The sequence below is a fragment of the Acipenser ruthenus genome, chromosome 25 (assembly GCF_902713425.1).
Source record: "Acipenser ruthenus chromosome 25, fAciRut3.2 maternal haplotype, whole genome shotgun sequence".
NCBI classification, from domain to species: Eukaryota; Metazoa; Chordata; class Actinopteri; order Acipenseriformes; family Acipenseridae; genus Acipenser; species Acipenser ruthenus.
In genome coordinates this window covers 4,840,197-4,984,375 of record NC_081213.1, presented here as the reverse complement: position 1 = coordinate 4,984,375, position 144,179 = coordinate 4,840,197, and the positions used below count along the sequence as shown (strand labels likewise).

The 144,179-nt window shown below is 38.3% G+C and overlaps 7 protein-coding genes and 1 long non-coding RNA gene across 10 annotated transcripts in view; 6 read left to right on the top strand and 2 right to left on the bottom strand.

The window, feature by feature from the left end:
* The window catches only part of LOC117413980 (mannosyl-oligosaccharide 1,2-alpha-mannosidase IA-like), a 113,772-nt gene extending 108,329 nt beyond the window's left edge, over nucleotides 1-5,443 (top strand). The window contains exon 12 of the mRNA XM_058999359.1: nucleotides 120-5,443. Within this exon, the coding sequence (XP_058855342.1) occupies nucleotides 120-261 (142 nt within the window). The 3' untranslated portion in view covers nucleotides 262-5,443. The remainder of the gene's footprint in view (nucleotides 1-119) is intronic.
* Nucleotides 5,444-43,582: 38,139 nt separating this feature from the next.
* LOC117413837 (uncharacterized) lies at nucleotides 43,583-57,548 on the top strand. Its single transcript, XM_034023192.3, has 7 exons — nucleotides 43,583-43,920; nucleotides 46,828-46,957; nucleotides 50,680-50,852; nucleotides 51,201-51,361; nucleotides 52,183-52,321; nucleotides 53,288-53,409; nucleotides 55,101-57,548. Exons 1-7 carry the CDS (start codon nucleotides 43,836-43,838, stop codon nucleotides 56,058-56,060), a joined length of 1,770 nt encoding a protein of 589 aa, XP_033879083.3. The 5' UTR covers nucleotides 43,583-43,835; the 3' UTR covers nucleotides 56,061-57,548.
* Nucleotides 57,549-63,495: 5,947 nt separating this feature from the next.
* LOC117413823 (myomesin-3-like) lies at nucleotides 63,496-102,059 on the top strand. The gene is made up of 37 exons (XM_034023165.3): nucleotides 63,496-63,621; nucleotides 64,684-64,806; nucleotides 66,636-66,740; nucleotides 71,657-71,810; nucleotides 72,816-72,973; nucleotides 75,112-75,204; nucleotides 76,134-76,222; nucleotides 76,950-76,994; nucleotides 77,923-78,063; nucleotides 78,631-78,792; nucleotides 79,345-79,486; nucleotides 82,891-83,090; nucleotides 83,446-83,496; nucleotides 84,473-84,600; nucleotides 85,193-85,376; nucleotides 87,456-87,630; nucleotides 88,008-88,129; nucleotides 89,453-89,640; nucleotides 90,650-90,776; nucleotides 91,576-91,754; nucleotides 92,073-92,187; nucleotides 92,293-92,449; nucleotides 92,997-93,103; nucleotides 93,190-93,234; nucleotides 93,792-93,928; nucleotides 94,398-94,542; nucleotides 95,104-95,163; nucleotides 96,442-96,509; nucleotides 96,603-96,713; nucleotides 97,050-97,137; nucleotides 98,709-98,747; nucleotides 99,210-99,315; nucleotides 99,726-99,889; nucleotides 100,278-100,314; nucleotides 100,794-100,816; nucleotides 100,926-100,981; nucleotides 101,122-102,059. The coding sequence occupies exons 2-37, from the start codon at nucleotides 64,700-64,702 to the stop codon at nucleotides 101,386-101,388; spliced, it is 4,275 nt and encodes a 1,424-aa protein (XP_033879056.3). The 5' UTR covers nucleotides 63,496-63,621; nucleotides 64,684-64,699; the 3' UTR covers nucleotides 101,389-102,059.
* Nucleotides 102,060-103,314: 1,255 nt separating this feature from the next.
* Nucleotides 103,315-105,215, top strand: LOC117414241 (fatty acid-binding protein 10-A, liver basic-like). 2 transcript variants are annotated; one of them, XM_034024059.2, is made up of 4 exons: nucleotides 103,315-103,466; nucleotides 103,659-103,831; nucleotides 104,437-104,526; nucleotides 105,059-105,215. In XM_034024059.2, the coding sequence occupies exons 1-4, from the start codon at nucleotides 103,400-103,402 to the stop codon at nucleotides 105,107-105,109; spliced, it is 381 nt and encodes a 126-aa protein (XP_033879950.1). In that variant the 5' UTR covers nucleotides 103,315-103,399; the 3' UTR covers nucleotides 105,110-105,215. The 2 variants fall into 2 exon arrangements, with proteins under 2 accessions (XP_033879950.1, XP_033879951.1); XM_034024060.2 differs by having other exon boundaries at nucleotides 103,347-103,466; nucleotides 103,721-103,831.
* A 1,878-nt stretch (nucleotides 105,216-107,093) lies between these two features.
* On the top strand, nucleotides 107,094-114,540 carry LOC117413308 (serine/arginine-rich splicing factor 10-like). Of its 2 annotated transcripts, none has more exons than XM_034906206.2 (6): nucleotides 107,094-107,311; nucleotides 108,764-108,868; nucleotides 110,652-110,755; nucleotides 111,104-111,269; nucleotides 111,572-111,628; nucleotides 112,672-114,540. In XM_034906206.2, exons 1-6 carry the CDS (start codon nucleotides 107,247-107,249, stop codon nucleotides 112,955-112,957), a joined length of 783 nt encoding a protein of 260 aa, XP_034762097.2. In that variant the 5' UTR covers nucleotides 107,094-107,246; the 3' UTR covers nucleotides 112,958-114,540. The 2 variants fall into 2 exon arrangements, with proteins under 2 accessions (XP_034762097.2, XP_034762098.2); XM_034906207.2 differs by having other exon boundaries at nucleotides 107,097-107,311; nucleotides 112,732-114,540.
* A 3,797-nt stretch (nucleotides 114,541-118,337) lies between these two features.
* Nucleotides 118,338-118,778, bottom strand: LOC117413659 (proline-rich nuclear receptor coactivator 2-like). Its single transcript, XM_034022893.3, has one exon. It carries the CDS (start codon nucleotides 118,776-118,778, stop codon nucleotides 118,338-118,340), a length of 441 nt encoding a protein of 146 aa, XP_033878784.1.
* Nucleotides 118,779-119,479: 701 nt separating this feature from the next.
* LOC117413741 (uncharacterized) lies at nucleotides 119,480-120,388 on the bottom strand. Its single transcript, XR_004546100.3, has 2 exons — nucleotides 120,031-120,388; nucleotides 119,480-119,523 (listed from the first exon to the last, which is right to left on the bottom strand). It is a non-coding gene; the product is annotated as an uncharacterized LOC117413741 (long non-coding RNA).
* A 12,072-nt stretch (nucleotides 120,389-132,460) lies between these two features.
* Nucleotides 132,461-137,754, top strand: LOC117413966 (cannabinoid receptor 1-like). Its single transcript, XM_034023465.3, has 2 exons — nucleotides 132,461-132,588; nucleotides 136,383-137,754. The coding sequence occupies exon 2, from the start codon at nucleotides 136,493-136,495 to the stop codon at nucleotides 137,591-137,593; it is 1,101 nt and encodes a 366-aa protein (XP_033879356.3). The 5' UTR covers nucleotides 132,461-132,588; nucleotides 136,383-136,492; the 3' UTR covers nucleotides 137,594-137,754.
* The last annotated feature ends 6,425 nt before the right edge of the window (nucleotides 137,755-144,179 follow it).

Here is a 144,179-nt window from a genome sequence, read left to right as displayed (position 1 = left end):
AATCACACAGTTATTTAAATGATCCTCAGTGGTACTTAGATACTGTTTTGAGTGTGATACCTGCTATGAGGCTCCGGGGAGTAACTTTTGTGGAATTGTGTTTCTTTTTCACAACCCAGGTATCTGTATCTGCTGTTCTCTGACGATGACCTACTCCCTCTGGATGACTGGGTGTTCAACACTGAGGCTCACCCGCTGCCAGTGATCCGCACCGAGTGCATGCAGTGGGGTGAAGCCGGCAAGATCCAACAGCAGCAATAGCACAACTTATTCTAAAAGAGGAAATAAGCCTTTGACCAGTCCATTGGGTTGATATGCATTTCCTTTCCAGTAAAGGATGTTGTCATGACGTTGTGGTCGTATTTGTGAGCCGGGACCGTCCCCATATGGAGGACGGCATGGCGTTTCTGTGGACAATCAGACATTTAATGAGAACTTTCTTTTTTTTCCTCTGTGAGGAGACCTATAGTGACCCACAACAAGGGTCGCTGAATCATGGGCCATATTGTGAAAGAGAAACCACTGAGCTTCATTGTCTCATTTGTTTGTTTTTTAAAGGTCTGTCTGTATCTTTCTATAGAGTACTATTAGACCAAAGGATGTTGTTTCCCGTTATAATCCCACATGGTTTATTTTTTAAAAATGTATTTTTAGATGTTTTTGTTTTCGCTGTTAAAAGCTGTTTTAGTTGAGTAATTGAATATTATTCCGTTTTTGAGTTAGACAAATCTAGATAAAACAAAGCTCTATTCCTTTTTACTGTGTCTCTGATACAGTTATCAAATTTGTCCCCGTTTAGGAAAGCTTGACCCTCTGTCACATTTACATGCAGCTTGTTTTCTGTTTCATTTACTATGCGGTAATTGTTTATTTAGCAAATTATGTAAACGTTTTCAGCCAGCTTAGCAAATATTCAGCCTTCCACTTACAAGCATTCACAAAACAGCACCACGTGGATGCAAGGCATTCAGACAACTTATTGTGTTTTCTGGGCCCTGATTACAGAACCTGATAGGCATGAAGTAATTAAAATTAGCCTCATTGAAAGACACTAGAAGGGCAAATGTGAAATTGTTTCAGATAGTCAGAGTCTGCCACTGGTATGCATATTAACTCAGACACAAGATACAGACGAGGTGTGAATGTGTAACAAGGCTGTTTTAAAAGGTGTTGAGATAACGGGAGCAAGCTTGTGGTCCTGTTTGCTAGAGAGAGAGAGAGAGATCGCGAGATCGCTTTCCACAGTTTCCTGAAACGAATGATGAGTTTTAGGTTCAGTGGTTTTATTTTCTCAGGTGTGTTAAAAGGTTAAGGTTCTTTTTTTATGCTATTATCAATCCTGTATTCATGTTTTAAATACTGGGTTTGCTGTGAGCACCCGTTGAATGCTTTTTCTGAAATTTCACTCTGCTTCTTTTGCAGTATGTATTGCTTGATACTTTTCAGTCCAATTCCAAACCGTTCATAGTAGCTGCAACATTAACGTGAAACAACATATTATTGCATAGCTACTGCAAGGTGACTTACTGTATCGTGGCGTGCATTATTTAATTACCATAGGTTTCTTACTGTACAATGTTTGCAGAGTTGGTGCGTCAGAAGTAGTTTTTGATGCAGTAGCTCCGGTTTCTTATTGATTTGTTTTGATTTTACATTCTTGCAATTTCTCTCTTCATAACCCCACCCTCTTGCTGTTCATGATACATTCCATGATTTATACTAGATATTAGCACAACAATTTTTAGCGACTCATATTAATTAACTTAATACAGGATAATATATCCCGCCTGGAACTGTGTAGTAATATGTTTTGTACTTTTGAATGTTGCTATAACGTTATTCTAATTAGTAGTAACTACTTTTCCGTTTCCATCGTTTTATGTACTAAGCTGTCACACGACCCCTGTATGATAATAGGCCTGCTCTATTTCTTCTGTGGTTAATGAACAGAGATGTGTTCACTTACTTCACCTCAAAACCCACCATGCAGCATTAAAAAAAAATATATATATATATATATATATATATATATATATATATATATATATATATATATATATATATATATATGAAATGACTATCAACAAATCTATCATCTTTATTTTTAAAATTAACTTAAAATAATAATAAAAAAATAATAAAAAATGTACGCCTTTTTGTTGCTGTTGCGTTTTTAGAACTCTTAAACCAGGGCAAAGGGTTTAGAGTGATTGACTTCTTCATTTGAAAGATAAATACTGTAGTCGTGAGATACAGTACCACCAATTCATTCCACTTGTTACCTGAGCCAGGACACCTGCTCCATATTTGCAGTACTGTGGTTTGGGTCACATATCATCTTCATGCACTCTGTTTACTGTGTGGATTTGTATTTTCGGTAACACTTTTAAATCATTCCGACTGAGTAACATCTGAATATCTTATGCATTTCCTCTGAGTTATTAATTCATGTGGATTTAATTTCCCCGTATTCATTCCATGTTCCTTTGTAACAAATGATGACCACATGTATAAGACAGGCATTCATGCATAAATTAACACTTCTCACAATCCCCAGGTGGACAAGTAAGAGGGTATATTTTCTCAAAATGCAATTTCACTGCAAAAACTTTTTTTTTTTTTTTTTTTTGTGAAATTGGGCTCAACATATATCTTATATTTAAGAGTTCTGGCTGTCAGGTTTCAAAGTAAACTAAAATAGGGGATATGTCGGATTTAATGCACAACGTTGTAAAACTGAAATCGACACTTAATTTTTAATTGCTACATTTTCAGAAGAAATCTGGTTAATACCTAATTTATACTTTTGTATTCAGGAATCAGGCTACATCTGGTAAAATCGCAACATCAGATCATTTCCTTGTACTGAATGATATTAATTTGATCTTATTTTGTTATTATGCATAGTGATTAGAAATGTGACTATAGGTATATTCACTGGGGGCTTCCCACTGCAAAGTCCCACCTGCGATGTGCACTTCACAGAATTTCAATTGTATTATTAAACTGAAGTGGACATTAAGTACTCATAATTTGCTCTAAGGTGGTGTTAGAAACATACAATGCATTATTCTGCAAAATGAAGTGGGAATTTGTTTGCCTAATAGTCTCCTTGGCATTGTGAAGTATTGTTTATAGCAATAAAAGAATCAAAAGGATGAATGTGAACAAAAATGATATTATAGGTTTACTACTGCTACACAATTTGAGAAGAAAGAAATATCTATATATATATTTTTGATGCATTATGTATTTATAGAATAAGCTGTTGAGTATTTTAGATATTGCAAATATAGTCTTAAATAATTAAACTAAGGATTTAATGAAATCAAAACTATAGCATCAATGGCTATAACCATTGTGGTGCAATTGAGCCTTATTTATTAAATTGTGGCCTAAAACTCGTTAATATAATTGAATTAACACAGTAACTATAGTGTACACAATGGGTAAAATCAGAGACAGTTGTCTCGAGGCACACTGTGATATAATAAGTCTTTTAGTCTTTCCTTTATTTAAGGAGATGGATAAAACAAGTTGGTTAGGTTCTTTTTGTTTTTACCAAATCAGTCATTCAGCGACTGTTGTCGCTATGGACCCATTGTGATGTGTGTTTATCCAATCTGTACTGTGTCGTGTCATCACAAGATAACAGGATTTAGAATCCTAATTACAGGGGGTGACAGGGATATTCCACTTGTCGTATACTGAAGATGGATGTATACAATATATATTCCTGGAGGGGAGGGGTCCGGTTCTAATTGTTGTTGTCATTCTGGTTGTCTCATTTAATAAAGGGTAAACCATAGTACAAGAGTTGGCGCTGCAAACAAAAACAATGTAATGTGTTAAGTGGCATTATCTGATACAAAATACTGGAGGTTTGAGTTTAAAATGCAACAGCTTAAAGGCCATTTTTGCAAAGCATGTGTTGAGCCTCATTAAAATCAGCAGAAAACAATGTGGAGAGCTTAATGCTGTGAGGAAGCACAATTTCAAAGTCAAATATCAGGCGTACTACTGTACTCTAATGAGACGTGTTGTCTTTTTTCTTCCCACGCTGAGATTATGTTAACATTTCCAATTATGCAGCTTTGGAGGTAGGGGAATAATCAGTTTGCAAAAATAGATAGATTTGCAGTTGCGCGCGATGTTGGTTTGTCAAGGGTTTGTGGGTCGCACACACAGAAATGAAAAGTAGCAAGGAACTCCAGTGGGATGTGGAGCTAAAGCTTGAGCAGAAAAAGAAAGGAGGGAAAGGTCACTGTTAAATAACTAGTGCTGGTAGAAGTATTTCAATATCCATACAAACATTGCTTGAAATTTATTCCAAGGCTAAAGTTAGTGTTTGCCTGGAGTAGTGATAATTTTGCTTTATAAGAAACTTTTCAGCTAATCACCATCAGTGTTAGGTGTCTTCTTGTTTTACCTGTAAATATATTTGATACCTTATACAGTACACATATACACAAACACAGAGGCGTCATTCGAGTTTTTTTTTTTTGTTCAGTTGCAGATTGGAACTACAGATGGAATCAGGTTAGGAATCTATGTTTTGAAATTAGAACAAGATGAGATTGAGTTTAAATGTGCCTGTGGAAAAGTGCCAAAATATTAACCTTTGATTGTAATTTCTAAAGAGAATTTGAATGTTTGTCAAATCCATAAGGTCTGCCCATTCAGAAACACATCGTCTCTTAGTTTAAACACAGTATGTCAGCACACTTTACGGTGCTGTTATTATGGTGCCTCAGCCATACAAAACGTTCTGTGTTTGTGTGTGTGTGTGTGTGTGTGGGTGTGTGTGTAAGCGGCGGCCATCTTGTGCGTTCATTTTAGCTCAGTTTAAAATGGCCGGGTTTTGGAAATGACAATACTAACCCTGACTGGGGCAGGAACACGATGCTGTATTACACCCTGAAGAGCACAACACCTTTCTGAAACACCTACGAGAAGCCCAGTCCATATTTTCTGTGTCAGCACCGAATTAGCACATCAGCTAATTCCGCAAACTGCATTGTGAAAGTGGTGGGATTATCAGATCTATTCACAAATTAAAAAAAAAAAAAAAAAAATGTGTTCGACGACACCTAACGCAGCTATATATTGCTATCTATTACTTTCATCTTTGCATACGTTAGCTTTTTACATATTATGTAATGTAATGTTTGTTTTGTAATTTCCTAATTAAGTATTATTTGTGTTTTTATTTCAGTGAACTGTGAACTGAAATCACTGTGTTTTTTTTTTCATTTTGAACCATTAATATATAGTTGCTTTGAATACCATGGAATGGAGTGGCTATTGTAAGGAGCAAAAAATATGATTTTCATTTCCTTCATAAATGTGACTTTTTTTAAAACATAAAAAGACCAAAATATGTATCAGAATGATTATATTGTAACTGCATTTTTCTTTTCAAAATAAAATGCTTGATATATTACTTATCATTGCTGTTTGTTTTATTTGTTGTCTAAGTTTAATTACTACATTTTGGTAGGCCAACATCATGTGTTTAAAAATATAATAATATATTCATGCTGTGGTTATTCAATTGACTAATTAGCGAAACACACTGAAATGCATACTGTAGCTCCTCATTAGGCAATTAATATTTCAGGGTGATTAATAATTCACGCAACATTGTCGGAACATCGTGGAAACTGGAGGGTACGTGGAGGATGATATGCACAGGAAAAATGTCTATGACAGAGACACTCTGACACACAGTTTGGCCACCAGTGGGTTGTTCAGGTATAAAGAGGCTGGGTGCTTAGTTCTTCAGTACTCATAGCCTCTACTGTGTGAATTATGATTCACCTTGTAAGTAAGTATGTATGTATTTTTTTTCCTGATGTTATGGATGCACATCATGCAAGACAGCTTAAACTGCTATTTGAAAACAATTTCCACATTTCCAATATCTTTTTATGAGTTATTATGTATATAAGTTGTACTCATTTTTTTCAACTGGATTTGAGCTGTCTTGGTGAGCTCTAGTTTCCAATAGATTGCATACACATCCTCATTCTGGACCAAGACCATGCAAAGCCTAAAAATGTGGTCCTTTGTGTCTTTTTATATGGTCTTATGTGTGTGTGTGTGTGTGTGTGTGTGTGTGTGTGTGTGTGTGTGTGCTTACAAACAAGACTTGTGTAGTGGCGTTGTTTAAGCAAATTTCCTGATAAATGAACATGTAGTTACAGTTCTTAATATTAAGACTGAAACATCAGATGTATCACCTTTTGCTCTCTCACACTAACAGCTACCTTTAAGTTGAGGACTGTTGTACAGTATAGCCGGTGCTGAATACTGTACACATGCAAATTAAACAACGTACTGCTCTTCTCTCGTGCTGCCTTTAGTGAAAACATGCAAGTCAGATCGGAGATAATCTTCCTAACAGCTGTTGCATGTTTTATGTATGTACATGCATGGCTATTAAAAAAGGTACATTTGAACATTATTGACCATGTATAGTAGTTCTCACTTCATCAGTGTTGCTGCTATCATCAAGTGTCAGTGATATTTGCTTCTTCGCAAAGGTGAATTCCTTCTTGACCCTGTAATTCCTGGTAGCATTATAAACCAGCAAAAATAAAAAATCTATAAAACATAATTTACACATACACCACGCAGCCCCCGTGGACTCAGGCTTTGTGCTGACAAGTTGGGCAGCCAATCAGATGACTAGAATGGTCTGGGTATCTAGTCTTGCTTAGCAACCACCCTACCTCCCACTGCTGTTGAATTAATTGGACATTTAATTGTGATTGGTATGGAGCAAATGTTGTTACCTCTGAAATACAATTAGTGGTAAATTGAGCTCGGAAAACCAATCTTCACAGCCGAAACACATTTATGTATTCTAATCTATGTTCACACTGTTGAAAAAAAAAAAAACACTGCTGGTAGAAAATGAAAACATTTCAATGTTGGAAAATCAGCTCTAATCACCATGTTTTCACAGGGCAACAAGTGTTACCGACTTATCCGAAATGGAAATGTATACAATCCCGGAGCTGACCTGTTACAAATGTAATTTTCAAGTGCTTGAGAGTGTCAGAAATAATCTGTTGTCCATATTGTTCATGCATGTATTTTGTAACCCTATTACTTAGAGCAGATTCCAATCCCTTAGCCACACAAAGTACACAGGTCCTGAAAATGTTTGTATTCGTAAAAATATTGAAAATGAATCCAGAGGCCTTTCCAATTGAATGAAAACACTGTGAGACACGTTTTCAAAGCACTTTGAATGCCTTTTTATGAACTTCTAGTTCTTCAAAGGAGAAAATTCCATTTAATACTAATCCTTAGAGTGCTTAAAAGGCCATGAAAGGTAAATAAAATAATTAAAGAAGAGCAATCGCTTTGAAAACAAAGCCCTGTGTTTTAAATGCAGTTTGTATATGTTACAGAATGTTGATGTCCCAGTGGTGGAAATGTGAGAGCTACAGGTAACAATCATAGAGGTTGTGGTAAACGGGAGCAGTTGTCAGCTGGACGTCATTTTGGGGATGTTCTTGCAAGCCTGCAAGCTGCTAATTTCATTCAATGCAGCTGTCAATGTAACCATTATTCAAAACAGCCAGGCTCCTCTGCAGGTTATAGAGCTTTTTTTTTAAATAAAATGTCAAGGACAAACTCAGCGTTCTAATTGGCTGTCACATGACTGTGCAGGATTCTTTTGGAACTAATTCAGTAAACAGAGTGAACAAGGAATTGTGTTATTTTTTTATTTTTTTATTGCACATTTTGTAAGACCAATAACTCACTCCAGGCACGGTGCAGTCATTTCATAACTGCTACACACCCTGCTGTGTGTTATTGCTTACTTACGTCATCATCACCCTGGCAGGGGCTGGAATTGGGAAGCAGCCTTTTTGCTGCTGTGGCCTTAATGCTTTAGCGTTTACTGTATTGTCTACTGTGTTTACAAATTACAGGTCTTAAAACTGTGCAACCTCTCCAGGGCCTCATCTGAGAATGAAAACATTGATGAGCGTGGACGCTGGGGGAGAATGTAGTAAAAATACCCTAAGGAATTATATTTCTGACCGTTTATGAAACTATACTTATGATTATGTAACTATAAAGTATACAGTATAAACTGTAGTGGGACCATAAATTTGCTTTGAACGATTGTACAGGTTCTGGTTGGCGTGATCTAACAGCTGAAGAGACTATGAAGGGTCCTCACTGTTCACTTTTCTGTAGAGAGACACTCAGGTAAGTTCACCCTGATTTACATACTGTTGTTGAACAAAAGGTAATTATACTCATTTTGTTAAGTAAATGGAATAGTGTTCAGCATTTAGTTTAATGGCCCTTTGACAATAACACTGCACATTAACATACAAACAGCATTTCAAATGTGAGATAAACTGCTCACATGTGACCGTGTTTAGTGAAAAGATGTGCTCCAAAAAGTCCATTAATGTAAAACTTTTAAACTATTTTGCTGAGCTGAAGTGAATGCTAACACAGTAGTCGAACATAACTGAGGCATTGGCTGTCAATCAGCTTGAACTTTGGAAATCCACAAACAAAACGCTTTGTTTTATTATTTGTATAAATGTTCTCTGTCTATCACGCCTGTTGTACATTTGTGTCAACTGCCATGGTAACGTTTAACCTCCCAACGTTAGGAGGTGCTGAAACAGATGTAAGTTCATTAAGGATGGCAGAAAAGGAGTTCATTTTAGGATGCCATCTTTGTGAAGGCAATCTAGATTAATTCCCCAGATACTGTTCCACAGACAGCCATCTTGGATGAGGGCAAGTCCACTCAGTAAATTGATTGGTAGTTGACTGATTGTCTGCGGTGCGCTAGGGGAGAAAATGGGAAGAATCTGGACATGGACTTCAGTTGAGTTGTGGATTACAAAGGAGGTAAACTGCTGTTGGTAGCCGTGATACTATTTTATAACTGAAACCTATTAACTTAGGAGGCTGTGTGGTCCAGTGGTTAAAGAAAAGGGCTTATAAGCAGAAAGTCCCCAGTTCAAATCCTGGCTCAACCACTGACTCATTGCGTGACCTTGAGCAAGTCACTTAACCTCCTTGTGCTCTGTCTTTCATGTTGTTTAAGTGACTTTGCAGCTGATGCATAGTTCACACATCCTAGTCTCTGTAAGTTGTCTTGGATAAAGATGTCTGCTAAATAAACAAATAATAATAATGTTTTACTTTGAACTCCTGCCAACTTTTCTTTACAACAGCCTCTAAGTCCTGAATGTTATTAGCATGTTTCTTTTGTATTCTGAAGGAAAAGCTGTTAACAGACATGCTCTCTAGTGTGCATAACCCTTTGTCAGCTGCTTCCAAAATAAAACTCACAGCATTAACAGACTTTTTTCACACCCTTGGGTCATCACAATATTTAACTTTCTTGGCCTTCCCACGTTTACCATAGACCCCCAAAAGCTAGCGGTTTAAGGGTAAGTAGTTGCCCTGCCATAGATATGTGTAATGTTGACCAGATCAGGTGTCTTTATATAAGAAATTGGTAACATCGTCTATAGCACTAATGTGTATTGGCAGCAAAACTAAAGGAAACGTGGCAAACGTGGCAGATCACTAGATGGCACTGGCTCTTACTGTACCTCTATAAAGACACTTGGCTGGTCCAGCCTAAGTTACATAGCAGGTAAATAGAACTGAAGAGCAACTCCTGAACTCAGATCAAAGCACCTTAAAAGATTAATTATAATGATTCCTACTCCATGATTGCAAACATCATAAAAAGTCACAGGGGTAAAAAGTTCATTGAATCTATATTGTCAACAATAGCTGCAATAACAACTGTGAACATCTTTAAGCCCATGCAAGACTAGCTGTAGGAACTGACATGATGCCTAAACACCAGTAAAGTATGCATAAGCATATCAATATCATAGTCCTACTATTAAACGATAAGTATGGCATGGGGCACAGTATTGCGGTCCTTAAGTTGTTTCAGACTCTTGCAGTAAGGTAATGTGATGTCCATTATAATTATGTTTCAAATGTGTGTTTTCCATATCACAAAAACAGGGCTGAGGTGCTCTCTCGGGGCTACTAGCGGAAGTTCTGCAGTACCACATTGTCCCACAACTCATGGAGACGTTATTAAAACAACTGTTGCTTAGGGCCCTGAGCTGCAATGTATTTCTGTGGAGCTGCACAGTCAAACGACCAGCCACGGCTTTGACAGGATGCTTACTGCATAATGTTGTGAGAGCTCACAGATAGAAAGCAGGCTAAATGGGTTTACAGAGGCAGTCGTCACTTTATCAGGAAGGGCCTGTTCCTAAGAGAGAGGCATTATTAATACCTGGTCAAAATTGATCCTGCGTGACTCTATGACTACTGTTCTGGTCGTGCAGCTTTCTCACTGCCTGCAATTAGCATCTGGGTTGTTGTGCAGATTGGTTGATGCCTTTCAGATTACACAATCCTCTGCTGCTAAATCTAATCTCTCCTGTGTCCCATATGGTAAACCAAACAGTAGTTGGGATGTTTACCATTCCTGCCTGCAGTTCGCTGTCATGGCCATTTCGCACTCTGATAAATCTTTGCTTCTACTCATTGACTTAACAGTTAACTTTTATACTGCACAGTTGATCATGTCCTCATTAATGTCCTATTGTAAGTGACTCTGTATATAATGCACAGTTCACAGCCTACCTCTGTAAAGCGCTTTGTGATGGTGGTCTGCTATGAAAGGCACTATATAGAAAATATATAGTTGAGAATATTCTATTTTAAGTGGTGAGAGTTCAAATATTTAATTAACTTTTTTTTTTTTTAAACCAAAATGTATATGTTATTGGCCTACGTTTAGAGAAAGGGACTGTAGGTAATATTAAACAGGATGTATTTAAGGAGCATCCTGCACATCTGTTACCAGTACAACTATTTTGCTTACAGAGGAACAAGGTATCTGTTTATGCACACAAGCATTGGAAATGTGTTTAGTTTGTTTGTAAACCAAGTGTGTCCAATCACAGTCCTGGAAGGCTATTCCACTCCGGGTTTAACAGGTAAAATTATATAATTACATATTCCAGGGTCTGGATAGAGGTTTAATTGGTTCAATTCAACAGGGTTGGAACAAAGACCCGGAGGGGAAGGGCAAGCTTTGGCCACCTCTGCTGTAGATGCTAGTCAAGGTACTCAAGGCTGTTCCCAGAGGCTTTTTTGGTGGGTGAATCAACAACCTGTGTGTAAGCCAGCTCAGAGATAAGAAGAAAAAAAAACAGTCAACATTGCCAGGTTTCTAGGTTCTTAATCATACATTTTCTGATTCCATCATGCCTCTTCTGTGTCTGTAAGACAACGTGCGATGTTAATATGTTCACACAACTCAAAGACACATTAAAGCCTTGGTTCTCCACTTTAATTTGATGATAATTGTTCAGTTCTTGAGTTGGTCACAGTCGTCGCCAGTGGGGACAGTTCGGGACCAGTCCGTATTCCCCATGAGAATTAACATGACAGATTGTAATAGACATCGAACACCTCTTCAAGAAAATTAGGCTAATGAGTAATCAAGAGGCATGTCCTCCATGCTTTAAGACACAATCATCAGTCAAGCTTCTCGGATATCTAACAATAGCAATGCACCTGCCTCTTAGCCTTGACTGACAAATTACCTTTATTATTAAACCGGCGACTGCTGTAATCTGTCTTCATAACTCACTACCGGGAGCAGCTATATACGAGCAATCTAAATCTTCTTCCTGGCTTACATGTCATTCAGTCTACTCTGTGCTGATAGAAACCATCTGTGGAGAGCACTCTACTACTGGTTTTCCCTTCGGCCATCACATCGCAGGCTCTCTACTCGTGATCATGACTCCCTAGGGCTCCACACTTCTTTCCTGTCGGATTTTTCCAGTACATTTATTTCTGCTGTGATTTATGATGCCAATTCTAATACTGTCTTTCTCTGTTCAACATATCGTACCTGTTTCCCCAGCATGCCCTTTTCTTGTTCTCAAACTTTTCTTATCTGAGGACCAATACCAGAAGCCCTCTCTCCCGTTGAAGCCCCCATCCCATGTGAACTTTGCTACTAAAGAAGCCAGGTAAACCGCTATTGTATATTTTCCAGTGTATTACTGCTAGAATAATACAGTATATAGCGGTGTGAAAAACTCTAAAGAAGGCTCCAGAATAACTATATTACTTTAATACTGATCTCAAATACCAAAGGGCTTATTGAGCTGAATGAGAAGAGAGGGAATGAACAAAAACAGTGACTAAATTAAGATAATTAAACCCAACCAGTTTTCATATGTTGGCACTTACGAGAGAAACAAAGCGTATCTCACAACATCATTTGGCATTTATAGGGATTGGAGCAGAGCCAGATCCATACTGAATCCACAGCAAATGCAACTGAGCCAAAAGTTATATACCAGACTTAGTGCATATACAGCATATATATATATATATATATATATATATATATATATATATATATATATATATATATATGAGATCAGAGCTTCCCCACTAGTGGGCTTTTTGGCCGCTCTGACTTTACGATATAGCCGTACGTTTTCTGATACTGTTTGAAAGAAATACAATGAATAATAATTAAAAAAATAAAATAAAATAACACCTTGCGACTAAGATGGTACAATGAACTTGTAGTACTGCCGTGAATGGAAAGCACCGATGAGCAACTGTTGCAGGTTGCAGTCTTTTTCTTTTTTTTCTTCATTCTGAGATGTTGTGAATATTGGGTATACCTTCCAGCTGCCAAGGTCTTTAATAGTACCCTCCAGCCATTTTTCAAGATTTCTTTTTTGCGCACCGTTTTTTGATACCCTGTTAGGGTAGACAAGATTAATCGATTCATTTTTTTTTAAATCGATCAAAGTCCACAAGTGTGAGTAATCGTTAATTGTTTCGCATATATATCCACATTTTCATTGGTCTAATCATGTCACTCTGTTAAATGAATTCATTGTCGTTCCTGATTTATAGAATGACAAATCTTGTCCGTGCTTTGTGCTACCTTTACTCCCTGTCCTTTGTATTCAAAGCAAGAGACGGGATTAACACCAATACAAAATCTGAATACAAATGACAGCATAGAAAATAAAAAGTGTATTATAAATTTACATGTAAATAGCTCTGTTTTTATTATGTGACTCTTGGTAGTGTTTGAGACCGTAATAATGTGATCACTATTTGTGCTCCAGGAAGGTTTATTCAATGTAATGGAGAATGCACGTTCTGTGATTAATGGAATAAAAAAGCATTACAAGTCAAAGTAATAGAACAGTGCACAGGAATTATATGTGGTGTGCCTGCCTGACTGCAGAATAAATAAATAGTTTGACAATTTTATTATACTTGGAAATGTATTGTGCTCAGCTCCAATATTGGCCGACATGAGGTCTTCTTTTTTGTCATTTTATAGGATTGCAGTTGGGTGGCTTATGTCACTGCCTGAAGTTAAACTGTACTGTATTGAATTAGTATCTCATCAGTTCTTAGAAGCAAGGTTTGCGCCTGGTTAGTACTTGAATGAGAAACTATAGCATGGAAGATTTTTTAGTGCTCATGCTTTTCCTATAGTTAGACTATGCATTTAATATATTTTTGTATATGCTTTACCCTACCTCTCTGGGCTTTACAATGCTTACCTATGCTTTATTTCCACTATAGAAAACTTGTTTAAGAGTGGTGCTATAATAGGTGATGATGGTAACTCAATAGGGGGGAATTCTGCAACTTATGTACATGGACACCCAAGGACTCTTACCTATTTAGAATGTATAATTATGTTCCCTTAATAGCTGCTTCCCACTGCAGCTCAGAAGACCTGAAATTCAGGTAGGGTTCTCTGATTTCTCCGCCAAGTCAATCACCTCTTTACATCCAGGAGGTTGACAGAGGATTTCTACCTGCCCCTGGAGGACAAAGGTCAGTACTGCAGGTGTCAGCTCTTGCTTGCTGGGTGCTTGGCCAGTAGGGGCCGCTGTAGCACAGGAGGTGGTTCACTCCAAGTTGTATTTGCCTTCCCATCTTGGCTCAGCTTGCACACCACATAGCTGTGGCTTTATCAGGTTAGCCACTCAGGGATCCAACACCCAAGAATTGAAGAACAGTGTAGATCAGCTTCTGCCAGCAATAGACAGGGGCTCCGTTGAATACTCTTGCATCAGGTAGACTTGTATGGTTTTATCCTATGGTGCATGGCTTTTGCCCTGTGTTTCTGGTGCATATTGATTACAAAGCTAGTCATTCTCTGCTTTAGGTAGTATAGTGAAGAGTAATTCAGTTTCTTAAAGAATCCCGTGACTCACAGTTAATGTGATGCATGAAGGCTACCATTATAGGTATTAGAAATAAATGGTTTTAGTGATTGTGCAGATTATTCATATTATCAGTGGTTTTAATAATTAGTGTCTAACGTTAACATGCGTTCTAGGGAAAAACATTGATTCCCTACTGTGGGTTTATTGTGGGTCGCACATCCTAATTTGCATACTTTTTGAAATGTTTATTACTATACACGGTGCATGTGATCATACAAAGGAGGGACAATATTGACATGCAGCTTTAAAGACTCTTCAGAAAGAACAATTAAACATTGTCATATAAATGACTGGTGAAACAGCTCTCAGAGAATCAGGGTGTAGAGAGTATCAGACAGTTTCAGTGAGCTGTTTAAATACATTTTATGATTCAACGTCTTTTGTCGGTGAACAATTTAAACTTATCCATCACTTCACAAATATTCAATCGTAATAAACCCTCAGATTATCCAAGAGACCTATTCACAAAGCTTTAACTTTAAATGAGTTCTCTGCAGAATGATTTTATACACTTGTGTTTACAGTCTTCACAAACTACTATATAGTTCTGTATTTTGAAACTCAAAGTACCATTCTACTTGATTATCATTGAGGCATTACAAAATAAAAAGATAGTCTACTTTCTTTATTCTAATCTATTCATTTTAAATGAAGGGCACCATTGTTTTTATCCACAAAGCACATCTGGTGAAATGTAACACCATTTATTATATATTTAGCTGATTTTACAAACGCTGATTAGATCTTAGACTACCCATGTTACCTTTGGTATTAAAATATGTGACTGTTGTTCCTACAGCTGCTGTTGTTATGGACTGAATTGGCTTGTACGACTTGTGAGGCAAAGAAACCAAAATTGAATTTGCTTTGATCAAGGAAAGGCATGAAACATAATGCAAGTAAACTAAAGTTTGTTTAATCCAGTTTTAAATCACAACGCATATGCTGACAAAAACATACTGGAAGTACTGTCAAACGTATTCTTTTATATGCCAACAGCCTTGGACAGCCTGAATGGTGAGACATGTGTATTGCAGTTTACGACTAAAGGGAACAAAAAACAATACATCGCTTCTGTGTTTTTTCATTCTTCCATTCCAGAGCAGGGGGTGGGAAATAAAACCAAGGCTGCAGTTATTGTGATTGTTTCTAAATATACAAAACATATTATCTTTACAATTGTATCAAGTCCTTCATTTTTAAGTAGGGAATAGGCAGAAAGAGGAACAATACTTCAACTGATACACGATCAGAATTCATGGCTACAAGATAAAAAACAACTTTATCTGATGCTAATGCTATTGTAAAATTTGTATTCTCCGATTGTGTACATGTCTCACAAAATATAAGAGGCATATGAATTCTGTGTTAGCCAAGCAAATAATGGTAGATGGCCCTACCCTGTATAATTCATTTTTAATACAAGTCTGAGTAAGACTGTCTCTTTGCTCAAGCGGTGATCTGAAATAATATACTCATTTCCCCTGTCTTTTGCAGGGCCTTCAGATCTCAAGGGCATTCCCCAGTGTCAACTATAATTACAGAGAATGCTGGAAGAATGGCCTTCCTTCCCTCAGACATGAAAGAAATGAAATACTAATACTCTGGGGCTGAAAATTAAATTGAATTGTGTTTCGATAATGGCACATAAGTGTGTCAGGAGTGAAACAATGGTCTGCACCTCCTTTTAAAAAACATTTAGTATTTTGGCTTGGTATGGGCTGGTATTATTAAACAAGGCAGTGTATATTATATATTAAAACATTAATATAAAGCATCTGGGGAAATTCAAACAGGTTTGGGGACTGGAGGGGAGGAGGTTGGGGGAGATTGGGAGGCTGGGGGCTAACTCCCTTGCCTCTTGTGTGTTCTTATACAGCTTTGACATTGTCAAATTAGTCACAATTTTGCTTCCTGTGGACAATATTCCACATCATAAAATAATTAGGCACAATTGGCAGATTGCTTGTTAATAATTTATTTTTTATTGTAGTATACCCCCATTGAGTGATACAGTAAAGTGTGAAGTGAATAAAATGTTATTTTAAAGTAGTTTAAAATAATTTGTTTATCTAACCTATATTCATCTATCCATCTTGGAACTATAGGGGAAATGACTACTTTCTAGTTTAAGATGTGGATTCATGGGAATCGGCAGCAAAGGGTTACATGCTGGTTTCCAGATCATGGATAATTGAAAACAACAGATGACTGCTCTGTAAAGACTCAATGACTTCTGTCAGACATTTAACATTCAACACGGTAAAGATCTTTTAAGAGAAATTGCTTTTGGTAGAAGATTAAACCAACAAATGGCTTGATTGAGAATGTATGACATGCTGAGAGTATTCCTGCAATAATGTCAAAATAACAAATTGTACTTGATTTATTCTCTGAAGCTTTTTGCTTTCTCCAAATGCATATGCACATTTTGGTAGGGCAATTATCATGGTTGTGTTTTCACATTAGATAAAACCAGTGAAAACAACAATGTACGTGTTTTTAAGTATACCTTTTTATGATGTTTCTATTATGGTTTGTAATCCACTTTTATAACAGAAAAGGCTGCACTATATTTGTGTTCATTGGAATTTAGTCTGACCTGCCACCCAGCTAAGTAACAGGATTGAATTTGGTGCATTTGTGATAATGAAAGGCACTGTGTATTTATTACATGAGAGCAAGCCATGGCAGGTAAGGATTGCATATGCAGCTGCCCTGAAGTCTTTATCACCTGCTTTTTAAAGCCAGTTTTTGAAATGCAAAAAAATGTAAATAAAAATTTAAAGGGGGACAGAAACACCTTTGTGCTGGGGAAACGGTTTTGAGATAATTTGTTACACTGGAACGAGCACAGTGCTTCTTGCGGTAGTCCAAGAGATGCTGCATCCTTGAAGTAATAAAAGTTTTTTTCAGTGGAAAAAGGTGTTTTTTGTCTGGTTCCACTTGCATGCGTTCTGCAGTGTTAAGAGAGTGTCAGAAGCCTCCTGCCTTCTTGCATTCACAGTAAGAAGGCAATGAATGTTGTCACAGCATTTCTGATCTTGGCTAGTAGGGTGCTTTCTATTCTTGGGCTCAGATCTGAGGTGAGATTTTATTGAATGCATGTGGAGATCTGTTATCTAAAGTCGAGATGACAGACATCAAGTAGTTTACCTTCACATCACAGAGACTACAGAGGACTTGAATTGTCTGTTGACTTCACATGTTCAGTGAGCTAGGAGGTTATTGTTTTTTGGCGTCCCACAACACAGCCATTACCATATACTGCTTGCCAGCCACTTCCACATTAAAGCTACAGCTACACATTAGTGGTCATTATTTACTTGATCTCAATGGTTGCGAATCTAAATACTGCCGATACAGTTTTAAAGACAAATACACCAAAGAGACTTGCATTCCCTTATAAACATATTATAGTATTGTCCAAAAACACTATAAATTTTAGGAAAGGTTTTGGGTGATTACATAGCATTATTTTTTTATATAGGGAGGGTCTTTTGGGTTAAAGCCTCACTTTTCCAGCAAGCTCACTGTCACACAGCATTCTCCAGTATGCAAAGGTGCAAGCATCTGATTTAGTCAGTTCTGGTCTCATTGGTACTTACCCATTACCTGACAACTTTGTGGTCACTTAAAGGGGCAACAGTAATATACCAGAGGCATACAGTTAAGCAACTCTTAAAAGGGTAACGGCAATATACAATGGGGTTCACTGCACACTGCTTGAGATTTGATTTTCGTAAACTTGATCCAGTAAATAACCTTGTTTTTATTAATCAAAAGAGTGGAAAAATTTAGATTAAAAATATATATATTTTAAACAAAATATGCAAAGCGTTAACTGAAAAGGACATGTTGGTAATGGAAACTCATTAAGTGTGCTGTTCTTTTCAAAGGTATTTGAGTTTCTTTGAATGAAAAGATGTCTGCCGACTTTGACAATTGCCGTTGACTGTATAATCTGTTTAGTAACCCGACAGCTTGATGTGAAGATTTAAATAAGATGATCTCCTTGGAAGATTATTTTCTCATTCGAATTCAGATGTTTTCTGAAGAAGCCTGTGTTTCTTCTTACATGTGCCAAATAACATTGCCCCCTCCACAATCTTTGTAATCTATCTATATATTTTAAATCTCTTGTCATGCGTGGTGGATCTCCAGAACATGGATCATACTTTAGAAGGTGCTTTTTTTATTTTATAAGAAAATACGGATGTTATCACACAGGTATTATTAATTTACTTCAATGAGCGGTTATGCAGTATTATTATTATTATTTATTTCTTAGCAGACACCCTTATCGAGGGCAACTTACAATTGTTACAAGATATCACATTATTTTTACATACAATTACCCATTTATACAGTTGGGTTTTTACTGGCGCAATTTTAGGTAAAGTACCTTGCTCAAGGGTACAGCAGCAGTGTCCCCTACCAGGGATTGAACCCACAACCCTCCGGTCAAGAGTCCAGAGCCCTAACCACTACGCCACACTGCTGCAGTAAATGTCCAGAAGATGGTGTAGGCATGAATTCATAACTGCACAGCATTATTCGCTCTAACCAAGAAGACAATATGCAAGACAAAACTCCACAGCATCTTCCATTACAGGCAGTTTTGTGCAAAATTCCTTTTTGTAAAATATATCTCAGCGGGGTGGAGCAGTAACATTAAAAACCAGTTTAGCAATCAATTATACATATTTTAATCCCAGCAGCTTCTAAAACATGCTTATCTATTTCTTATCTAAGAAAGACACATACTCTGATGGTTTAGTTCTTCATTTAACTAAAGGCTTTTTTTCCCCAAATGAAAACTCACAGAAACCATGGGGTTTTGGAGACTGCAAGTTGTACATTGAAGACAGAAAATACTGCAGTTAAAATCCTACACCACACAAAAGATTGAAGAACTAATTAGAGCTTGTTTTTAATCACATTTCAGAATATATTAAAGCTGTTTTCTAATGGCTATTTCAAATAATGGTCACCATATCAACAGGCTACTGCTTCAGAGCTTAATATAGCCTGTGTTAGTACTGTCTGCAAAGCACAGTGCCTAGAGCTTACAAAATAATTCCATTTAATCTTAGCTAATATTAATTACTCGCATAGTAGGTCTCAAATATATAAAAGATGCTGACGTTATGGTAAACGAGTATTAGATATTTGAACAGTGTTCTTTTCACAGCTATATCTCTCCTTGAAGATATTTCTTTCCTGCTTTCTCATCTTAACTCTTGTCTAAACTTTCATCCACGGTTCAGTAAACACTGGGAAGCATTCACAAACTCTAAGACCAAATAGTGTGGAGCAGATGTTTATGTAGGATGTAAGGGAAAAGAGTTTGCAATAACAATACCTTCACTGTGTTTCTACTCCTGAAGTAATTTGGTTTGAAACTACCCGTGTGGTTAGAATTAGTTCATACAGGGGTGAAGCGAACTCTGCTCCCTGATTTAAAGGATAGCAGTGACTCTAGCCTGATTGTGTTAGCCTATTGTGAAAACTGATCTCGTACACACTGATATACAAATATCAAAACAGGGAATTGTGTTGAAAAGTAAATTGCCACGAACCAGACAACAAACAAACTTTCTTTACTAATTTGTCATAAAACTTCAACCTTGAAACTTGTAATGATCACCTATCTTAAACTGTGCTGCACCTCTGGCAAGCTTATCTCCTCCTCGCACTGCACTGCATGCAGAGAACACAGGAGTAGGTAAGGGTGGGAGCAGTGCTTAATTTGAGCCGGATCCTGCCGGAACAGGATCCGGCACCTCTCAGATTTTACTTTTTTTGTTACGGCACCTAATTTGTCCGGATCCGGTACCTCTCGTGGCATGACTTATTATTTTTTCCACTGTTTGCACTGTAAACATTCTAATAAAAGCGATCAGAGTTAAAGTTGCCTCTGCCTCCTCGTTATTTCTCCCGCCCCCCGTAAAAGCGCATCCTATCCTGCCACACCGATTCCAGACCTGCTCTCTTATTTGTACATAGAGGTTATGGGGCGGGCCGGCGAGGTAAGTAACTGATCTTGAAACAGTGGTGGTCAGCTAGCGAGAGGTCCCTACGTAATCACGTCTCGTAGCCTAATCTTCGCTACTGAATTTGAAACGTGTCGTGGGAAAGGAAAGCCAAATCAAAAATGAGGGGGAAACTGCTCCTGATGGCGATGCCTTAGCTAGCAGCGCTGTCTGCGCTGCTAATCCCGCCAGTTCAGCATCACCACTGGCACGTCCTCCACTAGCTAAAAGGCCACTAGTGAGTCAGACTCGGCGGGAGAGGGGGTCGGGGTCGGGGAGGACTAGTGATGGGCAGTTCGATTCTTTTTAGTGACTATTTTCATTTGATTCAGTTCAGTTTGGTGAATCGATTCATTTCTTTCATTTGATTCACTGATTCAATGACACAAAACCAATCAATGTAGACCGCATTAAGATTGTTTACGTAGGTTTACTTGAACCGGAAAGAACGAGTCGTTCACGAACTGCACATCACAAAAGCTAGGGAGAATCTATATTTTGGTTGACTTGGTTCATAAACATTAAATGAAATATAGTTTGACAAAAAATATATATATATATATATTTGGAATACTGGAGATAACATAACAGTTTGAACCATTAGCATTGTTTAGCCATCAGTATCAATCTAATCTAATTTAATTTAATTTAATTTAATCTTTAAAAAAAAGTAGTCAATTGCATTTCTTATGTGTTTTTTTCTATACATTTGGAGTCACCCATTGTTTTTTACAACAAGAAAAAAGAGAGGCTCAAATGAGTGGTACTTGTGCAACTAATCCGTGGTATTTATTCAGCACATAGCAAAACGCTGTTTGCCCAATCCATCGCCCAAGTCTCCACCAGCAGAGGAAGAATGCCTGCTGGTTTTGCCTCCAGCGCCAGAGGGAGAGGAGCCGTTGCTGCTGTCTCCAGTGCCAGAGGGAGAGGTCCCACCACTGTCTCCAGAACAGGAGGGAGAGCCGCACCAGTCCCCTGCAAGTGAGGGAGAGCCGCACCAGTCCCCTGTAACAAGGGTAGACTACACGCTGCTCCCACCTCCGCCACCAGGAGACTATACGCCTCCGCCTCCTCCACCGGCAGGAGCAGAGCAGCAGGAGCTGCCTCTGCCTCCGCCACGTCCACCAGCAGAGGGTGAATGCCTGCTGGGTCCCTGTCCACCAGCAGAGGGTGAATGCCTGCTGGGTCCTCGTCCAACAGCAGAGGGTGAATGCCTGCTGGGTCCCTGTCCACCAGCAGACGGTGATTGCCTGCTGGGTTCCCGTCCACCAGCAAAGGGTGAATACCTGCTGGATCCCTTTCCACCAGCAGAGGATGAATGCCTGCTGGTATCACTTCCCCCACCATCAGGGGGAGAGGAGCAGGAGCTGCCTCTCCCTTCACCAAAAGGACCAGGACTAGGTGCTGGCAGTCCTCAGCAGCCTTTGCATAGGCTGCTGAGGAAAGCATGGGGAAGAACCGCCCGGCCGCTGTGGCCGAAAAGAGGGCCAACACCTGCACACCAGCTTGTCCTGACTCCCTGCCTCGCTTCGCCCAAGGATGCCTGCCTCGCTTCGCCCAAGGATGCCTGCCTCGCATCACCTGGGGCTGCCTGTCACTCCGCATCGCCTGGGGCTGCCTGTCGCTCCGCATCGCCTGGGGTTGCCTGTCGCTCTGCATCGCCTGGGGTTGCCTGTCGCTCTGCATCGCCTGGGGTTGCCTGTCGCTCTGCATCGCCTGGGGTTGCCTGTCGCTCTGCATCGCCTGGGGTCGCCTGTCGCTCTGCATCGCCTGGGGTCGCCTGTCGCTCTGCATCGCCTGGGGTTGCCAGCCGCTCCGCATTGCCTGGGGTCGCTGGAACTGCTTCGCCAGGGGTTGCAGTCAGCTCTGCTTGGCCGCAGGGGTCAGTGTGGCCGGAGCCCCACCAGAGGGAGCTGCCGGCTAGGAAAAAGGGGGGAGAGGTCAGGAGACCACCCTTCCCCGCAGCAATTTCACTGCAGGAGTTCTGGGGGCTGGAGTCCCTGTAGAGGGAGATGCCGGCTATAAAGGGGGGAGAGGTCAGGAGACCACCTTCCCCCGCAGCAGTTTCGCTGCAGTAGTTCCGGGGGCTGGAGTCCCCCCCGAGGGAGCTGTCGGCTATAAAGGGGGGAGAGGTCAGGAGACCACCTTCCCCCGCAGCAGTTTCGCTGCCGGAGATCTTGGAGGCGGTCTGGAGACCACCAACCCCAGCAGCTTTTCCGCTGCTGGACTTGCCCCGGCTGAAGGAGTCAGTCTGGGAGCTGTCAGCACGTCTGCTGACAGCCGCACCATTGGCAGCATTTCCGCTGCCAGTGGTACAGCGGGAGGAGAGATTCGCCCCACTGTCAGCTTGTCTGCTGACAGCATGGCCAGTAGCAGCCTGGCTACTGGCAACATTGCCGCCCATCAACCCCTTAAAGTCCCTGTTCTTGGCCCAGGACTTTGAGTGAGACTTTTGGGATTTTAAGGGGGGAGGTGGCCATTGAGGCCATGTGTGCTTTGCACAGGAGGGGGTATATGTGACGAAGTGCCCGCCCTGTGTGTATTTTCTGTTATATGTTGTGTGTGGTGTGTTAAATGTTGGTGTATAGTCATTGGTATACGGGATATAAACGGGTCTGTGTAACACAAGTGTTTAAAATGTATATTTGTATTTAGGCACGAGGATGGCACAGCACTTCACGTGCAAGTAAAATGTAATATGTGAGCACGGGGAATTGCACTTTATTAATTCATGTGCAGTTGTACCACGACTCCAATTGAATGATTGATTTGCAGTCGAGTCTCGGTACAGCTGCATAAAAGCAGCATGTTTTCACATACTCGGGTGGTGTGTTCGGTGAGTGAACGGGATTGGAGACGGAGGTAATGAGAATAAATAATAAAATAATAATCGTTAAAGAAGCTCACCGTGTTTTGTTTAGTGATAGTCCGTTTTGTTTATCTCTTTTGTGTTGGCGAATGTGCCGTGTCCTTGTGTTTTTGTTTGTTACCACCGTTTACTTTCTGTTCTGTTTATTTATTAAATGCTGAGCGAAAGCATTCGCTCAGCTTCACCAAACTCCACATCTCTCTCTGTTTATTTTCCTGTTTCTGGTCTGACGCCACCCACTCCGGCCGTCTTTGTGAGAGGTGTATATCTCAATAATTATTATTATTATTATTATTATTATTATTATTATTATTATTATTATTATTTAGTAATTTGGCTGACTTTACTCAAGATGACTTAGAAGTATTAATCATAGGGAGGGATGAAACTAGCAAGAGAGTGGGTGGAATGTACAGTAACGTCCTCCGACGTAAAAAAAACAACGAAGAGCCCTCAGAAAAAAAGGTTTTTGAACATGCCCGAACCAAGGCCCATTTAGCGGCAGTAAGCATTGTAGCCAAGGCTAAAGATGACACCTTAACACAGGTTATAGTTACATTGTCTGGCTACATTGTGTTTGTCACTTTTTTTTCTCATGTGTTCCGGTACCTCAGAGCCCCCCGGAACCCCCCCCCCCCCCCCCCTCGCGCTCACTATGTGTTCCGGGACCTCCCGATTTACAAATTAAGCACTGGGTGGGAGTAGGGTAAAAGTGTGAGGGTTAGGTGGAGCAAACTGAATTGGAAGCCAGTAAAAGAACCAGGATTGTGTCTCAAACTAACCTGCCCAAAGCTGTATGTACGATACCAACAGATCTTGGAGATTTCAAAAAAAAATCTTTATTTGGTCTAAAAACGCCTCCACAAACCCTTACAAACTGATACAGTGCAGTTGCTGTCAACCAGTTTGTATATATCAGCGAGACAAGTAGATCTGAGAACTTCCCAATCCAATGATTGAAACTGCTGGAATTTTGAATACTGGCAGGCGACAGCCCATAAAGTATTAGATCTGTGGGTTTGCACATTAATTAGCTCTCGTTAAGTTTCCTTATGTGAGCTCCATCTGTTTACTGAGAGAGCCCCCTTGCAGTCGTGTACATTCTGATCTTCCGCTTCTACATAATGTTCATCACAGATGCTTTATTTAAATCCCAGCAATACAATGCTGCTAAATTGCTTAGTTGCCAGTTTAAGAGGAATTATGAAGCTAACTGGGATAGTTGTCTCCACAGAACAATACAATGTAACACTACAGAGACCACTTCATCATCATGACAGCTGTAACCCAATTCTGTTTAACAGATTTACATGGTAATCAATAAGAACCAGGTTTATCTGTGTAAGTGTACACAATTGTATCTGAAACAGATCACCCGCTTGAGCAAAGCAACACAATAGAATGGGGCTGTATTTGCTGGCTACTTCCTATTAACAGATTTATTTAAAAAACAATAGGAACCAAGTTCCCCATTGGTGTATTTGTTCTACTCCTGCTGTGAGTTGGAGGTCAAAGGGCAAAGGTTTCCAACAATTACTGCGTGGCCTACTTCATTTATGAGATTGAGTCTTATTGATTCATTGTTTTATTATATTGCATTGAACTTAGACTAATTAAGTAAATAATAGAAAGTGGTGTTCATGCTAGTCTTAGAATTTGTGGTATGACAAAACCATAACAGCCCTTTATTCAGACAGGAACTCTACACATCATTGTTATTCAAAAATATAGGCTCATTTGGTTTGCAGTTCAAATGTAGGGCATGCAGTTATATGGTAAGGTATTGCTCAGGTTTCATCCAATTACTCTATTCCCAAACCTCTCATTTTTTTCTGCCTTGCTCCTCAATATTGCAATCCGTATCACAACATGGTTGGCTCTCCGAATGACATAGTGGCAAGCAGGTTTTTTTTTTTTTGGGCGGGGTAATGAGTGTAAAACTATGCAAAATTTCAGGCAGCAAACTCAAATACACCTGAAAAAATGTGTATTTGATTGACCAATAAATCTCTGCAACCACCCCCAAGAGTCAAGGGCTGATATCTCCTTAGTACCATTTAAAGTGGGTCTCAGCATTTATTGTTGTATTTCAGCCATATTGGAATTAGGTAGAGTATACCCAATATAATAAATAAACTATCCTTGCTTAGTTTTCATAATTTGTTGAAAACAGTAATAAATATCTGCAACCATCACCAAAAGCCAAGCACACATTGGACCACACTGGAGTAACTTTCGCATTCATGTCAATGGCAACTACCAAACTTATTCAAGCTACGGAAATTAAAATCAACCTATAAGGTGAGTCCGAGTGCAAAAACTAGGCAAGTCGAAAATACTACACTACATGCATTAATGTCAACTATTATCTCTAATAAAATGTTGTTTTAAATCAAAAGAGTTGTCCTGACTGAAATATAAGGCTTCTCTTAAAGATGAGTACAATCAATAGCATGTGCTGGCTACAGTCAGACAAGGTGCTTGCAGATTCCATTACATCCTCCCCTCACAGCCCTGCAAGAGCAAATCAATCTTGACCTAGCCTCCAATGAGACAGTGTGCTAAGATCTGAACCAAGGCGAAAGACATGGGAGTCTATTGACTGCCCTCTGCTGCAGCTACACCTTTGATCAAACATCACGCTGAATGTATGTTTAAAAGAACACATGTCCTGATATTCAGTTCAAGAGGGGCCACTTAAAGTCTGTTTAGAAGTACGCCAGCGATAGAACTGAGAGCTACATTCATAAAGTATGCTGTTGGAATCCTTCTGCATTGATTTCATTGCCATCTGTTTATTAAATTATTGATTAAGACTTTTATTGGTTGCTTATTTTGTGTGATGTTTTCAATATGCATCATACACATGGGAGGAGTCATACACAAAAAACACTCATTATCATATAATAGACGTATCCCCCCAACTCAACACGACACGACCATCATGACAGTAAAAATACAGATAATGAAGTGTTCATACCTTTGTATCAGTTAGTGATCAGCAGATGTGTCAGCCGCACGAAGAGCACAGCGGGTGGTTTTCACTAACTCTACTGTGCAGAATAAATTAACTTTTTTCTATGGGTAAATATCGAGACTTTCTTCCTATGCATCGGGACGTGGGACATTTGCTAGGAAATCGGGACTGTCCTGACCATATAAGGACTGTTGGCATGTATGTGTTTGGGCTCTCACATTCTCATTTATTTCTGTATATGTATATGTATATGTATATGGGTAGGATGGCTAAGAAAAGAGCACCTGTCACTTTAAGAACCCTCCGAAGAGTGAGGTGGGGTGGGGTGAGCCCTTGTATTTAAGGAAGGAAACCCCCGACTGAACTATACAAGAAGAATCTAGAAAAGTGTTAGTACCTGTGTTTGCTATTTGAGGGTGTGATTGCATGAGAGTCAGACCTAAATACAAAGCAACCGTTGTTAGTGACTTGGTGTTACCATGGTTTTATTTGCATGCAATGTTTTATTACATGTAATGATTTCTAATGTATTTGCTCTTTATTTATAGCTTGATCACAGTATTTAAGATTTTGACTCTACACAGTTGAAGATTTGATGTATTTATTTGCACCAGTTCATATTGAGTTGAATGTTCTATTTATTATTTATTCTTTGCACTGTTATGTCTATACTGGTACACCCCAGTTTAATAAGTGATGATCCAAGTGGAGTTTTCTTTGATTGCAATAAGCTTTTGTGAAACTCTTATCAGAAAATAAATATTTTTTGTAACGCTTACTATAAGTTTCTGATGTATTCCTTTATATCAAAATATAGCATTGGCTGGAACCAATTCTCTCTCTCTCTCTCTCTCTCTCTCTCTCTCTCTCTCTCTCTCTCTCTCTCTCTCTCTCTGTGTGTAATATCAACCAGTGGTACAAGATTATAAGATCATGTTCTTGTTTTTTTTATTAGTTCAACATATACAGCAGAAAATGTATTCTTGTTACTGTTTTGGTATCGCTTCTACACACCTCCACCTCTCAAGACCTCTGGGATGTCTGTCCCTGATTCCATAGCATGCTCCAGGGTGCACCAAAGTACACAGGGGTGCTGGAACTAGAGGTGCTGGGGGTGCTACTGCCTTTGCATGGCTTCCATCATATACAGGGGTTAGTGTTCAATGGCTTTCAGCACCCGCACTATAAAAATTGTTCCAGCACCTCTGAAAGTACATGTAAGGTATTCACCTTTATAAAAGTAATTCTAATATATTTCTCATTGTTGCCAGTGCTACTTGGCTGTTGAACTAACAACGCTTTTATGGCCAGTTTGAACTACATAAATATTACTTATTTGGTCAGTAATGTCTCAAGGGTAACTCAAGAAATGATTGGTATTTGTAGGTACCACAAGCCCAAGCTAATAACCTTACAGTAGTAAAAAAGAAATATGGGGTAATCACATTGGTTGCTAAGTCATTAGTTCAATGGAACTGTTAGAGATGTGTAAAAGGATCTGAAGTGCACAACACTACTTCCTTTGAGTTTGTATTCAGCTCGTACTAAACAACCAAGGTTGCTGGCACACCTCAGTATGGTTGATGGAATGCCAACACAGTAATGCAATGATGGTAACTGTGCATTTTCTGCAGATATGTGCACTGTTCTGGCCTGGTGACAATAATGGTTATACCCTCTGCCACTGCATACTGAATCATCAGGCCACCTACACGATTACCATGCTACTAGATTGGATTATGTTCTTATGGGTATAAGAGGTCTCTAATTCATTTTAAAATGTATCTTTGTATGTCAGCAGAACAAATGTTTTGGAGAATTACACATGAACACTTAAAACGTAAATACTGCAGGTGTCTCCAAAATAATAAAGTATTTGATGGATGGTGCAGAGAAATAATCAATAAAGAATATAAAAAATATATATTAGTTTAAAATACACAGAGCTCAGCAGTCCAGTCAGAAGTCTGTGAAAATTACCCTGAACTTTCAATGACTCTGCATCTTGTGTGTCTTGAGTCTTTCTTGTCTGCTATAAACTAAACATCTGCCTGTCACAAAGACGGCCAGAGTGGGTGGCGTCAGACCGGAAGCAGGAAGGAATACAGAGACAGTGGTTGTGATGAGCCGAGTGCAATGGCTGCACTCAGCGTTTATTAACAAAATAAAAGGGTTTAACAGACAAAAACACGGGACACGGCACTACACGCCAAAATAAAAAGACAAACAAAACGGACTAAACACAAACGGTGCTCGGAGACAAACAAACACGGTGAGTACACACACTTATCTTCACTTTTACGATCTTTAACTTAACTCTCCTCTCTCTCCTTCTCTCTCTCTCCCGTTCTCCTCTTCCGAACACCTAACCACGACTGAGTGAAACTGTGCATCTATATATACTGTTGTGCTGGGATTCAATTACTAATTAATTACTCACTTGAATCCCAGCACGTGAATTCATTACGTGCAACCCCGTGCCACACATTATACACATTTTATCTGCACGTGAAGTGATGTGCCATCCTCGTGCCTAAATATAAATCTACACTTTAAACACACGTGAAACACAGACCCGTTTATATCCCGTGTACCAATCTATACACCAACATTAACATACGCACGCATATATACAACACAGAACACACAAATGCACACAGGGGCGGGGCACTTTGCCACATATACCCCCCCTTGTGCGCAGCACACATGGCCTCAACGGCCACCTCCCCCCTTAAATACCCAGCAGTCCAGGCCAAAGTCTCGGGCTGGGAAGGGAGGCTTTAGTGGGCCCATGGCTGGACATGCTGTCAGCTCCCCTGCCGGTAGTGGCACGGCTGACAGCATGCTGGTCCCGTCCTGCAGCGAAAAAGCTGCGGGGGCAGGTGGTCCCCCGACCTCCCCCTTCTTCGTAGCCGGCAGCTCCCTCCTGTGGGGCTCCGGCCACAAGAACTCCTGCAGCGAAACTGCTGCTGGGGAAAGTGGTCTCCAGACCTCGTCCCCCTTCTTCGTGGCCGGCAGCTCCCCTTTCTGGGGCTCCGGCCACCGTACTCCCTGTGGAGGTACGGGCAGCAGAGGCAGCTCCTGCTCCTCTGCTCCGGGCGGTGGCGGAAGCAGAGGCAGCTCCAGCTCCTCTGCTCCTGGTGGTGGTGGAGGCAGAGGCAGCTCCAGCTCCTCTGCTCCTGGCGGTGGTGGAGGCAGAGGCAGCTCCAGCTCCTCTGCTCCTGGCGGTGGTGGAGGCAGAGGCAGCTCCAGCTCCTCTGCTCCTGGCGGTGGTGGAGGCAGAGGCAGCTCCAGCTCCTCTGCTCCTGGCGGTGGTGGAACCAGCAGGTATTCACCCTCTGCTGGTGGAGGTGGGAGGGGCCAGCAGTCCTCCCACTGCGGTGGAGGTGGAACCAGCAGGTATTCACCCTCTGCTGGTGGAGGTGGCGGAGGTAGAGGCGATGGGGCTGATGCTGGCCACTCAGAGGGAGGCTGTGGCGGTGCTGGCTCCCTCTGCTGTGGCGGCTGGGCATGTGCGCGCCGTGCTGCCTTCAGCAGCATAGCTAGAGGCTGCTGGGGGACACCAGCATCCTGCCCTTCTCCCCCCCAAAAATTTTCAGGGGGTTGAGCCTGTAACTCCTCCCCTTCTGGCTCTTGGGACTGAACCAGCAGGCATTTTCCCTCTGCTGGTGGCTTGGGTCCCAGGGCTGTGGAAGCCCCGACTTGCCTCCCTTTGGGCTGTGGACGCACCGACTCCTCCCTTTTGGGCTGTGGACGCCCCGACTCCTCCCTTTTGGGCTGTGGACGCCCCGACTCCTCCCTTTTGGGCTGTGGACGCCCCGACTCCTCCCTTTTGGGCTGTGGACGCCCCGACTCCTCCCTGTTGGGCTGTGGACGCCCCGACTCCTCCCTGTTGGGCTGTGGACGCACCGACTCCTCCCTGTTGGGCTGTGGACGCACCGACTCCTCCCTTTTGGGCTGTGGACGTTCGGGCTCCCCCCACTCAGGCGTAGGACGTTCGGGCTCCTCCCACTCAGGCGTAGGACGTTCGGGCTCCTCCCACTCAGGCGTAGGACGTTCGGGCTCCTCCCACTCAGGCGTAGGACGTTCGGGCTCCTCCCACTCAGGCGTAGGACGTTCGGGCTCCTCCCGCTTGGGCTGTGGACGCTCAGGCTCCTCCCACTTGGGCGTAGGACACTCGGGCTCCTCCCGCTTGGGCTGTGGACGCTCAGGCTCCTCCCATTTGGGCTGTGGACGCTCAGGCTCCTCCCGCTTGGGCTGTGGACGCTCAGGCTCCTCCCACTTGGGCTGTGGAGGCAAAACCAGCAGGCATTCACCCTCTGCTGGTGGAGATGGGGACAGCAGGTACTCACCCTCTGCTGGTGGAGATGGGGACAGCAGGTACTCACCCTCTGCTGGTGGTCCTGCTACCTGGGCTGCTGTTCCGTTGATGGTTGCCTCCAGGTAGCTGAGGACAAACTCCACACCTTCCTCCAAGGTGTTTGGGGTGTGTTCCTCCTGAAAGGCCTCCCATCTCTCACTGTCCATCATCCACAGGGCCCGGACGACCATGGGCAGAGACTGGGCCTCCAGCCCAGCATTCTCCAGGAACCAGCCCCGCAGTTTGATGGCGTCTTCTGCCATTGATTTTTTGTTTTGTTTTGTTTTTTTCCCCCAAAACAATATTTGTAATTTTTTTTTTTTTTTTTTTTTTTTAATCCATACCCCTCCTGGTCTGACGCTTGGAGGCGCGGCTATCTCACGAAGACACCACGTGTCACAAAGACGGCCAGAGTGGGTGGCGTCAGACCGGAAGCAGGAAGGAATACAGAGACAGTGGTTGTGATGAGCCGAGTGCAATGGCTGCACTCAGCGTTTATTAACAAAATAAAAGGGTTTAACAGACAAAAACACGGGACACGGCACTACACGCCAAAATAAAAAGACAAACAAAACGGACTAAACACAAACGGTGCTCGGAGACAAACAAACACGGTGAGTACACACACTTATCTTCACTTTTACGATCTTTAACTTAACTCTCCTCTCTCTCCTTCTCTCTCTCTCCCGTTCTCCTCTTCCGAACACCTAACCACGACTGAGTGAAACTGTGCATCTATATATACTGTTGTGCTGGGATTCAATTACTAATTAATTACTCACTTGAATCCCAGCACGTGAATTCATTACGTGCAACCCCGTGCCACACATTATACACATTTTATCTGCACGTGAAGTGATGTGCCATCCTCGTGCCTAAATATAAATCTACACTTTAAACACACGTGAAACACAGACCCGTTTATATCCCGTGTACCAATCTATACACCAACATTAACATACGCACGCATATATACAACACAGAACACACAAATGCACACAGGGGCGGGGCACTTTGCCACACTGCCTTAGAGAGCAGTGGAGTCATCCCATTTGTGGAGCCTTCAGTCATTTCCTCAGGAGAGTGCTGATTCTTAAAGCTTCAATGATCACAGAGCCAACTGGCTGCTTAATGTCCTCCCATTTGCCAAAAGCTAAATTGTATGCAGTGTGGAATGGTGCCATATGTGGTTAGCAGATCCACTACAACAATGGTCTACCAGCACTGCAGAAATAGTAGGAATAGAAAGGAATAAATGTGTCAGGAACTTTGAATCTGCTCTGGTCTCTCAGAGGAAAGCTTAAAGGTAGCGTGATGGCGTGGTGTTAAATTCACAAATGTGACAGCATGCAATGGTAAGTAGTGGTCTCCAGGCATGATTTAAAGATTCGACTGAGAGTAAAATGCAATATGTGAGATAGAATGGTGTTGCTGTCATGATTCAGATGACAGGAGAAGACATTTGCAGTTTTTACATATATAGAGTAGATTGGGCCAACAGAGCTGGGCAGTTGAAAACCAGATAAAGGCAGATTTAGAGAAAATGTTAATAACTCAGTATTAGAGCCTCAGAACCTAGAACCACTGAGGATGATTGCAAAAATGACAATAAAGTCATACAACAAAGTAATAAAACAGGTCGAACACTACACTGGTGGTAGCTACTAATAAAGACTGAGTTTCCTGACCTGCAACCCAGAACCATCACAGAATCACAATTGTATTTTGTAATTGTAAACTTCTCTGTGAGATAATTACATCTGGGGCCCTATAAAGTAAAGAGATCTCGGATCTGAGCCTTGTGTGTTGGTGTTTTAAATTCTGCATTAGTTAGTTTGTAATCAAAAGTCGGATTTAAACCCTTGGGTCTCCGCCATAAAAACGACTGAATAATGTGTTTTATAGCTGTACAGTCGGTGGGTGTAGGTCTTTTATATGCGTTTTTCAATAAGATTAAGGTGTTTTTAATGAAAGTTTAACATCTGAATGATGTCTGAAAAAATCAACACAAAACAAAGAAAAAAGATCATTAGCATTGTTCATAGGCAAGAATGAATAGGACGGGTCTACATGATGGGGATATTGCCTACTAGGAAAAATGACCTTAAATATGAGAATTGGCAACTGGCCTACATGTGGGGGGTGGGGGGGGGGAATGTGTCACTTTCCATCTTGTAGACCTCGCCCTTCCATAGAACATGGCATGAATTACAAACAAATATTTAAAAACTGAACAGTGCACTACACCTTAAAGGTTGGAATATTTCACTATGAGAAAAACCTTTGCTAAACAAACCTGTTTTTTACTTGGCTCGTCCAACAATAGGCTACAATTCAGGAATATATGCAAATATATTTCACCATTCAGATATGCTTGTTTTACGTAAGTACTTGGAGCCCGTTCAAAATGACTTTCTTATATATCAGATGGATATCATGTTTCTTTTGCATATATTCAGTTTTATCTGCTATCAGATGATTGCCTAACTTTCATAATAGAATGCCATCCTTTTTTGCAGATATCCTGGCTCTTGCAATAAGCCTGGTCACTCTTTAAAAAAAGATAACCTCAAGTGGTAAATTTCAAAGCAATTTACAAACCTGTCAGTTATTCTGTTTATTCCTTAGATTTTATTTTCTGGTTATAAACGAGTGACTGCATCATCAGCGTGTTTCCAAACCAATGAGGGATTTCACACAGTGATAGTTCTGCATGGAACCTCCAACTTCTTTAACCTCCAGGTTATTTATTTCACCAACGTATATTTAAATGAGGATATCTGCAGACAGATATTCAATATGCGAGACGGTAATGTGATTAAGGTTAGAATATTTATTCAAGGGAATGATATAATAAGTGTGATATAATAAGTGTGGTCCAGGATCTCTCTTTTCAACCTGAAAGAAGCCGCTCTCCTATGAGCTGAGACCTCTGACTGCTGTCATGTCTACCAAGACCATGTGATGTAACCCCCTGCAAAAGGAAGTAGGTACAGTGAGATCCAGCTTACACGCGATTGGAGTAAACCAATGAGAGAAGAAGAGAGGGTGTCGGCTCACCTCTGGAATAGTGGCAAGCTTTTAACAAAAGCTTTTCCTGTATTAACCATGAACGTTCATCAGTTTTATGAAGCAGGAAATGGTTTTGGATTTAATCAATGTTTTGCATGAGTGAGTTACATTGGTGTTTACTCAAATCAATATTGCTCCCAGTCACTCAGATATTTCAAACAGTAACCCAGGAACAAATCTAATTCAGAAAGCAAAGGTAAAAGACACAAAGATAATAAAACCATGATAAATCTTCAATGTTTGCTATGCAATTTCAAATTCTCGGTTTCAAGAACCACACTTTAAGGTGTATTTGAATTTTTCTAATCTACATGTGATAGGATGATTATTAGCTGTGCCTCTGTACTACGTGGCTTCCATGATACCTAGCAACCGGGAAATCAGAGAAAACCATGAGCAAACTCAAGACTAATAATGGCCCTGACAAAAATCAATTCTAGGTTGCACTGGAGCCTAAAAAGGGATGTCAAAATTGAGGAGGATCAACGCATCACAGATGAGTTTCAGTGCCTAGCAGAAAGCTATTATGCTTCCTTCAGAAAATCAACCTTGTGGAGTCTCTGAAGTGTAGAATGGTTTATAAACATGGAATGGTTTATAAGCTTGGAAAATATTGCTCTTAGCATAAACAACAGTAGACAATCTATCCCTCATTTCCCTTTGCTTGTGACAACAGCTGTCCTTCTTGGTGGCCACTTTTACTCTGATACACCACCTTGTCAGCATGCTGTTGGATGTCTACCTGGGAACTTAACACTTAATGTAGAATTTTGCCATCTACCTTTACCTATTTCTGGGAGACTGTTTGCAATTGTGCTGCTCCCACAGCTACTGCTGCAGAGAAAGGAGCCAGGCAGCTTAAATAACAGAGGCTAGATCAACAAAATATCTGTCCCATCAGTGAATGGGTATTGTGTACCGGTACTGCACATTGGCAGCAATACAAAATGAAGCTACACTGTGTTACACAAGTATATGGTGAAAGTGAATCTGGTAACTCCATATCAAGAGTTGCTCCTGAAATCAATAATACCCACTCATAACATTATAAGAAGGTAAGAGGATAGCACAAGAAAACTGTGGAAGCGCCATATAGCGCCACAGCTCTTTAATATTATTGAAAAGGTAAGCTACTATGTATATAAAAAATTAACATATATATAAATAGGAGGCTGTGTGGTCCAGTGGTTAAAGAAAAGGGCTTGTAACTAGGAGGTCCCCGGTTCAAATCCCACCTCAGCCACTAACTCATTGTGTGACCCTGAGCAAGTCACTTAACCTCCTTGTGCTCTGTCTTTCGGGTGAGACATAATTGTAAGTGACTCTGCAGCTGATGCATAGTTCATGCACCCTAGTCTCTGTAAGTCGCCTTGGATAAAGGCGTCTGCTAAATAAACAAATAAACAATAATAACGTTTGCGTAAATGAGTGGTCCCTCACATGATGGACTTCTATAAAAATGGAATACCTGTATTTTGTGACAGTTATATGCTGTATCTTCCTGTCAAACTTTTCCATGGATTCAATGTGGTATTGCTTACTTAGCCGATTGATTATTTAATAAAATTAAATAGTACTAGAATAGATTCATGCAAACTTTCCCTGTTAATGGTTAGCTAATGTTCTTGGTGCAAAGTTTATAGAAGGCATTTGGCAACAACATCAGGACATCTTTGAAATACGAATATGCCTTCCTTTTATTAGCAATCACAAATATTTACTCTGCACTGTGCGTGCAAATCAGACAGGTGTAGGTCTCCAGGTGAGCCTTTGGTGCTTGGGTCACACTACCCTGCCTTAGTTACACATGGTGTAATTGTTTTAACAAACATCATTGATTAAGAATTCCCTAAAGCTGCATAGTAACAAACAATGAACTCAAGCAACATGCAACACAGATTATCTATACACTAAACTGGCATTCAAAGTATAAACAGACCATAAAGTCCAGTGCCAATGTATGATTGTGTGTTACGTGTAAGTTGAGATATAAAAGCAGTAAAATACCTACTCTCCCAAACCGGCCAAGGGTGAAAAGTATTACTTGTGTTTTCATGTACCCTTATAAATATATCAGAAATATATTTATTCTTATACAGTGGCACCAAAATGTAACTGGACATTTCAATATCCTTGTTTAAAATCCTTTTCTCACCATTACTGTCTGACAGCTGACTGCGTCACTACCATAAAGACAGACAAGGCCAACTGTCAAGCTCATGCCTGATTTAATCAGGGTTTTAATCTGATTAAAAGCAACAGTGCATTTACAGTATATTGTTACTTTAAACATTTTAAATCTCTAATCGACAGACTTATGTACATTTAACTTTAACTTTTTAAAGCTGTTTCTATGGTCATCTACCACTTGGTAGTTCCAAAGTTTCTAATGCCTCTTTGTTTGGATTCATTGTTAAATACAGTATATTACATATCCCTGAAGTATATTATAGTTTTGTGTATTATTATTATTTATTTCTTAGCAGACGCCCTTATCCAGGGCGACTTACAATTGTTGCAAGATATCACATTATTTTAACCCATACAATTACCCATTTATACAGTTTTTTTTTTTTTTTTTTTTTTTACTGGAGCAATCTAGGTAAAGTACCTTGCTCAAGGGTACAGCAGCAGTGTCCCCCTCCTGGGATTGAACCCATGACCTTCCGGTCAAGAGTCCAGAGCCCTAACCACTACTCCACACTGCTGTATGCCCTAATTAAAATATAGCAATGTGGCCAAAAGTTTTTAAAGCCTTGATTTCTTGGTGAGACATTTGAGTGCCATTTACCTATTTGAACACAATATGTACACAGGACAGATTATGTTTTACTTCCTCATTCCCTAGAAATATAATTCCGTAAAATCTAGTCACCAAGGAAACTAATTTAAAAGCTGGGGGGGGGGAGGGGGGAGGCTAAACATATTATGAATATACTGTTAAGTAAAAACGTACCTTATAAATTACTTTTAAATAATATTCCTGTTGATTTTTTTTTTTTTAAGTTTAGTCTGTAGTAAGCAACTGTTGTGATGGATCAGCCCAATTACAGTGTCACTACTCCTCTATCAGAACAGACAAAGCCCTCCTCGTGACTTTTTCAATCCATGACAGATGGAGAGCTTTGTTACAGATAGGAGATGCATGGTTGATGGAGCATAAAAGAATAATAAGAATAGTGACCATAGTCTTGTTTTGCCTTAAAATTCAGAGCTCACGACATGGTGTTGCAGTGGGACAGGTAATGGCTACACTCTGTTGTACCAGCGTTACTAAGTGGGAAGACGTTGGAGAACTATATGGAAACACTTTACATTGTGTCTCTAGTTCCTGTGTATTTACATAGCAGTTACTACACAGTAAATACACAATAAATATGTACTACAATGTTATTAAACAAATGTGTACTTGCATATATCGTGCAAAAATATTTACACATTAAGTACATTATAACTATGCATAATAGCATTATAAGTATGTGTAATTATACGTGTATTTACTAAGTAACTACTATGTAAATACACAGTAGTTAAAGACACGTAATGGAAAGTGTTACCAACTATATTAAGTGAAGAGGGGTTGCTTTAAACATCTATGTTTTAAAAAGTCACCAGTGTGATGAATGAAACAGAAAAAAGCAAACCTGCTCTTCAGGGAAGCATGTCAGACTGAAATGTGCTGTACACTTGGTGCAGCCTGCCATTACTAATTCAAATCCCAAATCCCAGATACATTCCTTTTGTATCAAATAAATACTGTACCGTAGCATTCCGAAAACCTATATAAAATGGCTTTTATTGTTCAATGAAATGACAATGGCTCCATAAGCAGACAGCAGTATGATTGATTGCCAACATCGAACTAGAAGATGCATTGATTTTGGAAGCTTATAAGCCGTACACGAGAGTGAATCATCTGCTACATTTGACATTCAAGCAAACACCCAGTACAATACTAATGATCAGTGATAAAATAACTGTGTTCCGAATTCTAGAACCTCAGGGTATTGAGAGAGAGAGGACCCCGGGGTTCTAGAATTCGGAACACGTAAAATAAAAGCTTTGGCTTGAAGTGCTTTGGTATCTGCTCGGATAGTATTTTATCATTATGTTAGCATACACAGGAATAAGCTATACATGTTTGTATCGACAGTACCTTTACAGTTTACAGAAAATACAATTGAGATAGCATTATACACCAGTGTAAGACCTTGGGTAGACCCCATGAGAACCATATAATGACGTATTGGTATACCATTGCAATTCCATAGGTCCTGTAGGAAACCTGGATAAGAATTAGATATGCTGTTTTAGTTGGATTGGCATGGGAGCTCCACTGACATGCCGATAACAGTGTGTAGAATAATACGACTGTTGCCATGACTCCCAGAAGCAATAGAATGTGTGCCCCAATCACCAGAGGTCTCAAGAGGGAATAAATCAACACAGGTACTAAATTTCTCGTTTGTGATAGATGTAAGGCACACTGTTCCCTAAATGGTAATCATGGGGAATGCAAAGCACTTGGTCTGTCACAATAATGTGCTTGATCTGTCATTGTGTCTTTGTGTAATTGGCAGTGCTGTGTTATGCCCTGCTCGTATGGATTCTGGCCCCTGGCGATGAGATGAGATGTACAACCACCAATGCAGATGAGTCCACTCACTTGAGGTGTGTGGTCGCCGGTTCATCTCCAGCCTCTGCTTTGTTACATTTGTATTCTGCTGTATTAGTGACTTCAATCTCAGCCGATCAAACACTATGGATCCTATCAAGGGATGTGCAATAAAAATAAAAATATCTTGAATAATATCATTGACTCCCAGGTAACACTGACATTTACGAATACTGACATTTTAACCAGGGAGAGCTTGCTTACTTTGTAATGTTGAAACTGCTGCTTTCTTAGATTGGTATTTGAACCCCTACCAGGTAGCTGTATGTTGTAACTGCGGTAAGGATCTTATAATTGTGTTTTATAAAATACTTAATGTAACGAGTTATAGTACTAAGTGTTCAGCTACACATAATTAACCACTTGACGGTGGAGAACTATTAAAATGAATGGTAAGAAGTCTCTCTCTGCGTTGTGGGGTTCAGGGTTCATGTCCTCTGCTTTGCCGTTGAATTCAAAGGGCTTGGCTACTGTGTAAATTATATTACCATGGAATGAGAAAGTAAATCAAAATCTGTCCTATTTGGTACACCCTGCGTTCAAATGGTTAAATAGTGATTTTTACAGTTCAGATAGGTTTACAGTTTAGCTACTTTTACAGTTTAAGTTTAGATCAGCTGTAAAACTACATCTTGCAATTGAATAGTAACGGCTCTCTGGCATGATATCTACAACTTGCCGTTTCAACATACAACTTTCTCGGGTGGTTAACAAGAGGAACCCTCCACCACAATTGCAAACTTTAAAACAGCCGCTTTTATTTGAAACAGACAGCTACAAAGTTGGTGCTTCATTTTCATTTTCTTCATTTTCACTTCACCTTTGCATGATTAATAAACAGGCTGCATATTCCATTAGCAGGAAGGAGAAGCTTCATACCATATTTTATATTCAGTGTTTTCATTTGGTATTTATTAAGCAGTGCTCAAATGAAACATACATCAGCAATGTATAAATTAAGCTTTCAAGGGGACAGCTTCCATTTGCCACTGTTTGTCTGAAACCATACAAATCTATCTCTTTAAGATGAGTCAATAGCTTTTTCTTGTAGGGAGCGCTGAAGCATTTTGAAGGTGCTGGTGGCAGTGCTGTTGTTTTGATCGGTGGTTCTCAAAGCTGAGCCAAGTAGATTGTGTTGAAGGTGTCATACGTTTTTCATCTCCTGGTGAAATGATGTATTTATATGGAATATAAAGATTTTCAATAATTGACATCTACAGAAGGAGCAGATGCTACTGTAGAAATGTCTATGTTTGTGATTATTAGCAGGTACCAATTGAAGGAGTGCTAACCATGGTGCCACAATCAATTTTCTAACCTCTTTTGAGCACTAGCAATACTTCTTATTAAGATCCTTTGTCTCTTTGCTTGTATGCTTACTTCAATTAGGAATATTTAGATATATCATGGACAATACTATAAATAAGGTACTTCCTGGAACCTTATCACTTCATGGGTTGCAGTTCAAACTTACTCCCGTGATCTAGCTGGAATCTGACCATCTGATGTACCAGGATGCAGCAGTTTAATTATAGCGTCTTCATACAAGAAATTAGTATGTCAAATAAGTAAGGAACTAAAAGATTTTCAGCACAAAAAATGGGGGAGCAGCCATGGTGTCGAAAAAGCTAACAATGGTTAAGAACACCGGTTTTTAAGACTTTGCTTAGCACCTCTTTTTTAATGCCCCCCCCCCCCCCCCACGCTTTTTAGCACATCAAATTTGAATTCAGTTATGAACACTAAAGAAAAGTTTTTTCTTAAGTATACGGAAAACTACAAAGCAGTGTGTCATTCAAAATGCGAAGGTAACATTATTCAGCAGGTTTCATTCGACTTTATGAAGCAAAATTAGTTAATTCTATAGGGTGATGCAAAACCTTTGACCATAGCTGTACATCTCCACAAATATTTTAAAAGTGAACAGCTTTCATCAATACGTAAAAACTACTGTAAGAGGCGCTTGGAAAAAGTCAAGATCAATCAAGCTTATATTGTACTGTAATGCAATAAGACCTGAGTATGAGGCTCAGGTAGTTGCATTGATTAATTTCCAATTAAACCTAACTTTGTACAACCTGGTGTCTTAAAGTTAGATTTTCTTTTCTACGCATAATTTGATGTGATGGATTTGACCCATTAGCGAGAGTGTCAGCTTGGTTAAGAAAATGAATGAACCCTCTTAGTTAAAGAGATTCCACATCTTATGATACAGAATGCTGGGTAGAGAACTCTGCAACGGTTGCTTTTTTTTCTAACCTATCAAAGTTATTAATTATTTTCAAACTCCATTTCTGTGATTCATTACTGTCCCCTCGCTGCGTAAAGGATTGGGGAAACATGACAGCGTGACATTTTGCTGCTCTGTTTAATTTATTTCGTATTTCATATTTCATTTTATTTAATCGTTCTAATCTGCATTGTGGCATGCTGCATTTGCACTTCAAAGGTAAATTCGAGATGGAGGCAAAACACTTAATTGATTAGACACTAATTAGTTTGTTATATGGAAGCAAGAGATGGCAGCAACTGAAGCCACGGGTACATTTTATACACTTTAATGACATCTGCTTGACAGTAAAGTCTAATAAGAGTTAAATGAATAGAGTACGGACATCTGCAGTAGTTTTTTCAGGTAATAAAGTGTTACCATGACAACATTAACAAGCTGTTCTGTTAACAGGAAATGCAGACGTAGGAGGCTGGGTGTATAAAACAATCCAATATCAGCTTCACCGGTATTTCCATTCCAAGGAATAATACCCCTTTCTCTGGACTTACCATGCCTTTTGTATGTGGTCTGCAGTACGGTTTCTCCAGACAAACTGCCATACACAACCACCCCTCCCTCCTTCTCTGGTCAGCTGAAACATTTCAATCCCGAAGGTCATAGTTCCTTGACCTTCTCATTTTAGGTACGGAGCAATTCACATAAATCTCCAGATATATGGATAATGTGAAGTGGGATACATATGCCTCTGTTCTATCCCCTTTGTTTAAAAGAAAGCAGTTCCACAATACAGTAGTAAAAATGTGTAATCCCTTTAATAACTTATTTCTGATCCAGTGAGACACCCAGCCACTGTTTAATGCCTTCATTTTTATCATGTTTTTATAGATTATCTACATGGATCTAGACTGATTAAATGGAACATTACCAGGTAACAGTTCTCTCAAAATAAAGCAATACAATAAGTGTTCTTTTATTTGGGCCTTTTTTTCCCACCATTTATAAACTGGCATTTCATTTTAATCTGGTGTTGACCCAGTTACTGTGCTGCCAGGGTTTGACAATCCCAGGCTAAGCCTCATGAAATGTATGACAGCCATTGCTGGATATAGCCTGACATTTGGAATTTTAGGCCCTGTGCCAAGGCCTAGCCTCTTTCTCTCACTTGAGCCTGTCATTTTCCCTCACCAGACCCTCCTGAAGCTTAAAGTCGATCCTTAATGTGCATTTTTAGGTGTTAACCTCGATGTAGAGCCAACTGCTGAATTTTCAACAGGGCTCAAAGTATTTTTTTCAGGCCCATGACTACATGGTTAGTATTCTGAAACAGGCCGTGTGTTTGTGTGTCAGAGAAATGGATTGTTACACAGAGAAACCTGGGGGGTACCTGGCTGGTACATTTGAGTTTAACCTTTTCAGTGCCTTTGATAGGAGGTCTTGTTTTACCATGTCTCCAAAACGACTGACGTATGATGTACCAACAAATGTGTGGTCTCTTAGAAGGGGATGTCTCACTGGGGCTTTTTAAAGTGTACAGTATATCAGTTGTCAATCGTAAATAAAATATCTGAAATGCTTGAACACTTTATAAGCACAGCACATACATTAATAATAGGACTTCACATGAGTGTGGATTTATATGAACCGATAATGACTCTGTTAGGATTCAACAGAAAATAATGTTCTTAAATGTATAATTATTACATTTGAATTAACACCCACTTCATTACCCCATTCAGATTGCTTGCCGACTAAATATCTTGATATCCCAGAACAGATAATCATCTCCTTTTCAAATACATGAATAAGGTTTTAATGAGAAAGCTGTTTTGTAAGTGCATACATTGAGTATTGGAGGTCTTTATGCATTAGAATTCCATTCATCCTTCTGATTGTGTACAGCTTGTGAGTGCAAACATTGTACAACACTGCCAGTTAATGATGGAAATGGAAAATTGCAATGGAAATCCATCTGCAATCAGTTTTATCTGATGCTTTGAGAACCAGAATTCCTGATGTATTAGGATACCATAGCATCCTACCCTTATGGATTTGATCATCTTACATTTCTTTACTCTGTGTTAGACTGTGGGAGAGTACGCAGTAAAACGAAGATCAAATGTATAGTCATAGCATGAATAGCATTTGCGGGACACACTCATTAAAATCCTTTGCATGTATTTGAATACGAGTTGGTTTTATCTACTAGATCTATACTCTTCACATTTTTTCTATTGTTCATCAACTATTGCAGTTTGATGTAAATAAAACTGATCTTTAGTATTTTTGTTTTTAAAAGTAGGTAACTAAAATTCCAGTTTGTGCCTATTTCTTAGAAAAGTTTACCACAGTAAATTTGCAAGCCGTTTTCCCATGCTTTCTCATGGTGTTACTATGCATTTACTATAGCTTACCATGGTTCGCTGTGTTTTTTCATATGTTTTACCATACCTCTCTGGACTATACAATGCTTACCTGTGCATTACCATGCTTTCCCTAAGCATTATTACACTTTGCTACACTTTTACTGTATAGGCAACTTTAATAAGGGCCATGTTATTTAGATTCACCCCTGTTTTGATCAAAGCTGTGCCCGAGGGCAAATTTATGCCCAAATAACCAGTAATAACCTGCGAGTGCAGATGACAATCTGGAATACTGCATTACTGATGTACATGGCATTAAATAACATATGGCTTAAGGTGTTCTGTCCTGTTCTCTCAATCTGTCATATTACTCCATTTGATAAATCTGGATATATTGTATATTTTAGAATAAGAACTGTCAAGGGGAAGAAAAACAATTACTTATGCCATCGACCTTATGAGAAATTCTCTGATGGCAAAAAAATGTTTAGGCCCACTGATTTTATATGAACTCAATAGACACATTTCACTTTCTGTTTGCATTTCTCGCACAACAGTTCCTGGTTTGGTAGCATTGCTGCATATTTCTGGAGACATTACAAGAACAATAATAATCTGATCAAACCGGTATCACAGCTTCTGCCGCTGAAAGGTAATCAGCACTTCAGGTAGGTGAAAGAGGGTGCGTCATGGTGAGGAAAACAGGAACTTGGTAACAAACTGTTACAAAGTCCATTTGACTACGCCGTAGCTTACACGAAATCCCAGGACATGACACAGGTGGAGTGTGGATTTCGTTTTAGACATCAGTTTTAGGAGCAGCACACAATCTGGTGTTTGTGAGTTTTGTTGTAATTTTAGGCTTCCTGGAAAAGCCAGGGAATTAAAGCAAAGAGGTAGCAGGACAAGGGGCAGACATCTGTTTCTAACATGAACTTTAATTCAGGTTTGGCTTTCACCTTTTGGATAGTCTCAAAGTTTCTTACAAAGGCCATTCTTCTGTTATTCATCGCTGGTAAGTTGCTAATCTTTTCTTTGGTGTTTTTGTTGGGTTTTTTTTAACTACATTTTGTATAATACCAGTAGTAATTCTGGTTACAGGCACACTTCGAAATAAGTGTGTTTTCCTGATTAAACGTTTTAGGGTAACATAAAAAAGGGAATACTAAAATAAACTCAACGACAAATGTTTTGACTAGAAGTCTTTTTCATTGTCCTCAATTCACTTAATTTTAAAATGTAGTACTGTAGTTACATTTGTATTATAATAATATAAAAATGTAGAATGTATTGAGATGATATTTACTTCATGCCTATGTTATTACATCTGTGTGTGTGTGTGTGTGTGTGCATAAATTAGTTGCATAGCTGAAAAGAAAACAGACATTTCTCACTGGAAATGCAAAATAAGTCACTTGTCATAGGGTTACATTTTAATGTTGCCGCTGCTATCCTTTCAAATAACGAAAATAATTATTTAATCAAAAGCCCTTAATGCAGCTTAAAAAAAAAAAAAAAAAAGGTTATTTGGGTATTTCAGGGTGAGTTTTATGATTCTAACAGGGTTGGATCTCACTCAGTACACTGTCAAACTGAGTAAACACCAGCTGGATTGATAAGAATTATGACAGGTACATGTTAAAAGGCATCCGTGTTTAGATTTACAGCTGTATATATCATTAAAAGAGACCCCTCATCAACTGGTGTGCTTTGTTAATGGAAATCTTAGTAACATCTTTGGTTTTGTTAAACCAGTTTCATTTGACGAGCAAGAAGCCGTTTTCAATTGAGCTAGATCAAGTCACTTATCAGACACCTTGATAAGCAATCTGGCTCTGTGTACAGTGGTCACCAGTATCAGTGTACAGTCCTGTGAAATGTCTTGTAATGAGATAGCAGTGACATCACAATAGGCATTCAGAGCATAGTTAACTCATAAAACATATACAACAGTGCTGGTGTGCTCCACTTCATGACTGCACATTATATTCTGATTTCAGAATATAATGTACAGTCTAGCTAAGCTACAGTAAAATAATGAATCTGACTCAAATGGTTCAGAGTGTAAAATAGTTGATGAGGAGGTAATATTGTTATGCCATAAATCAGACATTCATTTAACAACAAATCCAGCGAGAATATTGGATTTTCAGATAACAGAATAAGGTTTTAAAAACAGCGAACCACACACTGGTCTCTCCCTTGATAGAAGTTGTTACAATGAAGTACAAAACAATAATCTTTGCTTGATTTTCATTTCCAATCTCTCAAACAGCGCGACTTCTGTAATTCCTTCAGAACTATTAAAACCAGAACCTAGCCGTGGGGCAACTGCAAAATGGGGGCAACTGCGAAAGGGTCCATTGATCTACGCAGTGGTGGACCTAAATAACGCCACTGTTTTGATTATTAAAATATTGCCCTTCGTGTATCGAGACTCTAAAGTGATTAGTAAAAATATGTCTTAAGGATTTAGATCTGCCATTGTTTAAATCTTGAACAGTTTGATACATTTTTGTTTAAGTGCAGATCAATAGCAACAGACCTAAGCTAGTGATTAAGAACACTGCAAAACAGTGTCTTGTCCTTGGAATAGGGGTTTATGGATCATTGTGAATATGTTTTGTTCATTTTTATATTTCTGTATTTTCTTACTGTTTCTAAGCTTTTTTTTTACTTCCATTATGGGTTTGTGATTTATTAACCATATCATAAGCTTATGTTTATGTAGAAATTTTAATTTTGACTTCAATTTGAGACCTCCTTATTATTTTCCTGATACGAGTCGTTTTTTTTACTGTTTTTTTTTATGGTGGTAATTAAAAATATTGTAGATTTATTGTTCGGTTAACCCCACTTTATTGGGTTTGCCTAACTGTTCATTTACAAGGGTGTGTTTTTTTTATGGTACAACTTTCCATGGTAATAAAACACTGTATTCCTGGTAAACTTTGTACAACATACTAGTTTCAAAGTGGTACTAATGACACTGAAGATAATGGCTGTGTGACCCCCCCCCCCCCCCCAGTCAGGTGAATGTACCAGTCTTTGGCAGGTATGTTTCAGCTGTCGAAATGTGCTATTGCTTTTACTTCTGGTTCCACCTATGTATAATGGAATCGATACAATGAAAGTGAGGTTTTCGCAGTTCAAAACAATTTAGAAAACATCTTTTCAAAAGTGTAAATTACTGCTGTCAACCAGTAAGTACCATGTGTCTTTTGGAAAAATATTGTACCACGCAGCCAGACTTTCCATGGAATTGTGGTGTTCCTGTAGTTATCACACAAAGGGACACAGATAGCACTTGAGATTAAATGCCATTACTCGCCTGCTTCATTATCTGATTAATTTAACACGCATGTAAGTTTCTTATTGTACATTGCACATATCTAACAATGATCTCTACTGTAGGGAGACACCTGGGCTTCTTGCAGTACCAGTTATTTAAAGCAGTCATCTATGTGCTGAATATGCAAGTAATGCTGAAGCATTTGTTTGGCAATTACACGCAACATTTGCATCTGATGGATGATAAATGAGGGAACAGGTCCATTGTGGATCCAGTGGACCTAAAATCTAGTATTTTTGTATCCTAGGATATATTGAAATCCCATAACAAATACTTTCAAACTGGGACGTTCTAGGAACACCAGTGCAGCTATATTAAACCGCAACCTTAGTAAGACAGAAGCAATGCATAAATTGTTTGATCACCATTGTCTACACAAGGCTAGTTTGGATGGGCAAATTACACATCTTCAGTTCCTGAGCCCCATTCACTGGGAAAGGAAACGTCTCGTTAGACTGTGTATGTGTGTGCGTGCATGTGTCTCGTTATGTAAAACATATACCCCTTCTCAAATTTAGACCAAAGGTGGGTCACGAGTCACGACTGCTCTTTGTTATTCCTTTTTCTTAGGAATCTCATCATCTGAAGAGCCTGCTGTGAAAAGTGTGTTTTTTGAGTCACGGAACTGTCGGAACACTCTGCACTGGAACGTTGACGGGAGAGAGAACTCGGATGCCTTCTATAGTGTGCAGTACAGAATGTAAGTGAATTGGGAGAATAGCTGTGATTTGTTCTCTTTAAATCAAGTGTCTCTAATTACTGTGTATTTACATAGTTACTTACATGTGTACTTACACATATGCATAGCTGCAAATGTACTTAATGAGTACATCTGTTTGCACAATGTATGTAAGTACAGCATTGTATCAGAAAACGGTTAGGGTAAGAGGTAGGGTTAGGGTTAGGATTGGGGTTAGGGTTGTAGCGTGTAAAAATATTTACACATTAAGTACATTGTACTTCATCTGATTCTTAAATCCACGTTTACTGTATAAAGAGACCTATGTGATCTTGAAAGCAGGTATCATTTCACCTTCTATGTTGGTCCAATAAAAGGTATCGACTTCAACATGGTTTCTTATTAGTAATGGGTTTAAAACATTAGGTAATGCATAGGAGGCTGTGTGGTCCAGTGGTTAAAGAAAAGGGCTTGTAACCAGGAGGTCCCTGGTTCAAATCCCAGCTCACTGTGTGACCCTGAGCAAGTCACTTAACCTCCTTGTGCTCCATCTTTCGGGTGAGACGTAGTTGTAAGTGACTCTGCAGCAGATGCATAGTTCACACACCCTAGTCTCTGTAAGTCACCTTGGATAAAGGTGTCTGCTAAATTAATAAATAATAATAATACTAATGGTATCCTTAAATAATTGGTCACCCCTAAACGCTGGCTGAACTATGATGTAATGATTATTTATTGACAAGGCAAGGTGGAGGCAGGGGAGGGAGGAGGACTAAACACAGAAGGTGTAGATGAGATGGCTATTTACAGTGATTATGTAATCACGTGTGTGATTAGTGGGTGGATTCTCTGTTCAGAAACACAACATAGTTTCCAAAGAAGTACGTGGGTAACCCATCTGCTTTGATTCTCTATTGATCAGTGTTGTGACTAATATAGATTTGGGTTGATCTGCTTCATCACCCATCACACTTGCAGGAAAATGAGATCCCTTCAGTTCATGCTGTTGAAAACATGGTTACTAAATTTTTGCTGGCAACACATTCTCCATTTTCTTGGATTCATTTTCCAGAGTAAAACGATACTGTGTACGCCTGCTATTAAAAATGCAGTTGCATATTTTAAGCATTTCATACATGAAATATTGAAAATAGCTGAAAAAAGTACACACTAATGAATATATTTAATTGAAGTTTTTTTTCCATTGTTTTATATGGGGAAAAATGTCATCCTCATATGAGGCTATCCTGCATTTGTGTCATCCATATGTCCCCATTTAAAGACTAGAATTTTTTTTTTTTTAACCTTCCCCATATGAGGACGCCATACAGAGAATTAAAGAGACTTATCATTATAATCATGCCAGCTCACTGACTTCGCTTATCTATTCTTGCATATTTCCTGTTGGTTCTTCCTTTCATGATGTCACAAGTGTATGTTTCAGAGTTGAGGGTTTTTCCACTACTGATTTCTTCAGTCTTCTTCCTGCACTTTGTGTGTGATGTAACTTTCTAAATGCAAATTTTAAAGTGGCACTAAAGTGTCAAACGAGTCTGAAATGATATTATATGTAATTAAAGACCTCATAGAAAGTGCTAAATACACAAACAAATGAATATAGATTTTTTTTTTTTTCTGTTGCTCGGAATGCATTTCTGGCAAAGTGGATTTTCTGACCAAGGTCCTTCAATAAACAATAGTACGCAATAATATGATTTAATAACTCTAGAAAGAAATCGTTTAATACACAGTAAGAAACATAATTTAAAATGCATTCCTGTATGAAATATCCCCCACTAGAATATGAATTGAAAATGAACTTAGTAGCAGCTTTATTTAAAGCTGACACCCGAAGTACGGTTCAGAACGCACGCTTAACCTTTCAAGATCTACATCATCCAACCCCCGATATATTTTATAGTCTGTGAGGGCAGTGAGATCATCAAACACAATGTAGCTGGAGGTCCAAAGAGCAAAACATATTCATCTGATGCTTAGATTGTCTTTAGTTTTAGAGATGAGACACCTGTGTTCTAATGGTAGTACTGTGGGTGTGATTGTGTAATAGTTTCTGCATGTGCTGTGCTTGTAAGCATCTCTGTGTGTGTCTGTGTGTCTACATACTTCCAATTGTCTGCCTATCTACACTCGCCACTGCTTTCCAGGTCTTGGATATGAAACACTATTGAAACTACTAGTAGTCCCCTATCTGCTGTCCTGTGACTGAAATTGACTTGTATTCCGGGAGATGCAGTTTTTATATATTACTGAATATACATCAGGTGTTGCATTTGCATCACAAATTAATAAGTAAGGGGCATCCCATTTATACAACAGTATGTGTTTATATTTATTTTACAATCACCTGTGTATCTGTGGACAATGAAGTGACAATTTGCATTGCAGAAAACAGTGATACCCTTTTCCAGCTTTGAAAAGCGTAAAGGATCTAATCTATTTTGCTTGGCTCGCAGTGTAACAATAAGTCTTTATTAAAAGTCCCCATTAATTTAAGATGTATTTTTCTGCAGCTAAATCCTTACTTGGTAAAGAATCATGGGGCCTCTTGAAGGAGTGTTATACAAATTATGTAGCTGCAAATGACATGCATTGTTTGTAACGCAACAGCATTCTGTTTATATTATTGACTGCAGTGAATGAAACTAAAATGCCAAACCTTTCATTACTCATTGTTAGGTAGAGGTTGCCTCCCTGTGAAAGATTCTCAGGATATGAATCATAATGCCAGTCCTTTGAGATTAGGTACATTGTAAACCACATGTTTAAGAATTAAACATAAATCATATGCAGCTGAGGATAGGCACCTACAACACGGTGTAGGGAATAAATGCCACATTCCAGACAGCATTCAGTTTGATTGGCCTGGGGGCCTTTATTAGCATATCAGCCAAAGCAATGACAGAGTAGAGCTCTCCTTAATAGTTGATAGAGGAGAAAAGATTTGTACATTACTGTCTTAGAGGAGAGTTCTCAATACAGAGAAAATATGTGCACATAACTGTCTTAAATACAGCTTTGATCCCAAGATCTCCCATTAGATATCACACTCCTGGGCCCCAAAATGCACATTTAACACTGTTATTTGCTTAATTATTATTTTATTATTTATTATTTGTTTATTTAGCAGACACCTTAGATACTAGGGTGTGTGAACTATGCATCAGCTGCAGAGTCACTTACAATTACGTCTCACCCGAAAGACAGAGCACAAGGAGGTTAAGTAACTTGCTCAGGATTACACAATGAGTCAGTGGCTGAGGTGGGATTTGAACTGGGGACCTTCTGGTTATAAGCCCTTTTTCTTAATATTTAACACACTTGTAAATCGATCTGTAATGGTTTCACGCAGTGTATAGACTTTAACTGGAGTTTCAAGTGCTGGAATCTGGACCACAGATCACACTATAGAAATACTACATCTTCTTTTCCTGCTGTGTTTTTCCCATGCATTAATCTGTTGTTAACTAAGGTTTTTTTTATCATTATGGTAAATATCACTGATTTTCCATGCATGCCCGTGCTGCACCATAGTATTTTTATTTATTTATTTATTTTTTACAGTCCAGTATACTGCATTAAAGTTTCTATAGAATAGATGTTTTCCATATCGTCTTGACGTTTTACCAAATGGGTTGCCTGTTAAAAATACAACCGTGTTCAGTGTAGATATGTTCTGTGTAAGCCCCCCAAAAATAAATCTGTGTTTTTTTGTTTTTTTTTAGATATGGTAAACCATGGCAAAACAAAAGGGAATGCTTCTATATCACCCGTGACTCCTGCGACCTCAGCCATGAAACGAGAGACTGTAATGCATTTTATAATGCCCAAGTAATCGTGACATCAAAGAATACCAGCCAGGCGTTTGAGACTGAGAGATTTCACCCAAAAACCAAAAGTAAGATATTTTGATATAGTGTTGTGAGAGCATCCATAAAATCAATAATTCAATAGTTAATAACACTGCGTTATTTAGAACGTGGCATTTTACTTACTTTTCAAGACAAAAATGTTTGTGTATGAAGATAAAATGTGTTTTATGTAATATTTTGCACAGGATCATTTAGAGTGCTCAAGTTTATGTCAGTGTTTTAAAGTGAGTTTTTATATTCTGAAGTTAGGAAGGCTTCTTCTGCATTTCATTAAACTGGCCCAGCTGTTGCAGTTACTATCGTTCTGTATTAATAGGGAAGCTTTCTATTACCTGGGTGCTTGTTCTCATATCATGCTATCTATTTTCTATTAGCTCTCCTGGGGCCACCGGCAGTGAAGTATTCAACTACCGTGTCTTCATTACTCTTTACTATTGAGCTTCCCAGCACGCAATCAAACCAATCATTGGAAGATGTTTTTGAAAAAGACTTGGTATACTCTGTGACGCTTAGTACCGACAAATCTGTAATGATGGTAAGATACAAGTTGCTTTTATTATTTAGATCCATGACTAGCAGCCCACAGTAAATTTGTTCATATGCGAACCCACAAAAATATGTACGGTAAAAAGGATTTGATATGGGGGTCTGTGACAGGGTAGCGTCTCGGCCCAGGCTGGCTACCGGCAGGAAATAGAACCAGACTCCCCCCAAACTCCTCCAACAAACAAAGGATTTCTCCTTCTTTATATACATGTGTCCACTCCCCAATTAGCACCAATGACCTAAATGGCCACACCTGTGATTGCTGGCAGGGATTTAACCCCATCCCTGCCAACCTTACATTCCTGCACACACGCTACTTACAGCAACATGGCTTCTGCCTTGCCACAGGGTCCCTGAGTGGTTGACCTGGTAAAAGCACGGCCACGTCATACAGTCAGGAGAGCCAAGGGGAGCTCCCGCGGGTTTGAGAGGCAAAATCAGCAGGGACTGTTTCTCCTCATCGTGCTATAGCAGACCCTACTGGCCAGACACTTATTGAGCTCAGGTAGACACCTACAGGAATGGCCTTTGTCCTCCAGAGGCTGGTAGCTCGCTGACATCTGCTCTCGAGTTCCTGGGTGTAAAAAGAGAAAGCTGGCTTGGTTGTGGTATCGGAGGACGCCCACTGAACCTTCAGTTCTCCTGAACTGTGTGAGGGGGGAAAAAGAATCTGACATTCTAAATTGGGGAGAAAGTCAGGGGTAAAATAATTGGGCATTCTTAATTTAAAAAAAGTATTTGTTAATGCTGTTACCACAGTTCATAACTTGCTTCAACTCATTTTTCTTTTAAATGTATTTTCCCTAACAGAATGTGACACAGAAGTTTAAAGAATTTGAGATTCCCAACCTTGACTCTGACACTGAATACTGTGGAGTTGTGGTATTTAAAGTTCCACCTTACATGAAAGTCAGCGAGCCCTATATGTTCTGCACCAGAACATTAAAAGGTGAGTATTAAATTAAGTACAAGGCATATAGAACATCTAGTTCCGGATTAAGGCAGTTATCCAAAACATATATCTTTTAGCACTGAACATCAGTTGTTTACACAAGTCTACTTTCAGAGATTAACTTTGTTTTTGATCATTCATATTACCTTAACAACAGTTTATAAATGTTTGATGCATATCAAACTTTTTTTAAGTCATCAAGCCAGCTTTTAAATAATTTAAGTTTAAAAGTACAAGCAAAAGATTTTATGGTAACATGGCTTAGACAAACTGATGCATTAGGTATTATGCAACCTAAACTATAATCAACCATCAAGGGTTTCGTACAGTACTGTAACAGAAAACATGTTTGCTGTTATTCTGTGGTCTGGATTTAGTTGCTCCAGTCTTGTTATTAGCATTTTTCTCTAGCAGCTGGTTTCACAGACCCTGATTTAACACTAATCTTGGACCTCTAATGTTAATTTAGGTAAAGTAATCCAAGATTAGCGCTAATCGGGGTCTGTGAAACTAGCAGTAAATCTGCCTTTGCATTGGTACTTAAACTTGCATGCTCCAAGGCTTTTAGTGTTGAAGGTGAAGGCTGAATGGGAGTTTACTTGCATCTCTTGCTGAGTTGCTTTAAGTAAAGTGCCTGGAACTCTATGTGTAAAGGGCCCCCACAATGCAGGGCTTATGAGTGATGAGGCAGCTCTTGCTTGCTTTGTTGCCCTTCACTGAGGAAGCCAACAGGCTGCCCAAAGATGGTCGAGGTTAGACAGAGCACCGGTTTACAGGGAAACAAGCGAGGACAGGAGTGTCTGAAAGACTCGGAGACTGTTTTAATTCCTGGGGAACCCCATTCTCTGTTTATCCTACTGTACACCTGTTAAAATTTTTTAAAAAAAACAGAGTTGTGTTTGCTGCAACCACTTTTAATATGGTTATTAAAAAATCATTTTTTACTTTCTTTTGTTATTACAGACAACAGATGGACTCTGGTTGTGTTTGTCACCGTGGTATTCATCTCTTGCCTTATTGTTGGAATCCTCTGCTGTGTTTTGAACAAGTATCTGACGGAGAAAAGGAGGCTGCCAAATTCTTTGGTAAGAATAACCGACCAACTCAGTTTAGTTTCCCTTATAAAAGTTGTTTAAATATCATATTACATGCGATAGTGTATAATTTAAAATGCTTCCACTAGATTCAATTTTCCGCAGATAAGTCATCTCTATCTTTTTTTGCTCTATGTCTGTCTTTCTCTTTCAAAATGCTAGTATTTCTACATTCAGCACTGTTGTGTATTTAATAGTTATGGATGATTTAAAAAGATGTTTCACTACCCATGTACAGTACAGTTCAATTTATTCTCGAAAATCAGAACAGCTTAAGAGACAGCTATGGCCAACATTTTTGCATCACCCTATAGAATTACATTTTGCTTGATAAAGTCAAATGAAACCTACTGAATAATGTTACGTTAACATACTGAATTATACTGCTTTGTAGTTTTCCATATACTTAATGAAAAACTGATGAAAATAAAAAAAAAAGTGACATTTCAGTATGGCTTCCGGTAGACTTCTGCAATATCATTTTCTAGTTTTTTTGATTACATGATATTAAATAAAATATCTAAATTATTTTATTATTATTATTATTATTATTATTATTATTATTATTATTATTATTATTATTATTATTATTATTAATAATAATAATAATATTATTATTATTATTATTATTATTAATCGTCTCAATCCTAGCATTCTAAGTGATGCTAAACTTTTGGTCATAGCTGTATGTAATGAAAAGGTGTCTCTCCTTCCTTGACCAGTGGAGTCTGCTTCTTTGCCTCAGTGGTAGGACTTCAAATCCCCAGGTGCACATGTTTTCACAATAGCAGAACACATATATGATGCAGTCCATTGACTGGAAATGTGACCTCAAGGACTGCAGGGCTTCCATGTCGATCAGCTGCATATTGGAAATTAAAAAGAGATTTTAGAACCACAGGTGTTGATGAGTTTCATTATCCTATCTGTGGGGGTTTCGAATGAACAGGGCAGGTGGCCTGTACTCCTAGGAAACTGGCTCAGCAACCTTGATCAACCACAATGATCTGATTAGTGCCTCATAGGCTGCTGCAACCTGCTGCCAAGACATAGTTGGTTCCAGCAGGATGAAAGGGGTCATCACGATTTTGCCTACCTATCTCCATTTATCTTGCTTTTGTACTGCAGAAAATTAAGGACTATAAACCATCTACTAATTTATAGATATGGGTAATGCATAGTTATAGACTAGTAATGTCCCTTAATAAAGCACAGCGAAAGCATAGCTAAGCCCTGTAAAGCCCAGAGGTGTATGTTAAAGCATATTAAAAACATGGTAAACTATGATAAATGCATAGTATAACCTAGGACAGCAGTGTGGAGTAGTGGTTAGGGGCTCTGGACTCTTGACCGGAGCGTCGTGGGTTCAATCCCTGGTGGGGATACTGCTGCTGTACCCTTGAGCAAGGTACTTTACCTAGATTGCTCCAGTAAAAACCCAACTGTATAAATGGGTAATTGTATGTTAAAATAATGTGATATCTTGTAATAATTGTAAGTCGCCCTGGATAACAGCGTCAGCTAAGAAATAAATAATAATAAGCCAAATTACTGTGCAGATGTATTTACTGTGGTAAACATTTATTATTCAGAGACATTATACTTTCTTTTTTACAAACCTTAAGCAATTCCTTTGTAAATAAGAGAAATCTCATTTAATGCCTGTTATCTCTTTTAAACAGGAAGCCTTGCTCAAGCCTCAAACAATACTCTCAACTTTGTTAGTACCAACGGAACCAGATGCCAATGTCGTTTGTGTTATTGTTCGCTGTAAAGAACCCAAAGAACTGGTGAACATAGCAACGCCAAAAGGAAGCTATGCCCCTCAGACAGCTCCCAAACAACATTCTACATATGCCTCCCAAAACTTGGACACCCAGCCGTTGCTGAGAAGTCAGCAGAGCACAGAATCATCAGGCACATCCTACGGCGAAGTTGTGGAAGTCTTGTCTGAGGATTCCAGAGGTAACTACGTCTTGCAGTCACAATCCGTGAATCCCAGTAATCTTGGAGCATCTGAATTGGTGTTGAGAGACAAGCAGCTAAGAGGCAATGAAACCAAAGGAGGTAACAGAGACTGTGATATCTTTGCTGCTGGAAAACAAGAAGATGGATCATGTGCGTCTTTCACATTGAACAATGCATGGGGCGCTATCAATACTAATGAAACAGGGCCACTGGTAATTAGGACTGAGCGAAAAAATGGCCTCTTGCAGATGCCAGACCTGTTTTCTTGGAAGTTTGAAGAGCAAAGTGACGAAGCCCCTTCAAAATTAAATCTCCAGAATGATCGGGGAGGAGCTGCTTTGCTTTCTGGAGACAGAGTCAGTGATCAGACTTCATGGCTGGCACAAGCTGTTGATGTTCAACAACTTTACAAAGATGAGGAGCTGCCAAACAACCCCTCGTCTTGCTCCCAATTCCAAGATTATCTCAAAACCACGCCGAGACAGCCTGAGACAGGCTTGAATTGTTTTGTGAATGATATGGAAATCTGGAAGCTGCCCGAAAGCACCATGCTACTCCCATCAAATTCAGAAAGGCCTGAAGCAGAAGGCCTCTTGCCGCCATTCTGCACAGTTCAAGAGACTAAAGATGAGGGACTATTTCTCAAAGGCTGGGATTTACAAATTCAAATGTAAAAAAATGCTGTTTTAAAGCTTTTTTTTAATGATTTAGGGCTCAGTTGAAGAGAGGGCTCAGGAACTGCAGTTCCAGTTTACAGGCTTTGATAAGCTGAGACGAGAAAAAAGTGAGACAACTTTCAACGCAAACCAAATAGCTGCAAAACCTAACGGACAGAATACCCTAAACCAATGGGACACTCCCAACTGGAAAATGCTATATTAAATGTATAGAAAGAGGTGATAAATGAATAAAGCACAGCTTTCTACAGGATGTACCTACAGTCTTTTTCATCAACCTTTGCTCCTCCAAGTTACAGCAGATTTTCATTGGAGCATTTTACAGCTCTGGGGAATCTCTCTTGCTTGTATCAATCAGCTATTCATGATTCAGGATTACCCAGCAAAATAGGTGGTTAATGACGTTCAGAGTGATTTCCCAGGGCTGTAAATAAATCCAAATAATCTATCTGCAGTTTATCAAGGAGGATATAGGCTGAATCAACAATGAAGTAAAGTCACGGTAATTTGAAACGGGTAATATAATACATATCTTGAAGAAAATTTATATGAAGAGTGCCATTGACTATTGAACAGATAAGAGCAAGGTGAAGGTGGAAAAGACCTTGACTTTTGTCTGTAATGCTTGATTTGTTTTCAGCTTAATATCCGTATAAAATATATATACATCCTGATTGCTTAGAATTATGTACAGTATTGTTTTATACGAACAGTGATTTCTAAAATGTGTTCATACACATTATATTTTATATTATGCAATCAAGATTTATAGATCCCATCCCTATTTTTTTTTATTGCACTGAAGTGTTTTGTCTTGAGCTGAGAACACAAAACCACTTTGTGGCTTGGAACTAGGTTTCAGGAGACTAGGTTTCAGTCCACTGCATGGCACACCAGGGGAGACTTGGGGTTTGATACGACAAAGTTGCCTCAAACTCGGTCTCCTGGAACCAGGTTTCAAGCCACTGTTCCCGAAAAAGTGGCTCTGTGTTCCCTCAGCTTTAGATTGTAGCTATAAATTTATTCTAAAATGATTATAATGGTTTAAAATAATTATAACATAAGGCTATTATATAAGAAACGTAGTCCTTGACTTACAGTTTTACTCTCAGCGTTTTGAAGTTTGGAAGAAAATAATAAAAGTTTGATCTTTGTCTTATCAATGGCTAACTATTGAAAACCCTGCATGTGTGAAACAAGAGATATATATTTTTAACTAATGTACAGTACATTTACTTCTGCTTTCTTTATCCATGTACATTGTGTGCTGTGGACGGTTCTGTGCATAACAAGCAATTGTATATTTATATGTATATAACTTTTTTATTTTTCACTTTGTACTGTAATTGTATGTATGTGTGTGGGAGGGTACAGGGGAAACAGACATTGAGAACAGTCTCAATGAAGTACTGCTTGAATCTTAAACTTTGATTCTGAAATCTTTAACAATATCATTTCAGCAAAATAAATTATTATTTTTTTAAACATCTGTCTATAGTAATGGAAATGAAGACTACTTTTTTCTCAATATATATGTTATTGGGTAAGTGAATTGTTGTTAAGCACATAATAGACTTAAACAAACAAAGCTCAAGGTTTAATTAGATTGTTGGCATTAATCTTAAAATTGACACTTTATTTTCTTTACACTATGTGTAGTACAAACACATTGTTATACGATTATCATTATAACCCACAAAATATTTAGTGTTCTATTAATAGCAAACAATATATAAACAGTATATAAATGTGGACTAAAAGACAATAGCAGCCTGCTGGAATACAAAACACATAATAAATAATCATGTAAAAAATACAATACATTATACTGAAGTGTTCCTAGAAATCAAAACTACATTATAAAACGGATTGTTAGAATGCTGCATGCTGAATGGTCCGTCAGGGTTCCAAGCAGTTACAATATCCACACAATGTCACGATTAGGAACTACTTAGGAACAAAGGCAAATCACTGCACCTGTGCTAACCTCGTATCACTGCGCCACGAAAATCAAAGAAAGCATCTGTCAAAATATTGTCGTATCTTCCAGTTTATATTAATTTGTACTACGAATCAGTTTGCTATTTTAAACAAGACGCTGTTTTGGTATTTTATTTGTAGTACATACCAGTCATTTTCTGTAACTAGAGCCAGTGGGAGAGAATAACCTAGCAACAATGTTACGTAGAATATGCAGGAGGGGCTCACAGATATGCTGTACTACTGAGCAAGCTTATTTTTTATAGTTATTTCAAGTCAGAACAATGAAATGAAACGCATCCAAGCAAGATTTTTATAGTTTAATTTAAAGTCTTTATTAAATTACTGAAACTACAAAAACCAGAATGTTTTACTTGAATATTATTTTTAGTTCATAGGGACTATTTTCTGTTGTGGAAGGTTATACCTCAAAATAAATCTTTAGAAACTATATAGATTTCTCCATTCTTTTTTTTTTTATAAAACGTTTATATATCAGTTTTGCAAAAGCAGTAAGGTACGAGAGAGCTTGGGTTCTGCTGGATATTCAACGTACCAAGAAGTGACAATATCCAGCACAACCCCATGCCCTCTCGTGCCTTACTGCTTCATTATAAATTAACAGTTACTTAGTAATTACATGTGTACTTCCACATAATTACATTATTATGCAGAGTTACAATGTACTTGATATGCAGATCGTTTTGCACAATACATGCGATTACACAATTGTATCAGAAAAGGGTTAGATTAGATTGTGCAAAAACATGTACAGGGTACATATATTGTAACTATGCATAATAACATTGTAAGTATGTGTAAGTACACATGTACCATTAAATATGTAAAACTCATTCTTTCTGAAATATAAGCAGTGAATCAGCACTTACCTGGAAAGGTGTGCAACTAATACAGTGTCAACCCAGACAGTTCCAGGCAACACTTTTATAACAAAGATAAATGGTACCAATAGATTTTAACATGTTTCTTTTAAGCCATTTAAACAAGCAATTAACACAGTTTTAATTTACGCTGGCTTCCAATGTTAATTTGTCTTTGTTTCTGTTTAGCATAGACGTTGAAGTAAAGACATGATTATTTTCTTACGTTCAGAGTATTATTGTAATGCTGTGTGATGCTATTTACTCTCTGTGTCAATAAAAATATAACACCTTATATCACTGACCTTGTAAGTTTCTTTTTCAATTTGGGGTTTCATTATAATTCCAGCGTACTTTACTGAAAGATGTTATAGAAGGACCTTTAACAAACTACTACACTGAAAATTGATTTCTTAGCAGACACCTTTATCCAGGGCAACATACAATTGTTACAAGATATCACATTATTTCTACAAATAATTACATTATTTTTTACAAATTATTTTTACATACAATTACCCATTTATACAGTTGGGTTTTTACTGGAGCAATCTAGGTAAAGTACCTTGCTCAAGGGTACAGCAGCAGTGTCCCCCACCTGGGATTGAACCCGCGACCCTCCGTTCAAGAGTCCAGAGCCCTAACAACTACTCTACACTGCTTCCCTGCATCTGACAGGAATGCATCTAACACTGCTTTAATAAGGCATGTTAAACAACACCAGAAAAGTCTCAAAAAATATAATAAAATATTTATTACAGATTAGACACGATAACACTTTTATGCATATTATACATTCTAGGATAACACATTTAATATATAACATAATTTTGGCCGCTGCCCATACATTTTTTCGCTGGTAAGTGGAGAGGCTGACTGTAGTGAAGCCATGGGCAGGGGCCAGGATAGCTTCCCACCCCCTTAGACGAAGCCAAAAAACAAGTGGATGCTGGGGAGGAGGAGGTGGCAGGGAGGTAATGGATCAGGTAAGATTTGAATCCTTTCCCTGACAATCACTGGTCAAGTAATTACATTGTTAGTGATGAGGTACTGCTATTTCAATTGACAATTGCCTGGTTATCAACACTTAATAAGCTTGATTTAATTGACTGATTAAAAGTGAGTTCCCAGCCCGAGCCAACGCTTTGCTTCATTGATACCTGACCATGATGTTCTTCTTTAATTTCCTTTTTTATTGTCCAGTGTTTCCACTCGAGTATTACGCATTTGCAATCTTCAATTGATATTGCAAACCTTTCAAAACCATCAAAGAAAGAAGAACAACTCAAACTGATTTTCTTCATGCAGAGCAAGATCCTCCAATCAGTTTATACAAACTGAACAATGCTTTTTCCTGTAGAAAAGAAGCGCTGTATGCACTGTGGATATGAATCTATCATTTCTTTTGTAGATGAAAATCCGTTTTATTGAATGAAACTGTCACGCAGCAGAGAGCTTGTCATAGCATTCCATTTTGGGTTTAATAGAAATGAAATTGGCTTCTGCGGGGCTCCAAAAAAGGGCTGCTCACTATTCTCCTCATTCAAAAAGCTCTGTGAAGTCACAGGACAATAGTCATTTATCAATGCATGTTAGTAGTTTTTCAAGCACACTTTTTGATGCAGGTGCACTCATTGACATTGTAGAAAGTGTTTATGTAGGTCCTCCCAAATCATCTGTCAGCACCTACTGTACAATAAACACCAAAGAGACACTGTCAAAGGAAATCAGCCATGTATTGTATTCATATAAGATTAAGGTTGTATTCAAGATTAAAACAATCCTGTAAGCATAAGTACATAACAGCAGAGTTGTTTGTAGTCAATTCTTAACTGCAGAGCTATGTATTATCATGATACATTCACTTACATATGCTATGTGTTATGTAAATCATTTTTTTTAATATTCAATGCATGTTTCATACTGTCAAAACATATATTGACCAGATTCTCCCTTTACTATCTTGGTATATATACTGATGACAGTAAAACTGTATCTCTGGAACATAAACTTCTTCCCAAACTATATCATTGATAGGACAGATCAAGTGTTTAAGGAGATAACAGTATTGTGATTCAAATCTGAGATGGAATAAAGGCTTTCATATTAGTGAGCATGACAGTGTTCTCCAAGTTAAATTGATGCGTCTTCTAGCTATAAGTCTTTCTTTTTTAATGTTCAGTAATTTCTTCCACTGTGAGTCTGTCTTCGACCCAATCAGTTGCTGTTGTCAATGGTAGTCTTTGTGACCTTGTATACATGAAAATGGATGGTCGCCTGTGTATCACTAGATATACAGAGTCCTAATGAAAGCCAACAACAGTGATATTATATTATATTATATATATATATATATATATACATACACACACACACACACACACACACACACACACACACACACACACACATAATGACACATGCATCAGTCTAGAACATATTGCATTTAGCCCCAAATTTAACAACAATAACTGTGATGATGACAGTGGTAGTGAGGAAGAAGAGATGACAAATAAGTGAATGTAATATGTAGGCATCTGCACAGTATAAAAAAAAATAATGAAACCCCATGATTTACTGTATATTCGGAGACATCATAATGGCAAAATCGTATTTAAGGCAAACGTATCATAGTGTAAAAAAACATATTTTTATTGCCTATTGCATTTAGAACTTTTCTCCAGACTGCCTCTCTCACTTTTGCACTGGGGTTCACGTATCCTGCCACCAAACCAAACATTCAGGTCATGCATATTAGTACTCTTACGCCTGATGCTCAGAAAGTAATCCTACAGCAAGATAGCTTTGTACTGCATGCTGTTATTTGCCTGTTTTGTAAGAGAAGCTTTAGTATGAGTGTATGAAGGGTGCAACATATATCCTGGGATGCAGCTTTGCTCCTTTGTAACAGCAGGGAATGGCAAGGATCACTAACAGATCTATATGCCATGACTACATGTATTATTCTTAGCGAGATGTCACAGCTGATATATGAGAAGCACAGGGACTGTAGTCCAGCCAGCATTGTTTCAGGGTTACTGATATCAGCAGCAGGTGTGGATAGTTAAGATGTAAAAATAAACTATACAGCTACTGTCTTCCAACAATACGTTAAAGCCAGTAGCCCTGCTACTCTAAAAAAAGGGGTGTGTTCAAAATAATGCACTACTGTTAATATGTTTGATTAGTTTGTGTGTAAGGTAAAGGCTTTTAATCCATTACCTATTATTATTTGTGTTGTTGTGTTCCTGCATTTATTGTGCCGAGAAAATTCCTCTTTGTTTTGGAAAAGGCTTACATTTCAGATACAACATTACAGATGCTGTGGACTTGTTGAATCCTGGGTAAGGCCGCATGCTCTGATTCCTGCTAGTCCATTGGGTTGAGGTGGAACTGCAACAAATGAATAGGTCCAAATTGACACATAAAATTCAAGCGAAGAACCAAACAGAACACAGGGGAAGAGTAACCTATTTATAAACTTAAAAAAGGATGGCTAAAACTGTTCAGCAAACAACAGATACCTACTTTGGGATCAACTCCCAAGCCAATCCCAAGGTCATGAAATGAGGTTGCATTTGTCTTTAGGCACAAGATTGATGTTTAGTGCATTTAATGAGGTTTTATTTATTTATATTTTAGAACTAAGTTAAGATAGTATATGAACTGCTAACACATGTCACATTTGTTAAGGTCAGTAAGTTAGTTGTTAACAGTTAAAACAGCACCTTATAAAATAAACAGTGTTTTATTCCTCTAAGAAAATGTGCATTTGCTTGATTTTAACAGTCTCCTTAGTGTTTCAGTAGGAGAGTGAGAAGAGAGAGTGATCCCATGCATTGATCTCAAATCACATCCTTTTGTTGGATTTTCGTATTTTCTTTCTTTCAGTGTGGTAGTGTTTAAAATTAGAAAGGGAAGTTTGACAGACAGAAGGTATTAATGAAGCGTCACATTTCTCAGTGAAAAAGAACAGGCACAGATGTATGATATAATAGTGATTAAAGCATTTTCATTGAAGTCACAATGCTGACATTTTTTCTCCTGGAATTCCAGCATTACACATCTCATTCAGTTGTTATTTCTTCTATGCTTTTTTATATGTATACAGTGATAAGGTTTCAGTATATATTGTAAGATATTTTGAATATTCCTATATATTTTATTTATGGGATTGCAATACACAATGGGACGTGTATGTAATTCAAGACATGACAGTTTTGTCATATTCAGCACCATAAATAACAGAGTTTTGACAGAACTACATATATACCCTTATCAAATGATTTTCAAGTCAGTGTCAATACAGTGGCACTACTGGTGGTAGAATTGTTATATTTTTACATCCTAATGGACCACTATCCATTGTGTGGCCATAGCCATACAGCCAGGTCTGCTAATGGTTCTGCTAGGGCTTAGCCAGGGCAGTACACTGGTACCCTAAATGAATGGCAGACTTTCAACTATGTGGAAGCGTTGTTTGCCTGTATTTGTGTTTCACTGTTCAGGGAGAAGCTATATTTACCACCTTGAGACGGATCCATTGCATGAGGCACATTCTTCTTGTGAAGGTTTTCTGTGCTTGATGTCATCAGCTGTGAGAGTTGGCTGCTGAGGTGCTTTGTCCTTTGTCAGTCCTGAGGACACCGAGTTCTCTGTGTATTCTCCTCTCCCTGGGATTTCACACATTACTTTCTGTAAGTACAGCACAGCATATTTTATTTTTACTTAATTTTTTTAAACAGCTACAGAACATGTACTTCAGTTAGTAAGTTATTGCCATAATAGAACTGAATCAAACCAACTCTATAGAATTGAAGGTGTATAAATACATATAGATCATGTGTTATGTCTACTCCTTTAATATCTACAAATGCTGTTAAGGTTTTCTTCTTCTTCTTCTTCTTCTTCTTCTTCTTCTTCTTCTTCTTCTTCTTCTTCTTCTTCTTATTATTATTATTAGTAGTAGTCGTAGTAGTAGTAGTAGTAATCTAATTATTATTATTGTATGTAGTGAAACAACAACTTTTCAGTAGTGACCTACAGCTTTGGCCAAAAGTTTTGCATTACCCTATAGAATCAACAAATTTTGCTTCAGAATGAAACTTGCTGAATAATGTTAACATATTGAATTACACCCCGCTTTGTAGTTTCCCCATATACTTAATGAAAAAACTGGCAAAAATTGAAAAATGTGACAATGTTCTAGCATGAAATACTGTACTACTACTATGGCTTCCGGTAGACTTTTGCTGTATCATTTGCAGTTTCTTTGATTACTTGATGTTAAATAATATATATATATATATTTTAAATGGTGTCTCAATCCTAAAATACTGGGTGATGCCAAACTTTTGGCCATAACTGTACACCCTATTATTGACAGTGTTCTGACAGGTGTAGTATGTGTGATCTACACAATGTATGTCATTAATGCAGTAATTTGTTTAGAAAATGTAGAGTTTGTATTAGATTGTCTCATGCTTACCTGGAGATTACATTAGCGGTCCTATTTGCATGTATGGCCATGGTATTAAAATAAAGCAAGAAATTGCAATGATACAATCTACAAAACTATTAAAGTGGTTCATTTGGTTCTGTTAAGTTTCCAGTTAAATTCATGATCTGAACCTGAGAGTGTTGTGGATAATAGACCTGAACTGATTGGTTGCTTGCTCAATGGCTCACGACCATTGTAACCACATTTCATTTAATGGATCCTGAGACAGAGTGTTCTATTTTATGTATTATTATTTCAGAAGGTACAGCTTTGCTATGGCCACGAAAACGCTGGTTTTCCGCAGCCAAGAAGAGCACACTGATCAAAGGTTTCAGAGCCTGAGAACAGCTTCAAAGACTACAAAGAAGAAATTTAAGTCAAGGTAATTAAGCCTGTCATCCAGAAAGGATCGTGTCATTTTTACATTGCGCCATTAAAACGTGCCTATGAAACAAAACAGTGTACAAGGGCATATTATTAACAGTCCCTCAGCTGGCGGCACAGTCACACAGTTTGTTTTAGGTAGACGACTCTTAATGAAGACTAATCTAATTCCTTAAATGTTCATTATTAAAACTGAGCCTCTGTTGACAGCATAAAAGAGAGTTCCAGCACATTATAATAAATACTGACACCCTCCATTCCCCATTCCCCATGTGAACAATTCTGTTTAATTTCATGGTGTCTGTCCTACAAATCCATATACAGTGGTTATTCTCAACTCTGCTAGTTCGACTTGACCTTTAATAAGAGGCACCACGCAATAGTGAAGAATTACATGCTGGCAGAAGCTGTAGAAACCGAATCTCCAAGAAAGTGTATTGAAATATTCACTGACAAATCAGTCCTTTTCGTGTGTATGTGCACAGTGCATTTAACTTGAACAAAAAAAAAAAGCTAAGAGCAAAGTGTAAAATAAAAAAAAAAAACATTCACAGCCATCTCTCTTCTTCCCCAAAGCTGGGATCCTACAGCTTCTATTGTGTTGTAAATGTTATGACAAGATCAATGTCTCTTCTGCCATTTGTTTTCATTTGGATGAAATACATCAGAATCGGATTAATTCTCTCATTGTGTTGAAAAATAAAGATGGAGACTTTCACTGTAAAAAGACACATGAGTCAAACAGGGTATCTGCCTCATCATCCACATGATAATACTGAGAGGTTTGGTGCCACAAAATGATGGGTAGAAAAAGGGGCAGACCTTATATTTGCAGAGGCAAGCAGGCTGTAGGCAAAAACTCATCATACGCAATGACACTGCACAATCACTTTCATGGACACAATAAATCAAAATACAAGCGGCTTTCAAAATGCAGGGACAAGTTTCCTCTTACATTTTTCATGGCAGTGCTCGCACAATTCATGTCAGTCAGGACAGAGTTTGAATCTGCATCTCTAATCTGTGCTAATTCATTTTGCCCCCTACTTTCCAGCACTTTTTAAATAATAACCTTTTGGAATATGTCTGTTGTTATCATCAGCTGTAATTATGTACTGGTATGTATGTATGTGTTTAGTTTATTGTGTATTATTATTATTAATAATAATAATAATAATAATAATAATAATAATAATAATAATAATAATAAAAACTTGGTAACCACTTAGCTCCATAAATCTTACCTGTTATTTAGTTCACCAGTCTTCAATATATTACTGTTAACCCAGTAACACACTGGATTATAATTGCATCTCCAGTAACCTGCATCAGGAGCTTTTGTGTTGTGGATATATGGGAACCAAAGACCTCACAGTATCTCAACCTCCACTCTAAATGTGGTCAAATGGACCCAATCAAAATACTATTCATCTGTAAAGTATAAGAAAATGTTTTAGTAGATAAACGTTTTGCCTAATGCCTTTATCAGTAAAACTAATGTAACACTGCCCTTATAAAAGCTTACCATAGTAAAAGCACAGCAAAGTGTAATAAAGCACAGTGAAAGCATGGTAAAGCATAGGTCAGCATCGTAAAGAATAGCGAGGTATGGTAAAGCATATCATTAAACATGGCAAATCAGGGCAGACTATGGTAAATGCATAGTATAACCATGTGTAAAGCATGATAAAACCATGCAAAAATACAGTGGGAAACTTTTATAAGGGAAATGTTAAAATGTCTGTCTGCTTAGTTTCTTATGGTTTTTCTGACTGACATGTGAAGTTCCGGATGAATAATTGATGTTCTTGTATCTGAACGTTACAGTGAGGAAGATGTTGTTGGCCAGGACTCCTTTCCTTTTGTGTCCCCTGAAGTTCTGTCTGTGAAAGAATTCCTGAACCTTGACTCTGCAGCTGCTAAGAAATCCTGGTATGTGATATGAATAAAATAAATATGAAGAAGTAAAAAAAAAAAGTGAAACTGCTATCTCTATATGATGGAAATAGATGCAAACAGAGAGGTAGTTTAATGCAAGTTTATGGGAAAACCAGTGCAATTCTATGCATTTGTTAGCACTGTAGTTGCAGAGCATTGATATCCATGTTCTATTGGACAGCTGAAACCCTAGCAAAGACACTATAAGCATAGCTGGATTTAAAGAGCCACTTGGTACAGGTATGAAAGAACACAGTAAGCTTGACTAGAGTATTCTTCTTGTTGTTTAGAAAAACGTTGTATTTCACTTTCTGGTTCAATCATCACAACCTGATGACTATGAAACCGCAGAAGTTAAAGCATCCCTATAATCGTAGACATGCTTCTTCTCTCTCAGCACAGCTGCACTACCAGAACTCCCTCTGGAATTTCTTGCTCACGTATTTCTTACACAAACAAGAGTCAGGTTGTTGCAGGGGGGGCATGTTAATGGTTACACTCTGGTGTACCAGCTGCACTTGGAGACATGGCACATTTGAGCTGTTTTGAGGCCTCGGGGGTACTTCTCAGCATTAAAAAATCACCAGGATGTTATGACTGAAACAGATATACAAAGTGAACACAATAGTTTAGATCACTGTAATGTTTTCTACTAAGCTGATCTTTACAGGGGTGGACAATAGTAACATTTGTCAAGGGCCCATCCCCCCAGGGGAGCTCATGAAATGAAACATACATTATATAAAATGGAAATAAAAGACTTGAATTATTCAGTCTCCCATTCCTGGTGCCCTACCACATTAAAAGTGTTTTAAAATGTTGTTTGTGTCGTCTCTCAATCTAACAGAGACAGAAACTGTGTCCTGCTCTTTTACACAGCCTGCTTTGCATCTTAATTTGGGCTCTTTAAGATGGAAAATACATAACAGACTTGCATCCCCGTAGGCTTTCAGGCTAACGACAATGCTTCCTAAAGCTACATTAAAGCGTGTTTTTATTTATTTAAAATCTTTATAAAAATGTGAGAGTGGGAGGAAGCAGTTTGGTCCTGAATGCTCAAGTTTGTTCAAGCGTCTAAAGGATATTTTTGTTTGTTGCAAAAGCAATACAATGCTGTCTAGAATATAATTCTAAACTAATGGTGTCTTCTGGGATCTTTGATCAACAACTGAAGGGATACGGACCCCCTGTGCTGGTAGGAAAGGAGAAAACTGTCATATATCTGGAGCTAAATTGTTGTGGAACAGCAGATCTAATTGTGGATGCATATCTTGTGGGACTACGAGCAAAAAATTGCCTCTTGTCTGTCATGGCTCAGTTATCTTTTTATGATGGCAATGCAGTTATAGAAAATAAAATAGGTTGTTAAAATCTGACACACTCTTGTTTGTAGGACTATTTGGAAACAACATAAAGAAAAATATTATTACAGAGAAGAAACAATGCAAAATGTGAATGGGAAAAAAAAGCTCTAGCTGAAAGTAAGATGGTAGAACAATAAGGGTTCTGTTACACGCTGGTCAACTCATTAAACAAACATGAAGATAAAGACAATGAAACGAAAAAATGGAGGTATCAAACTAGCGTCTCAATGCCCTTATATTGGTTGTGGCTAACAAATTTAGCTGCCATACACTTCCAGTCTCTGTATACTGTAGGTCTTAAATCTGCAGTTTTGGGTTAGAGTTAGGGTTAGGGTTAGGCCTATGCTTTCAATGCCTTCTTTCCTGTCATTAAACAATTGTATATATATATACAGTATATATATATATATATATATATATATATATATATATATATATATATATATATATATTTCCAATTGACTGACGTGAGTAACATGCTTTGACCCCAAAGACAAAACTGAGGTGGAATTACCTAGGAAGTAAAACAGTAAAGCAATCAGAAAAACAATTTTTAAAATTGCTATTTCTTTCCAAACTACAGTACTACATTTTAGATCTATATACAAATGCAAGTGCATAACAGGTCAGGTTTATGGATTTTCTTTGTCAGCTACAACTTCAAACAGTAATGAAGATCTGAAATTTTATGTGTCAAGGTTTTAAACTCCTTTAAGGTGTATTTCTGGTTTAATTAGAGTACAGCACATCAGAATTTTTTAGATATAAATGACTAACTAGCTTGATGAGCCCAGAGCCCCAATATTATACCGTTTTTGTTGCTTTATAAAAAGGATACTCAGCATTAATAACATAGTTGTTAACCATTAATAAACAAAGAAAGTGTCAGTATTTTTTGTCAATAAAGAATATAGTATTCTTTTTAATACTGACTTGCTGGCTCTCACTCAGTGTTGCTTGTAAAGATCTATGCATTCCCCTTTACTAATGTAATAAGCTATGAATCAGTAACAAGGAATAACCTTGTTATCCAGTTATTCATTTAGCAAAGAGCTTCGGAAAGCTGTACAGAGCTCCTTTAATTCATACTTACTGTTGGATTTGGGTAAAAAAAAAAAAAAGATATAAAACCAGTTGAGGCAGATCTCGAAACTAAATTCAATCAGGAAAATTGCAACACCATCGGCCACATTAAATTATCAATTGAAATTCATAGGGGGCTGATCCAATTTAAAAACATTCACAGGTGTGACTGGGTGCCGGCCAGTTTGCATATTTTAAGACTTAAGAACCTCTACAAGTTGATTCTAATCTGCACGGGGGCATCAGTAATTTCCTCCATATGTTCTGGACTATGATCAAGGTCTGGGCGTCCCAGGGTGAAATTTCCATTATTCTGAATATCTGCATTGCTAACAATTGTCAAATATTTGGCAAGACCCCCTCACCTTCAATAGAAAAGGTTTCTTAACTGGAAAGATGCACACATATTACATTAAAATATTAGTGTAACACTATGTTCTCTCCAACTGACCCTGTGTTGTACTAACATGCTGGGGTTAGACCACATATTAGATACATTATATCAATAGATCTAAGCTAATTAAACCTCTACTGACACCCTGCCATTGCAATTTGAGAGTTCCATTCAGTACCATTCACTCATAAGTCTCATCCAATCACAACTCAAGGAGCTTCCAGGTGAACACTTCCGGGAGAATCCATAATGAGCCACCGCCTATAGCAGCAGCAGCAGCAATGGCAATTGATCAGAGATCATGACCGGAGGGTTGTGGGTTCAATCCCCAGTGGGGGACACTGCTGCTGTACCCTTGAGCAAGGTACTTTACCTAGATTGCTCCAGTAAAAACCCAGCTGTATAAATGGGTAATTGTATGTAAAAATAATGTGGTATCTGTATAATGTGAAATAATGTATAATGTGATATCTTGTAACAATTGTAAGTCGCCCTGGATAAGGGCGTCTGCTAAGAAATAAATAATAATAATAATAATACCTGCTTTTTAAATAATAACAAATAAATACAAACACCAACCCAATCCCACTCGCCATCTCTCATAACCCACATGCTCACCCGAAATTATATAACCAGTGGACTAATTCTGCCATTCATTTCCTTGATATTACAAATCCTGTTTAGATGAAATGGCACGGTAGAGTTTGAAAAACAAACATCACGTAGAGTGTGTGGACAGCATGCTTCGCCAAATGACTGATTGGGTTTAAGACATTATTTAAGAAAAAGGTTATGAGAGGTTACAAAATGCTGTGATTCTGTACTAAGGAATAAGGGTAGCATTTTCAGATCTGCCGAACTGTATCAATGCCAGCCTACAATACACACTGGTCGTCCATTGCAGTTATTATCTATGGACCACTGTGTAATGTTAAAGCCATTTCTGGTAATGGGGTCTCCTAATGGGTTTCTTTAGGGCAATACTGTATTCACTTTCAAAATGGCATGCTGGCATTTGTTCTTTAAGGGAAGTGCTGACACTCAAACAAATCGTTCTTTTATATAGCCTGACCCCAGTCAGAACTTTACAAATGAAATAATACATTCTCAACGATGTATTGCCCTCATCCATATTATAAGCTGTAAAATGCTTTATTGGATTTATCTTCTGTTGTGATCTGCAGCAGACAGGCTCTACCTTCCCTGATCATTTCCTTTCGGTTTCAGATTATCTCCACAGTGGGCCAGCAATAAATGTGTTGCTTTGCTACCCTTTAAACCCTCTGGTCGTGATCCAGATTGGATGAAATTATGAATATAAACGCTATGGCCTGTCAGTTCAAGATGGATCATCTCGCAAATGATTTAAAAAAGTCACCAGGAATTTCCAATACAGAGCCCCATTTATAACCCTGATTCAAATGTATACACATCCTGAAATGTACTGTTAGATAAATGTGTCGTATGGTTTATATTATTGGAATGTATTCTTCCCCTGCATCAGCAGCACATTATCTGACACCAGAGATTGAGAATGCAAGCTCATTACTGAAAGGTTAACCTTCCTTTTCAATTTCCTGCAGAATTATTTCCCCCCCTCTCGATTCAGCATGGGCTACTGCCATGGGCTTACTGTTTGTGACATTAACATAAAGAGTCTTTTCCTTTGCCTGCACCCTGCCAGACTCCCCTGCCCACCTCATTGACTCGGGTTCAGAGCGTACTCAGGGAGGATTGGGTGCAATCCAGCATGATGTGGGTAATCTAGACCGTTATTGCAGCAAAATGAGCACCATGTAGTGACTGAAGAAAATAAATGTTATATTTTTTATATTTATGGATGTAAGTGTGGGCTGTCCTGATATTAAGTGGGGGCCCTTCTCTGACACAATGCAGGTAAGTACAGGTAATGTATTCAACTACAGCAATAAGTACATCCTCTTTATCTGATAACCACTGACCACCAGACATTGAGAGATTTCCAACATGGCTGTTTTTAAAAGACACGTTGGGGGCTGTCATTATGAAATTGCGTTTTAATTATGTAATCTTCATTAAAATCTCCATAGGGCGGTGGAAAACCAGATTGCTGTCACGGAGGAGCAGCTGGAGATGGAGAAGAGGACACTGTTTGGCAACGAGATGGAGAAGCTGGAAGTTGAAGTGATAGAGTCTAACAAAGTCTTGAGAGTCAGGGCCGACCACAACGCATGGCGTAAAAGGGTGAGTCAGAGAGGCCGCGAAAACAACTAGCCACACACAACATCACACTTGTTACATGGTGTTTAAGAACATTATTTAAAGCATTCAGAACTGCTGCAAAAATATATGCGCACATTTCACTAAAATTGTTAAGTCATTTAAAAAAGATTATTTTTTCCCCCTGGAAAGTAACAAAATTGATAATGGTTTAAAAAGATAGAGCGATAAGGCTGGGGAGAGGGGGGTGGGGTATATTGAAACTCTCCCTGCAGCTTATTTCCAACCTCAGTTACCTCATACAAATTCTCAGTATCTAAGAAAGTTCTTGGACTTTGATAGTCACCCTAGGCAAAATGAAAGTACAAAAGCTTTTGACATAACTGATTCTCCAAGGTAGGTGAAGTCAGGGCCCACGGAACACTTTGAAGTCTGTTTTTCCAGAGCACTTCAGAAGAAGAGGTGGAGGAAGTGCACTCACCTTAACCCTTTCAGTGCCTTTGATGAGAGATCCTGTCATTTTGGTGTATCTCCTACTGATGAGTTTAGTCATAAATACAGTATATGGCTAAACATTAAGGTTGCAAAAAACTTGCAAAAACACAGTGTGGTCTCTGTAAAAGCACACTATCTGGCCACCTGGGGTCCCGTTTTGTTCTTGTTGGGAAGTTTAAATCTTATAGACGTCTCAATGGACACAGGTTTAAAATCCAGATGCACAGGTTAACTGTAGAGCATATCTAAGGGTTATTTACCAGCGATCTACTCATAATACCTATAAACAATAAGTAAAAGACACTGACACACAGTCATATACTCCCCAGTTGCTACAGATGTATTATTTCCCCTTAGAATCTATGTGATACTGCATTGGTGTTTTCTCTTCAATTTGTATCAGAAAAGCTCTTTAACAAAGATTTTAACAGAACGATGGGTGTAAAGGTGCCATTGCATCTCTGCTTCTGTTGTTCTGCTTCTGTGTTGAGTTGAGAACGTTTTGAGCACTTCTCTGGCATTGTCTTGGTCCAGGCTGAGGAGAAGTCTTTGCAGCTGCAGAAGACTTTTGAGGAGCGGGAGAGACGCACTCCTGAGGTCCTGTTCCCTCTGAGGCACCACACTGTCTGGGAAGGAATGGGAGTGAAGCTGTCCTGCACCTTTGAGGGCTGTCCCAAACCAGAGATCAAATGGTGAGTACAGAAAACCAGGCTCACAAATATCCCCACAATCGATGAAAACAGAGGTGCAACACCATAGCAACAGATTGTAGGTCACATTTCCATTCTTTATTACTTATTATTTAAAAAGAACAAAGTTAAAAACAAAGCAACGTTTCAGGCAGACGCCCGTCATCAGGTTAGTTCTGATAGCGACCAATGGAAAAAACAAAATCCACCAGATTTTGTAGAAGTTGTGTGCATAATTTTTTGTATATATTTGAAGAGCTGAGGGTTATCTAATCAGGGGTGCCAAGATTTAAGCAAACAAGCAGTAAAATAAATTCCCACCCACCAGCACCGTAAACCAGAACACTTTTAAAATATTTTGTAGGTCATAAATGAAACTATTTCTGCAAACTATGGATGCTGTGCATGATAAAGTAAGTACAAGGCTAAACAATAAAGGTGAGGTGGAACTATTATCTTGTTTGAAATCTATCAGTCATGTTATGTGTGTTTTATATGAGAGGCAGTTGGATTACATCTCCTAGCAACGGTTCTCAGATTTCGTCGCTGTCAAAATGAAAAATGGCAGCTACATCTCCCAAGATACAGCTGGGAATTGAAATGGCCTTGTGAGCTTCGCTTTCCCAAATATTGTTTGTAGCCTGTCTGATGAGTTCATGCTTCAGAGCGACAGTATTGTGAAACGGACTCATAAACACATTTAGTTAGTTTATTTATTATTTACAACAACCTCCAGCTGGTATTGCTTTTTCAGGGGGTCTGTTTGTTGAGCGCTGCTTAAATAACAATAACGAAAAACCTAGACGCGTATTAACCTGACACTCCGTCAACCAAATAGCTTTTATTTTTAAAGTTGACTGGTCTTTTTCTGCCTATTACAGTGTTTATGTCTCATTTTCATCGTCATTAGCAACGAGGAATGCAATTGTGCAACTTTAGTCTGTCTTTAATCCACACTCACTTACTTCCTCCCATGCTGCGGACCATGTAATGTACTGTTCTTTGTCAATGAATTGATTTATTTATCCATTTTCTTGGGACAAAAGATCATTGAGATTCCCATCACTTTTACCCGACATCCCGGAAAACAGAAGCCGCAAACGTACTCACAGCAGTTGAGTAATTTGTTGACTGCATAAAAAAAAGATACATGGTGTGATGTAATTTTCTTATTGGTTACTTGACCTGTCAATAGTCTCAGACAGCTCATAATCGTATCAGAGAGTTTACTGATTGGCTATTTGACTGCGTTCCTACCGTGTCACGTTAAAAATGTTATTTTAAAAAAAACCACACAAACACACAACATCAAAATGTTAGGATGATCTGAGAAAACACAGTGGGGTAGTGATTTAGATCTGAGGCAACGGGGGGTAGCAATGTGTGTTATCAGTTTCAGTAACAGTGCTGTCAAATCCTGTCTGCTTACATGTGCATATAACAAATTGCATTGCTTGAAGAGCTGTGCTTATTGTTTAAGGTGCTACCTTGCTCATCTGCCTCAATTGAACAACATCTCATGAGATTTCAGCTTCCTCAAATGAGCACATAGAGGCAGTGTGTTTTTTTTTTGTTTGTTTTTTTTTAAAGACACTGCATTTGTTTTAAGATCACACTTTATATTTAACAATATATTTATAAGGAGACCTCATTGGCATTTTAGGAGAGATAGTAATGCGATAAGACTTCCTGTCAAAGACACAAAAGGTTAAAAACATTTAAAAAAAAAAACCCATCAAACTTTATTAATAAAAACAGACTTTGGAAAAGCATTCTTAAAATAAATAGGCTTAATGATAATAATTGCAAGATGTTTATAACGATGTTGGCTACAGTTACATCTGCTGTTTAAGCAATGGTTAAATATTGTGGCTGGTTTAATGTTATACGATAGTGTTTCAGCCAATGCAAAAGCCAATACTGATTTCTCACCAAACAACAGCTGCGCCGATGCAAATACCAGGGTTACACACATCTGTACATTATACTTTAAAAACATTTTACTTCAACCTTCACAAACAAAATTGCAAGCCAAACCAACCTAAAATATTTTCTGCATAACACAGCCACGTTTAAGTAAAGAGTAAGATAGATATGCATCATGCTGAAATGTGACACACTTCTTGTTTGTATTTGCACAGGTACAAGGATGGAGTTCTCCTACAAAGCTCTTCTCACCCCGGCAAGTATAGAATTCAAAGCAGGTTTGGCCACAACACACTAGAGATCAGCAGGTAACACGCTCTTCCGTGTGTTTCATTCACTGTAGCTTTGAAATGCTGAGACAGCAAGAGATGAGGGATTTACTGGCTTTAAATCCACCCTTATGAAAAAACAAGTTTATATTCCAATGTATAGAAAAATATAATGTCATATATGTGTTTGTATATTACAATATGTTGAAGATTTCCATTCCAAGTATATTTACTCTCTTTTACAATCTTCAAAAAGCACAAATCTGCTTTCCTTTTTGTATTTCAACTTGAATATTCTGTTTTGCTGTGTTAAGTTATGTTGTTTAAGCACATGTTCATATATTGTAAAAAAATATATTTGAATATATAGCTAAATATATTGATACATATATTATCTGTGTATTGTCCTGTATATTCCATTAAAAGTGTATATTGTGATGACAAATAATGTATATGCACAAATTGCAAGGTAGTGTCCATGCAATCCCGTTAAAAGTATAAGTTGCAGTCGACATGGACACACAAATGAACAAAAAATATATAACAATGAGCCCCTTCATAAAATGTTAAGGACTGTTTTAAGGAATGCATTTTAAGAACTGTGTAATATAGCTCCTCCTAGAGGCTGATGAGGCTGACCTCCCCATAAGACATGTCCCCATAAGCCATGAATGGTAAGACTTTAGTTGTATGGTTTGCGCTTAGCATCCTGCCTTTCCATTCTAGCCAATGGCCTGAGATGCCAATTCATTACAAACGCTTATGGAACATTGTTTATAAACATATTCGAAAGCAAAGCAGTGCTTTGAAAAATTTGAATAACGAATTAACCCTCTCTTAAACAGTTGAAAAGGGTTTCAGGAACTGCAATATTAACAAAAAGGGATTACAATTAAAAACCGTAATTAACAAAACATTCCTTAAAACTAAATGCGCATTTACTGCAGCCCATTTTAATTCCATTTCAGGTGTACAATTGCGGATTCCGCTGAATACAAAGTCGTTGCCACAAACAAACTGGGAGAAGCCTTCTCGTTCGCTACTGTTCTTGTTAACTGTAAGCAATCTTATTCCACCTTGCAATATTTAAATATCTGACAGAGAGGGGGATAGCGTTACTAAACCCAATGTGCTGATGCTATACATTTCCACAGCATTAGAACTGCATTATTCAAAATCATGCTGATTTCTGTTGTTCACCACCTCAACATGCCAGCAAAAAACAGCAATCACAGCCATAGAATCTCTGTATAGCCTTAGAAGACTATGGGAGTTGTAAAAACTTTGAATATGCTAGTAATTATTATTTTTTTCCTTCAGGTTATACTCGCCTGCTTTCATATATTTCCAATTTCATTTAGATTATAAATATTCATAGAGTTTAACTGCGTGCATATGCAATGTGGAGGCCTTGCTTTATAGCAGCCCTATTTTAGACTATGTTTACATGCAAATATGTGATGTGATACCTTAAATCAAAATGCTGTCATAGGTGCCTTTATAATTGACAGGATTTATGTTTTTTTTATTAACTGCTAGGAATACATCAGCATCTGCTTAGGACAGGCATCTAATTAGAGCAAAAGAGTGAATTAATTACCCCTTAAATTAAAATTATTAAAAAATAATAATAATAATAAAGATGCAATAATTTCTTACAAATAAATGCTTCTGTCTTGCATACATATTTCTAAATGATTTATTCTGATTGTTAAGAAGGTTGACTGTATGTAAAAGGGAATATATGACTGGTGCTTTATGTTCAAACTGCTCTTTTTTTTCAGCGTATCAAGGTGTACAGTCAGGATATGAATCCACAAAAAGCACAAGTAAGTGTGCCCTGTCAAAGCTTCAAAATTATACCTTTGTTGTTAGAAAATAATTGCCACATTTATCAGGAATATTAGGGATTTCATGGGAAAATGTGGCACAGTTCTTGGCTGCTTACATCGTTTGTAGTTTCCATTTTATAGACTACCACAATTCATTTGCCTGCTTCAATTCTTGTTCACAGTCACGGTGCTGACAACGCTACTGTAATGGATTGTAGCACATGCAAACGTAATATAAAACTTGCAAATGTAATACTGACTGCATATGCCTACAAATGTAATAACTGCAAGTGTACAGAATATGTAATAGCATTAACTGTTCATGTAAAAACAGATAAACTACACAGTAAATTATTATGTTTGCATATGTAATGACACATTGGCATATTTTATAAACACTTAACTGCATTTCAGCTGCGTATGTAATCATGTAAAACTAAAAGAAATGTATGCAATTCTATGACAAACGTTTTGACTAGATGTCTTTCTCATGTCTTGTCATAAACTCCCCTTTTAGTATTACTACATCATTTTTTATAGTAATGGGTGAATGTTCAATAACACATCTAACTAAAAATGTGATAACCTGACAGCTCTGGTTACCTGTAGATGTGTTTTATACGGTATTTTATAGCCACTAATCTGCTTCCATGTCAATTTGAAGAATATTGATTCAGCTTTTTGTGTAACAAAAAAACTGTAGTACTATTAATCACTTTCACTTTCATTCAATCACTCACAATCTGTCCATTCTGCAAGATGTTATTTTACTGTTTGAAATCTTATTACTACTTGTATTTCTATATATTTTGAGAAACGGCACATTGACTCATCCATTAAAATGAGCCTATATCTTTATATATCCTTTTCCATTCATTGCTTGACCTGCCCTCTCCTGTTCTTATTTCTCTCCCTCTCCTCACAGTTTTAGTCTCCGAGATGGAAGCAGACTTTGACCAAACCTTACAGCCGTCCTTCCCAAGAGAGGGAGGATCTCTCACTCTCTCCTGCAAGTTTTCTTCAGATTTGCTGACATATCAGCGGGCCCTCCTGTGGTTTAAAGACGGTCAGTCCCTTGTTTAGCTATTACTCTTCTCTGTTTCAGGAAGGTAAGAGTTACTGTACAGACAAGGTCGACTACCAAGCCAATGCCTGATAATCAGTGCACTATTGGAATTAGAAACTGATAAATAGTGCCTTTATTGTAAACATTTTAAATTTCTAATTTACACATTTATTTCTCTTCTCGATGTTTTGCTTTCGTTATGGTTCGCTTTACATTTAGCCATGTTTATCTGAAAGTTCTGAGGTTTCTAATCAGATTCTTTAGAGACAGTGGCACTGGCTGCAGTCAGAAGTGACACCTCTCCTCAATCCTGACTTAAACCCTAATGTTTCTGCCTCTTTCGAATTGTTCTGAATTGTTCAGAACTGAGTGGTGCGTTTTTGTGATCTGGACCATTTCCCACCTCGGTTTAATCCACAGCTTCACTAAGGATCCAAGCCGGATTGACACTGCCTAGAACATGTCTACCCAATTGGATTTGGCATTGCCCAGGATTGGAGATGCTAATGATTGGCTGGTGAATGATTGGCTAAGCTCTGCTTATAGATGCCTGTCTTTGCCTTGCAGGAGTTCCACTCCCGGAGTCCCAGCGGAGGCAGCTGCACACTGGGTCTCGCTCAGCCTCCCTGACGATAACTCAGGTTTATAAGGAGGACGAGGGCTTGTACAGCATCCACCTGCCGACTCTCACCGGAGTCAAGGAGCAAAGCGCCTATGTCTTTGTCAGAGGTACGAAGCGAATTTCCTAACAAGAAGACAGCCATTGCATTAAAGCAGCTGCAAAGGTTCAGCCAGTTTTCCACTGCCTAATAATACTGTTTCAGTTGAATTGCATTAGGTTTGTAGGTTATTTTTGCATGTGCTGAGTTCTGAATAAGTTGTGCTTGATATGATTGGGACTGCTGATGAACACAGTGTTGGTTTTAACATTGAAGGTAGCTTTACATTGCCGTCAATGAGAGCATTTCAGAATTATATTTCAGGGTTCTGCTGGCATTGATTAACCCTTCTCTGGCTTATAATGTACAATGAGCTGTACATCATTACTCGCATTATTAGCAAGCTAACTTGACATCTCTTTGCTGCTTGTTGTTATTATTATATTGCCCTGCTGTGGTTTCACGGATGACAAAAGGGTTCATGTTAATATCAGGCATCTCACAGACTGAGGAGAATTCCTCACCTTTCTCAGAGCCAAGCTCAGTAGCTCCGGCACCCTGTAGTTTTGCAAAAGGAGTCAACCTGCCCTCTTCTTTCACTAAACAGATTTGTTCATTACAGACGCAGCAGCTGCTGTCACGGGCGCACCAGGGTCCCCTTTGGACGTGGAGTGCAGTGACATTAATAAAGATTATGTCTTCCTTACCTGGAAACCACCGAGTGCAGATGGCGGGAGCCCTGTGGTGGGGTATTTCATTGACAGGTACGGCAGCTTCCTAATGGACTTCAGGCACCATGTAGACACATTTTTAGACTCATCTACATTGTGTAGAGGAAGGAGGGGTGTAATGGAACCCTGGGGTTCCATTTTTTTTTTTACTTTTTTACCTTTTATCCCATTTTATGTGTTCTTATCGGTACTGTTTTTGCACTTGTGAGTGTTTGACATGTTTAATAAAGTCCCCAGCATATTCTACCTTCTCTGAGAAATATGGATTATCTGTAATGAGATTTCTCATGCATCTCTGTGAAGAAAGAGCCAATATAGATTACTGTAAACTTTTTATTCACCTCTTTTTTTTAACAATTTTCAAGAAATGTGAAATGAAATGCCATAAAACTGTTTCATTATGTAAATTATCCTGTCAAGAATAAATAAATATGTAAATATCTGTAGTGCTGAATACGAGTTATTCCACACTCGAACTCTCAACACTCTCAAATGCATAATGCATTTTTACAACATAGGCGCTGACTTTTGTTTCTGCCAGTGGGTGTTTTTTAATTTTTCTGCTGAGTTATGCATCCAAACACTCTTCTCGATAAAGCTTTAACCTCTGCACATCAAAGTAATTCACATAAAACTCCATCATTTGCTCGACTCTATCGTTTTGCTTTTGAACAGCTACAGTAGTTCTGACTGTGAAGCGTCCACACTACAGTTTGACAGAACGGTACCGATGTAGTGTTATTTTGAGGTAACTGCGCTTGCTCGAGCATGCCTAAACAACTTCCGCTAAGAAAGCAGGGAAACACCCATTCAGATCCGGTACGTTATGTTGTTTTTTCGGTCTTTTTCCACCATTAAGAAAATAGTATGCAAATATTTATCATATGCAATACACTGGGTCTTGTAAATTTGTTTACTTGTGCAACATTGCAGTGACTTCTCATTTTGTCTTGTTTTTTGTAAACATTTTGTTTCCAGTTTAAGTTTGCAAAAAAAAAAAAAAAAAGTATAATTAACTTTAGCATTTGCTTAACATTTTCCTACAAACCTAATGACTATAGCAATTGATTGCACCTGTATCAAAATGTGACCACTTTCTGACATTACACGGGTCAAGTTTTGGTTCTGAAGATGTATTGCTTTCTTACCCTATACCGGTATGGACTGAGAAATGTATTTGTGCTATGCTGGATCTTTAGCCATTTTTTAAAAGTTTGATTTCAGGGCAAGGTTTTTAACATGACAGATCATTAATCACCTTTATCACACAAAACAAAAACCGCCATGGGGTGAGTGCTGAGCACCTGCTTATTATATCTCTTGGGTGCAGAGCACCCACAGAGTCTGCGCCTGTGTTTCACAATACTGCAAGTTAGCAAGTTAAATTGCACATTCTGTATTTATTTTGGTACCTGCCTGTTCAACATTTCAATTCTTAAAAAAAAAAGAAATACCGGTAAATTAAAAACAGTAATTTGTAATTATGAAATTCTGCTATAAATCATGTTTGCCTTACTTTATTATCTAGACATACCATTTTAAAATGCCTTCATCCCGTGCCACAGAGTGTATCTAATAGAATAGAGACTATTAACGCGATTGAAGGTGTCTGTGAATGGTTATGAATCTCCATTCAATGGACTCTGCATGGAATATTGCCAAAGGTATACAAAATGCATTGATATCCAACAGAAAGTGACAGACTTAATAAGAATCATCGGAGAAATGGGAAGGCTTTCTGCAGCTGGCATTGTGCCCTAGATACTCCCAGCCTCATTTAACCCAGTTTAAATAAAAAAAAATGTCACACCGCTGATCCACATTGGTGGAAAATAAAGTGATTTGTGTCTTGGCGGTTAAAGGGGGTATTAAACATGTTTCATTGAAAGACAAATTGAAGTAAGTCCCTGTCCACAAAGTGCAGTATTGTCTTTGTGTCACCATGGTACAATAGCACAAGGTGTAAGGTAATCAAAAGCACACTTTTTAAAACTATTCCAAGACGGTCAAACACACTTAATATCACTGTCAATGTCACCCGTCGGCTATTTTTTTTACTTCAGTTCTTTAATTTTGATCTACTATTACTGTAAGTTCAAAGATAATTAAAATAGATATTTATTTTGGTGAACATCGTTTTCTGGTGGCCCTTTAGCCTGTTCTTGATCCTGTTTTTATTCCTGACTTGATTCCAATAACCATATTGCAGGGATGCTCTTATCAATCAATAAAGCTATTTATTAGCTATGATGATTATTGAACTCGAATGTGCAATGCATTACAGTATTCAACCCTGGTCAGATTTCAAATAAATATTTACGAGTGATTTAAAAAGGTACACAACTTGCACTGTAGGGTTAATCATGTTTGTAACACCACTACATACATTAAAAAGTGGAAAGATACGTCTTTAATCCACAACAGCAGGTGAGATTTAGACCATTATCTGCAGTGTATATTTTGCAGTCTCACGATATAACAGATTCCAGTAATCAAAAATAAACTACCCAACAAAATGCCCTGCAGTCAGTTTCTCCAGAAATCAGGCCCCATCCTGGGAGCTGGAAGCGGTATTCTGTATGAGTCACCTGCCCAGTTCAGCACTCCGTAGAGCAGCTGCAGATGTTGCTCACTTTCTGGGCTTTCTCTGTGAAACAGCACCCAAACTTGCTCTTTTCCAGACTACCTGCTAACGTAGAGAGAAGATCTTAACTAGGGAGCCCCCCGACAAGCTGAACATTAAAGAGCAGATAGCGTCAGATGTTATTTTAAAAGCTTACTGTGTTATAGTGTTTGCATTTGAATGTTGCTTCAATATTACAATTATTTTTCTCTAAATCTGCCATTACCTGGCATTGAGGTGGTCTGGAGTATACTAAGTGCTGGGGCTGAATGATCCGCCTCATCCCACTCACATTTTGTGATAACCTTTCAACTTGGACATCTCCGCATGCTCCACATGTAAAGTGAGACAGATTTAGAGAGAAATGATAACTCACCGTAGGAGCAACCGAAACACTCAGAATGATAGCAAACACCATAAAAGAATTAAGGAAATGAAAAAAAGGAACTCAAATTTGAAATAGCCTGCTCCCTGGAGCCAGCATTATACTTCAGCCATCCACACCAGGCCAATAGGAAATCCACGTTACCTGGTGTAGGAAAACCGCTGAAGGCTCATATATGACAGTGAAACTACGTCTTGGTTGGTCCCCACCACTACCATCTCATTTTATCTTGACGAAAGCAGAGTCCAATATTAGGATGAAGTAAATAACAGCGACTCTCATGCAATACAAATCCAATTAAATTGAAGTTACTTAAAAACAAGGCCCTGTCACAGTGACATTTAATTATCGTTATTATTTATTTGGTTCAATACAATAAACCCTTGGATGTATATTTAAGCCTGTCCCCCTCTCTCTGTGTGTGAACAGGTTGGATATAGGCTCCGGGCAGTGGGTGCAGTGCAATGACGCCCCCCACAAGCTCTGTCGTTTCCCTGTGGTGGGCCTGCGTGAGGGCGGGATCTATCAGTTCAGAGTGCGAGCCGTCAACAAAGCTGGGGTCGGGCGGCCTTCCAAGAAGACTGAAGCTGTGACTATGGTGGACCCATCTGAGGCTGAAAGAGTGATGGGTATTATTGCAATTACTCCAATACTGGAGTTCTGGAGTAGCTCTTCACTTAATCTCTCACTGTAACACAGGCTAGATAAACCAACCTGTCAATGTTATAGTGAGAGCCGGCACCATGTTGCACTTAGATATTTACTTTAGCATCTTGTAAGTAGTCTTATCTTGTTTCCTATTTATTTTAAAAAGTTCCTTTTAGAAAAATTGCTAAAAACAATTTGGAATAAATAGCCTTGAGAATCTGCCCCCATAGTCTGTTTTTTTGATACAATGTGTTTTATATGCTCCCTGGAAAGCTAGTTGTTGTGCATTACTGTCTCTATAACTCTTTCTGGGTTTTTTGTTTTGGTTTTTTACAGTGATACAGCTGGAAAAAGGCAAGATAGTTATTACTAAAGACCAACTTGAAGGTAATTTGCATTTTTTTTATTTTCTGTATAGTTATATACCTTGTTATATGTTTGGCACAATATATAGCATTTTAGATTTTGAAACATTATGTAGGTTTTATGAATACTGTCTTTACAATCGAACAAGGACATGTGGAGTCTATTCAGTTGCACTTTAGATTATAAGGTGTAGATAACAATGTAATAACATGGTAATAACTGAGTAACTACAAATGTTTTCTTCTCTTACACGATAACTGCTGCTGGAAAAAGGTATATTTACCAGGAAATGACCATAATGCATTAACATGTAATTGTTTACAAGGCCCTTTGCACAGAAGTGCTACCGTTTATTTATACAGTGGCTGCCAGGAACATGGGACAGAGCTTTCTGGAAGTGTTTCTGGCAGTCATGAATGTAAAATAAGAAGAGCGGGATTGTGGGAGATCATCTCAGTGTTGAGCGGGATTGTGGGAGATTATCTCAGAGCTGAGCCGGATTGGGGGAGATTATCTCAGTGAAGAGCGGGATTGTAGGAGATTAGCTCAGTGGAAGTGGAGGTTGAAGAATATTGGGTGGCCTTCAATCCATTCAAAACCTCTACTGAGTTTTATGGGTTTTTTGATTTCACAATAATTTACTAAACAAAACTGTAACTAAGGACCTCAAATTCAAGGTTTTTTAAAGCGAGAAAAAAAATTGTATTTGTTAACTTTTCACATCTTTTATTCCCAAAGCCAGTTGCGCACCATCGGAATTGTAATCCAGGATTGTCAGTCGTTAGGGGCAGCAGTCGTTAGGGGCACCGTTAGGGGCAACAACAAGCAGGGGATTGGAGAATAGTGGTTTCCAAGGGCTTGCTGGGAAGTAGAGTTTTTTAAGGAAATAGACTACATTATATGTTTTACTGATTTGTTTTCATACTGACTGTAAGAGTTATTCAGTGCTCTGGTATAAGACACAATCACCTTGTGTTGTCTCGTGTTTTATTTCCAGGAGACATCCTGATCCCCCTGCCTCCTACCGATGCCCATGTCAGTGAGGTCAGCGGGGCCTGTGTTGTCCTGAGCTGGACTGAGCCAGACCCCAGGGGCCGGGAGCCTCTGACCTACTACATAGAAAAGGTGATACACCCTGGAAACCATCGTTCTATGAGCTCATTCTAGCTGTGAAAATGTTGGTTAATTTAGGGGTTGGTGGCGCTAAGCTGGTGTAACGAACACAACTTGTGACGTTGAGCTGTTTCAAGAGGAAGATGGGCACAGCTATAGAAGTTTATGGAGAGTTCATGATTGGGACAGGAAGTGTTCTGTGCGCCCCCCTATTGCTAAATCCTGCCTAATGCAGGATGTGGACAAATGGCTTAGAATTACAGATACAGCCATTAATCAACTTGGCTTTAATTTTGTGAGTCTCAATTAAGCATTAAGGTTAATCGGTCTTGAGCCCTATTTAGAGCCTCATGTCGCTAGCCACCAAGAACACTTGCATGCTGCCTGACTAAAGCTCCTCCGATTGCATTTGTTTTCTGATAAATTACGGAATCTAATGACAAAATCTGAGGTATTTTTGGTTTTTTTTAGATATTATTTCTCGATGGAATTATGATATTGTGTTTCCAGTTGTATTTTGTGAAGAGCTGATACCCCTACTAACTGTTTTACTCATGATACTATTGTTAAGTGACACACAGATTGGCTAGTTTCTTTTCTTCAGTCTGTAGCTGACAGTAACAGCTGGCAGAGGGCTAACTTGGAGATCCCAGTGCACTCCCCCAGATTCCCGGTTTTCAACCTCACCAAAGGAAAATCCTACTGCTTCCGAGTCCGTGCTGTCAATAAGTATGGAGTGAGCGAACCGTCTCTTCCCAGTGAAGCCGCCTCACTGAGAGAAACTGTTGGTAAATATTCATCTCAACCACAGAAACCCTATGCTTAAAAAATAAAATAAATGTAAAAGTACATATAGCTTGAAATGCCATTTAATTCTTTAACTCTTCTTTGCCTCCTTAGGGTGTTTGCCGTCATTCTGTCTGCTTCCGAGTTCTGTTGCTCCATTTTATGTTATGTTGCTCAATCATGCTTGCAGGTCTATCTATCTATCTATCTATCTATCTATCTATCTATCTATCTATCTATCTATCTATCTATCAGCCATGCAGCCATAGTATTTTTCTGTATTTATCAATTGGTCTATTTAATTTTTGTCACACAAATATGGTCTGCCCGTTTGGTTAATTTCTTGGAAACTAAAACTCTGAACTGAATGGAATCCCCAAATGACTGGCAAGAAATCTTTAATTGGACTGGGCTAAGGTTTAACATCAGTGGTCAGTGTTGGCAGGGGAGAGGGAGTGAGATCAATTGAAAACTGCCGATTATCCAGATCCCTGAAAAAATAATTAGGTGAACGAAGAAAAACAAATTAGAGTTGGCAGCAATGTTTAATTAAAGTGCACCTGGATGGTTTCCCCTCGTGAGATGTACTTATTTAATTCCTTTCCAGATATTAATTAACCTTTAAATCTGTGGATGTGAATTCAGACTTGTTGCTGAAGTGGTTCAGCTGTGGAAATAGGGCTTCCCAAAGGTACACAGCTCTCACGGAAAATGGCACTGTAGGACTATGTCCACTTAGAGCACCGCAGGATCAAGCTCACAGATGTTTTTTTGTTTATTTATTTAACTATGTTAGAACCTTTGAGTATGTGTCTCATTTCAAGGCAAGAAAAGTGGTACTTGTTTAAAATGCAACAAACAAAAGAGTACTCAATCTTGGCTCAGGATCTGACAGGGGGTGTAAATTCAGCAGAGGCTGTGTCACTTTACTATGCTACAGAACCCCCTACTGGACAGGCGCCTGGTGATCTTGAACAGACTTGCAGGGCTAGCCTTTGTCCTCTAGAGGCCAGTAGCTTGCCGTCCACTGTCGACCTCCTGTGTGGGAAGTTACTACGGTGAGGGAATGTAATTGCCCGTTCTAAACTGGGAAGAAAAACGAGGGTAACATTTTTATTTTAAAAAAACAATCGTTACAAGTACAAAAGAGACAACCTATGATAACCATTCAAATAATCACTAATCAGTAATTGCAATCATTTAAAATATGTATTCTTGAGGCATTTCAATAGGGATTGTGAAGGCAAACAGTTCAAACCTGATATACAAAAGCATGTTGACTGACGTTGGTTCTTATTTTAGGGATTTTAAAGGTAAGATCTTGATTAGATCTAAGTAAAATACAATCGCAAGTTTGCAATAGAGATATAAGATAAACTGGAAACATTTAAAGTAAACCAGCTTTCAAGTCTCCAGACTGAACCAACCTAGATTTGTATAGAGAGTACAGTAATGCTGGTTTTAATTTGCATTGAGAATAAATCTTGCAGCGCTGTTGTAAATAGGAACCATCTTGCCAAGGCTGTATGCAAAGCACTGTTGTTTCTCAAAGGTTTTATTTTTTTTAGATGGTGTTGTGGAGTCCAAACACCAAAATTACTAGTTAGAACCCCACAGTAAATGTTATCAAATATAATCCTTAAAAATATAGAGGATACACTGTCAATGCTGTAGGAGTACTGTGGTTGTTTTATGAATGAGGTTGGCTGGATAACCAATGAAGCCTGAAGGGGGTGAGTGGGTTGTCTATGTCCATCCTTGTGAGTGAAATAACCACAGCATCCCATGAACATTCATGAAATATTCTGTTTGTATAACAAGCATATGGAAACCAATATATGTTTTATATTAAATTAAACAGCTGAATTCTGAGAATTACGTTCCTTGGATCAAGCTATAGTTCACACAGTAGCACTGAAGAAGAAAAAGGTTGCATTTATGTAAAGCATTTGTGCACGTACAAGAGCTGTGTATCACACAAGGTGTGTTACATTTGAAAATCATGGTGCTGTATTTGAAACCCTCGTTTTAAGGGGATCAGTTTCTAAAACCCCTTGCCTCTGCTTGCTGCTGTGTTACAGTGGTGCCCCCTCCTCCACATGGGGTTGTGTCCACCAGGAACACAAACACCTCCGTGGTCCTGCAGTGGAAGAGCCCAAAGGACGTTCGGGATATTATTGGCTATTACATTTACTGCTGTGAGGTCGGGACAGACAACTGGATGACTGTCAACAACAAGCCAGTAACCTCCACAAGGTAAGCGAGCCCCTTTGACCTGCCTACCATGGGCAGCACGGAGAGCACCGATTCAGTGTGGCCAAGGGAAGCAACCAAGCACTTAGCTCTGTATATCTATTTCAACAGGGAGATACCACTTCTATCTATTCTAGGATGGATTTCATCCATCATGTGATGGGACAGCCCATTTACACAAAAGTGTGCGCTCTGATTTCTTTTTTAAACCTGTGTATGTTTCAAAGCTCTGCCATTTGAAATGCATGGCAGCTGCTTCTTTACCAAGAAGCCTGCCACAGCAGTGAGGTTACAATAAAACAAACAGGCTGAATTAAATTATTCATCACTGTCAAAAAAATAAACACACCACCAGAAGATGGCATTTTCTCTTTCCCCAGATTTATAGTTCACGGCCTGGTGGCTAGAAAGAAGTATGTGTTCCGGATAAAGTCAGTGAGCGCAGCCGGGATCAGTGATTACTCGGAAGAGTCGGCACCCCTCGTAGTGAAAACTGCTATCTGTAAGTGGAGAAAACTGGGAGATTTATAGGAATGCCATCCACAAACACACATGTGCATTAGGTAATAGACTCATACACAAAGGCTGTGCTGTGGGAAAGCCATTCACTGCAGAGCAATACAACCTGGCTGATGGGGAAACTTAATTTCAGGACCATCACCCTGACTGATAGGGGGCGCTGCAGTGTAATATTGGCAGTGTTACAGGCACTGACCCCTGCTGGTGAGATGAGGTAATGGAATAAAAGCTCTAAAAATACTCATCTAAGGGATTATCCTTTTGTACATGGGGAAGGACAATTGCAAGGCTGCAAAGTTGTTGATTCAAGCCTAGCCTCCTTGCTTTACTGTGGTCTTTCTATACAATAGCTCACATTAGCTGACCACAGTATTACCAGCAATGGCAACACAATGGATTTGGAACACATATTACAGTTGTCCGGATATTGTTCCACAGTGATAGAGGTATACTGCTATAGTACCGTAATGGATTACCAGTGTTCATTGATGCTTACAGTTGTGATAATATTGGTATGGAAATGTTACCTGCACAGCGGTACCATTGCACCAATGTCTCGTTTCATTGTAGCTGCCATTGCCCCTTTGTTACAGAACCAATGTGTCGCCATTGCAGTGCCACTGCATTGCCATTGAAGATGGTTTGAAGATTCAATTTTTCCACTGGGATACACCTACTGAGGGAAGCAGTGAAAAGCAAAGTGAAACTCAGATTCTCCCTCTGTCTCTCTCTCCCTCTGTCTTCCACACATGTGCACATTTCTAATGTTAATTTCTAGCTAATAGCAGCTGTTAAAGCAGACGCTTATGACCCCTTCCGGTGCATTAGAATTTCAAGTCAAATAGAATTGCAAATACCAGGCTGTACAAACAAACAAACAAACAAACAAACAAAAAGCCAACATGCTAATCGACTGCAGTTTTTTTTGTTTTTTTTTATTTCAACATTGATAATGAAAGTCATGTTAGTTGTGGCATCTGGTTGGTTGTGGTGTGCGGGGTGAGTCATACAGTCAGGGGAGCGCAGGTACAAATACTGGCTGGGCAAAGTTGCCCATCTTCAATGGGGATTCTGCAGGTTAGGGAGGCAAAATCATTGGGGCATGTTTTCTCCATGCATTCCTAACAGGAATATAACAGTTCCCTATCTGTATTTGAAGTGCATCCCATATTGTCTAAAACAGGCTCAGCGACTAACATTGAACACATTTTAAACTAACCATGATGGGTTTGAATAAAGGTTCTGTCGGCAGTGAATAATGGAATGCTGTTCAGATGCTCTCCTTCTAAACCCTTCTCCCCCTCAGCTGCCCCCTCCACTCCATCTAGCATTGCTCTGCTGAGCTGTGGGAAGAGTGAGATGGTGATTGGCTGGAGAGCTCCCAAGTGGAACGGCGGGGATGTAATCCAAGGCTACTTCTTGGACCAGGTGGATGTATCAGAGTCAGTTTGGCATGAAGTCAATGTTAAACCCATTGCAACACAAGTCTTCAAGGTAATATGACAGGCTGCAATGCAATACACGGAAGTACAGTGCAATACGAAGCCATTGCTGACTTGCCCATTGTGACTGAAACTACTTTCCATGTTGTAAACAAAGTTTGTGCTACATAATGCATGTGTTTCCTTTTTTGTGGCCAGTATTTGTAGAAACAATTCTATGGGTGCAATATGTTCTCTAGTAGTAGTAGTAGTAGTAGTAGTATTCAATTTACTGGTAAGCAGGCTTGTTGTAGCAGGATTGTTGTTGCAGGCTCATTTCTGTAAAGTGATTTTCCTTTAAAAAATGTTTCTTTTATTTCAATTTTGCTTGTTTTTTTGCCTTCAGTAATTCTATGTTCAAAGATATGCCTGTAGTGTAGCATTCTATTGCATACACTGCCCCGTGCTGTAAGAGACCGGAACTTCATCAGCTTCTTACTCAGCAAAGCCATTCCCTAAGGACATTGAAATTAGCTGACTTTTTTTTTTAAATTCAACATTATTTAAATAAGGAAAAGTATATCGCTTTCCAAACTTCCTGAATTGAATGCTTTTCTGTTGCTGCTTCTAAAGTAAATGCAGATTAATAGTGTGTGCATTTTATTTCCATTTAGAAGGAATAACCCCATCAACCTTCATTAGAAAATGGCTTCAACTGAAATGGATGTTTGTTTGTTTTTTGTATTTATCTGGAAATAAATTAGAATTTATCTGCACTTACAAGACTGATTCTGTAAGGAACTGGTTCCCTCTAGTGGCCATTTGCAAACACAACAACTAGTTCACAAATACAGGATAGTTTTTTATAATAGGCCTGTTCTGCTCCTGCAGACTCTCCTGCAGGGCTGGCCTTTGTACATAATTTAACATTCTAAATTGGGGAGTGTAATAACATTCTAAATAAAAAAGCACTATTCTCAACAACTTCAAAACATGTGAATCCACAGCTGAATTGAGAGCTCACTTACACAGACAGGTACGTTTTTAACGTCTGTATGACCATTTGCACCTCTTTTTTCAAGGTTGGAAACCTGAAAGAAGATCATCTGTACCAGTTCCAGGCTACTGCAATGAACTGTGTGGGAGTGGGAAAGGCTTCAGAGCCCAGCGATCCGTTCTTGTGTAAAGAGTGGACCATGCCTGAGCCTGGTAATAACACAGAGTGTATATCAGGGTCACCGTGTGGGAAAGAAACATAGTACTGCTAATACATCCGAATACTGTAATCCAGTAGTATACGAATATTGTGATATGCTATAAGGAATCATTTCAACACTCTTTTTGCTCCAAAAGGAAGTACTGTCCTAGAATGGCCTGACTGTAATATGATAAAGTCCTGAATCAATCTTGATTTAAAATAATAGCATCAAACCCCCTAGCATGAATGCTCCGGAAAAGGGCTTATTTAGACACAAGGGTATTGGAAAGGAGACATTTAGACTACTGAATATCATAAGAACTATATGATGATAGAATGTGTCCATAATGTTTGTAACTGGGCTATATCCTAGACTTTATTGTGTTCACCAGGATTTTTTTTTTTGTCTTTACCATGCTTTCCAAACTTACCTGTGCTTTACCATGCTTTCATATGTGCTTTGCTGTTCTTTTACCATGATTCCAAGTCATTGATGGTTTTTCTATAGATCTTTTTGTTTTCTAGACTTTATATTCACTTTGACGCAGGTGATTCCCATTGACATTATAGCAACACTATAACTTCCTGTGTTGCATTATAATAGGTCCCCCCATCTGTATATCCATGCATATAAAGGCTGTCCACAAGAGGCTGTGTGGGCTGCTATTACCGGTAACACAGGAAGTGAATGGAGAGAGTACTTTACTCAAACTTGTAGTGTAGTGGCAAAATTTGTGGGCTTCAGCTTTGAATGAAGCTGTATTAAAGCATTAACGATGCTCTGAACGGCTGTGTTGCCCTGGTGTCTAGGCCCCCCCTATGAACTGCTGTACAGAGAGGTTCGGAGGAAGTCCCTGGTGCTTCTCTGGGAGCCCCCAGTCTACACAGGCCAGAGCCCAGTCACTGGATACCTGGTAGATATTTGTGAAGTGGGATCAGACGAATGGAAAGCAGTGACAGAGGAGCCGACATCGAATACCTTCTTGAAGGTCAGATTTCTGAACAGCCATGATTTCCAGGAAATTGACAGATGTTCTCTGTGAACTCTATATGAATCCCGTTGATGGAGGCGGAGTCATTCTTACATTTTTATATATATATATATACAGGTGTATATATCTCTAAAGCACTGTTTCAATTATGAGGAAACTTGGTAAAGGTATTCATTAGCAGAAGGTAATGATAGTAATTATGAAGGCATCTTCTGTCAGTATTTCAAACTTAAAGCTTTTTCGTGATACTGATAGCACTAATTGAGCTGTGGCTGGGGTGTATGCTACTGACATACCTATTGAAATATGTTACAGGTTCCTGGACTGGAAGCTGGTAGAAGCTACATGTTTCGAGTGTTTGCTGTAAATGCTGCAGGAGTTGGTGAACCCTCTCTGCCATCGGAAGAGGTGAAGGCTGAAACCAAGCCAGGTACTGTCTCCAGTATCAAACATTTCAAAAAATAATGCCACTTAAAAGCTAGCTTTTTCTACAGCTCCGAAAGCCTTTGTCACTTTCCTGTGTGTCTTTAACCAGGCATGAAGGATGTTGAAATCGGTGTGGATGAGGACGGGTTCATATTCCTGGAATTCCAGACTCCAGAGTGGAATGAGTCTTCCGAGTTCCTCTGGACCAAGAACTACAGCAAAGCCATAGATCAGGGGAGGATCAGGATTGAATCAAAAGATGACAGGTATTGTAGGGAGAATGACTGTGGTTGATTTAATATTTATATACTTTACTTGCATATAGGGGGTTGGACATCAAGAAACATTGGGAGGTGTAGTAGTACATGACTGATTATTTTGTGATGTTGCAAATTAGTTTCGTTCACAGAGAGTTTAATATAGCACTCATTTTACTAGGCTCTCGGCTGGCAGATGATTATTTTACACAAAGAACACGCAGTGTCTGAAGCAAATGCTCCAGGGTTATGAAATTGCTTTTCAGCACCCCATTCAATTGAAATAATATCTTCTACTGAGCAGGTGCTATTCAAAGTCTCCCAGAGCATTTAGTATGGGTCGAGGAAAGCTTTCCAGAAGGAATTAGGGCCATAATCATTGAGGAATTATCTCATAACCCTTCAGATAAAAGTAAACACGTCATACTGCGTCAACGCAGCGGCTCTGCACCATATCGATAGTGTTATGGCAGGTGTCTCAAATTTTTTGTCCAGCCCCTTTTTTTAATTTGTCCAATAATGTTGAACCTAAAAAGCTCTGTTAATTGAATTTCAGGTCCAGACTTATCTTAACCAATCCATCAGAACAGGACCTTGGTCTGTATACTGTGGCCATGAGCGATATTGATGACATCTCCTCAAGTTACACTTTTACAGATAAAGGTAACCAATGGAAACGCATTGGAGTAGATGGAGATTTACATCAACTCTATTCTGGGCTTGAGAAATTCTTTCTGTTTTTTTTTCAGAGCTGGAAACATTGCTGGAGCTCAGCTGGGAAATCCGAAACCCGTGTAAGTTTCTATTTTGTAATACGTTTTTGCTCATTCTGCTCTGGGTTTTTTTTTGTTCTGTTTTTTGTTCTCAAGGTGGGGTTTGGAGGCCCTGATGAGTCTAGATCTTATCTTTTCATCTAAGGAAAATACAGCGTTTAAAAGAAAGAATGTGCTTTTTGTTTTTTTGTAGTTTTATTTAAATCCTAATATCTAGTCTGTAAAGTGAATGCTGACTTACGCTTACACAAATTACATAATAAATATATTACGTTGTAACTGAAGTCATGACAACATTACAATGCTATAGAAGTACTTGAAAGGTTGTTTTTCTGGGAGAGGCACATTTGACCAAATTTACTGTGGAGCTCCTAAAGGATGGTGGTTCTGTGCTGGTAATGCAGAAATAATCAAGGAATAAGGGAGACCATATCCCCACAAGACATGAAGCTTTACCAGCTCATAACAAAAATGTTTTCTGTTTATTTTATTAATATAGATTTTTAATATAGATTGCGTTGAAGATACTAGCAGATGCACTATTCTGTTTTGACTGAAACTTCCCTGCCTCTTGACAGTGATCGCTCTGAAGTCTAATTGGGCCGTTGAGGTGTCTGAGAAAGGAGATGTCCGCCTCTGGTTACAGGTTAAGAAGCTGAGCTCGGCTGCCGAGCTGAAATTAATCTTCAACAAGAAGGAGATTGCAAGCACGGCTGTGAGTTTCCACTTTACTACCAATGGACCAGCCCAGAAATACTACATTGAAAACTGAGAATTGTTTTAATTATCAGCAAGGGGGTGACTAATCATAAGGGGGTAAAATGAGTTATTTAAAGTCAAACGCAGAGCTTAAGTCTGTGTTCAGCTGCTTCGTCTGTGGGTTCAGGAGCTGCTCTTATGTTCTAGTTACTTACCATAGACATATTATGTAAAGGCTAGATCAGCCAGGTGTCTTTATATTAGTAAGCAGCAGCGCCATCCTGTGCACAGCAGTGTATTGCAACCAAAACAAAAGGAAACTCCAAAGTGGCAGATTACTAAGGGCTGGCTCTCATTTCAATGAAGACACTTATTAAAATATTAAAAGCAGCCTATTAGCGAAGGGGCTAGGCTTTGTTAACTATGGCGCCTGACGCTCAAATTAAATTTTGTTTGCATTTTAAGTTACGCTGTCTTTTTTCTAGACACACAAGATCAATTTTGACAGAGCCACTGGGATAGTGGAAGTGTTGATTGACAATTTCTCTGAAGTGGATAAAGGCTCCTACACAGCACAGCTCAGAGATGGACGAGCCAAGAATCAGTTCACCTTTGTGCTCATAGATGACAGTAAGTGGAATTGCATTCAAGAGCACTGCTTAAGAATACTGCACATGCATTTTAGTACTGTTAGACATTTCCCAAAAATGCTTTTGAATATGTTAGGTAAAGATTGCAGGGGGGACAGGTTAATAGTTACACTCTGGTGTACCTGTTGTACCTAGAGAGACCAGGATTTGATGACTGAAACAGAAAATTACATACAAAGTTATTCTACACAAGAACAAGGCATTGTGAAGCTGTCATATTTCAGAACTGTTCCACGTTGCGCAGTTGCTCTTTAACCCTTTCAGTCCTGAATTATTTTTGTGGAGCTGAAGAAGGAACCCCATTATTGAGTATACATGATAACAGGACAAAATAAATTGTCCCGCGAGGTTCCAACGTGATTTCCGATGGCATATGCTAACATGCGGCGCTAAGATAAGGTAAGACCTTGAGGTCCCGCCAGGACTGAAAGGGTTAACGTGACAGTAACATGAAATCAAATACCAGGTGCTGAGATACTTGAGGACGGGGAGTGTGAGTGGGAAATGCAGTGATCATTCACGTGGTAATCCTGTTTTGCAGATTTCAAACAGGCGCTGGCTCAGTCTGAGTTTAAGAGGCGTGACTGGAAGAGAAAAGCAGGTGAGTTAACCTAGTGGTCATTGACTCCAGCAGGGTGTCTCAGGTGGGGTAACCTCCATTTACAGACGTTAAACAAAGCAAAGGTACAAAGTGCCATTCAGTAATAAATGTTTTACACTGTGCCCCCCTTGTGAGTCTAGCTCTGCTGCTAGCAGTCTGGTTACAGCTCTCTTTGGATATTAGCACAAGTTAATGCTTTAGCAATTTAATATTTTATTACTTGTATCACTATAATCCCTGCTCTTACACATCACATGGAGTCCCCCGTGGAGCTTCCAAAGCATTTCTTAATGAGCTTAACATTTAAATTAATAAAACTCCTTTAGGGAAGGGTGCAAATATGTTTTAAAAGATTACAGTTTTGCTCTCATATACGTGGAAATATGCCATTTGCACTTTAAAATGAGCATGTCATCAAACAAACACACATTATGTACAATTAAAACGTAACTACAGAGAGAATTGGGTGTATAAGAAGATAAGTCTTTCCAGTGGATAAGATCCAAGACAGACTCAACTCCAAGTACCTGAAGCATCCTGTAGTTATAGCTCTTAAGCAAGTGCTTTGGTCTTCACTTGTTTTAGGTCATGGTTTTTCATTTTTAAAAAGTCAGTCAGGTGTATATTCTGCTCTGAGTTTGACTTCAGCTGAATTCAGCTTTGCAGCAGGTTGGCATCACCATGTCGTCAATGGAATCGTTATGTTTGTTCAGCCGAACTGTACCAGAAAGAGGCTGTGTGGTCTGGTGGTTAAAGAAATGGGCTTGTAACCAGGAGCTCCCTGGTTCAATTCCAGCTCGCTCACTGGCGCACTGTGTGACCTTGAGCAAGTCAATTAAGCTCCTTGTGCTCTGGGTGAGACATTGTTGTAAGTGATTCTGCAGCTGATGCATAGTTCACACAACCTAGTCTCTGTAAGTCTGCTAAATAAACAAATAATAATATCCTTTTATCACAGGATGTGAATGGAAGAGAGATTCGATTTGACCTGTAATATACAGTATAATACATATGTTTGAATGGGTCCTATTCACAAAGCTCTTACTCACTCACTCACTCTTCATTATAACACTGTTTGATTCATATGGTTTGCTATTCACACAACCTTTCTGATCTATTTATAGAAGGTTTTGAAGTGATTCTTGTGTTAGTAACACCAACACAACTACCCTAGGATAACTAATGCCTTAGTTTCAGTGGCTTCTACTGAAACAGAAATGCCAATGCACAGTGGTGTTATCTTTCCCTTGTATTACCAATGTGTTTCTTATGTTTAAGGTCCACATTTCCTGGAGTTTTTGACATGGAAAGTTACTGAGGATTGTGAACTTCATTTTTCATGCAAGGTAAATTATTACGTGGTTGTCATTTCCAGTATTCAATATTGAAGGTTTCCAGCCAGAGGTTATTGAATTCTCTCTCTGTGTATTTGCACCCAGGTCACCAATATGAAGAAGGAAACCAGTCTGAAATGGTTCAAAGATGGAGTGGAGGTTACAGGCGTTGAGTACAACCCCCAGACAGGAATCAGCACGTTAGTAGTAACACAGGTAACACACCTTTCTACAGTTCAAGGGATGCAGAAAGCGGTCCAGTCCTTTCAATCGATGCAATCCTTGACCGCTAGGCTTGGAGAGATGATTGCCCGATAGATATTTTAGGACGACTGAAGACTCACACATATATAAGGCTATTTGATACAAGAAGTCAACATCAAACCACTCAAATGTAGGGGGTTGATTATTTTATAGTATTGTTATTTCATAATTGATGTTCTACTTTTTACCCCTGATGTATCCTGGGTAAAATATCTTTGTTTATCCTTGAACAGAAACAAAAAAAAACAAAACTGTGATTTTTTTTTGTATCACTCTATCTCTCGGCAGGTAACAAAGAAAGAAGAGGGCATTTACAAAGTAGTGTTGTGTGATGAAAGAGGAGAAGATACCAGTGTCATTGAGTTAGTGGGTGAAGGTAAGAGAATAGGTGTTAAAGCATACCATGTGTACACATTACAGCATTAGTGGTATTTAGTGGTTATTGAGGCCATCTCAGAAGCTCAGCGAGGTTGGGCCTGGTCAGTATGTGGATAGGTGATCTCCAAGGAGAATAAAGTGTGGCTGTGTATGGAGTGGCATTGGAGTCTCGATAGGGGGCGCTCTTCCTATAAGGCCAAAACTCAGCCATGCTGTTAGGGGTGCTGTGCTTAAGACAGACTAGTATCGGATGGCACATTAAACCAGGGTCTTTAAAGAGAATTAGGAGTGTCACCCTTATAAAAGGTCACAGCATAGCCAAGTGTAATGAGTCTGAATGATAGCATTGTAAAGCCCAGTGAAGTATGGTACAGCATATTTTTTTAAAAAAAAGGCAGACCATGGTAAATGAATAGTATAACCATGGGAAACTTGCCAAAAAAAACCTGCATGTTTTTTATGGGCTTATCATATGTTGGCATGTCCGTGCCCTGTCCATGCCATGTCCTTCACTGAATAGCATCACTGCATAGAGAAATTTCGTTGGTCATGAAGCTGTATTTTTGTCTTGACTAAATCCACCCTTTAGCAGATAATACTGATAGTGATTTATTTCGTAATGATTGGGAGAAAACAAATGGGGAACAAAACTACACTGGTAAGAAGGTGATGTGCTGGAAACAGATAGCATTCCCTTTGTGCCAACAAGTTTAATGAAGACAGACTGGTCCCTGTCATGTGTGGCATGCTAGCAGAAACAAGGCAATTGAATCTGGAAAACACTTTGGGGAAAATGAAATGGATGTAAAAGGAAGCAGTCAACTTGTGTTTTTCAAGAAGTCCTTCAGGGCTGTGCTGTGTGTCAATGAGCCAGGACTGCTGGCATGACCTGGGATCTGACCTGTACATCCAGGTTTCATTGTATTGTATGTATTTAATCATATCTAATGCAAGGTAGGACTGGGATCTGAAACTCCACAGATCCAGTAGCTTCTAATGTAATGTAAATGCCTTTGTTATAGGTCCCTCACAATTATATGGTGTTTGCAGTCATTCGGAATGGTTCTAGGTTCTGTTGCCCCAATGTTGAATCGTTTCTGTAAATCTGCCTTTGAATCTGTTTGGAGAATCATAAGAGATTCCCTCATTCCGTTCAAGTCATGTGACAGTGTGACCATTCAACTCTGCAACCCCAACTATTCCACATGTACAGCAGGTGCGGCTGGCGGAGTTGAAAGGTTGCATTGCCACATGATTCAAATGAGGAAGTCCTGGCACTTAATGATTCTCCAGACAAGCTCAGAGCCATGTAAAGGCAGTTCAAAATTGGAGCAAAAGAACCGCTCGGAATTATTTCAAATGCCATAAAATAGTAAGAGAAATGTAAAGCATTTCAATTATATTTTAAGCTTCTTACTGTTAAATATAATTCAGGGACCCTCATATTGAACAGTCCTCTTGGGAAAGGAGAATTGTCCCTCTTGTTCTAATAGCCTCTATGGAGCTTTATCTAATCTTACACATCATTACCCATTATCTTTTGATTATTCTGGCTTTTTTTAATCACAGGTTATGAAAAAGTTCTTAGGGACCTTTCAAGAGCATGTGGTAAGTTATTATTATTGTTATTATTTATTAAAAAATATATATTTGTGTACATACAGTACAATGCACAGATTTATATAGCATATTTATATAGAAACCATGGGGATTCAAAACTGGTTTTACGTAAGTAAGCAGGTCTGTGTGTTTTGGCAGGCATGTTTTGTCTGATCCATCTCAAATTACTTTTCTTTGACGTTTCATGCTCAGTGTTCTGAAACAACGGCGGTTATTGATGCTATACACCTCTCCCCTTAGAAGCTATCAGATAAACCACCACACTCAATCCAAAATTGGAATGTTAACTTCAAAATCCTCTCCTGACACTGCTTTGTAATCCCATAGCACCTTCATTTCTTTTAAAGATTTAACAATTCCCTGCTGCACTCCAAAACCCACTATTAGGACTGTGTAGAGTGATAAAAAATATCCGCTGTCACATTAATTTGCGATTACTTATACCCTCAGCTCTGTCTGCAAGCCCATTGAAAATCCAGTGCACTATGCAAGGTTTCAAGCTTTATTGCTCATTGAAATACTATTTGGATTACATGAAAACGAGCTGGCATTTCAAGTAAGTTCTACAAATGTTGTGGAAGGTCAACTCTTGATTATTTTTGACATTCATCCGCATGTTATCCTAATTCCTTACATAGTATATTGTGTTTGTTTCTAAATGTCTCCTTATCAGAATACATAAAAAAAGATATTCTTTATTCCAACTGAATTAACCTCTCCTGCATGTGAGTGGTTTGGGTAAAACTGCATTTTGAACAGGAATGCTTTGACTGTGGGGTTGTGGGGTTCAGTTAATCCACAGTGAAATTGTGAATCCCACAGTTAAAAAAGCCTGTTTCTAATCACAACCAAATCTCGGTTATCGGGCATTACCTGTGATAGTTGACTAGGACTCTAGGTGGTTTGGGGTATCCTGTGTTAGGATTTTAAGAGAAACAAAAATATTGAACCGCATCTTCTATTAAGAGAGAAGAGGATTGATGGGGAAGAGAGAACAAAGACTGGGAGCAGCATACAGAAGGTGTGGATCGAGATCTTTAGCCCCACTGAGGCTAACAAGGGCAAATACACTCTGGAGATGTTTGACGGCAGAGAGACGCACAAAAGAACCCTTGACTTGTCTGGACAAGGTATTAATCAAAGGCTTGGTTTTGTGCTTGGGTGTTTTGTATTCTAGAGCTAAGGCCCAAGCATTAGCCAGACCTCCAAGCCAGGGTGGCAGCAATGCTGTAACACAAAATATTATCCCCAGCCAAACAGTATTTTGCATTTACAGTACAGTATTGTTGTCTACAGAGCTGAAGCAATAGGATATAGTTAAATACGGTCTCACAGATTTGACAGTGGGTACTCAGGTACTGTATGTACTCTGAATCCGAGCATTTTGTGTATTTGTTTTTGTTTCATGATGTGCACAAGTTTTGGGGGGCTACCCGAATTCAGCAGCTCCTAAAAAGCTTATAAAAAGTGAGCCACAACACTGACTATTTTTTTTTGTTCGTTTGTTCATATCTGTAGCTTTTGATGATGCCCTAATTGAATACCAGAGACTCAGGTAAGCGTTGTGTGTTTTATAAAAGCAATACATTTAATGTAAAAATTAAATGCAACCTTCACTGTAATTTACTGTTGTAAAGCAAAGTGTAGTAAAGCACAGTAATGCATGATAATAACAGATGGTAAAGCATTGTAAAAAAGACAAGCAAATGCATAGTATAAACTGTAAACGATATTTGGACTGTAGGGTTCCTGCTAATAAAAGAAACACGTTACTAACCTTATTATTTTTTTCATGCTGTAATAACACATGGTCAAATGTTATTTTTTGCCAACATGTTAACTGATGCCACTTGGATTTAATACCAAACAATGTGGGTTTAATAAAAATATAAATATACAGTGCAGCTTTATGAATTGCATTACACAGAAATTGTTTAAGTGTCTGTGGCACCAGAAGAGATTGGATTAGATACCGATAGCGATGGCTGTTAATAAAACTAGAAATTTATGTTGTCTGTGGTTTCTGTTCCGTAGGCAAGCAGATATCGCTGATAAGAGTGAGTTATGATTTTAATATCATCTAATTTTTTTTTATTTTTTTATAATTGCAGTCTTGTTTGTTACTGTGTTTTGTTTCAAACTACAATTAGTGTGTTTTTATTTCAGATCGTGCAAGGGTGACCAAGGGTTTGCCCGATGTGGTGGCTATTATGGAAGATAAGGTATTTTAATGTTGTTCATTTTATATTTTCACATAATGTGTTATCATGACATTCATGGGGGATATGTTTTAAAAGCTATTCTTTGAATAACTCAAGGTTCTATATTAAGTGATATTTCCATTTCTGTCCAATTGGAACAGTCCCTGTGTCTCACCTGCTTCACCTCTGGAGATCCCTCCCCTGAGGTGTTTTGGCTGAAGAATGACAGAGAAATCGTCATGGGAGGCCAGTACAATATCACAAAGGACAATGTTGGCAGCACCATCACCATCAACACAGTGACCACAGAAGACTCTGGCAAATACAGCGTCTTCGCCCGAAACAAACATGGCTCTGAAACCGTGTCCGTCACTGTCAGTGTGTACAAGCATGGGGAGACGCCCAAACAAGGAGAAGTACTAATATAGAAAAAAAAAATGGAAGTCAAGCAGGACTGCGTTTATAAAGGCTGATGTTACGACCAGCAGGATTATTACTGGCACTAAGGCAACAGATTCTGCTGCTGGACAAAACAAATTTTTAATATAACTACCTATTTCACTAAACTTAAAGTCAATAAAATATAAGTATTTATCTTTCTTCAGCCCCGATGTTAAACTACTGGCAGAAGTCTATCAGAAGAAGTCCGCTGTCTCCAGCTTTTATAAAAGCCAGATCTAAATAATTTGATCTTACCAGTTAAATCTAGAGCCATGAGCAGCTATAAGGAATGCATTGTTTAGAAGTGTGAGTCTGGGTAGTTTTTTTTTTTTTTTTTAATATTAAGAACAGATACAATACTGGTAGTTGAAGTCTGCATGAATTTGTGTTCAGAATTCAATTAGTAACTATATTGTCGATTGTTAAAATAAAAAGGCCTTGCTATCACAGCTATATTGCACTCAATGAGGATTTGGAAATCATGCAGTCTGCCTTTACATTAATGTAATCTATGCATTGTTTCCTCTGTTCAAGCCTATTAACGCTGTTGTAAAGACTGGTTCATCTGCTATCGACCTTGCTTGCTACTGTTTATTTTGTCATCATACGGACAGAAGCCATTGTTATACACATGCAAATAAAGCTGGTGTCTTTCAAATCAACGGGTTCCGTTTTTGTATGCAAAAATATACTTTTTTTTCCTTCTTCAAAGGGTTTTTCTGTTAAACAGCAAAAATCAGATGAAATTCCCATAAAGTTGGAATAAAAGTAATGACCTTCTTAAATGTGTCTGCTGTTACTTTATTTGCTCATGTTGTATAGATCTGGATGAAAAGTAAGTTCATCCTTTGGTTAAATCAAACAATAAATTCACCTCGATGTCATTTACCCCACCACTGTTCAAACAGTGGAGTAATGCTATCGATTCTTCTCTTGTCATTCTGAAGTTCAGTATTCAAACTACATGCTTTTCAGTCTCAGCTTTTTTATATTCAACACCATGTTAATCCAGCAGAGGAATAATACTTTTTAAAATGTAATGCGTTGCTATCCATTTGTAAAGTTAACATTATACAGAAACATCTGCCACATGTGGCATATTTGTTTAGTGGGCTTGGGTGACTGATTAATTGGTTAAGCAAATTAAAAACTTGGCATATATTTTATATATATATATATACTGTGTATATATATATATATAAGCTGCATCTCCCTTTGAAAGTCAGTTTTAGTCACGATGGGCTGACAGTAGGTGCTTGGTTGGCAGAGGCTTCCCTATCCAAGACTGAACAGATTGTCTCCAAAGAACAACCTCCAAAGTGTGGACTCCACTGTGTGGGCAATATTGGAAGAGAGGCTTCACTTCACTGAGGTGATAATATCATTGAGGTACATATCCCTCGATAACAAACAAGTCACTGTTGGCTTGTTGGGTTAAATCTATGCCTGCCTGGCTGTCCATAGAGGCTCTCCACACTGCAGACATTCTGAAAAGAGCTTTGAAGCAGACTTTAAAGTCAGAAGTGTAAAAAGTTGTCAGGACGTTAACAATGAAAAGAAAAATGACAGGTACTTTATTCAAAGAGTTGTAGCAGCACATGGGGACATATAACACTATATTTGTCTGAACCCCGCTACTTACTCTTTGAATGGAAAAGATTGATTTAAATGGTTTCTGATTGCTTACACTTTCAAAACCCAATTTAGCCCCAATCTAGATAGGGCTAATGTGACTGAACTTCAGGTTATTTAAATAAGTCATTATATAGTGAAAAAAAAACATGTATATATATATATATATATATATATATATATATATATATATACAATATATTGATTGACTCCACAGTTAATAATTAGGCTGAAGAGTGACCTTCTTGCCCTGCTGGTATAAATATTACTGGGAAATCCCTCACTCGCTCACAGTGCCTTGCAGATAACAACTGCCATAACCAGCTACCTACTGGAGAGTGACTGACTAACTGGCTGTCTGTGACAATGGCTTTCAATGGAACATGGCAAGTTTACCTTCAGGAGAACATTGAAGAATTCCTGCGAGCCATCTGTAAGTCATTTGTCTATAAGTTAATATGTATGGTTCACCCTGTTTCTTATGGTATAAAAGATACACAGAAGGCTAGATATATAAATAATGATATATGTATTTATTTGGTTTTTTATTGTAAAATGTAAGGTAATGTTGAACAGTACTAAAAAAAAAAAAAAAAAAAAAAAAGATTTTTTATCTGTTTTGTAGCCCTACCGGAAGATATTATTAAGATTGCAAAAGATGTGAAACCAGTCATTGAAATCCAACAGAAAGGCAACAACTTTGTCATCACAAGTAAAACACCCAAGCAGTCAGTCACAAACTCCTTCACTACTGGAAAGGAAGCTGAAATTACCACCATGGGAGGACAGAAGCTCAAGGTATGGCTTTCTATAGCATAGTACAGTACGCTAAGGCTCATATTGAGACAAGAGCCTTGAAGTGCAAACAGTAATCTTTTTTTTTGTTTTAACCAAACTCATTAAAACATAACCATTTGCCCTTGTCTCAGCCTTTACACAAAGTGACATAGACTCCTCAAGGTTTCTTGAGGGATGTTATCCATTCAGTCATTAATATCTCATGCAGTTGATGCACACAGGAAGGGGAAGAGGAGCTATCGACTATCATCATTGAGGTCCGGGGATTGTGGTGGCCATGGAAGATGCTTAGAATCTTGCTCCTAAAACCATTCACACACAATTCTGGCACAGTGCATGGAGGCATAATCGTCTTGAAAGTAGCTATGCTATCACCTTCAGGTTACAAGTACAGGATTGTTGGGGGGGTTTCATCCGCAACGATGCTTAAGTAAACTATTAAGCTTTCATTCAGCCTTCCAGAGTAATCGAAACCAAGGTATACCCGGAGAACATGCCCCACACCAGGAGGTGCCAAATCCAACTGGGTACACAAGTCCAAATAAAGTGGTCATGCAGTATACACCCCAGGTGGCAGGGTGCGTAATCCATGCTTGTCTTTACAGTGTACTGTCAATTTGGATGGGGGGAAGCTTGTGTGCCAAACAGAGAAGTTCTCCCACATCCAGGAGATCCAGGAGGGCGAGATGGTTGAGGTTGGTACTATTAAACAATAGAGATGAAATCCAGCTTTTTGAAAAGTTGCTATAACCTTCCCAGCTCTGTTGAAAAAGCATGGCTGAGCCACACCTGCTTTAGAGTTTTATTGACATATGGAACTTGGACCTGCTTTCCAGCAATGCAGACCAATCACCATTAGTTATGCGTGTGACACACCATAAAGGGATTATTAGAGAAGATGAAGAGATAATAAAGAAAGCATTAGTCAAGCAACTTAAAAAAAAAACCAAGAGGCTAGATTCATTCAAAACTATGATATATTGTAACCATACAAACAACTTTTCTTAAGATGGTAGATTTTGTGCATACAAATGGGGGAATTAACAATAAGCAAGGCATTCATCAAGGCCTATATTATTACAAAAACAATGGCCAAATACCAGAGCAATGCAGCTTAATTTTATTTAGTTTTTAGATCAATTCATTGTAACAATTCAGATAGCGTGTCTGGTGTCGGCCTGTGTTGACCTGAGAGTGTCATGTTTTTTATATTTTCTTTTGTTTCAGAAAATAACAATTGGCTCTGCTACCCTCACCAGAAAGAGCCGAAAGGTTTGACCCCAACACAACAGACCTCCTGTACTGAAGAAATGGACAACTGTGTAACCTAATAAATCAACCTGTAAAAACTCAAAATAAAACATATTGATGTTTATACAGCAAAGATATGTGTTTGAGATTATTAATACAGGAAAAAAAGAGCACACCATCTTCCCCACTGAACATACTGCAGTGGGACAAATTAAAATGCCATCTTAATTGTTAAAATCCACCTCTTTTCTTAATCTTCAGATATGTAATAGAAGATCATTAGGTTACTTTGTGTTATGTACATGTTCAAAACAGCTTCCTACCTGTTTAATATCCTGTATGTGTCAGTATTTATCAGTCTTGGTTAATTGTGAGGTGGTTTTAGAGATGAACTGCATTTTCTGCACCCTCAGCAACTGTGGAACTGTGTATTTTTGTTTTAAAAATGCAAATTCTCACACAAAAATCTCAGTTTTAAAGGAGACAGAAATGACTGCCGCACACCCCTAGTGACATTTTGTTAAACCGCTTCATTTCTAAGAATGAAAAGGGACAGTTCTGCTGGGATTAGTCAATGTGCATGATAAGTAATGATCTTAGCAGCAGCTTAAACTCTGAAGAGAGTCAGGTATTTCAAAACATGCATCTTTAAAAAAAAATAAGTTAAACACGAACTGGGACTGGGGCCTGCTTTAGCGTAAGGGTTCAATGAATGCCTATGCAAAATGTTTGTGGGCCCACTAAATGCACTATGAAATGTCAAGTAATTTTCTCTTTGGAGAAAGGGGCTTTTAAAATCAGCCCCAAACCTTTATCCCAGTACCTCCTAGTTTGGTTCATTGCTTTGCCCATCAGCAGTGGATCCACTATCCTCCAGATTGCTCCATGCAGACACAGTATCAATAAGCAGGGAACTGCTCCAGTATGCTGCAGGTAGACAGTTTCAAAGAATTATTAATAGGTACAAGATCAAAGAACAACATCACTTATTTATACAAGCTACTCTCGCTATTTGATGCAAGTTGAACTTAATATGCAGCATATTTTAAAGAAAGGGTGCCTCTGGCCAACCGGTTCAGAAGCCAAAAATAAATGTCAAAATGTCCTGGAAGATGAACACAAAATAAATGACTGACAGTCCACTTAAGTTACTTTTTAATAGTTACAACTTTTACTTTTTAATAGTTCCTCTAAAGCATCACCATGTGGAGCACTGAAAACACTGGGGTGATTCAGACCAATGTAGAAGGGGAGGTCTGCTTTATAGTACTGTACTGTTCAAACAAAATGTATTTTTCAATGTCTTCATTAACTGCTGAAATCAAGTGAACTAATGACCAAAAAGAATTGATAACTGGAACACACATTTGTTGATGTCCTACTGCAAAGCCAGCTGTCATTACAAATCCCAGCTCGGTATTTAAGCTAGCACTGTACCCTTATACGTCGTTTTTTATTTTGTTTGTTTTTTTGCCCGAAACTGGCAAGAAACAACATTATTGCATTATGCACTGGAGTAAACGTTTTAAAAAGTCCAACTAGGGTTTCCACCTCTGATTTACAAAAAACCGGGACACCAGAGTCATTTCGTTCAATAAATAAATAAATAAATAAATCATATACTCTGATGACATTTAATGTCCCGGGAAGTCTTACAGATTTCCCGGGGCAGCTGCCTCAAAAAGAGAACAATCCTGGCAAAACCTGAACGTGTGTCAACCCTAAGTCACACATATTACATACCGCCTCCCCTAAAAAATAACAAATGCATTTGATCGTGTATATTTTCTCTGAGCAAATATACAGCATTCAAATGCAATACTTTAAGTATGTTGTTTCTTATATTATTTTTGCCATAAAATCTATTGCTCCTTTTTTTTTTCTTTGGTATAACAGTTCTCTATATCAAAAAATCATTGCAGCATTACTTTTTTTTTGCCACGCACACAAACTTCTGAGAAACTGCACTTCCAATTTGCATTGCTAAATTTGGGCAACCGCCTGCAGTAAACGTCACGTGTCTCACCTTCCATTTTCAGCACAGATCATCTCTACAGCGCATGCGTTGTTGTCTTCCCCAGCGCCTTACCGGGCTTGGTTTGCTGCGATTGTTTCGGGGCAGCGTTTCTTCGAGAGGTTAAGGAATTTGTGGAATAATTTCGTTATGGCCAGGTACCTTCGGCCTCCAAACACTTCGCTCTTTATCAGAAATATATCTGATGAATCCAGGTACGTGCCGGGGGAAGCTAAACTGAAATTAAGGACGTGTACCAAAAAAAAAAAACACGAGCGACCGCCTGGCTATCTTGGGTCAGGCCAGAGTAGGCCTTGTTCTGCAGCCTCGTGAAGGGGATTATCCATCCAAAGAGAAGATAAGTAAACATACACGGGATAATTTGAATATTTAATTTGGGGTTAAATAATTTTAAATGTAATTTATATCGTTTGCCTACTTTAAAGCACGCTGTGTCGTTATTGGAATGCACGCGTGGCAACATGGATGGCGAAAATAAACATTCCCGGCAACGACATTTTAGACGAGCATTATTCCGCGCTGTAATGTTTATTGTGTGGTGAATTTAAACTTTACCCTTTACTGTTAACACACAGGCATAAAGATGCACATTGCAAGCGTGAGAAGGCGCCCTTCTTTGGATGGAAACTCACCCTTTATTATTTTAGTTTTAAAGGTGACCAGTTTTATCCCCACAAGGTTCTCGTCTTGTCTTTCTTGATTGGATTGAGACGGTCTTTTAAAAACGAATTCCGATTGTATTTATTCAATTGATACGATCCTCTTAATTAGGTTACATATTTGAACCGAACCAGATCAATAATTTAATATTGCAAGTTCGAATTACTAATGTGATTTCAATTACACGAGAGTAGATGTTACTAAAATGAATACAAATTTAAAAAGATGTCACATTTTGAGTAGGAAAGATGTTTTATTAATCTATAGTGTGTCTTACCGCGTAACGTATGTAGTGGGAGGCTTGTACCCAACGACAGTTTAAAGCACAAACTGGATTTGTAGGCGTTTCCTGTTTGGCAAATTGGTTGTGGTTTCTGGCAGGCTATAATACCAAAAAACAGTTTGTGTTGGTTATGTGGCATCTCAGCTGGGCTTTTAGTCTGGGGCAGGTTTAAAAAAAAAAAAAAAAAAAACTGGGCTGAATATAGCTTCGGGTAAATTCAATTTACGCAGGGTTATCAACACAATTAAAGTACTGTAATATGATAGTTGTTTCTAGCATTTGTTTATTTGGGGACGGAGGGATGAACGAACACGCCCACTTATACTGCTGGATTACTTCATCCGAGCAGTTAGACCAAACATTTCAAGCATGACCTTATTTTTAAATACGTTATTTTGGATATTTGGGGATTTCACAGTGTTTTTTTTTTTTTTGTTTTTTTTTTTGAGGAATGTATTAATAGATGAAAGACCTTTTCTGTAGTAGAAACTTAACTAGTACATACTGGACCAAACGAGCAAGTTGGGCTGAATGGCCTCCTCTCGTTTGTAAACTTTCTTATGTTCTTATGACTTACTCTGAACTTGCATGCTCATCTCTTAAAATACAGCCATTTAATTTAAGTTTTGTTTTTTTATCACTGATTAGGTAGATAATCTAAAAGGAAGTTCAATAAAGCTGCTATCATTTTACGGTACTTTAGGTCTGAGGATTTACGTCGTGAGTTTGGTCGTTATGGACCAATAGTAGATGTCTACATTCCGGTTGACTACCATACTCGCCGAGCAAGAGGATTTGCATACATTCAATATCCTTTCATCAGAAGTTATGGTGTTTAATAAATAGGTAAACTCCCTGAAACATCATCTACTGTATGTGAAATGAGTAAACGTTTTATAAATGGTTTTGGGGCTGTAAATGTTTGTATAACTTTTCCTTTATTACTTTGCAGGGTTAGAAATTTCCACTAGCCCTTCACCCAGTTCTGGATTTCAGAACTCCTCTTGTTTAGGTATGTTTTTGAAAGCAGCAGGTGCCAGGAGTTTGAATAACCAGGCCCCTGTTAAATCTGCTCTGAACTGATTGCACATGAGTATGTCTCATCTGGGTCTATAAGTTCACTGTTAGAAGCTGTTCATGCAGCTATAAGGGAAGAAACAGTATGTTTAACAGGGATTGCTCAAACTGCTGGCTACTAAATCATTTAAATACTATACTTAATTGATGATGGTTTGGAAACCCAGGACTGTGTGCAGGGCTAGTGTGATTTTCAAGTTTCTAACCCCGTTACTGTGTACAAAAACTGGTTTAAAAATATGTCTGACCCCGTGGGGAAACACATTTTAATGGTTGTCTTTGACCACTACTCTGTCATGATTGATACATGTGTGTATATTTGATGCGTCAGTCTCAGTATTTGCAAGCAATGTCGCATATGTAAGATTTTTGAAGTGTTACTGTTTTGCTGCATCTGAGTAAGGGAACAAAAAAGCTACTATAGGATTGGAGGGGGGTGGGGGGTTAAGTCATACAAAATCTTATTTGGTGGGGAATTTGAAAATGTGGAGGGGAGGGGTATGAACGATTACATTTTTGTATTCAGGGATTCATAAAAAAAAGCAACAAATTCTGTCTCCTAACTTAAATTTCTTCTGTTGTTGTCCCAGACAATATAAAGCGATACAGTACTGGAGACCCCACTGAGAAAGTAAGAAAGAACCTTTTTAGAGTAGATTCCAAGAATTAACACAAGCAGACAAGCCAAAGACCTCTCAAGGATCAGGCCTCAAGAAAAAGAGAAAGGGAAAGGTTGAAAAAAAAGAGAAATTACAGCTTGAAGATACAAAGGGGAAAAAAAGAAACCAAAATGGGAGTCGAGGCCTTGACCTGTCTGCAAAAGAGAGAAAAAAAGATTATTGGTCAAAGCCAAGCAGCAAACCAAGTTCTTCTGGAAAGCGTTTTAAAGAGTTAAAGGTCAAGATGAAGTTGAAAGTCAAGCATGTTTAAGGTAACAAACCTAACTTTGTATCCTACAAAAAAGTCACGAGTTTGTAAAACAATAAATACATAAGTATATACCTTTGTATGCGCTATACAAGTACATTTATAAATACATACATGTACATCCTTGGAGATTTGTTTTGTAAAATATACCAAAGCTACTTAAGGATTAATCGGTGTGTATATATAGTTTTTTTAGTCTTTGTATTACTTTTTATTCCTTTTTAGCCATAACAGAAGACTACAACTAAATAAACCTGCCCTTTCCTTTCTTTTTATATTAACTTATTATTATTATTATTATTATTATTATTATTATTATTATTATTATTATTTATTTCTTAGCAGACGCCCTTATCCAGGGCGACTTACAATCGTAAGCAAGTACATTTCAAACTTGGTTCTTTTGTCAAACCCCTAGAAGAAAGAAATACATTATCTTTTTTATTGTTCTAAGTTATTAGTGATTATATATATATATATATATATATATATATATATATATATATATAACCCATACTGTTGTGATGTTACACTAGGATCTTTCTCCCCTCAAGAACACAAAAAATAAAACCTTAACAGCTTAGCATGTTTGAAGATGTGCGAGATGCTGAGGATGCACTTCACAACCTGGACAGGAAGTGGGTCTGTGGCCGTCAAATTGAGATCCAGTTTGCTCAGGGGGATCGGAAAAGTAAGTGGGTTCTGATTGTGTCTTATCTTTCAGGTCTGTGGATGTTTTTACATTCATAGTAAATTTACATTTGTTTGTATATAATCATCTAGTAGAAGCACACAAAATGAATTCACAAGATTCTCATACTGATTCTTTTTTGTATTTTAACTACTGTTTGATCATATTGATCTAGTACATCCTGAGTGAAAAGCTATGCCGTTCCTTCGCTCCACAAATTAGGAATCAACAATTGGATAATTTAAAAAGTAGGCTGTGAATAATAATAGTAATAATAATAATAATAATGGCTTAGTTTATGTAGATGTCTTGTTACCATTTAGATCTTGCGTTTTTGTTTTTGAACAGCACCAGGACAAATGAAGACCAAAGAAAGGAGATCCCCGCGGAGTTTTTCTCGTGATGATTGTGACAGAGACAGACGCAGGCGTTCCCGTAGCAGGGGTTATGAACGGAGAAGGTCCAGGAGTCGTTCTTGTGAACGAAGGCCAAGGAGGTCTGAAAGTCCCAGAGAGTAAGAATCATTTTACACTGTAGATCCTCTTCCACATAAATGCCATTGAGTTGGAATTGAATTCCTTTAACAACACTCCTCAACGGATGTCTGATTTCTACCACCTTAGGCCCAACTCTTATACAGACCAAGTCACTCACTACCACTCATGGAATTTCACATCTTTTTTAGTAAACAATTTACAGACTTCATATTTGGAAGTATGCTTTTTATTTCCAGATAGATGTGAACATATAATATGGTATATTTTCTACGATTTGCTAGTTAATTTGGAACACTTAATTATGATTTTTATGTTTCAGCTACAATAGCAGATCCTATGGAAAACACAGACGAAGCAGAAGCCCTGAAAATGACAGGTAGGTATTTTGTTTTATTTTAAAGGATCCATCAACCGGACACTTTGGTATTTTCTCTCTCGCTCGCTCTCTCGGGATGTTAAACTAGTGCGGAAAATAACAAAAGCACAACGTTAAATTAGGCGACTGCAAAAATGAAATGCGAGTTAAAAGTAGGATCGGGGATGAACAATTCATGTCATTTGTCAGCTGTGTTTTGAAATCAAATTTAACCCTTTGCGGTCCATTTATTAATCGCGCGTCAGGCACGTCAGGTCTAATTAATTTTCACACGCGCAGTTAATTTTAGACGTGCTGTTTAAAAGTATTTTTTTCCACAGTCAAACGGGTTTAAATGGCCCTGCATATCAACAAAGCACTCACTAGGCATCTCCAGCCCCGCCCCACCCTTTCGTTCGCTATAGCTTTCACCTATGTAAGAAATAAATAATAATAAAAATAATAGTCGTACATACCGATCAATCATCTCCTGATCACTCGTTTTATCACCAAACTCCTCAATAATGCGATCCAAGTCATTATTTTATTACTATAACATCTCAATAAAACTCTGCAAATGTCCGTGTTCTCTGTGCGCTGATGCACTGATCAGCCAGCTTGTTTACTTACGACCGCCCCGTTATCTGACACCAGGCCATGTGTTTTTTGCGTTGCTATAATGATGTCGGACCCAGTCCGACAAAGGACCTGTGAGGAATAATTGCAATGGACCGCAAAGGGTTAAAGGGACTATAATTAAATAGTGTGGACAGGGCCTAAAAGTAAATATCCTTAATTTTGCTGGCAAAGCCAAATATGAGGCTTATTTCTGCCACCTACAGGACCGGAGTGTACCTTAACCAATGCTGTTATATTGCAGAACAAAATGTTGCGTTAACACGACCTCTGTTATATAGTTCTTAACTTAACTCATGATTGACACGTCTCTACTTTAGCATCTGTATTTTTGTAATTTCCATCACATTTCATATCCTCATTAAGGGGTACTGGACCCTGGAGTGTATGTTTTAAAGTTTTTAATTGGAACATGTTTATTTTCCTAGGTACAGACGGCACAATCACTCTTACAGCCGGTCAAATTCTAGATCTAAATCTCATTCCAGATCAAGATTGAAAGCCAAGAAGGACTCCAGGGCTAGATCACATTCAAGATCAAAGTCCCACACCCCTCCCGGAGAGGGCTTTCACCTGGCACCAAAATCCCGGTCAAGATCTAAATCTCAGAAGGATTCCGGATTGAGATCGCCATCAGGATCTCGATCCAGATCTCGGTCTAGATCGCGTTCCAGATCCAGGTCATGGGCTGGTCGGAAATCTGGTGGCCATTAGACCTCTTTCCTCAATAATGGCTTGCATAATGTATGGTTTTGTGTTTTTATTTGTTTGGGTTTTTTTTTTAATTGATGCAAGTAGTATAAAATGCTTTTGACATCATGCACCAGATTGCCCCATATAGATCAGTTGCAGCAGTATTTTTTTTTTTTACTTGTTTTAGTCTGAGGTATTGCTTTTCATGTTTCAGCATCCAGAGAAGTGGGGCAACTAACAAAGTTGCAGTATAAAACTTTTCAGCTCCCACAAATCTAAAGCACACATATACGGCATGCTACACTAAAGTATTATAGTGATCAACTTTGTTTTATAAATATTTCTACTTTTGTGTAAATATAACTCAGAATATTCTTAGAGGCCTCTTGGATTGGTGTTTTCCATGGGTCATCTAAAGTATTTTGCAGTTTTACCTAGTTTCTTTTTTATTCTTGCTATTCCATCTGGTCCATAAACAACTGGGATTAGTGTTTTCCAGTGAAAGTAAAATCCCTCCCCCTCCCAAAAAAGTAATTGTCCCCACCTTGGTATTCCTGAAATGGTAATCCTTAAATTACTTGTTTTGTTTTTGTGGTTAAGAGTCTTTGTATATGGACCTCGTAAAAACAGTTTGGAAGTTTTAATGTGAATTTGATAATAAAATACCACACTCTGTGCTGAAACCATAAATAACTGCTGGTCCTAGATGAATAACTCAATCTCCAACTGGCAGTACGAAGATTCAATCGCAACATAAAGAAAGTATGCTGTATGACATGGTAAAATAAGTATTTTTAAAGCAGCTGGATACTAATTTTGATAACCTGTATAAAGTGAAAGTGTATTTTGTTTTGGTTTTTGCTAAAACTCAGAATGCATACATGCACATTTTATGTTCTTTCTAAAAGGTTTGTAAATACCTGTGGTAGAAGTCTCAAGTTTAAGGAAACTGTTAAGATTTTGTAGTAACTACATTCTGTAAAGGTCTGCTTGGCAGTGGTTTATATGCATGCTTCCTCTTGTCTGGTGTTGTCTTTATGAATTTCTACTGTTTTGGTTTAAAGGTGTTTGGGGGAAAAAAAAAATGTTCTGAAGCATCATGTAATTGAAACACTGGTGTATTCTGTCACATTACATAAAAAATTCAAAGTCTTGCATAGGTATTGAAGTTCATTCTAAATAGTGAGGGGAGAAAGAATAAGAATAAGTAGTATAGTTATGCAGGGGCTACACAGATGTTTGCTCTCTGGTTTTACAGACCCAGATTAGAATTAGTCTTGGACTACCTTAAGGTAATATTAAGGTGTCCAATATTGGCCCTTATCATGGTTTGTGAAACTAGCAGAAATAGTCTGAATATTTTTAACTTTTTCATCTTCTAAAGCGTCGAAGCCAGTAGTTGACAATTTTTGTTTGTGGCTTCATATCCAAGTAAAAATCAATTTATTTTGTTGTGGCTTTAGTTTGACAACCAAAGATTGTCAGAAACTGGTTGTCCAGTGCGATTTGTTTGTAAATGCTGTTAAGTGTCTTGGTACTGGTCATATTATCACTTCCAGTATTCCAAGATTTACTTTTGAATCTAATAAAATATGGTGATGACATTTTCCTGTTTTTTTGTTTTTTGTAGGATTATTTTATCTTATCTGAGGTTATTTGGATGCTGTCAATCAACGATTCTGTGATCATATGGAAAATAAAATATAGCGCGTGCCATCAAAACCCTGGAAAAATGTGTTGCGCTCTTTATGAAACATTTCTTATGAGAAAACCACACTGCTACGAGAACCATAGTTTTGCAGGGGTGTAGCAACAGTTGTGTGAATAAGAAATATATATATAAAATTGCCTGATTGCTCATTGCCATCCTTTTTTGAGGAATTTGGTTCACCCAGGTGAAATACTTGTATTGTCTTTTCCCAAATGTAGCACAGCCCTTTGGAACTTGTGCCAAGGAATTCGTCAGATGAAAGGCACATCTAAAGTCAACCTCAGCTATCCTGACTGGTGGATAATTCAACACCTTAACTTAATTCCAGTCTTGGTCCTGGATTTTTGTCCCTATAAAATATATGCATCCTGCCCCATTAATTTGACACCATGCTTTACTCGTAACTCGATACTTATTACCAGTACTGAAGTGTTAAAAACTGTTAATGACTAGTGGCTAACTTGATTCTGTCGTTTTATGTGTCTGACCTCTGAAAGGAAACGGATCGTTAGTTCATTCGCAACCAAGAGGTGCAGCTGATTACAGTATCACTTCACAATGAGCAGCGTAAACTTAATTTTCGTTCTATTGGCTTTAAAGCTCAGGTTATTCGGGATATTACTGAAAACAAGATTAGTTAGTGCCGCTGCTGACAAATTCGGGGTGCCCAGAACCAGAGTGATTTCGTGGCTTAATCAGGAGAAAAAACTTCTTGGTGCATGTTTTTGCATGCAAACCAAATGACAATGCTTGATTTCCGTAAGAAACTGCAAGTTGTAATCCTTGCTATGTTCAACTGTGATGGTTATTGTTTTTTGTTTACTGAGTTAATTCTGTATAATGTACGTTTGTTAACTTTTGCAATTTAGCGATTAGGCAGTACAGCAGCCAATAACTAAAAGTACAGTGCAGTTTGGTTGGGTTGTTTTCATAAAAATAATACTGTAGTTATATAATTGATACTTTTTCCAAAATACTGATTGGCCAGTTATCTTTGCTGATGTGGCATGTGCTTCAGTGGAACTCTGCAAGTCGTACTGAGTTTGTACAATACTGTACTTTATAATGTGTTTAAATTGGCAGAAGTTGACTAAAAATAAACATGTAACTGGCAGATAAGAGTTATGTTACTTTACAGTATATGCATGTTAATACTGTGGTTGATGTGCCAGCTGTGGTTTACTGGACCCCTCTGATAAGTGTATAGCACCCCCCTGGGGTATTCTGTATTTGTTTTAATATATATATATATATATATATATATATATATATATATATATATATATACAAAATCTACAACTGATTACAAAAACTTAAACATTATCCAGCACATAAAATTGCAGTCTACCGTACATAAGTTGCTTTTCTTCAACCATTATTTTTCCAGTTGAAGCTCACACTTTGGAAAAGTGTCATGGCAATAGTGGAATGCAACCAAAAAATTCAATACAGGAAATACCTTCTGCGTTACTTATTTTTACAGACAGGATTTTTTTTGCAGCAAAGGCAAGTACTCCACCCAGACTTAAATTCGATTTTGTTAATAGGTCTCAAACATTGCATGGCCATGTTAAAAGTAGCAGCATATGTTTTATGTCTTACTAGGCAAGCATACAAGTAATGAGAAGATTGATGTACTTATGTATATAGTAGGTCATCTTAAGAGTTAAAATGCATGTTTATGGATTTAAGTGAATTCTTAAATGGCACTTATTTAGAATTAAGTCTTTAATTTGCTTTACTAAATTAATCATTTAAGTCATCATAAAACCTTTAACTTGCTAAATTAGTACCACCAGTCACATAATCAATACATACCTGTCAAACATATTCTAATATGATATAGAAAAAAAGAGCAAATACACAACTGTTAGGGGGATAAGGGGTTTTATTTTATTTACTTTAGCAGTCAATTATTCAATTCATTGTGTGAGATTTCAATTCACATTTTAAATCACTAATTCATTTTCAGGGCACAAGCACGTTCACATGATGTCAGAGTTAAAGGGATCCAAATTAAAAGCCAATTATTTTTAAGCGCAGCCAATTGAATATTTCACAGTTGAAGTTAAATGAAAGCTGCCAGTTAAGGGCTGTAGGTTTTGTATGTATGAACTGATAAAATAAAAACATTTAAGCAAAGTGTCAGTTAAGAATATTAAGTTTTTTTTTTTTTTTTTTTTTTTCCCAAAAAGATATTGTACATGGTTTAAAATAAAGTTCCACCATCCCTATCAAGTCCAATTAATGAAAAATATGGAAGACTTCCATAATCAGTCCTATTCAGAAACAAGTTAATGGTTGCTTAAGAAAACCCACATAAAATTTGTTTTAGAATACTACCGAGAATCAGGAAAACAAATATTCCACAAACACCTTCTGGCCCAATTTATTTATGGTGTTGCAGCTGTAATTTAGGTTTGGAAAAAGTCAGTATTTCATAAAACTCTTGTTACTGTTAGAATTGGTAAAAAGTAGCAGCACAATGGAATAGCCACATACAAAGCAAACTACAAATTAATGTTTCTGTTACATACATACAAAACCTTTTTTTTTTGCAGCTATAAGTTTTTTCATATAATTTTTTTTTTAAATAAAATAATATTTTGCACTGAACACAATACATCTTACAAAAAAATAAAAACAATATGTGCAAGATCATTGGTTACACTACACAGTGCATTGACACTTATGTGCTTATCTCAATCTTTTTTTTTTTTTACAAAATATGTTTAGTATTTTTCAAGTCACATCCTTTTTATGACTTTTACATTCAGTGTTCTTACTAAAAAATACTTTATCCAGCAGGTAAATATCCCTGCACAAAATACATATGCTACATGTTTTACACTTATTTACATGGCTCTTAACAGGATTGCATTTTTTTATGGCCAAATAAGCTACCATGGTCAAAATCCGGTTTAAGGGCTCAAAATTAGCAGACAAGTCAATCTGGGCAAATAAAATAGGTGTGAAGCTATCTTAAAAGAAAAAAAAAAATACCCAAGGAAAAGGTAATTGAGCCTCCCCTACATAATACTTGTCTTGCATGAAAAGAAACTGGGGAAGAAAAAAAAATAGGGCAGTGACAAAATAGGCATGATATTGGCAAGCAAACATTAGAGACCTTTTATATGTAAACAACTGAAATCACCGATTTGGTTATTCATAGCCAAAAACCCTAATGCTGCAAGATACTGTATTTCAAATTATTTTAAAAAGTAAACTATACCTGAACTGGTTTAATATGGCACTTTAGATTGAGCCCCATAAAAATCAAAACACAAAAATATTGACTCTACATAAGACATTACTACAGAAGTTTGGATGGCTACACTGATAAATTGAACACACAGATTGACCTAATAATGCCAATTCAGAATGTCTAAAGACCAGCACGGATGCAACTCCTATAGTGCAGTGCGCTCAGCGCAATTAAAAAAAAAAAAAAAAGTACAAGAGTTGCGGTACAAAGTCTAGAACAGAATACGGCTAGTTACAGACCGCAGTTCATGTGTAACCTGTGCATAGTGCAGCAAGATCTTCCAAAGTGGCTTGGTTGATTGCTACAGCAGATCTCATTAAAGATGATTCCTATTCTGCCTACTATTACTGAAGAAACAGACTTGAATAATAGTTTCAAGCCCTGTACAAGTCAATACCCTTAGATCAATTTCAGCTGTCTAAAGCTCAGGCCTGAACTTTAAGTAGGGTCTTCAGCTGGAAGGTCATCATCTCTCTATGATCACAAGGCGCCACTGTAATGGATACCCAATGGCTTGGTGGCTTAGGAAGAACACTTGGTGACGGTGGCTCACTGAACTTGGCTCCAGCATAATTTTGGTTACACTGCGCTTTAAAGAGCGCATTAAAGCAGGATACAGCTGTATCCCAGTTCTGGTTGTACGTGGCAAATCGAACAGTGTTCTTCCTTTCCACCTGCACGGCCTGCCGTGCGTCAGGAATCAGTGGGTACCAGCTTTGGCCCTTTTCTCCCTTCTTGGCATGAGCTAATCTCATTGCAGCAATGTTCTGATTCTTATTCTGCTGTCTGCCAGCATGATGGTTTTTCTTCCGAGTGCCATGTTCCGGGTGGGAAACTGGAATGTTGTATCTCTCACCACCTCCCATTTTTTTTTATACTGTATGTCACCTAAAGAGATGATAAAAAAATAGTATTGTGAAGTCTAGGAATTTTACACCCAGTGACAATTCTAAGTATACATTGCAGTGTATATGCAGTAATAGTTATTTACAGCTGGAACTGGATCCATCGCACTGCAGTCAAACATTACTACTCCCACCAACCCACCACTTATGCAGAGACAGGACTGGTTAATGTGGATTACTGAATTGTCTTAAAGCATAGGTTGAATGACACCTATAAAAAAAATACATTACTTAAATGGTATCATTTAGTCGCCATGCAATGCATATAATTTACGGTAAAGAGAAAATGTAGATCTGGTCCCCTTAACTCGATAACGTGTTTGAGAACTTGGACACATCAACACAGGTGAAGTGCCTTACAGTCTATCAGTACCAATCATATCTGCCAGCAACAAAGGACTTTCTGCTGTGGTCTGCCCAAGACGCCCCTCCCCCCACATCCGCCCAACAAGCCAACGCGTTCTCCAGCTGTGCCTTACTTACCTCTTTGTTATCGTGAAGTAGCAGGACTTGTTGGCTTCCTCCTTTCGTGAAACTTTTTCTCCAGTTTGGCTCCAGGTCGGCGAAGTTGGTATCTCTCCAGTTCTCTCTGATCTCGTCAGTCCTGCGCTGGTTTTCGTTTTCATGTGCCGAAAGTTGGTGTTAAACCGTGTACTCGAGTCGTACATCAATCTCCTCGGCCCACGGGGACCCCACAAACCAAATCCTATAAAATTAAAATAAACCCAATCTCAAATACGCTACAGGAGTTTAATGTTCATTCGTAACCCATGAATCCGAATAACGACCGTGCGTCTCCAGTATTCGCGAGGTCGATTAACATCACAAATATATACAATTCAAGATGGAAGAAAATAAACTAGGCTTAGTTTCTGTTTGTACAGAAACATTTTTAATATGTAGGGCGATTTTGAAATAACCCCAGTTCACACAATACACCCCACAAGCAAGTAAACAGCGTTAGAAGTTGCAATTTGTATACATTTGTGTTTTGCATATAATGCTATACATTTGAGTTTCAATAAACTCATTGTGAACAGTTGTAACATTTAGTTGGTTAATAAAATGCACATGAACTACCTTTTCAAATATCGCATGTGGAAAAAAAACTAGATCGCACTCAGCTGAAAACCAAAACAAAGACAAACGGCTTCTAAATATGGCGTCGGTATATTATCAACAACACAACTTTGGAAAAACCTTAAACACTTACCGACTCCCCCTGGCTTTTCCGTCACAATATTTCGACAAAAGATGTATTTCAAAAAATATGTGATATAATAAGAAGGGGGAATGATGGATTTGATATCGGTCGTGAAACTACTCGCGGACTAAAATTAAATCATAGAATTCAACCTCCTCCTTCCTCTTCATAACCTGTGTGCAACAAAATGGTATCCTGAGCTGAATAATGTAGGGCTTCGAAACCAGAAATTGGCCAATCGTGGCGCAGGCTAAGAGACACGGTCCAATCAGGGGGAGTGTTTTCGAGTCGCCAGACGCCTGTTGCCACCCGCTTGACGTCAAAGAGAAAGCAGATTTCGGTCTAGAGTGGAGTGTGAGGTGTTCTGTGGTGTTGTTGAGTAGAATAATGAAATTAAAACGCAAATAAAGATTTCATTGATTCAATTTAGAGCGCTGTTTTTATTACAAAGAGTAGTTTGGAAAGTACTGTAATTAATACCTGTAGGAATTCATTACAGTATTAACTGTAATTTATTGTAATGCGGTTCAGTAACTTTTCGTACACACGAACGCTACTTGAATGCACCCGCTTTTGACCAAATAATATCGGAGTAAAACTTTTTGGGAAAGGCGGGTTTGTTCAAAATTACTTTTCATTCATGATTAACACAATACAGTGCATCATTTGGAAAGACGAAAATAAGCTAAACAAATTACAAAGTTTCGACCAAACGTTTTAAAGGTAATTTATAGAAACACATAAAGAAAATAAAGCATTTGTAGTTAAATACATCATTTCCTGTTGTATTTGTGGATTTCTCAGTTTGATTTTTTTTTTCAATAACATTTAATTGAACAATATTTTAATTATATCTGTAACCAAGAGAAATTGATAATTGTAAAAAAAAACAAAAAAAAAACTATACATCCGTCATGACGTAACCAAAACAAACGGAATATGTCCCGATATGGAAGTGCGAGAGTTTGCAGGACTTTCTCTTTTTGTGAAACGAGACCCCGTGACGGCAGACGTTTGGTTTACACATGTAACTCGATTGAAGTATACATCATGTTAAACTATAATTTTTCTCATACGTCATACAGTGTGTAATTTTTATTCTTATTTCTCTTTTTTTGTGAAAAACAGCACCCTTGTTTATTCTAAAACCACAATGTCCGCAGAAAAAAACACACCTCTTAATCCTTTTTTTTCTTTTTTTCTTTTGTTTTTATCTAACGCTTTGTTACGAGAACGATTTAATCTTGTCATGCAGTTGGTGCTTCGAGGCAGAGAGTTGTGGATCTTGGAAAGGGTGTGTTTTACACAAACAATTGTATCTTTTGTTTCCTGAGCAGTAATAAAAAAACTAAAAAAAACACCCATTACATTTTATCACACATATTTGTTTACTCCAGCTCGCAGCTACTGTCTAACCTGGCTGTATTTTTGCTTTCCTTGATGTTAGTTTTAAAAATTGTTCTCAAAAACTATAGCTTGTGTTGTCACAGAGATAGCTCAAACTAACCGAAGTGCTTTTAAAATGTATTATGCAATTGGAATCCTTGACATTAATTTATATATTATATAAAATGTGCATCTCCCTGTTTCAGGTCAGTTTTAGTCAAGATGGGCAAGAAAGCACCAGACAGACTTTGAATGGAGGCTGGCTGGTGGTTTTGCATCTACATGTGCACAAGTGGTGTTTCATAGTGATTAGCCTTAAAAGTTACAAACCATTAACAACAAGCCATTCTGGAAAACAAATTTCCACCCCTAACTACTCTAAGTAGAAAGAAAGATCTGTCAGCAAGCCCTTGCATCTTGAGGCAAGACCCTCCTGGCAGCCCATGATGACCCTACACCCTAATGACAGTGAAATGGTGAGTGCTTTATAATGGTTTGTCCAACTCGATACACACTCTCCACTGCTGACACGTTAACACTGGGTGGATAATGAACAATAACCTCTACAGAAGGCACAAGTCCATTACCTCCCACAAATGAAATTACATAATGATTGAGCAGCAGCTGGACTGCTTTATTTCTGTAATAAAATTTGACTAATTAAGTAATTGAAAAGTGACTGGGTCATGTATGCTAGACAATGACTAGTCTGTTATTTTTAGCAGGAAAGAAAAATACAGATTGGGACAGTAGCTGGATATGTTGCTGAACTGTACTTACAGGCCTTCATCAGTGTAATAAAGGCACAAACCACAATGTCTGTCAGCTTGACTTGACTGAAGTCGATCTAAATACTTTGGTAACATCAATACTTGTGTTTTCCTTTCATGGTAAAAAGTATAATTCCATGCTGGAGTTAATCTTAACTTTCTTATTTATTAAATGTTTTAATACCTCAGCTTACTTGTTTCCATGCCAAACGTTGCAACATACTGCACAACAGTTGTTTCCTTAATTCTTGTTTCTCAGAGCAATTCAGTTCCTCGTTTGTAACTTTAAAGATCCTTCCTCATTCTAATTAGTAAACCAAGACCAAAAGGACACAAACCCCACAAGGCCTTGGTCCCCCTGAAGGAAGAGGCAAGTTTGTAAATCTCAGGCCCACGTGACAAAAGGGCAGCCCCCCCCCCCCTTGATGTTACTGAGTGCTGGGCCCTCAGCAGGGGTTGGGTGTGGAGGTGTTTGGGAAAGAACAAGGCAGGATATCACGATGGATCAAGTGGCACTGCAGTAGATCTTCCACACATGGCTGGGGTTGGGTGTGGGTGTGTTATTAGAAAAGAGACCACATCTAATCTCTTGTTACCATCTCACAGTTTCAGTGGGGGTGCATGGTTTTCTGAAGACATACGGCTTGAACTGGGATGACATTACACAAGTTTTAAATTTAGAAATGTTTAGTTTTTTTTGTACATTATTCAAAATCAATTTTAGAGTTTTTAGACCATACCGTTGAGTTTATTTCTGTAATTTAAGTGTTTTTTTTATTTTTGTTAGTTTACTAATGTGCTCTGCATGTGAGCTTAACATAAACATGTGTTTTTTTTTTGTGGTTAATTCAGTATCTACTTAAATACAGAAAACAAGATTTGATTTGATTATAATTAGACAGGCAGGTTTTTCTGCCCTCTTCATTCAAGAAAAATAGGACATCAAATGTAAATATTCATAATAAAACATTGCCTTTCCTAATGAGGAGTGAGTCAGCAACAGTTTTTCTTTCACTGAGGCAAGCGTAAGCACGCTCTGGAGAATGTCGATTGAGATTACAGACACAACTTGCTGAAATGCACACAAACTTTCTAAAATCCTACCCTTGGGCCTTTTCTAAAAGCAAATACCAGCTAGTGTTCTCCCTGTTCATGATCAGCATTAACTCTGAACAGTGATGCCACACCTTGGTTAAATGCATAAAGCAGAGTCGTAGCAAGAAATACCCACTGACATCTTTGGAGATGCATTATGGGTCCTGAAACCTTTGACCTGTTTACCCTTTGACCTATTCTGGTAAAGAGAGACCCGATTTGGATGTACGTGGTGGTGTGACCAGGATACATTTAAAAATAAAAAACAGTTTATGAGAGGTCTCCCAGGCTCACTTCACATAAATACCAAACCTTTTTCAAAATAAGTTATGTTTATAGTGTGATGTCAGAAGTCTGGATACCTTTAACAAAATTAATTATTAGAGTGTAACACTAAGGAAAGGTAACAAAACCAGTTTTAAGGTCTTGTTTTTATTAGTTGAGTTTTTTTGGTTAAGACAACAAATCTGGGCTCACCCAGTCTCAGTTTTATAGATGCGTGAAGGCAATAGGTATCAGTGAGCATCTACAATCACCCTCTCCATTTGTTCCTGCTCAGTGCAACACATCTTTAGATTGTGTAGGCAAGAGCAACAAAAACATGCTGGGTGTCTTTTTATGGCGTCAGGCCTGTGGTGTCACCTTTGAGTGTGAAATACCGAATACTAACAGGGGTTGGACAAAAACACCTGCCATAACACTGTCAACACAGTGCAGCCAGGATGGAGGAATACAAAACCAAGTCTGCTCTGTAGAATAGACAGAGTCACCACTTTCCTCTTGAAACATCATACATTTGTATATGGAATTATAGGATTCAGTTCAAGGGGTCCCTGGGTTGTTTGCTGCATGTTAACACTTACTTGGTGGGCTGAGTTCACAGTTCATTTTCAATGCAATATTGGCTTTTCCATTACTTTGTTAAGGCTGTATATCTTTAGCAGCCCCAGGACTCCAGATATTTGCCTGTAAATGCACATATAAGCACAATTACTGGGTAATTATTCATACTCCTGCAAATCTAGCTGATCTGGTTGTCTCAAGAGCCTCGCAATTCAGAGGGCACTTTGAAGAAGGTAAACGGCATCATTTAAGCATTGAATTAAATGTTGGAGTTTTGAAACATTTAGCACTCTTTTTGGAGAGATTAATTGATTGACAGTATTTGGTTCTGTTAAAAAAAAACATTCTGTTGATTCCTAGTACGAATCACTTTTTATGAGCGCTTAACTCCATGAAAGGCCGTGCAGGAATAACAGTGTTCTTGCTAATTATAAGTAAGATAATACAATCTGTATTTTATTTAAAAATAGGACATTCAAAACATGAACGTTATAAGTGTATCTCATGTTTCTTGCCTGCCAACTAAGTAAACTGTTACTGTAAGCACACTTTGACCCCAGCCTTGAAATTAATCATTATGTTTATAAATTAGGAATAATAAAATGTCTATGTTTTATTATATGTTCCAGTTAGCTACTATAGATACGTTTCTAACTAAGTCGTGGCTACAAGCGTTAATGCCCCTTGCCATAAAAACTGGGAACATAATTGCAGAGAATTGCAGCTCAAGTACGGTAAATCATTAAATAAGGCAGAGTGCTCCATACGGTGTAAAAAATAGTTGTTCGTTTTAAGTATTTTAAATGAATTTATGACGTCACCATTTGATCGTTTACTTGATTAATTCTTAATGAACTGCAGTGGGTGGATTTGTGACAGAGACCACGTAAAACTGAGGAAAATCATAAAATACTTCTTAAAAAACAAAAATACTGGAATTGAAAATTCAGCAATTCGATTGCATATGTGTGACTTTAAAATAAAAGACACGGCGAATTTCAATGATCAATGCAATGGATTCAAACTGTTATTGCAGTGCTTATATTGTGCACAGTACACTTTGAGGCAATAAAATATTGACACAGCAGACGGCGCTGTTGGCAAAAGCTAGTTCATTAACTGTGAGGGAGTGACGCACCAGAAACCCATTTGAAATGTGAACTGATCCTAAGGATTACCCCATTTGTGACCATGTCTGAATTGATTTCAAATCTCTAAAAACTGACCTTATGTTTAATTTCTTACCTATATTTAATATATTCTGTATGATTCTCTAATGTTGTATCTGCTTGTATATAGGCAGGACATGGAAAGAATATATGGAGCACCTGTCTGAAGAACTTCATGTAACTTTCTGAAGTAATATATGTATTTAGGTTATACAATACTTGCTATACTCCCAGTACACCATATTCTGACAACTCAAAGTCCTCTCTTGTCAAAAATCTATGAGCATTGACCTTCAGGTTTGAAATGGGCAGCATACTATCTCCTATCATGTGACTTAAACTGGCAGTTGCTCCTATATTTGGAACAGAGTCTGTGTCATGATTTAAAGACTTGTTTTCATGCACTTGTGTTTTGGGTCATTGTAATGCTGAGTTGAGGTATGCTGCACCCACGATTTTCTATTGATTTCCAACACGGGTCCTTTGCTGACGATATCACATTAACTCATTTTGCTATTGGAGATTATGTGACAAGGACACCCACTCCACCGCTGTGGATACAAAATGACATTACACATGTCTGGAGAGCGGCTGATCCAATTGTTATGACATTTGGTTCTAAGAACCACCTAGAAAAGAGTTTAATCTCTCCGATTGCCTTGATTTATCTGTGCTTCTGGGATATACTGTCTGTTGTTGCCTTTTATTTGATTAACAGATCAAAAGGGAATTTACATAAGCGTCCATGACAGACTCTGTAAGATAAATTCTCTCGTAATTAAATCTGGTGGATAGTTTATATTAAAGATTATTGTGATAATGAAGAATGGCTACAGAAAAATTTGAAACAATCCCACCGGAACCCCATTATAATCCCAGTAACTATAACACAGTGGATTAGGAATAACTAATGCTCAGTGATCCTGTTGTTTTCTGATATGGCCTGACAGAAAGACAACGTGTGCACTGCCAGGTTCCATTATAGGAACCCCACCGGTATTTCAAAAGCTTTTAAATCATTTTGTAACTGTCTCCCTGCTTATAATGATCTCATGTAAATCGCTAAGTGAAATTGGCAGTCTCTTTTATATTTTAACGGTTGCGTTTCATTTTTGTCCTGGTCTGTATTTTCCGTGTAACAAAGAAAGCTAGTACAAAATAATTTCCAGCATCTATAGCATACTCTCACAACATTCACATTAGTGTATAAAGTGAGAAGACACCTGACATAGTTAGTAAGCAAGGCAGATAATGTTGCCAAACTACCAAAGATAATTAAAATCAACTCAAGCAATTAATTGTAACTCAAACAATTAAAGTGAAAGAAACAAGGAAAGATTAATTATCTCCAGTAGTATAATTAAGGCTACCATATGACTCCATGTACACTCGGACAGTTCAGGCTTTTCAGCTCACACCACAATGCAGTCTGGTAAGTGTAGTCCTGCTGTGAAAGGTACCTGAGACAGGTAAAACATACCAGAAAGCCTTGCGCTGTGAGTTGAAAAGCCTGAACTGTCCCAAACTGTCCCAGTGTACATGGAGTCATATGATGACCCTATGTATTATGAATAACTATGAGTACCATTTTAATTTGAATAAACCTTAAGCATTTTCATTAATTGATCTAAACAGTGGTGGATCTACATGCCCATTAACCACAGTATAACAGCACTATGGAGTGTAGTCAAAAGGCTGGTAATGTACAGGATTCGTTAATAAAGGATAATAGGATCTAAAGAGATCTTTATTTTTAGAAGTAGTATTTCATCTGTTGTAAACGTCATGTCGATTTTCAATGGGTAATTGCTTTTGTATTGTGTTCTGGCTGTTCTATTCTTTTTTTTATTTTTTTGGCAGATTGAAAAGACAATCGATAGAGACATGAGAAGCCTACGCACTGTCTCAGTTTTAATGATTTAATTCCTTTCTTTCTATATAATTGGCATCTCATGTGGCACTGCCTGCTCAGCTCAAAGAATGGTGTGTGTCTTGAATGGACTTGTGAGCTTTTCTCTGAGCAGAGATGGGCTGAGATGTCTTTTTATCTCCCACAGTGGAAGATATCCCCGGCAATACAGTGCAGCTGGATGCACCTACAGACATCGCACATATATCTCTGGAGAACCACTTGTCCCATTGTGATGAAACTTGGTACTGACATTGTTTCTGAGACTAATCGTTTCTGGGGATACAGCAGCAACACAGCAGCTAATAGCAGATATCAGGCTTAAAGAGCATGGAAAGCAAGAGAGAACAGGTGGGTCTTGAGAGTTGATTTAAAGCGAGCGACAGTGGCAGCATCACGCACCAAAGCTGGGAGAGAGTTCCAAAGAGTCGGAGCCATGAAGCTAAACGAGCGTTCTCCGAGTGTGCTGCACTTTTGCTTGGGGATAACAAGCAGGCCAGAGTCGGAGGACCTCAGCTTGCGGGCAGGGACGTAGCGGGTCAGCAGGTTGAGGAGGTACCTGTGTGATGAAGGGCATTGTAGGTGAGCAGGAGAGTTGTGAAAACTATAAGACCCCCACTGATCATTTTAAAGATTTGTGATATGCTCCAGCTAGCTAATATACTACATATATTCTCAAGTCCCTTTGCCAGAAGGTGGGTTGTAATATGTATTTAAGGTTCTCACAAATCCTTCACCTCTATAAAGCAAGCAATAGCTTCAGAACAAATAGGTCATTTAATGAAGACTGTCAGTGTCTAGGACCTGAGGGATCTTATGACCTATCTAATTGTCTGTTTTTCTCGCACGGCAAATTGAGACAAAAGCCATATAGCCTAACGACCCCTATGAAATGTTCTGAAGTGTAACCCTGAGGAATATAATGTTCTTGCACAGATTCAGACAGGCAAGGCTGAGACTCCCACAGCAGACACGCAATTTTAATAACAGTTAAGCTTTCAGTTGGGGACCAATTCATGTTAGGTTTAAGGAGGAAGTAGTTAAGGATTTTAGTTCCCTCATTTTTCAAGAACAATGTTAGAAAAAATAAATACAAAATGTTTCTTTCTCATATCAAACCGCTCCTTGTGCTAACAGCACAAGAAAAAGGAAGCAGAAGCTACTTTTACTGCTGCAGTCTTTGAAATATTCTGCAAACACATCATGGTTAGCACTCCTTTAACAGATATATAATGCAATTTAATGTTAATAAATTATGGGCTATATTTTCAGTTTACTCTTTAATTAACTCCTATTTTTTGAAAGATGAAAATTCGTCAGTCATGTACTGAGAAACAAACAACCTGAGAGTGTTTGAGATACCCTCTAGATGGCTTAGGGGTTTGATAGTAGTTTTGTAAGGCACTTTTCTTCATTTAAAGACTTAATTAAACTGGAGTAATCTCTTTGAAAATATGGCCCCATAGATCATGTTAACTGTAGGAGCAATATTAACTTTCTAAATACTTTCAAGGTATTATTTTATTTTGTGAGGTCACATTTGTACAAATGTAATGTGGGGTTCAACATTTTACCCTGGGGCATTGCACCCCAAAACCCCAATTAAAAATATATACAGCTCAGCTACCAGTATATTGTGCCTGGAGACCTTTACTATAGCATTTAAATACAAGCAGCATTCCATTGCAGTGTTCCTCCCCAAACACAAGAATAGCTTCAATATATTCTTCTTCTTCTTCTTCTTCTTCTTCTTCTTCTTCTTCTTCTTCTTCTTCTTCTTCTTCTTCTTCTTCTTCTTCTTCTTCTTCTTCTTATTATTATTATTATTATTATTTGCATGACTGCAAAGGTCTGAAGAAAGTTCCCATTTTAAACAATACACAAAAAATAAATATTCAATATTATTGGCAGTGGCTTCCAAAATTCTTCACGGTTATTTTCAACCCACTCGTACAGTGTAAGTTTCATCATAGGAAATATATTACTCAACCTCCTTGCAAATTACATTCCTTCCTGTCTGATATGATGTGATACAATCTCAAATTGTGTGTTTATTCAGTCTTCCCATCTCTCTCTCTCTCTCTCTCTCTCTCTCTCTCTCTCTCTCTCTCTCTCTCTCTCTCTCTCTCTCTCTCTCTATCCATAATATGCCCCTGAGTGATAAATAATAAATCTGAAGCTGTGAGAGTTCTTTTATAGAGCTGAGGGTTTAGCGTTGATTCTGTTTAAAAGCAGCCAAACTAGATAGGGATAAGCTTTCTCAAGTCGCCATGTGCTTTAAAAAAATGAAGAATAAAGCTGGCATTTGGAAGCTGTCAAAACAGCCTGGTTTTGTTAAACCCATCCAAACCTAACATCAAAGTCTGTTTGCTGTGTTTTAATAAAAATCCACAGCGTATTCCCATTAGGAAAGCGATCTGTCGCACGCTGTTACTCATCTGCCTGTCTGCTGTTGCTGTGGTGCTAGTTTCATTTGATGTTCTGTGTCTTATTTTTAACTCCGAACCACACTGGGTTATTTCTCATCTGACACCCTATCCTGTGTAAACTCAGAAAGTGGCTTATTCTTTCCCCCAGTTCACTGCGCTCAAGTCTGCCCTAGAAAAACAAAATAATTAGGCCATTCTGTAGCTGTGAGTGCTGGTATGTTGTGATTTATAGAGGAAGGCTGTTGTATTTGGGGCATACAGCAACAAACCTGTCAAGAATCGCCTAGAATGAATCCTACAGGAACAGAGTGATAATGAACAGCAAAAAGTGTGGAACACAAGTCTCAGAAAATTATGCTAAGATTATAATGTGTAAAACCCTTATCAAATCGTCTTCAGTGTCAATGCAATGGTTCTGTACTGCAGGCAAAGATGGCACAAAATGGTAACAAGGATAACATTTATGACATACAATGTTGTTTATAGTAGTTTAGCACATGATTAAACTCAGTTGTTCATTGGGATAGAAAAACATAAAGGAAACAGCGAGGGATTCAGTCTCTCTGCATGGGGTCTATTTAAATTATCTAAACAGTCATAACACAATGACCCACTTATTAACATAAATCAAAATTAACACTAAAATAGACTCCTCACTCTCCCAAACACAGACATACACTCTCCACAACAATGAAACGCCCAAGAGCACATTGCAGGTGCTGTCCAAAACCTGGTTCAGAAAAGTATAGACATTACAAGCAGGTCTGCAAAACACCACTGCCCGCATGTCCGTTCCAACGAAACTACTTCCATTAAGAAACTCTTATGTGTTTTTCAAAGTGTCACAAGCAATTACTTACTGTTCACATGGTAATGAATTATCCATTGTGCAATTAATAAAGGACTGTCAAATTCAAACAGGCTCCTGTCTCCCTACCATGAAACCGTACTGAAAACAATTTGCTTACACGGCTTTATGTGGATACATATGAATGCAAATCCTGGGAAACGTTTGCAACATCCTGGGCTATCTCACGCAAAGGGTGAGGCAGGGTGAAGAAGGAGAAATTAGGCAGCGTCTTCTGTAGCAATTCATATTTACATGCTTAATTTGCATGGCACAGCTGTGCAAAATTAAGCGTGTGGAGAGTGGTGCTCAAAAGTATTGACACCCTGTATTCATTTCAGTGTTATTATGAATTAGAAGTGGTGAATTTATACACCTTGCATCCTGCCCGTGTGGCAATACACTATAATTGTGTTATGGCAGGTCTTTCTAAAATGTTGTCCAATATCTGTAGCTAGTGTACTTGAAAATGGTGCAGTTATATTAACTAATGCATTATTCTTGTATATCATTTGCTGTTTCAGGCATCACATGTCTAAGCTGGTTACACTCTGCTGTACTTGGAGATTAGACATGGTTCGGAGAGCTCTATTGAGGATTCAGGGGTGGTTTAACCCTTTCAGTCTTGAATTAGTTTTGTCGAGCTGAAGAATAAACTCATTTATTGAGTATGCAGGAGATCAAAAACATGTTTTGCATATATTTCTACACTACCTCAGACTGGGACCCAGGAGTCCTGTGAGGTTCCAACGTGACTTACCATGGCGCATTAGAATATGAACTGAATATGAACTAAATAATTGGTTCAGTTTAAGTAATTTAGGGTACAGATGGAACAAAGACTAAGCTGGGCTTCAGACCTTGAGGATCGGAATAGAGCCAGTACATAAAAATATATGTATATTTTTATATTACTAAATTCCATGTTTATGTTTTAGAAACACACAACCTGTTCACAGTTTGCAAACATGATCCTGCTTGAAGGACCCTCGACTGCCATTTCCCCAACATGATGCAATGTAAAGATTGAGGCTCATGTGATAGATGAATGTAGTATTTATACAGACTTGACCAGGATATTGCTTTTTGATCTGACAGGAGCCACTCTCGATGAGGTGTGACCTCCAATATTGGTCAGCCAAGGCTGGCTGGTGAAGGACCAAAGATACAGCTGCACAGGAGGCAGTGGAGTAAGACCAATAGCCTTTATAAAAATGTACTGCAGTAAATGCATAGCAAAGTGTAATAAAGCCTAGTGAAAGCATGGTAAAACATGGGTTAGCATTGTAAAACTCAGGGAGGTACATTCAAGCATATTAAAAGACCATGGTTAACTATGGGAAATGCATAGTACAACCATTAGAAAACTGTAACATTACTCTAGTAAACTTTAATGAGAGACATTCTGCCTTTCTGTGATTGGAAAGTTTATAATATATTATTTTTTATGTATGAAAATTAGCCAAAAATGAATAGAGCTGATTGCATAATACAGGAAGAATCCCAGACTTAGCATACTAGTTCTAATATATTAACCATTTATATCTCCTTGTTAAATTCAGCATCTCATTCAAACACCGTACTGTATTTTTTATTATTATTTGTAAAGCTTCCTGAATATTTTAAATCCAACAAATGTGTCCCTTTTCATAATATAACTAAAATACAGTTCTAGAATAAATTCTATACATCCCTTAGGATGCTGGACTCTTGTGTATAATGTTAAAACGGTTGAAAGCAGGTATAACTGCAGTGTACAAAAATGAACATTTTTATATTTAGAAATGAATGTCTATATTTCCATTCCTATTCGCTGTTTCACATGGGAAAGCTGTCGCTGCTCATCCAGATGCTATAAGTGACTCTATGCTATATCCCACAGACCCAGTCAGAGAGGACTGTGTATTGGAGGTATAGAGAGAGAGAGACAGACAGAGGCATTTCTGTACTTTCCACTCACTCGCTGCACTTCTAGATTGACTAAGCTACAAGCAGGAAGGATTAGCACACTCCAACATTGTAGCAATCTACAACCACAATATACAAGACAAAGGGGCAGTAGCTGTTAAGGATATAATGCAGAATGCAGTCTGGACTGCTTACTGTTAACACCCTAAAGGTAAGAAGACCGATCTGTTAAGAAATGTGTTTAAATGGCAATAGCCAGATTGTACAGATGGTGGAAATGCTGGTAGTACAGTATATTGTTTCCTGTAATGTTTCTGTTTTACTGTACACATTGTGATTATGAATCCATCCTCTGTTAAATATCTTTTACGACTTCTACTGTACAAGTAGTAGGATGATGTAGTATTCGGGTATAGTAAAATGGGAATAGCACCAGGTCATTTTAAAGGAAACGTTTCTGTTGCAGTTATTCATCCAGTATGAAAGGCACTGACTGAGAACATTCAAACTTGCAGGGCATCTGTTCTATAGAGAATATCATTTCAGCTGGGGGACTGAACAGCAATATTGCAATCTGATAGTGACTTTAAAATTTGAATTAAGTTAAAGACTTTTTAAGTTAAAGAATTAGGTTGAAGTGTAAATGCTTGTGGGAGTGTGTGTGTGTGTGTACAATGTATGTGTATGATACATGATACACGATGCATGCAATCTCCTTACCCAAGAGTATACTTTTCTTGGGTTATTGTCTTTTTTACATGAACCACATATATTGCACCACTAGAACTTTATACACCATACATAAATATGACTCATATTTAGAGCATTATAAGTAGGTATGTTAGTTAAGGTTTTAAAAAAAGGCTACATTTTGAGCAAGGATTATACAGAATATTACAATTTAATAACTGTAAACAACTCTTACAAAACAAGTTACCATTAATATATATATATATATATATATATATATATATATATATATATATATATATATATATATATATATATATATATATATAATTATTAATTTCTTAGCAGACACCCTTATCCAGGGCGACTTACAATTGTTACAAGTTATTACATTATTTTTACATACAATTACCCATTTATACAGTTGGGTTTTTACTGGAGCAATCTAGGTAAAGTAGGGTACAGCAGCAGTGTCCCCTACCTGTGATTGAACCCACGACCCTCCGGTTAAGGGTCCAGAGCCCTAATCACTACTCCACACTGCTGCCATATATATATATATATATATATATATTATACTTATTATACTTACTACAATATATATATATATATATATATATATATATATATATATATATATATATATATATATATTGTAGTAAGTATAATAAGTGTTACTCATGTGGGGCTCACATTTGCTGTTAATTTCAACATACAGTTGGACTGGGAGTCAAACTAAATGATGACTACCGGATATTGGTTTAGCAGAATTTCATTGGCTGCTGGCTGCTAAAAAAAAACCCAAAACATTGCAGTGGGAACCGCCTCCCCCTCCATATATTGTTAAGTGTTTGTTGAAGTTGGGTTTTAGAACAAGTGTACTACAAACCTTTACCAATCACAACCTGTTAATCTAGTTTGAAAAACAGCATTGGGATTGTAATAATATTATTTCATATGTATCAGACCCTGATATTGATGCAATATAGCCATCTGAAATGTCTGTGTATCAGATGGAAATGATGGCACATGAATTAGCTATACTGTTTAATTATTCTTTTTTTAACCATATCTTATATTAAATATAGCATAGTGTGCAGTGTAAGATACAAGCTGATTTTCACTCACTCAAGGTCAGTAAGTCCTCTTTTTGCAAAGTCACTTGTGGGTCCCCGCTCTGGCCTCTCCTGTATCATACAGCACCCTGTACTCTATTCTATATGTATTACCCTGAAGAAACCTCCGCAGAACTATCAGCAGAGTTCAAAACGCAAACCTGCAGAACAATGTCTTAGAATGTTGTTGTGATTGATGAGAAAATAAATCCTTTTTGATGGTGCGCCCCAAAAACGATTTCCGATTACTTTAGGAAAGAACTGTACATGGAAGAAATACAGGGTGCTGTCAAATCTGGAAGGGACTATGAGTTTAGGAGTGTGTTTGAAAAGTCTTGCCTTCTCCATTTACCAAGGTTTATAAACACATGACTACACACAGGCTGATGGCATCAACTTCTCTTATTTTTGTAAAAGCTGAAGTTTACTGTACCTGAAAGAACAATGACTCCATCATATGACCTGTTCAGTTCTTTTATTTGAAATATACAACAAAGTACTTGAAGTATTATGAAAAGTCTAGGAATTGCAGGAACTCTCAGATTTAGTGGCACTGAAGCCTGTGATTTAATAAGACTTATTTATTCTTTATTACCATAGTTTTGTTTGACTGCTTATTGGAAATCACCTCCAATCCATACGAATCCTGTTAACGTAAAACTATATTGCTACTACTACTACTGCTGCTTATAAATTATTTCAAAAAAGCTATTTGATGTCATAATAAATACTTTATATCATGAGAGCTTCTTGCATGCCTGATATCTCATATTCTATTATTTAGCATTCCCTTCAAACCCATTTTGTATTTTACAATTCTGCAACATAATGCTCAGAGGGGAAACTGGTTTAGTCTGAAGTCATACAGCGGACATAGTATGATTTTTAAAGTTATATATAGAGGCCACTGGATGCCTGATTCAGATGTTGACTGGGGGCAAACAGCTGGGCAACATCAGATCACAGTCATACCAGCATAGCTCTACTTCCAGTTTATTTTGTGCTCTGTTTATATGCACCATGTAATCCAGCTACCTAAGAGAGGAATGGGTTCCAAAGCCCTCTAAATATTCTGCATGTAAATCAGTTCTGAGCTGGATTCCGGTTGGGATTTAATCGGATGCATGTGGCTTTAGAAGCATTGATTCACCCCGAACCCAACTGAGTTAATTCTGAATATTTGTTTTTGATTCAAATAAATTACAAAAGAATCTACTTCTTGATCCAGAATTGTTCATCTACTAAATTACATTTGCTAAAACTATTCAATGTGCTAAAACTATTGACTGTTCAAAAAAATGGAAACCTAGTTCAGCCAATATTTGACAGACAGACAGATCTCATGTAACAGACAGCTTTAGAATAGGGATTCTGTATCACAGAAGTTCAGACACAAAACCGGCAGAGTAAATGTGTTTATAGTGCCATCGTGTGGCACTAAGGGGAAATACAAGGTGCAGATAAGTCTACAGTCTTTACAGCAGTTTGGGAGGAAATACATTAGAGCAATAGCTTCAATAAGGCAGTTCAGTGGTATTTGCATACCATGTGGCCAAACCTTCCTCAAAATACAATGTTTTTATTCCAGCCTGTCCTTAATGATTAAGTTTCCATTTGCTTTGCATTTCAGTGTATTGTGGGCAGCAACCACAGGGCAGCAGTGTGGAGTAGTGGTTAGGGGCTCTGGACTCTTGACCAGAGGGTCGTGGGTTCAGTCCCAAGTGGGAGACTTTGAGCAAGGTACTTTATCTAGATTGCTCCAGTAAAAAAACAACTGTATAAATGGGTAATTGTATGTAAAAATAATGTGTAAAAAATAACGTAGTTGTATGTAAAAAATAATGTGATATCTTGTAACAATTGTAAGTCACCTAGATAAGGGCATCTGCAAAGAAATAAATAATAATAATGTAACTATTTCTGGGATGAATGGCATAAAGAAATGGGCTGGAATTGGATTTTGGTATCTGATTTGTCCAGCCCTCACAATAAAACATAAGAGATCAAGAAGTGGTTCTGCATATAATTTCAGTACCTGTGTCCTTGAAGATTTTACATAACAAGCCTATGGAACCCTCCAGATGCACAAAGGGGCAGCCTGTATGGGCTGTGCTCTACATCAGTCTTTACAGGTTTTTAAAAAAATCAACGTGTCTGACATCTTTTAATGTATCCTTTCTTTCTTCTTTTTTTTCTACAGAAGACCCTTAATCTGCAATCCATAAGTACATCATGAATGTCTGCTTTCCCTATCTCCCACTGCTTTAAAGACGAAGAGGAAGTGTGCAAGAATCAAAAAGGCTCATCAAAATGAGCAGCACAGACGCAGTCTCCACCTGTCCGTACAGCAACGCCACTGTGGCCCCTGAAAAAACGAATGAATCCTGTGTGAATTTTACATCCTTCATGGTGCTCACAGACAGCCAGAAAATTATCGTCTCCTCAATCTGTTTTCTCGTGGGGCCTCTCACTCTCCTGGAGAACTTGTTAGTCTTGTGCCTGATCTTCTCCTCCCCGTATCTGAGAAGAAAGCCCTCTTATCTGTTCATCAGCAGCTTGGCTTTGGCCGATCTGTTTGCCAGCATTTTTTTCGCCTTCTTCTTTGTGGAATTCCATGTGTTCAAGAACATGGTCTCCACATCGACGTTCTTGTTCAAGCTCGGAGGAGTCATCATGGCCTTCACTGGTTCCTTGGGGAGCTTGTTACTGACATCTATTGATAGATACATATGCATCCACAAACCTTCTGAATATAAGACCATCATAACCCGGAAGAACGCTTTTATTAGCCTCGCTGTGTTGTGGACGACCATAGTCCTCATCTCTTTCCTGCCTCTCATGGGATGGAATTGTAGCACGCTGAATTCAGTATGCTCTGAATTGTTCCCTTGTGTGGATGAAACGTACTTAGCCTGCTGGCTAGCATTTGTGATTTCCTTGCTAGTTTTCATAGTCTACGCTTACATTCACATCCTCTGGAAAGCACACAAGCATTCTGTATACATGGAAAAGCATGTGATCCAAAGCCAAAGAGGTAAAGCCCGAATGAGGATGGACATCCAGCTGGCCAAGATGTTCGGTGTGATTCTGGCCATGCTGGTCATTTGTTGGTCCCCTGTCCTGTCGTTCATGTTTGTAGATCTGTTCTCCAAGCTGGACAACAAGCTGAAGATGGTATTTGCATTCTGCTGCACCCTGTGCTTTGTGAACAGCACGGTCAACCCGCTGGTCTATGCCCTGAGGAGCAAGGACATGCGGCAAGTTCTCCTGGGGGCTGTGGCCCGGTGTCGTGGTCAAGCAACGTTCTTCTTGAGCAGTGTGGAGTCTGATGGGCAACAGAAGTCAATCCATCCAGACACTGTCTGCGAATTGGTTGAGGTACCGTCACTCACAGACTGCAGAAAAACCTGAAGACCAACCTCTGTTACAAATGTGTACTGTAGTTCTGCCAGATATCCACATAATGCTAAAGTATTGCAAAATTATAACTGTGGCATAACTCTTAAAGGGAAAATCTGTCTGTTTGTTTTTTGTTTTGTTTTTCCCCTGGTTTATAAAGTAAATACCTTTCACAGGTTTACAGAACTGGATTCATTTGACAGGAACACTTTATGTCAATGGGACACTATGGTGCATTCATAGCACCTTAATAAGGACCAAGTAAAATTGTATAGCTTTTTGCATATACTGTTAAAATCGTCATAAGCCATCAACCAAGTATTGGAATGAGTATTCATACATTTTGTCGTGTGTTATCACAAAATGTGTTATTTTAATGTTATAAAATTGGATTATTTAATAGTTTTAAACACTTATTGTATTACATTTTATAAACAATTTAGGAAGGCACTATAGAATCTTACATAATGTCTAATTCAAACCAAGCGTTTTGTACATACCTCTTAGGTAAAACATTATTAATTCACTGTAAATAACAGTTAGGTTTACAATAAGTAAATGTACAGTCTAATCAAATGATAACCATCTTTAACCATCTTGTCTAACAGACTAACATGCAGCCAACTCCAATACTATCCTCTTACTAGTCTTTCATATTCCTGTCTTGCCCTTTAGTACACAGAATGCACATACAAACTAAACAACTTTGATAATGCGCCTGTATTATAATTGCTTGTGACTGTTGCCTATATGTTGAATAACTTGTTTATCACTATTTGAAGGCAATGGTTTGTTCTTAATATATGAATATGTTTTCCTTTGAGAGATTCATGAGAGACAAAACATTGTATTATTAATATCACACAGTGAATTTCTTTTCCCTACAAAACCAATAGCTGGACTGATGAACGGACAGCCAAACACCCCCCTATATCCCCCAAATATGATACTCTCAATAATGTATCCGAAATAATGTTAATACCAAATTTCATGACAATTGCATAAGCGATTCTGCAAATATATGGAAAACTGTGTGACATACAGTACATAGGTACAACCGCCTCCACTATCTCCAACCAGCACAGCAGATTATAATAAACCCAGCCTTGACACAAGCAATAACTAGTCCAGCACACTACCTAGCACACATGGGATTGGACAGCCCTCAGGACAACACCTCCACACATTCAGCCTTCCAGCAACCTTCCTTAAACACTGCAGCCTACATAGTCCATGGGCTGTGATTCCTCACACACAGTGAACTGTCTCAGTCGAACCAAGAGATTTGCATATTCAGGCTGCTTGTTGATTGATTGAATGGTTTAAAATGCTGATTTTCCACCTCACTCTTTGCATTGTGTAATTTAGCTTGTAAACGGCTGGCAATTATGGGATCTGTAGAGTGATCAATCCTGGCCTGTGTGATTAAAACCAGTCAGTGAACAAAAGGAACAAAAGGAAATAATGTACACCTGTTTTGGGGGGAAAAAGATTTATGTGAGTTCTGGAGGTTTTGAATCCAGCTTACTATAAATCACAAATAAAGTGAATTTGATGGTATCGTGTCCTTATAGTAACATTTTATTAGGAATTATTACAGTACCTATAACTACCTACATTTTATATTTTGTAAGCCTTTCAAATAGTTAAAACTACAGCTTTAGTAACTGGAACCATGGCTTGAATCTTCTGCAGCTTTATAATTAATTAATCTAAATGCCATTGTCATATAATATCAATATCTGTACTTTTAAGAGCAAAGTACGTTGGCTAATCTAGATGACTGTAAGGACTATGCCTGGTCCTTATAAAATGGGAGTACCAGCAAGTCTGTGTGTGGATCCTCTCATTCCCCATCTCCACCTGGATATGGCTAACAAGTTATTTACAGGGCCCTGTTTTTTTTTTTTTTTTTAAACAGTGGCTGTTACTATTTAGATCAATTGAATAGACATCCTTTTTTTAATTTAGAGTGCCCAATTTTTTTTATCCCATTTTCTACCCAATTTAGAATGCCCAGTTATGTGCCAAGGTGACACAGTACCTGCCAATTTCATTACCTTAACCCACAGGAGCTCCCTGTGAAACCACCAGCCAAGAACGGCAACTTAGCACCACCAGGAAATAAACCAGCCCTCCCCCGACTGAGTCACCCTCAGGTGTGTCAAATTCCAATAAATGAATGCTTATATCCAATAATATATGCTGTAACAATACACAACACCCCAAGATCAATTTGCTAAACATACTGAGCAAGAAATGTGATACTGCCACGTATGATGAATCTGGAAAGACATCAATGGCCTTCCTTGGTGGCGGTTTGTTTGGAAGGATAGGGGCCAAGCTGTGTAACGTCCTGGAGTCAAAACGCTGCGTTGGGTTGACTGTGTATCAGGCTGCATAGCTGCCCCACCTGAAACAATAGTAAAGTCTCACTGTACGGGAACTTGATCGTTCTAGACTGAACTCTGCTAAACTCCTGCATAGCCCAGCCTTCTCCCATCTTCCTGTTTCAGGACAGGCCTCAGAGAAAGAAAATATTTGCTTTCTTTAGCAAAACCAGTATTTCTTTTTAGGAAAACAAAAACCGACCCGTGAGACACAATCCAGGGGAGCCCAGGCTACAATGTAAGCCCCTCGCTGATACAGCTGTGCTGAGGTTCAAACGCTCTACTTGTGTACTGGGCAGCCACTTCAGTCAACTGACAGGGCCGCCATTTCCGACAAGCCGTTATTCATGAAGACTAATGTGGATTACAAATGAACACTTGTCCCTTGCACAAGTCTGGCCTGGCATCCGAATGTTTGAACTGCACATTCTTAAATGGTTTATGTAAGCTAAATTAAATCATTTTTTTAAGTTGAGACTAACAAACTAATTTGGCAAATGTGAGGCAAGCCAGATTCAAACTCAACAGGGCTGCAAATCATTTTAAAAGTTTAGCACCAGAGAGCCTACTGGTGCTAAATTATCTAAACCCTGCCTTAATCAAGCACCCCTCACAACTTCCCACATGACACAAACCTTCTCTCCTGTGCATGTGGATGAGTGTGGGGGGGTTGGGGTCATGTGGGAAGTCGAGACCCAATGATAAACTATCATCATCTATGGTTGCTAAGGAATACAAAGTCCAAAATATAAAAAATTAAAGATGCCTACTGGCGCCACAATTTAATGTTGCTGGCACTATATGAGGTACCCTGACTCTAGACTCTAGCGTTTGCATTTTCACATTTTTGCAATGTGTTTACTGTGGTTTACCATCGCAAGACACGTTATTAACTTAGTATTCCTGCTATACTAGCCTGAAGAGTAGGTAGCTTACAATGTCATTTTCTCACATCCTTTGTCCCCTTACCTTTTTATGATGCTTGCAATCATTCTAAATAGTTCTAATTGTAAAATAGAAAAGAGATACATTAAAATTGTATTTTGAAGTGACTTACTAATTTCCTTTCAACATACCTTACTACTGTGGTGTACTTCAGTATACCTCCACAGAGCTGTAAAGTTTACAGACACCCTCAAACCAAGCCTTTGAAATAAACTGCGTGGGAGGCAGTGCAAAGAGCCACATGCTTAACCTGATTGTAACTCAACATGGCTTTAGCCTTTGACTCAATGTGCTCCGGTCTGTTGCACGTATTGCAAAAACCCAGTGTGTGCTCCAAAATTGTTTCCCATGACAGAATCTGCTGACACCCGGAAACCAGTTTGTGGCTAAAGGAACACATTTGTTTTGTTAGGCTGGTTTGATGCTGCAGACATGCCTGGCTGTAATTGTGTGGCTCCTCTGCCTTAACAACTCGCTTGAATATGAAACTGAATCTGACTGCGCTGCAAATGAAACAGCACAAGTGTGAAACCACCAGGAAACTCGACTCATTTGACAAATAGCAGGGATCCCGGTATTGTAGAAGCAGTGGCAAGTATAAGCAAACACCATTTTTTTTTTATATAGATAGTAGTTTTATAAAAAATTAGAGCTATTAGTATCATGAAAAAGATCATTGTGAACTCTCACTGTAGTCACTTGTAAGATTGACACACATACACGTGTCCAGACCAAGTCACATCCCAACTCTTCTCTAAAAATATGTAAAAACTTAGTGTGGCATCTAGACCGAGACACAGACATACAGTGTATCTTCTTGCAAACAGGATTGTAAAGGTTAACATTGGTTTCAGTTAAATATTCTGAGGCCGTTATGCAGATAACTGAAGCATTCAAGCTGGTTTCCTATGGGACCCGCAACTCACAGATGTGCTAAAAAAAAGGCACTATCATGACTATATTTACCAGTATATTTACCAAGCAGTTATCTTCTTAATAACAGTTGTTTTGTTCTAGTTTTGCAAAATTAAATTGATGGCGTTTCAAAAAATCGAGACTGAAAGTACCATTATAACAGTGATCGGGTGAGCACTGGAAATAGAAAATCAAATTCTAACAACTGAAAGGTTTTTAAAACTTCAAATCCTATTAAAAGATGACTGTAGTGAGTCTGCACGGTAGTTTTTTATTATTTTTTACTAATACTACACTATTTATTTACTGTACTCTAATTTGTCAAAATGTCTAACTTGCTTTCCTCCTGCTTTACCATTACTTAGATTTTACTTTAATGTTCAAAAGTGTAATTGCAATGTTTGTGCTGGTATCAACTCCAACATGGTTTCTTCTCTTTTAGTCTCTTGACCAATACAGTTGTCTCCCAAATGTACAATTTGCAAGCAAAGTAAAACACATAGTGTCAGATTGAAGGCTAGTTGTCAAACTGATCTGAGGCTTTAGGAGATACTTGTGAAGTTGTAATAAAGTGTTAAATGGAGTTCAGAAGTAGTTAACACTTGGGTTGTATGGTCTATAAAGCCAATTTCAAATAAAGTGTATCTTGTGTATAAAGTCATTTTAAGCTTTAGGCTTTAGCTACTGCATACCGCATGTGATCTCTGCTACACAAAGAACCGCACCAAATACGAAGTCTCTTCCTCACTCTTTACCCAAATCAAATATCTCTATAGTTTGTATGCTGAATAGCATCATAAGGTTGCTAAGGAAACGATATGCCAGGCAAAAGCATATTCACAGAATGTACCAGGCCAGGCTGACATTAAACCATTTGGCCTAGGCCTGGGAACGACATACTGTATACGATTTGGTCTGTAGATAATCGCATGTGTGACGAAGAAATCCAACAGTCTGTTTATCCTAAAAGAAAATCTCACCCTAAATGCAGTCCAGCCACAGGAATATAGTCATTTTTATATAAAAAAAACACTTTTGTGATTATGATGAGACTTGGTAACAATACTATTTAGCTTGTTATTGAGAATATCTGTCTATAGTGAAATATGTAACATGATAATCAATGTTGAATCATAACACTAGCCACTGAAAACCAGGATCTCCAGCGATGCAGTTGGGAAAATCTAGGACTATCTTCTAAAATCTGGAATGGTAGCAACCTAGTTAGAAATTCCAGCAATGTCCCACAGCAACACAGGTTTTAGTGTGCTCAGGCAGGTTGTCCAGCTTTTGCAAAGTTGGGTGGGTTGGGTAAAGCAAGTAATTTGCTAGACATATGGTCAGTACAGCCTGCTTCAAGAGGCTACTCTCTTCAAGTGTGAGCTGCAATGTGTTAACTGTCCAGCAGGTGGCATTGATGTCTATACATATTACAATCCAGCTGATGGTTTAAAAGTAGCCATGTTTTTTCATGTAAAATACAGTAAGATTACCATTAAACTATTGGAGGCTTGCTGTAACTTTAAGTTCAGCCCCCCTTCACTAAATCTTATTGACTACCTAATCCCTTTTCCCCAAAACGCTGAAAGCCTTACCAGAAAGCCAAATAACTGTCTAGACATTTCTATACAAAATGAATACATTAAATCAATCAAAGTCGTGCCTCTGTCTTTGACTTTACTATGAAATGCATGTAGTGGCTGTCAACCAGATATAACTGAGAAAATGAAGTCAGGGCATGCAAAGAGCTGGGATTAAAGGAAAACAGGGAATCTTCGGCATGCAAATAAGGGGGAGCATGGAACATATTGCTGATGCAAATAAAAGGGGGGCATGGAATGGCAACCAGGGTTTTAAAATGTGTTTATTTACAGCAAGGTTTTATACTGTATAAACACTCCAGAACAACAGAGGCATTCTATTAGGCTAAAAAAAGCATGATTGATTTCTTATCAGTGTCCTTGTCTGGGTATAATCCAGTTTAAGTGTCTGCTAGGGAAGCAGGTTAATGGATGCCCTTTGTCACTTCCTGTGCTGTGGCTGACAAGCCCTTGGCATGCTTTATTGTGTCTCCCCTATAGAAGGACAGCAGCAGTTTACAAGCCTTAAAACACATTTCCGCATTATCAAGCTCCCCAGTCTCATGAGATAAATTATCTTGTGGTCTTTATTTTTTAATTTTTTATTTGGCAGAAGTCCTCAATGACCCACCCTACCCAATGAAATTAATATAATGTGAAACTTCCATAACTTGATTGAAATAGATTAGCCATGGCGAGCTGTTGAATGGAATGGAAACTTTGAAGCTACAATGACTTTCAAATATATCAGCTTCAATGAAACAGATC

Excerpts from the sequence above, each read along its gene's own strand:
- LOC117413966 (XM_034023465.3), top strand. The coding sequence starts at position 136,493 with ATGAGCAGCACAGACGCAGTCTCCACCTGTCCGTACAGCAACGCCACT.
- LOC117413659 (XM_034022893.3), bottom strand. The coding sequence starts at position 118,778 with ATGGGAGGTGGTGAGAGATACAACATTCCAGTTTCCCACCCGGAACAT.
- LOC117413837 (XM_034023192.3), top strand. The coding sequence starts at position 43,836 with ATGAACTTTAATTCAGGTTTGGCTTTCACCTTTTGGATAGTCTCAAAG. Across the intron at positions 43,921-46,827 it reads TCTTCTGTTATTCATCGCTG|GAATCTCATCATCTGAAGAG; the intron begins GTAAGTTGCTAA and ends CCTTTTTCTTAG. Across the intron at positions 46,958-50,679 it reads TATAGTGTGCAGTACAGAAT|ATATGGTAAACCATGGCAAA; the intron begins GTAAGTGAATTG and ends GTTTTTTTTTAG.
- LOC117413823 (XM_034023165.3), top strand. The coding sequence starts at position 64,700 with ATGGCCACGAAAACGCTGGTTTTCCGCAGCCAAGAAGAGCACACTGAT. Across the intron at positions 76,995-77,922 it reads TGAATCCACAAAAAGCACAA|TTTTAGTCTCCGAGATGGAA; the intron begins GTAAGTGTGCCC and ends CTCTCCTCACAG. Across the intron at positions 83,091-83,445 it reads TGAGGCTGAAAGAGTGATGG|TGATACAGCTGGAAAAAGGC; the intron begins GTATTATTGCAA and ends GGTTTTTTACAG.
- LOC117414241 (XM_034024059.2), top strand. The coding sequence starts at position 103,400 with ATGGCTTTCAATGGAACATGGCAAGTTTACCTTCAGGAGAACATTGAA. Across the intron at positions 103,467-103,658 it reads AGAATTCCTGCGAGCCATCT|CCCTACCGGAAGATATTATT; the intron begins GTAAGTCATTTG and ends TCTGTTTTGTAG. Across the intron at positions 103,832-104,436 it reads TGGGAGGACAGAAGCTCAAG|TGTACTGTCAATTTGGATGG; the intron begins GTATGGCTTTCT and ends TTGTCTTTACAG.
- LOC117413308 (XM_034906206.2), top strand. The coding sequence starts at position 107,247 with ATGGCCAGGTACCTTCGGCCTCCAAACACTTCGCTCTTTATCAGAAAT. Across the intron at positions 110,756-111,103 it reads TGCTCAGGGGGATCGGAAAA|CACCAGGACAAATGAAGACC; the intron begins GTAAGTGGGTTC and ends GTTTTTGAACAG. Across the intron at positions 111,270-111,571 it reads AGGTCTGAAAGTCCCAGAGA|CTACAATAGCAGATCCTATG; the intron begins GTAAGAATCATT and ends TTTATGTTTCAG.